At 35.1% G+C, this 144,179-nt stretch overlaps 2 protein-coding genes and 1 pseudogene across 3 annotated transcripts in view; 1 reads left to right on the top strand and 2 right to left on the bottom strand.

Moving 5' to 3' along the window:
• The window catches only part of LOC148942882 (uncharacterized), a 107,415-nt gene extending 77,716 nt beyond the window's left edge, over nucleotides 1–29,699 (top strand). For both annotated transcript variants that reach the window (XM_089102093.1, XM_089102095.1), the window contains 9 exons: nucleotides 2,989–3,070; nucleotides 5,919–6,106; nucleotides 8,342–8,450; nucleotides 12,260–12,456; nucleotides 14,835–14,960; nucleotides 16,790–17,059; nucleotides 17,721–17,931; nucleotides 26,041–26,441; nucleotides 29,363–29,699. In XM_089102093.1, the coding sequence (XP_088958219.1) occupies nucleotides 2,989–3,070; nucleotides 5,919–6,106; nucleotides 8,342–8,450; nucleotides 12,260–12,456; nucleotides 14,835–14,960; nucleotides 16,790–17,059; nucleotides 17,721–17,931; nucleotides 26,041–26,441; nucleotides 29,363–29,509 (1,731 nt within the window). In that variant the 3' untranslated portion in view covers nucleotides 29,510–29,699. The remainder of the gene's footprint in view (nucleotides 1–2,988; nucleotides 3,071–5,918; nucleotides 6,107–8,341; nucleotides 8,451–12,259; nucleotides 12,457–14,834; nucleotides 14,961–16,789; nucleotides 17,060–17,720; nucleotides 17,932–26,040; nucleotides 26,442–29,362) is intronic.
• Nucleotides 29,700–33,801: 4,102 nt separating this feature from the next.
• Nucleotides 33,802–100,828, bottom strand: Arp6 (Actin-related protein 6). The gene is made up of 7 exons (XM_089102000.1): nucleotides 100,699–100,828; nucleotides 61,414–61,531; nucleotides 58,511–58,703; nucleotides 47,437–47,629; nucleotides 41,861–42,071; nucleotides 36,110–36,372; nucleotides 33,802–33,981 (listed from the first exon to the last, which is right to left on the bottom strand). Exons 1-7 carry the CDS (start codon nucleotides 100,776–100,778, stop codon nucleotides 33,852–33,854), a joined length of 1,188 nt encoding a protein of 395 aa, XP_088958126.1. The 5' UTR covers nucleotides 100,779–100,828; the 3' UTR covers nucleotides 33,802–33,851.
• LOC148942884 (transcription initiation factor IIB pseudogene) lies at nucleotides 43,702–47,430 on the bottom strand (annotated as a pseudogene).
• Nucleotides 100,829–144,179: the final 43,351 nt, after the last annotated feature.

The raw sequence follows: 144,179 nt of genomic DNA on the forward strand, positions 1-144,179 counted from the left end.
CCGGTGGATCAGGAAATGGTCGATATGGTTTTTGACGGTGCCATCCGGGGATGTCCAAGTGTATTTGTGGATATTCTTATACTGAAAGAGCGTACCACCGATCAGCAAATCATTCCCCATAGTGAAGCTGACAAGTCGAGCTCCATGTTCGTTTATGGTGCCCACCCCGTGGTGGCCAATCACTTCAGGGCATTAGAATCTGTCTTGACTAACCTTTGTGATGAGATTGCCTGCGATACAGGTGGCGTCGTGGAGTGGGATTGAATCAATCACAGAATAGAGGTTGTCGTAGGACCCATCTTTAAGGGTTTCATCAGCATCATTTGTGGGTGCGTAGCACACGATCAACGACAATTTTGCGTGGTTAGAAACAAGTCTTGCATGCAGTATTCTTTCATTGACCGGTTTCCTTGAGCAGAGGGGCTTTGTCGCTTTTGGATCTAATATTGCTGCAATTCCGGCAGAGTAACTCTCAGTTTTTCCGCTGTATAAGACTTTAAATATCGTACGGTCACCACTGATTTTGTTCTCGCCGCAGCCTTTCCACCTTGCTTCCGAAATGGTGACTATGTCAAGTCCAAGCTTCTCGCATTCGCGAAGGAATTCGTCTGTTTTTGACAGTGCCAACATGGTTCTAATATCCCATAGGCCGATCTTAAACGGTTTATTCGCATTCAAAAATCTGGTCCGGGGGCTTGCATGGGTCATCATCAGATTTAGAGGTTCGAATCCGAGGCTTAACGTTGATGTTTCTTTAGCGGTCTTTGTTTTACGGGGATAGCTTGCTAGACCAACGCCCAACCGGTTTATTCCTCTGTTTTTGAAAGTATCGACATGGTTCTAACATTCCATCGGACGACTTTAAACGGTTTATTCGCATTCAAAATTCTGGTCTGGGGGCTTGTATGGGTCGTCATCAGATTTAGAAGCTCGGATCCAAGGTTTAACGTTGACGGTTCGTTAGCGGTCTTGGTTTTACGGGGATAGCTTGCTAGCCCAACGCCCAATCGGTTTCTTTGGCTCGGCTACGGGTAGGGACACCAGTCCCAGACTGTTAGACCAGAATCCAACAGGCCCACCCAACATGCAGAGGCCGTTGTCCAAATCTGGATCATCAACCCTATTTCGCAGTTGTCCTCCTGGAGAGGATCCTCCCATGATGGTATCCTGCAGTACCATACAATGAAACCCATTACTGGAAGAAGGTTTGCAACTAACGAAACGTGTCCACACGTCATTGGGCCCTGCTCAGTGGGCATCAGAAGGATATTCTTCCTCCTCTACCTGTATTTATGACCCCAGGGCAAGGGTACCCCAGTTTGAATTTATGGACCCCTAGGGGCTAGGTCCCCCCTTGGCCCACGCCTCACTTTATGGGAGGTACTCTACATATCTGTAGGATGTTCCCCTATCCGCCACCTGAGGACGCACTGAGTGGCCTGGAAAGGGCCCCCCCCACTGAGAAGGTGACTCATCAACTAATAAAATTAATTTGCTGCGAAATTTTCTTGGATTTTTTTTTTATGAAATCGGGTACGACTAATATGACGTAAGAAGAATGGTCCAACAATGGTAATAAGTAGTTCAATTGAAAAACAAAATTGAAAGAATTTAGTATAAAACGTGAACTGATGTTAAAGATAAAGAGTATTTTTTAACTTGAAAGGAAATTACTTAGCTAAATTCTTTAAGGTGCTCAGATAATTTCCGAAAGCTCTTGAATTATCTCCAAATGATAGGGGCCATAATTTTTTTTTTTTTTTTACATTTTATTTTTATGAATTTACATAATTTTATAAATTAATATTAAATTTTATAAATTTTATAATTTTATAAAATTTAATTTATAAATTTACATTTTATTTTTCATTTAATTTAAATAGATTTTCTTTAGTTCGATGAAAGATTTATTATCTATATTATTTTCCTGGTAATTGAGAGCAACCCATTTCTGTAGTAATAAAATTTGTCATCTTATCTGTGAAAAAAGATAGTGTTCTTTACGCTTGCTATGGTTGCTGAATATAATACAGAAGCAAAAATGATTATATCACATTGATTATTCTACAATTTCCGTACAACACTTCCGTAGACTATCCCAACAAAAGAGAGAGAAGATTTGTAACCAAAGCAAGCCCATGTTCACTGAACTTTGCGACAGAGCAGATGGTTTTCCTCTTTGAGGGCAAGGATGATGACGGTCTGTATAGCTCTGCACAGCAATGTTTTGGCACAATTTTAAGATGTTATCTGGGCCGGAGAATTTGATCAAACCAAGGCTCCGCGGAATAAGGGTGATTTGTGATGGATATTTTACTCGTTCTGGGTCAGTTTCTATGTAACAAGGAAAATGGCAAGATCTTTTTCCTCCTTACTAAATTTCAAAAACTTGAATACAGCGTTTACGCTCAAGTGTGTCGATGGGTTGATGACGGTCTGGCTAACTCTGTTCAGCAATGTTTTGGGACAATTTTAGGGTGTTATCTGGGCCGGAGAACTAGGTCATACCAATGCTCACAAAATAAGTGTAATTTTTGGGATGAATTATGTCACTCATTCTGGGTTAGTTTATATCTAACAAGGAAAATGGCAGCTGATTTTCCTCGTTACTAAATTTTAAAATAATTAAGTGAAGCGTTTATTCTTTTTTGGATTCCAACTCACTTCTTAGAAACACTGATTTGTTTCCGTCTTTTTCCGATTTAGCTTAAATGGTGATTGTTATCAGACTTGTGATTCTGTTCAAAATTCGAGATTGATTGGATAAAACAAACTAGATTAAAAGTGTGCAAAAGCCATATGGTGTGACCATATGGCCACACCATATGGCAACCATATGTGACCAAAGCGTGTTAACAAATAATTTTATAACAGAACACTAAAAAAAATCAAGTCTATCGCTCAAGATTTTGATCAACTTTTCAACATTTAACAGGTTTTTTTATTATTCACAGGTAATTATATCATATTATATTTCAATTTTTGCAGGGTATGTCTGGGTCTCCAGGTCCTATAGGTCCAGCTGGACTTCCCGGTATTAAAGGACAACCTGGTGACACAGGTCGACCTGGTAAGTCAAACCTATTAAATTTTGTTTATCAGACTGGTTTTAAAAGTTCTGTAAACTTTTTATCAAGCAAGGTCACTAATTATTTTGTCAAAAGTCTAAAATAAAAATGAATTACATCCCATGTAGGGGTCAGTCAAATTGAACCGTGATGGGTTTTTGATGATACAAAAATACTTAAAATTTTTCAAGTCAAATTTGGTATTGTAAATGTGATGTATTAGAATTAAGTAGGCTGACGTATTAATCAAGTTTTCAATGTGAATGCTAATCCTTAGGCATTATTCTTGATGGAACCCTATCTTTGGGCACACTAATATAATAGTTCCAATAGTCTTGGTAGTCTAATGACCTTAAATTTTGGGTCTCTTTACGGTGGTAACTATAATAAGTGAATTTTTTCCCTGATGTATTTTTAAAATTCACCCAATGATTCCTTGGAAGTTCCCTTGGGGATATTTTTCTAGGATCACTAGCGACTCTTTAGCATATACCATAATAATAATGCACTATATGTTACGTACACTGGAATTATTGGGTCATATTAAGAACTTGAATGGTAATTTAAGTTTATTTATTAGGTTTTTAATATTAAATTCTGTCACCTAAACTGTATATAGTGTGATTTAATTTGTTTTTTGCTATATTGGTGATTGTGGTCTCTTTTAAAATCGTCGCCATGGAGATAGTATTTTAGGCCAAACTCTTAATTAATTCGTGATCTTTGATTTTACAAAAGTTTAAAAGATATATTCGTAATATGGCATCAAATACCATGTTACTGTGATAAAACTCAAATTTTTTAACCCAAAACTCTTAAAGTGAGACTAAGAAAAACCAGAAATCTACTCCAAATAAATCAAATATGTTTCCTTAAAGCCAGTCTGCTTTGGCAGATTCTGCCAGATTCTGCTATTCTGCCATCTTGCAGAAAAAGCAGCGTCGAAGGTTGCAGTATTTGCAAACTGCCAATACGGAGCCGGAAAAGAAGTATCCATTGAAATAAAATTTACAAATTGGCGGTGCAGATTTGCAGAATCTGCCAAATGGAGACTGGCTTTTAGGTTTCTGCATAAAATGGAAAACGGTCCAGAAGGAAACTTCCAGGTGAGATATCAAAAACTAATCGGTATTTTCCAACTTGAAGAAGAAATAGAGCTTTGGGAATATGCAAAAGAATCTACAAATATAAACGGTATATAAATATGATTAGTCCTACAAACTCTAATGTACGATTTTGCTACGGCTAATGAATCCTATATTTTCCTTGAAAAATGGATGGGAAATCATTGCTGATTGGCTAGCTAATTTTAGAGATCACCTTTTTTCAATATCTTTTCGTCTTCCTGTAGAATAAACGTGACGCCAAATACGAGCTTGAATCAAAACGAACGTAAATACATTTCTGCTGCTGAGGGTGTCCGCTAGAAGCTAACAACTCTAATTTAAATGCTATACGAAATATTGATGGCATAGATGGTAGTAATAGTGCAGAAGCATTTAGAAGGAACTTCAGATGAGGTAACACAGTGGATTTATTCTCTGCTTGGCAATACGGGGCCCAGGGTTCGGTAACCCGCCGCAGCAAGGTTGGGTAACAAGCCTGCTGCTTGTCCTGTAAAAAAAAGACCAAGCAACTGAAACGTTGAATCCACGCCCTATGCAACAAAAATGGCTCTGTTTGATTTGATCCTTATCCAGATAAGGGTGAATTTGAGGAATAACTTCAGCCAAAAGCTGTATTAACACAGATATGATTTTGGGCCTCAATTATGAGTGAATTATGTCCCAATAATATTATATTCCCCCTTAAATTATATATATCATTTTAAATATAAGCCGAACAATATATCATTAGAGAATTCAGACATTAGGAGCAAAAGAAGGGCACAACGTATAAAAGAAAAAAAAATAACTCATCTAAAATGTACAAAAGTGGCCCTTGCCACATTTGTGCTAACTACAACCGAGACACTGAAATTAATAATGCCACTAGTTATTCCAAAAGGATAAATCCGTGACTTCGATTTCTATTTTGCTTTTATTTCAATGTCAAAAGAGCATAAGCAGTATGAAATAAGCTACTTACAATAATTGTCGTTAACGTAGTATTAGAAAGTAATAGTAAGAATAATTAATGATTAATATTAATAATCAAATATTAACCTTAAAATGAAATTAATAATAAAAACATTAGTTATTAATAATGGTAATAAAACAGTATTAATGATAAAGAGCGCTGAAAGAATCATATATTTTGATGCCAAGAAGCTATTTTTCTTCTATTAACAAAGCTACGAAGAAATTCTAATCAATTTAGTTCAAATTATTTAATTATTAATTAGTCAAAAATTAAACAAAATCAACTGATTTTTCGATGAATAATTTTTAACTAAAAACTAACTGACTATCTGATTCCCTCATCCCGGACTGTACCTGTACTCCTGCATTTCTCACTGCAATTTACCTTTTGTTGATTTGCAAATCCAACTATCAGTCCATTGTTGTCGATTGAATACAGTCCAATGTTGCTTAAAAAAAAAAAAAAACTTATTTATCTTCCTTATGTTCTTCGGTGTCCGTCATAGTATCCTCTATGTGTGTCACAATTTGCTCTTTCTGGAGTAAATCAATACGCAACTCCAAACCAAATGAACTTGAAACTACACTTATGAAAACATCAGATTATTAAAAACGCTCGTGTGAAAATATTGATGAAAATATACTCTGCCCAATTGCCACAGAAAATTATTGAATCAATTCTTAATGTTAAATCTAGAGTAAAAAGTGTTTTGTAAACAATCGCGAGTCTACCAGAAGACAACTATTGGCTACTCCTTCTTTTTACAAGGCAACTCCGGACCACAAGGTCAACCAGGGGCTCCTGGTCAAGAAGGTCAGAAGGGAGAACAAGGCAATGAAGGTCCACCAGGTCAAACCGGCCCGCTTGGACCCGTTGGACCACCAGGTGATAGAGGTCTTCCTGGTCTCCCTGGACCTCAAGGTCCATCAGGTCTTAGAGGACAACGAGGATCTCCTGTAAGTTTTCCTTTATTTACTCTTATCAATTAGAAAAATATCATAGTAAGATTATGGACATTAGCCAAGGTAGTAATGAGCATGGAACAATCAAAATTGTATCAGTTTTTTCACTAAAATAAGAGAAAATAGCGAAGTATTATTTATGGTATCTGAAAAATTTAATGTCAAATATTTTCTAAAGCTTCCTATTTTTCCTCAATGACAGACATTCAATTAATCCTGTGCTTATTCTGAACGCATACAATAATCTCGCGGAATCTCTCGCGTAAATTTCACAAATTATCGCACATCTGCTGGCACTTAACGTTCGCTTTTTTCTTTTTATTTTTTCTTTGCTCTTCGTTCTTATGACGAGTTTTAGCAGAAAATAGCAGAGGTGTTCATCACTAGCCTGGTGCCCAAATCCAACCAGTTTGCTTTTAATTCATCAATGCAAAGTGAGTAACAAACTTGAAAAATCTCGATAGTAGTAAGGAAACTAGAACGGCTCAATTAAGTGTACTTGAGACAAGCTAAAAACTTATCTGTCAAACTCAGTGTTTCCTTTCTATCGCGTGAGGTTTGATGGCTAAAAGTACCCACGTTGTGACTTGTATTCAGTGTTTTAGTATTGTTTAGCTATATCGATCTTCATATGTCTTTAGAATGAGACAGAATTGACCATAAATTTTTAGCTCCACTCTGAAGCAGCTCAACCTTAGAAATGAATCCTGGCATTCTCTATGAACTAAGACCTGATTCAGGATTTTGGTGCCCAAAGCCCCAAGCCTGAATTCCTTTTGAAGTATTCCATTCTGTGTGAACCGTAAGACAAATATGTTTCTCGATATCCAGCCCGTGGAAATACGCTCACCATTCAAATGGAAATCAAAAATACTCTTCGTATTTGAAATCTAATGATAAAAAAGTACTAATAATGTGTTTGACCTTCCCCCGAAATGTTTGTCCAACTCCTAAAATAGTAGCAAAATACACATAAAAATATTTTTGATGCGTTTTGCAAATTTTAGCCATATTGCTGTATATTACTTTAGAATAACGACTAGTTAAGAATTGAAGGAAGGAAAGATTTGTGATTAACATTGCCAGAAATTGAATGAATGAATGATTCTTATTGTCCATCATTAAGTAAACAGATTTGCAAAGATGGAGCATGAAAAAGAAGCCTGGCCTCAGACGTTAAGTCTTGGATTTACTGCAAAAACGGTGCATAATATTATGGCTGGAGGTTTGCGTAAGTTATGGTAATCAAAACGACTAAAATACCCTATTAAAGTGCCCTATAAAATGCCTTATAAAGAAGGGCACCTCAGAAAGAAAAATTCGCTGAAATGTTTACAAGCACTTGAATCTGAAAATTTCAAACATCTTAAGAATCTGACAAAATATGAATTTGCTAAGAACAACGTTTACACAGGGCATTTTCTACAAAAACTCCCGACAAAACTAAGCAGCGTTGCCATTCCAAAACTCTTGGGAAATCTTAGCTTATGAAGGGCTTAGTATCGAAGTGACTCAATCCTATTTTTGACATTTTTGAGTTTCTAATACCTTAATTTATATGAAGCTCGGCAATCTTATAAGAGAACATGAATCAAGTTTTAATTAGTGTTTTATTTATTTATTTTTCTTCTTTACGTAGGAACTAAGCCACAAAAAATATCAATAATTTTCTCAACTAAATCCAACATATTTGAGGTTCCATGTAGACAGCATTGACACTTTGTAACCTAGATGTAAATTTGTTGTAAGTCAAGTGAAAACAAGGTTAGTCAGTGCCTCTACAGCCAAAGAAGTAACAAGAGACTACATATTATGTGGCAGAAAGCCAGACCGTGGTTTCTGGGTAAATCGAAACCGTTGATGAAAGTGATTTTGACTTGTGCATTTTTTTTATCTCACAGCAAACTACCTGTTGGCTCTTATCTGAATTGTAGTATTATTTCGTTTGTCAATGCTGTTCTCCTGTGGCTTCACAGAAGTACGAATGCCAAATCGTGGACACAACTATTACAAATAGCAATACAGCAGTAGTAACTATATCCCATGAAAATCACTGCTCAAAAGAGAAACAAATATAAGTGTTTGCCTTCTCCCAAATATCAAATTAAAACGAATGAAATTAATAAAATGAAAAGATTAAAATTTAAAAATAAAATTTTAAGAAAATCTAAAGTAAGTGCTTAATAGCTGTTTCATATCTAAATTATTTTAATATTTTCTTCTGTACAGGGTGAGCCTGGACCATCGGGTAGACCTGGCAATGAAGGTCCACCAGGTCCAGTTGGTCTCATGGGGCCTCCTGGTGCCCCAGGTTCCGCTGGAGAGCCAGGTCCCGAAGGTAAGCTTTTGCTTTTATTATATCAACCTTAAAAATTTAATTTTTTTCATGTTTCCCATTTATGGTAACTTCAGTTACTATTAATGGTAACTGTACCTACGTACTAACCATTAGTACCAATGGAGGCCCGGTGAGTGATTTGTTTTAAGTGAAACTTTGTGTAAAGAAATCATTTTCTTTTTGTTAGTCCTCCGTTAAAGCAGATGATAGCCAATAACCACTCGCCATAATTGAATTAAAGTGCCAAAGCTTGATTGAAGTTCCGATGCATCTTTTTTGAAAATAATCCGTAATTATTAACTTCTCAAATTTAAATTGAACGAAAATACGAGTAGAATTGCTGAAGCGATTGTTTTTTGCCTCAGACGGCTTGCTTCAGCGGCGAGTTGTTAGTAGTAGTAGTAGTAATGACTAAATACCCCTTTAATTGCTAACGAGAAAATAATTACAAAAATGATGTAATTTGCTGTATGGAGACTGTCTATATTTGTTTATTCAATAGGTCAGGGTCAGATGTATTGACAAGAAAACCTAGTAAACCAGCTGGGACGCAGTATATTCCGTGTAACTAAACAAAGATTCAACCGAAGCTTTCGCATGAATAAATAAACTGAAAAAAGTTTTACATAAGCTAAAAAATGCTTAAAGTATCGTTCTTTAACTATCAAAGTCCAATCAAAACAATGTCTTGCTTTATACTGTTATCAAATTTTATTGCACTTTTGTATTGAGATAGGTCGCCCCAAAAATTCCCTTACGATTTGGTAGCATTCATCTCGCTGCGACTGAACGGTCACAAAAAAAAACTGGGCAGTTCTGGCAGCTCACTGCCAGGTTTCGCTTCACTGATTCACCTCACGAGACCCCTGATTGTATGCGTTTTGCTACCACACGAATGTGTTTCAATATTTTATCTTCATTCAGGCTGATTATTTCCCGGTCAGTACCGGGACTTGGATGGTGCTTTGGTATAATGATGGCCAATCCCAATGGGGCTAGTTTCTAAAACAATGCTTCCACTGGGATGCTTTTTGTTCACTCGGGTAGGGACATTAAACGTTCAAGGACTAGGAACCGATTGAGGACTGGAGACTGAAGGAGAAAAAAGAAGGGTACCCAAAAAAGAACAAAGCGTTATACCATTGTTAGTATAGTATATAAAAAAAGCGATTAGGGCTTCTACTAGTCTCATCGCTAGTCTGATTACTTGTAATAATTTTCAATTTCTTATGTGTTAGTACTTAATTACCGATGGGCTTTCGCTTCAAAATTTGGCGTTTATTTGTGGTGTTTATTTAAAGAAAAAAGAAGACTTCACGTTTACTAATGAAAAAAAGGGGGCCTTTGCGTGGTCATAAATTCTACTTTCTGAATAGATACCGAAACAATACATAAACCCAAGGGCAAGACCGTATCCAAGCGGGGGGGAGTGTGCCGGGTTTGATCCCCCTTCCGAAACTTTTGTCCAAATCGTAAAAATGTAACATAAATGCGTCTTCTTTAATTTTTTGGTAAACCTCCCCCCCCCCCGAAAAAAAATCGTGGATACGCCCTTGCTCATAAATGTATGCATTTATAATAGACTACAGATAGCATGTGTCTTTGCGAGTTTCTTGTACTTTCTCCCGTGCCACCGGCAATTGTTTCCTAAAACTTCCATTTCAACATTGTCTAAGCTTTGTTTCAACTTTCTTCTTCCAGCTTTTTTTTTCAAATTGTGAGCTTTGTTCATTCAACGACAATACTCTTATAACTGAAAGACTTATGGCAAATGGCCTGTTAGCACCTACTTCAATTGTGATTCTTTATTCATGAAAAAGGTGTTTGCGCAGTAGTAATATGGTTGTTGCTTAATAACTTAAAATATATAATAGCGAACATAAATAACACAACAAACATGAAGTTATTTTGGAATGATTTTGTAACAATAGCTTAATTTCTTCAAAATCCTGGGCGAGGGGAGGGGGGGAAAATTGGAGTTGATTTTCCAAATTCAAGGGAGAATAACGGTGAAAAATGATCATATAGCACCATAAAGGCAAAGGGTACTAAAGACAACTGATCTGTTTCTGTGGGTGCTTGAAATATGTAGGCCTATCTTATTTTTGAGAAGATTTTTGAAGACGTTAATTTTCAGTGGGGGGGGCCAAACTGGGGCCTGGGGGCAGTTGTCCGCCCGCCAATTACGCCCCTGCTAAAAAAAAAGCTTTACTAAATCAATTAATAAGAATTGTTAGAATTTACTTTGCTATGTATTCAGCTCGTGATAGTATTCTTCACCTGTTGATACGATATAACTCTGTTGAAAAACGACTTAAATGAGGAATTTGAGGTAACTTAGGGACACCCTGAGTTAAAATAAAGTTGTTGTTTTAACTGAATTTGATTCAAATATATCTTTGTATATGTTTTCACCGATGGGAAATGTTTGATATAGGATTTGCATTATATATGGTCTGTCGAAAACAAACGACCATTTTGCCGAATTGTAAGCAAAAAGTCATCTATGATTCATTACTAACATTTTTAAGATGGCAATACATGCACTATTAAAATATATTGAGTACAAGAATTTAAGTATTAACTAAATATATTTATCTAATTATCAAATAGTTAAAAATAATATATAGCAAATAAATATAGTGACGTCAGTTGAGGGATATGCGCCCTCCTCCTAGATTTCTCCCTCCCTCTGGATTTTGGAAAGTACTTTCTTTTTTGTGGAGGGGGGGAGAGGGGGTATTTACATTGACAAATGCCTTTATCGGGTCATCCGACAAACTTTTTTCCTAGACATCAAAAATACCCCCCCCCCCCCTATATTTTGTGAATTTACGCCACTGAATAAACACCAATTTTTATCAATTGTAATCAGAACCGTAAAAAATTGAAGTTTGAAAATAGCATTAGAAGGTTGAAATCCACCAAAAGGTTGAAATTGTGTTTCGAAACTCGTTAAATTGACAGAATCGCAAGCTTTAAGCATAAACAAATTTGTACAATTTTATAAAAAGGGGGAAATATACCAAGGAGGACTTCAGTTTTGAGCAAAAAACACCCTAAAACCCAAAACGTCTAATAGCCCCTGAATGGATAATCCACCCATCTATCTACTTGCCATCTAAGCCCTTCGCCCATCATAGAGGTTACGTTTAGTAACGAGAAGATCAATCAAGTGGATAGCTTCACTTACCTGGCTAGTATTAATAAAGAAGGTGCATGCAGTGGAGATGTAGAAAGTAGAATAGCTAAGTCCCAGGGTGTTCTTTCGCGATAGAAAAAAGTTTAGAAGAATAGGAAGATAAGTCTGTAAACCAAGACTAGAATATTTGAAACCACTGTAATGACAGTGGTCACACATGGTGCTAAAACGCGAGCACTTCGAGAGGAAGACGGAGATTTGTCAAATGTTTTCAGACGAACTGCCTATGAATAGTTCTAGGTACCTGTTTGACTGACTGTATCTTAAGCAACAAACTTTACAAAAAATGTAGTTCGATCCCAATTTCTTTGGCTATAATGAAAAAAAGCTTAAGGTGCTAGGATGCGATTTACTTGTTAAGTAACAACAATACATTTAAAATATGCTTAAACTTTAGAGTGAAGTTAAACTTCAGCATATAAAGCAAGAGGTTGAGGGGGCGGTAGTTCCCCTAATATTTAGGTAATTTATGCTTGTTTTAATCTTAAATATCACTTTCTTTCTCAAATTTTTTTTTTTAGCGTTTTCGGTCCAAGAATTTTGTCTTGCTCTGCACGAAAACATAAAATAAATGAAAAACAATGAATAAAGGGATGCTCGATTTTAGGTGCACCTGGTAAAGAAGGTCCTCCTGGCATTCAAGGTCGTCCTGGAGACAAAGGTCCGGTCGGTTCTTCCGGTCCGTCAGGTCCTCAAGGTCCCCCTGGTCTTCCCGGACCTCCAGGACAGACTGGTCTACCTGGTCCAAGCGGAGATCGTGGCTCCCCCGGTGAACCTGGTCCACAAGGTGTTGAAGGTCCACAGGTAATTGTTAACTTGTAATAGATATTGGGTGGTATAGCAAGACCCAGACTAGTCTCAGTTGCTAATCTAAGCTGACATTCATGTGTATGTATACACAATTCGGAAGTCGGAATTTCAAATCGCTACAGTAGAATAAAGTTATATGACCTACAAATGCGCTCCGACTTAAACTACCTAAAGTAAAAGAAAAAGAAACTTTATGCCAAATGTACAATATACGAACCCTCACTTAAGTTACTAACTACTAGTATGCTATCTTCTTGGGACTAACGTTTCTATGGCTTATAATCAGTTCTTATATGAAAACTTTTTTGTAAAACTTTTTATTAGCTTTCTTGTTCTTTTTAGTGTTTGCAAATTTTTAATTCTGTGATTCTTGACTGATTCCAAATGAAACCAGAAACAAGTTTTATGTAAACTCTATAATTCAATATATAGCGGTTGTTGCTTGCGCACATTGAATAAATATAAGCCATAGGAGCATTTATATGATTTGAATAAATATAGGAGATGCGCATTTTTCTACATATTTTCAAGGAAAACCAGAGGTTTTTGGTTTTCATCATTTGACGCAGCGTGGAACATGCAAATGATGAACTTAAAGAATGGATCCTCCAGAGCCAGCAGAAGTAAAAGATCCTCCAAAGTCACTGACAGCGCATAGAGCTTTGAATCGACGTTTCAGTTGCTGGATCGTTTTTTTTGCAGGGACAGGTCGTAAGCCTGTCGCCTAACCTTGCAGCATCTGGAATTGAAAACAGAAAGTTCTGTAGTTATTTGTAAAATCGAGGAAAGGTCTAGCAAAAGTTAGTGCAAGCTACGAAGCAATACCAAAGTTTTCCCCTCCAGAAAAACTCTCAATACTTTTTCGAAATAAATTTTCCAAATCTTTCACCTTTGCCTTCCATACACATTTGCTGAGCTTCTTGTTTATTTTTAAATATGATATCCAGTAACACAGTATAGGAACGGTTCGTAGGTGCCGCGGGTTAAATTTTTGTTTTGGCTCAGTGATATCTGTTTTAAAAGACAATTGGCCAACTGCGTTTTTTAAACCTGTGGTCTTTAAATTGAGCGCTAAAAATGGTCAAAGTAGATTTTTAATAGGGATTTGATTATCAAATGATGAATATTCGGCATTTTGTTGTTCTATGGGAGGGACCGCTCTCGAGAATCAAAACTCTCACTGTAGAAACCAAAGGTTTAGACCAAAGGTTAGACCAACTTAGCAAAAATGGGACATATCCACAGAGACATTAAATTCCTGAAGGGGGCAATGCTTTTTCTTCTTTTTTTCAAGTGGGCTCAGAGCCAAGAATTCAAGGTTGTAAAATTGGATTTGATATTGGCAGTTGGGCTGTAAAATTAACCACTGGATTCTAAGATCCTGATTTCGATAGAAAGTCCGATTGTAAGGATCTGGCTTTAACTGACAAACTTATATAGTTCGACTGTGATTTCAATCCTCGAACCGATGTTCTTACTAGTGAATAAGATCATTAAACTGGAATGAGACTTGTCGGATTTTCAAGTTTAACACTGATAAGTATTAAATTTGTCAGAATATACGCAAAGAATCAAATTTTGCTGGAACGAAAAAACAGTATATTAAAATCTCGGATCATATAAACAATATACAATACAAAATGAAATAAGAAAATAAAATCAAAACCTTACGTTTCCAAGATATGTACACCTTTTCTTAAAGGAAGGAACAGATAGATTTGATGAGCTAGCATCCTTGAGAATTCGATTCCAAGGAAATCTGTTTTTGAGGTAACGAGATAAAGCTACTCAGAAGGAGGTGAATGGTTTGTTTGTAAAAGTCCTTGATACCAAATCAAAAATTGCCTTTAAAGTAATAATTGACCATTGGTAGTGCAGCAGCCACCCATAATAGCCCTGCTTTACAAAACCAGGAAAGGCGCTAAATAACTTTAGCTCCTTTTAGTTAATAAACAAAGGCTTTAGCTCCTTTTAGAAATAAACAAAGGCTTTAGCTCCTTTTAGTTAATAAACAAAGGCTTTAGCTCCTTTTAGAAATAAAAGGAGCTGCTATTCTACAAGTCATATAATAGAATTGTATAAGGGGATGATCAAGCTGAGTCAAAAAAACTTTTGGAGCAGAAGAGAACTTTCAGCTTTCGCGTACAGGAGCGTCGAATTTGATCGAGTACAAGGGGGTCGACTTCCGCTCCTCTGATGAATTTGAAAATACAGATAGTAGTGTTTTGCATTTAACTTACAATATTTAAGTCTTTTAATTACACTGTCAAGCACATCTGTTGTATCACTTTACAATCATGATAGTGACTATAAAAAAATAGTGCATATTAATTCTAATAGAAATAATTAAAGACAATTCTATTTTATTTTAGGGTCCACGAGGTAAGTCAGGTGCTCCTGGGTTGCAAGGTGACAAGGGAGAAAAAGGTGAATCTGGTTCAAAGGGTGCTAAAGGTCACCGCGGTCTCATCGGTCTACAGGGTATGCCAGGTCCAGCGGTAAGTAACTTAAGCCTATTAAATTAATGGTGTAATTGCCAAATCCATCAGTTCAATAAGAATAAACGACGGATAAAATTGTCGAAGGAAATACATTACTGGTTTTGGGAGTAATGAGCTGATCCTGTGAACAAAAAAAAAGATATTTGATCTTTTTGCAATATGTTTGCATGTCTTTTGAGTGTATAGAGAATGTTAAGAATAGATTAGTGTATATAATGAGAACGTTGAGTGTATAGAATAGAACGTTAAGATAGAATGAGTGTATAGAGAACGAATTAAAATGTTAAGAACGTTTTAGCATGGGCTTTGTCAAATTGGATTCTAAAAAGTTGCTAATTTTCAGTGGTTGTACTGTTTTTTCGTCATGTTAGGATATTATTCTTCATTTTTAAGAATTCAACGTAAGATCTAGACCAAAAATCTGTTCAATCAATTTGGCATCTCAACTGCTGATACACTATGCAGTAATTATAAAGTACACATAGGATATTATGGTAAAACGATGGTGATTTAATACGTAGCCTACATAAGTTTTGAATGAATGTGTTAGAAACCCTAAAATTAAAATAAAAGTTTTGAATCTGACAAGAATTATTATGGATTCTAGCTAAAACGGATTATTATTTCTACATTTTACGTATAATTTTATCATACGAAATTTTAATATAATACGCAATTTTATTTAATTTTATTACTGAACATTGTTTCTTATACATTTTGCGGACACTTATAATATTAAGATGGTACATGACTTCGAATGTTAATGACTTATTAGAAAACATAAGAAATAACTTATGGCACGTTAGAAAGAGCAAAAAATTTTTAACTTTAAGCTAGGTGTGTTTTCTACAGTTGATGACTTGTTAAAAGCAGATTTTTTTTCTACCGTGAATCATAATCTTCCCTGTAAAAAATAAATTATTTGACTTTTTTTTCGTATGTGTGACCATTTAAAAATTCATGGTACACGTTCTATGTGTAAAAAATACGAACTTCACTAATCATTTTTTTTTTATATCGAAATAGAAGCCAGGGAATTAATGCCAATTTGAAAAATATGCATATTTTTTTCTTATTTGAAAAATGCAAATGCTCTTTTTATTCAAATCGAATATTTATTTTATTTCGTTATTTAAATATTTCTATGTTTTATGAACCAAAAAGGCGGTAGAAAATCTTATAAAATTTTTATCCAAGTTAAAATTAATTATTTCCGAATATCTAATATAAGTTTCTTTAAAAGAAAACTGCTTCAATGAAGATTCTAGCAGTACTGTTAGCAACATCTGTCATTTAATGTTCTTTAGAAAATTTGTCCCCGGAAGTGATGCCCCACCGATTGAAAAATCAAAGCCTGTGAAATTTCAATATAGTAAACACAAAAAAAAACAGAAGAAACTACAAGGGCATAGAATAAGAAGCCCAAGAATGTGAAATTCTAGAAAAAAATTGAGACTTTGTTTTGTGAAAAGGAATGCTTCAATAGAATCATCATCAAAACTAAAAATTGATATTATAGAGCTAAAATCTCATTCATCTTATGTCACATTGAATCAGATTTTTCTAGTTTCATATCCTAAATAACTAAATAAACACGCTTGTTTATCATCTTTGAAGAAGGTTTTTTTTCAAGAAATTTAGCAAATTTAACTTTTAAAAATCGTATTTTTATGGTTTCGGAAGTCAAACTTTTATTTATACTGAAAGTCAAAATAACTGTATCATGTCAATGCTTTCATTTGTGACTGGCTGTCAATTTGTTTTTTTTAACAAGTTATTACTATTGCTTATATTCTTTTATAGTTCTTACTAATGTTATCTTACAGGGTCCTCCTGGTGAACGTGGTTCCCCTGGTATGCCTGGTAATTCTGGTAAGCCTGGTGAACCAGGTCCTAGAGGTCCACCAGGTCGTGACGGGTCTTCAGGTCCACAAGGTATTCAAGGTCCTCCAGGTTTACGTGGACCTTCAGGCGAAGCTGGTAAACAAGGCTCTTCTGGTCCTCCAGGTCCCCCTGGTCCTCCTGGTCCTGCTGGGGAATCAATGGGATTTGACGCCGCATCACTTGCAGCATATCTTGGCCAAGGTCAATCTAAGGTAAGATGATTCGTTCTTACTAGCTTTCGTTTTAATCCCTTTTTTGAAGTTTCTTACTCAGTGCATTATAGGAGAACTCCTCTGATTCTCATCTCATCCAAAGGAACGGACATGAATGCACCTACGGTTAGGGCTATCCCTTAACATATTTTTTTGTCTCAACGACCCTTTTCCAACCTTTTGGATACTGGAAGCTTTTGTATTTGGTATTGACACTTTTCGCAACAAATCCATTTTTAATTAGATATATCAAAACAATTATAACCAAGTATAAGCCGAAACTAAACAGATCACTTATCATTGACGCTGTCGGGTAGGTCTAAACACTAATCTCAGTGAATTTTTAGTATGTAGAATGGCCAATAATTAGCGTGATATAGAAATCAGGTATTCCTGGGAAATATTTTATACGGATACTGTTGGCTGGAAAACAGCAAGAATAAGTAACCAGACTTATCGAAGGAGTAATGCTGGACGGGTGGGCGTCCAGACTTTTTCCTCCAAAATTACTCAAATTGTCCCATAATTTGGGCATAAGGATTCTCGTCTATTTAATTTGTTTTATGCCCCTACCCCCCCCCCCCCCCTAATCCTTCGAATATCCAGTTGCTTGAGTTTTTGTCTGGATATCCTTAATAAAATTGTATGTTTAATTCAACAGGGTCCAGATCCTATGTCTTCAGATGATCCAAATACTTTCTTGGCTCACAAATTCAAAGATCTCTCTGACGAAGAAAGAAAAGCAGTTGTTATCAAGGCTTTCAATCACCTTAAAGACAAACTTGAAAAGTTTGCCAAACCAGATGGTTCAAGACAAGCCCCAGCAAAGACTTGTAAAGATCTCGCCGAAGCCTACCCGTCACTTTCTTCAGGTAACTTTTCCCAATTATATGTATAGAACGCCGAGCAAGGGGTCAAGAATAAATCTTTTGAAAGATGAATTTTAATTCGTAAATGATTTGGTGGGCTGAAATTCACGCCAATGTTTACTAAAAAAAGCGCTGGATCGAAAACAAAGCTCACACCTAACTTAGGAAACATTGATTTAAGCTGAATAAAAAAAAACACATTATTTTGAAAATCCATATTCTTGAAGTCTTTTAGCTTTTATACATCATAAGTGTTTGACATCGAAGAAGCTGCGATTATTTTAGTATTTGTTTTCAGAAACTTATCTAAGTTACACGACATACATTTAAAAGGGAAAAAATAAAAGATGAAAAATCCACTTTGGTTTTCTCTGGTTGTTGTTGTTTTGTATTATTATTTAATGTAAAATAAGAAACAAGCGCTTGTTACTAAAACTTCTAGAGCATAAAATGCAGCCAAACAATTTTAATGTAAATAGTTCCATTTTCTAGCTATTCATCTCAGTGAAAAAAAGGCGATATAGCTAGGGCGACCGTAATCCGTTGAAATTAAGACCATAATACCATTGAAGATTGGGACGCATATTGACATTCATTAAACTATTTTGTAATCTTCCCCTGTTACCCAAAAAAAACTTTTCAAGAGATAGTAAAATAAATATTTAAATTTTCGATCAGACTTTTACTTCGACATATAACTATAACAGATGAAACAGGGCCTTCAGCTCCGGTTTGGTTTCCCGGCATTTATAATATTTGATACAAATTTCCTATCCTTTCGTACAATTTGTCCAGATTTTACTGATATTTCAGAAGATTCACTATTTTTTTATTTGATCTACTCCCCGAAACAGTTTTCTGCTTGTCTACTTGAAAAAAAAAACTGATAGTGGACTTCTGACCGTGAGACGGATCAGTAATAATGCAGATCAACAAAATTAAACTTTTTTCACAAGTCCTGAAAAAAAAAATATTTTACTTAATTGTTTTTGTTGCTGATTTCAATTGAAGGATCGAAACTCGGCTTTTATGTAAGCTTTTCTACAGTCCTTTTCTCCAAGTTTAAAATTTTTCCGTTTTTTATCGTATTATAATTGTGTTATAAGTAGAGTTTTTCTTTTTTGTTGTTGTGTTCAAGTACATAGTCAAGCTTTTCCTATAAACTAAATTTATCTGGTAATACACACTTTTTATTTTTCAGCATCAGGAATATAGGACAATCATAAAATTTTTTTCCCATTGATGTGAGTTATAGACCTAGAAGAATTATTATAGCATATTTGAATTCATCATAAAACGTTTATCCATGATAATGTTCAAATTTCCCTCCTTTTTAAAAATAGCATAAAGTCAATAAAATCTGACAAAGTTGAAACTATTTTGTGGAAATAGTTTTGTTCCAAAAAGGTGAACAAATATGTTTCAGTAAGTAAGCTAGGTGTAAACGCGGCGAATACAGTCAAGAAGGGGTGATAAGGGATAAGAGATTAGAAGGGATCATTTCTTATCCCTTGCCCCTTCTTATACATTATTCTTTATAACTTCCCTATCATATGTCTAACTTATCTCCTTATACATAGGTATGGGGATATCTCTTATAAGGGATAAGAAGGGATAATAAAGGATGAGGAATGAGAAAGAATCCAATATAACTTCCCTTATAAATTTTGTTGTGTAAGCACTTTGCTATAACTATTCCTCATATGGGCCTTTTTGAGCAAAATTAGAGGAATTGAACAGTACAGCAGCAAAGCCTCGTTGTTTAAACATTTGTGTTTCAAGAAATGCATATTTTCCCCTATAAGGTTTTGGGAGTTGGAATATTTTTACACTTTCAGGGACAAACCCCTAAATCCAGACTGTCCCAGATTTCCTGGAAAAACTCTCTGCATCAAATATACAGATACAACAAAATCAATTATAGGCGCAAGTCTACTCCAATGATCAAATTTTTTTTTAATTTTATTTTGCTATACAGAAAAACAAAAACTTAAAGTTCGATACCTAGGGGAGATTCGGGTACCGTGGGACGCGGGTCCGTTGAGACACGTGTACTTTTGACAGAAAACTTCAAGCTAAAAATCTGTCGGTACTCACCCCTCAAACGTCATCTCTTGGACTATCTGTGGATGTAGTATAGTAGCCGCATGTGCAACTTTCTATGACAAAATTTAGGTAAGAATTTTTTATGTGGTTTCGGAAAAAATATTTTTGCTTTGCGAAATTCTACGGTACTCTTAGGTAAGCAGCTTCTATAAAATTGCTTATAGCCCATTAGATAGAGAAATTTATGAGCTTTTAGATGGTATAAAGTTTGTTGTGCTCTTCTCCCATCTAGTGGCTGATCTAATTTTTTTTTTCGCAAGTTTGTACTGTTAGGGTTCTCTGGGACGCGTGTTCCGGGGTACACTGGGACAGATTCAGTTCACTGTGTCCCAGGGTACCCTTGATTGCATTAGCCTAGAGGACTTTCAAGAGTGTGCTTCTTGTCTTATGTTGACTTCTTTCTTTCGTTTTTCTACTCTCGATGGGCCTTATGTTATTAGGTAGCTACAACAATCCTAAAAAAAAACTCCCAAAAATCAAATATTTTACAATCCAGGCCAATCGTATCCCCCTCAACACATAAAACATATTTCACTATTTTAAATAAATTCCAACAATCATTAAAAAAATTACTTCAAATCTATAATCTATAATCTAAGAATTCATAAAAATCTTATACTATTTCTACATTCCCTAAAAATTTAATCTTTTTTTTTTTAATAAAACAAACTCCACCAATTCAAATTTAAGTCTTCAAATCTAAGACCTCAAATCTAAAATCTATAATCTCAGTCCCAAATACTTCAAATCTAAACTCTATAATTTTTTTTCTTTATATCATACAAAATCCTATATTATTTCTATATTCCATAAAACTATATTCAATCATAAACTCCACACATTCTAAATATTCAACTAAATTTAAATCTCACCTAATATATAAACTTAGAAGAACTTGAACTTAATATATAAACTAAAATCTCTTTCTTTCGTTTTAGAATGCCAAAAACGAGGAAAGCTGATCCGTCGCTTTACGTCTGTAATGAGGAGGACATGAAGAAAGCAGTAGAAGCTCACCTTTATAGGATGCCACTTCGAGCAGCTGCTGAAGTCTACAATGTCAAGCGGTCAACTCTTAGCAGATATGCCACTGCGTTTCGTAACAGAACAGATGAAGAAAAAGAAGAGTTTAGTTACACTCCCGCCTATGACAACAGGCAAGCATTTACGATTGAGCAGGACCTTCAACTTGAAGAGTACATCCTTCAAGCAGCCCGAATGCACTATGGTCTCTCCAGGAAGAGAGCCAGAGAGTTTGCTTGGCTTATGGCGAAACGAAACGGACTTGCATATCGGTCAAGCTGGTACACAGAAAAGTCTGCAGGCAAAGACTGGTTGTGTGGCTTTCATAGAAAGCATCCTTAGATTTCGCTTCGAATGCCGGAACCTACAAGTATCCAGAGAAATCTTGGCTTCAATCGTGTTGCTGTTGACACTTTTTACAGGAATCTCGGAGAGTTGTATTCAAAATACAAGTTCCCTGCTAGCCAAATCTTCAACCTCGATGAGACTGGGCTCACGAATATCCAGACCAAGTGTCAAAGAGTGCTGAGCCCGAAGGGAGTAAAGCAGCTTGGTGCTACGACTTCCCAAGAGAGAGGGAAGCTGGTGACCATGTTGGGCACTTGCCATGGGAGGATTTATTCCAGCCTTTCCGATGTTCCCACGAGCACGATCTGTTTTTGCTGTATTTAGAGCACTTTGTATCACATGTCCGCCCATCTCCTGAGAATTCTGTCTTTATTCTGATGGACAATCATGAAAGTCACACCAGTTACGCTGCAGTTTCGTTGGCCAAAGAAAAGGGAATACATTTATTTACGTTCCCGCCGCACACATCATCCAGGTTGCAGCCTCTCGGTGTTTCGGTTTATGGACCTTTAAAGACTTACTGGTCACAGGCAATGGAGAACTGGTTGAGACTTCACCCTGGTCGAGCAGTGACGGAATATGAGATCGGTGAATTACTGGGGGCTGCTTTTCCTAAGGCTTTCTCTCAGACTAACATCCCTAGTGGATTCTCATAGCCAGTAATTTCCCCACTGAATATTGGAGCATGGGTAGAGTCTGGCTTTCTTCCCGTTTTGTAACGAAAAGATACTGCTGACCTATGAAATCAGTCTGCCACTGCTGACAATCCTACAACAGATCTGCAAGAGCTTTAGTTGAGTCTGAATCCCAGTACTGCAACCCTTTCAACCTCGTCTGTTATGCCAGAAGATATTATACCCCTGCCAAGAAGGAAAGCTAAAAACAGAATGAAAAACAGGAAGCCTGGAATATCCAAGATATTGACTTCTACATCGGTGAGACTCGATCCAAGCTACTGAAAACAAAAAGAAGGGAAAAAAGAGAAGAAGGATCGCCAGGAAAGCAATAAAGCGGTTCCTGCTAAAGAGCCGAAGATTCAGAGGAAAACTAACCAAAAGATTGCTATCGTTCAGTGACGAAAGCGGAGATGAAGCAGGACTGGGGGATTTTGAGCGTGATGACAACTCTGACGGCTCGTTCAGCTCTGAATATTTCCGATTGGCGGAAGAGGAGTCTGTGACTCACAGTATCTGTTCCGGTGACTTTGTTCTAGTCGAGTAAAAGGGGGAAAAGGGATAAAAATTCTACACTGGTGAAGTGCTTCAGGCCGAGCCAGACAGCTACACTGTCAATTTTTTGAAACGAAACTTTCCAGCCTGGAGGTTTACGTTTCCGAAAGAGCGCGATGAAGCGTTTTTCGATAGCTCAAAAGTAGCGATGAAATTGCCAGTTTTAATTGTATTGGGTGGAACTAAAGACATTGCTACGATAATCAGCTTTAATGATAACTTGACTAACTACTCTATTGAATAATTTTTTAAATAAGCCTACTGTATTTTTACCGCTTTATACCACAAAGCATATTAAGTTTTAACTGGTTTATTATGGAGCCCAAAGTACACACATCCCTGACCCATAATAACCGCACAAGTAATACTCTGGGATAAAACGGGGCCCTCTAAAAAATAAGTCTTGCTAATTTTACTGCGTCCAATAAAAATATGAGAAAAATCCCAGTAAAAGCCAAATGATTTCGCCACAAACTGATGTTTGGTACTAGAAAATCAAACTATAAATTCAGGAGATATTGAGCTTTAAGTTGAACTTGTCCCAGGGTTCCCGACTCTCCCCTATGAGAAAAGATTTGCACCCCTATCTATTTCAAGTATTTAACCATAATTATATTTTTGGAATAAAAATAAATAAAAATTCCTTTATGTAGGTATTTTTACACATACATTTAGCTTATGTATTTTTACTTTTCGCCTTTTTGTAAAAAGCTTTACAATTATAAACAAAAAGAGACTGTAGAAGAATAATAATTCTAATATTTTATTCCAAGTGCTACTGTATCCCATCTTGATTTTGCGGCGTGAAAAAACTAGTTCCCGCTAAACCATTAAAAAAATCTTACAAATAATTTAAAGTTTTTTAGTAAAAGCAACACCGAAAAAGCATTATTTGATCCTTTTATACCGTTATCAAATTATGTAACAGCTCTTTTTTATTGTTATCTGGCTGGAAATTCTTGTTAACCTCGTGCAATACGAAAACAGTAATTTTTAATATTTTAATCTAAAAGAAGCACCTGGTAACGTAGGTTTTATCTTTTTTTTCTAAAGTCGTTGCACTATTTTGTGAAAAAAATCGTCTTCTACCCTGCATCCTTGGGTTTGTGTATATTATAAATAGCAGCAAATTAATCGATCTGATTTCTGAATAGAAAATTTGTACCTCACTTGGCAGTAATATAACTTACTAACAAAAGGTATACTAATTACTTACAAGAAATATATCTTAAAAAAGTATCTTAATGTTGTTTTTCCCGTCCAATTGTTAACAGACAATATTAGCTAACAGTCTTCTCTTAGCTCGTTGAAACAAAACTACTATTTAACACTTTTCAGGAACGTATTAACTGGGAGGAGGGGAAAATTAAAAAAATTACAGGTTTAGAAAAAAACAGCATAGCCTATTGGGATAGCCTATCTATGAAAATATTTGTAAGAAACCACCGAAAGAATTTGCAAACCGTAAAAAAATATTTGCAGTCATAGAGCCTCTATTAATGTTTATAACGTTAAAAATAGCACCGCTACCACCGGAAACCACCGAAAGAATTCGCAAACCGTAAGAAAAAAAATTTGCAGTCATGGAGTATCTATCAATTTTTTTAACGTTAAAAATAGCAGTCACCGTGCAAAAAACAAAAAGGAAAAAAAAACCGTAGAAAACCACCGAAAGAATTTTCAAACGATAAAAAAAAATATTTGCAGTCATGGAGTCTCTATCAATGTTTTTAACGTTAAAAAAAACAGTCATCGCGCAAAATAAAAACGTAGGAAACCACCAAAAGAATGTGCAAACCGTAAAAAAATATTTGCAGTCATAGAGTCTCTATTAATGTTTTTAAAGTTAAAAATAGCACCGCTACCACCGGAAACCACCGAAAGAATTCGCAAACCGTAAGAAAAAAATTTGCAGTCATGGAGTATCTATCAATGTTTTTAGCGTTAAAATAGCAGTCACTGTGCAAAAAAAGGAAAAAAAACGTAGAAAACCACCGAAAGAATTTTCAAACCATAAAAAAAAATATTTGCAGTCATAGACTCTCTATCAATGTTTTTAACGTTAAAAAAAACAGTCATCATGCAAAATAAAAACGTAGGAAACCACCAAAAGAATGTGCAAACCTTAAAAAAATATTTGCAGTCATAGTGTCTCTATTAATGTTTTTAAAGTTAAAAATAGCACCGCTACCACCGGAAACTACCAAAGGAATTCGCAAACCATAAGAAAAAAATTTGCAGTCATGGAGTATCTATCAATATTTTTAACGTTAAAAATAGTAGTCACCGTGCAAAAAAAAGGAAAAAAAACGTAGAAAACCACCGAAAGAATTTTCAAACCATAAAAAAAATATTTGCAGTCATAGAGTCTCTATCAATGTTTTTAACGTTAAAAAAAGCAGTTATCGTGCAAAATAAAAACGTTGGAAACCACCAAAAGAATGTGCAAACCGTAAAAAATATTTGCAGTCATAGAGCATCTATCGATGTTTTTAACGTTAAAAATAGCAGTCAGCGTGCAAAAGAAACGTAGGAAACCACCGAAAGAATTTACAAACCGTAAGAAAAATATTTGTTTCATGGAGTCTCTATCAGTGTTTTTTAACGTTGTTTTTAATGAAACCACCGAAAGAATGTGCAAACTGTAAAAAATATTTGCAGTCATGGAGTCTCTATGCCTTTTTTGCATTTTCATTTTGAAATTAAAAAAAAAAACGACAAACTTTTGCCCCCCCCCCCAAAATTTTCACGAATTGAAGCTACTGCATGGACTTTTTTTTTACTTACTTTTCTACTTTATTACTTTATTAATAGACACGATTATAATACTTCACAATTTAACACTACGGCACTAATGAAAAAACCTAAGTTTTTGCTGACGTGCAGTAAAACGGCTAGCCATTTCCAAGACACACGAACAACCAACAACTAAATAAACTAAAAAATGGGGGGGGGGACCAAACCAAACTCCTTCACATTATCAAATCCAAATTAAATTCTACCTCCCGACCTCCGTACCCCAGGACCTCCCATCCACCCGTTCCTCCCTACCATCTCCATTTATTTTTTTAACGAGGAAGGGGTGGTTCGGAGGTTTAGGTGGTTGGGGTGGCAGGGAGTAACGGGTGGATGGGACTGGTAGGAAGGAATGGGTGGATGAGGTGGTATGGTGAATGGAGATGGTAGGGAGGAACGGGTGGATGGGAGGTCCTGGGGAAGGGAGGTCGGGAGGTAGAAGTGAATTTGGATTTGATAATGCCTATGGATTATATAGCTGATATGGACTTCATCAATTTGGTTTCAGAACAGTTAAATTTTCGATATAAAATGCACAATTTTCAGAAGCCGCACTTCAAGACACCACAAATTTTTCAGTCGTTGCATTGAGTCTATTTCTTATATATAGGTGACTATTGGATCGATCCTAACGAAGGTGACACACGCGATGCTATAAATGTCTACTGTGACATGACGAAACGTGCCACATGTCTACGACCCGCCCCCGTCAAATCTAAAGCATTAAATCCATTGAAAAAGACTGGAGAAGTCAATTGGTTCTCTGAAATGGAAGGAGGTTTCCAATTCACTTACAAAACTGACAGTAATCAACTGACCTTCCTTCATTTGCTAAGTACTACTGCCTCTCAACAGATGACTTACCATTGCAAGAATAGTGTGGCATATAGCGACGGAAGTGGATCTCGAAGCTTAAGGCATGCTATAAAAATGATGGGTTGGAATGATGTAGAAATTACAGCAAGAGGGAAAAGAAAGCTTAAATATGACGTTATAGTAGATGACTGTAAGGTAAGAACCGAATTTTATGCTTGAAAGAGAGTCAGTGTGCCTGAATAATATAAACCTCTCCTTTTGATATTTATATGCTCTAGTTCTAAGCATAATATCCAAATTACACTTCTATTACCAAATATGAAAAAATAGAAGAATCTCTCTAAAAGGTTCTAAATTAGAAGTCTCTCTTGCAAAGATTTAAGTTTCCCCTGAAACTGGATTGGTTAATTAGTTTGGCAATTGTGACGAAATTCACAGCCGTAAAACCGTTTTGATTCATTTTTAGTGACGATTTAACACCTTCTTCATATTTTTATTCTATCAAACTGAATTTATCCCCTTTTTTTTAATGCAATGTAATAAAGAATAAAATAGTAAGGTGAATTAGCTGTAATTCGACATTTATCTTCCATTTTATTTAGACATTTTATTTCCATTTATTTCTATTTAATTTTTCCATTTTCCATTTTTGTTTCCATTTTATTTACCAAAGTGAAGCTAAAGATACTATAATTCACGCTTTTTGGTCATAAACCAACAATCGTGATGCAAAATATCAAGGCCGTATCCAGGGGGGGGGTTACCCGGTTTGAACCCTCCCCAAAATTTTTGACCGAGTCGAAAATAAGTCAAAAATTAGTAAAACCTAGGTAAAAATCAGTAAAATTAGTCAAAACTGAGTCAAAAATTAGTAACCCCCCCCCCGAAAAAAAAAAATCCTGGATCCGCCCTTGCAAAATATACGTTAAAAATTCATAACAAAATAGATTAAAGAAACAAAAATGGGAATAAGAATAGAAGCCCAAAGATAAAGTGAAATTTACTAAAAAAGAAATCTGTCGCCTGGAATAAATAATATAAAACTTGTGAAATGAAACATGAGCCACTCCTCATCTATGCCAGGAAGGAATGGGCCTATTAGCAGGATTTTGTTGAGGTTCGGTATCAACCTTTTACTTTGGTAAAATAATTAGAAACCGGTTAATGAAATAATACTGCTTTAATTGTTCAGTAAACAAAGCTGGAACTACATATGAAGCATAGGCGAAGAACATACTAGACGGAACGTACTTCAGGTAATCGAGAAGCCCTGAGATGTATATATATATATATATATATATATATATATATACTTAGGAACTGCGTTAGAAATTATAGCGTCTATTGACAATGTGCCTTAGTTGTTTCATGACTACCTAGCGAGTAATGAGTAGATCTGAAAATTGTTATCTACGCACTAATTGAAAAACATTGTCTTAAGAATCAGTTTTAAAAGGCGGTAGGTGGCAACTGTCAATCCAAATATATATATAATTTTTGTAGCTCATGGATTTTTTTCATGGATTAGAAATCCACTGTTTTCTTGTTTTAACCTCTATTTTTATCATTTAGATATTTTTTTCTTATAAATAGGCTACTTTCTTTCTATATCTAGTTTGTCTTTACTCTCAGACAGAAAATCCTCCTTTAACAAAAACTTGTAGTTTCTTTTAACATTTTATCTTTATCAACCAATTTTCTTCCATCTTTGGTCATTATTACTTTTATTTCTGTATAGACTTTTCTTTTGTGTTCCTTACATATCCGTGTTGCTGTAAGTGGTATATTTCCATTACCTATTCAGTTTTGTTCTTACTTTAATATCTTCCATTTTTGTCAGTTTCTTTTATCTCTTTTAATATTTTACAAACAGTTTTACTGGATTTTTTTCTTCTACCTATTTCATTTCAACCGACCCCAGTCAAAAGTTATTACTATACAAAGCGCCAAAATCAATGTAGGCGCGTGACATCTCTCTTATCAGCCCTACTTGATAATATATAATTTTTTTTCTTTTTCACTGGATCTTGACAATCATTTTGCAATATGCTCTTTAGCAGTTTATTGAAGTTTTTTTTTTTACTATATTTACTATATTTTTTTTACTACTTTACTATATTATTATATTTACTATATTTTATTATTTTTCTATTTTTTTACTATTTTTTTTAATATATTTATAATATCGAAGTTTACTAAGTTTAAGGACTACCACAAATGTTAAGAAAGAAAAGACGAAGGCTAACCCACAGCCGTATTAAGGAAAAATAACAACATGTGAATACGTTCAATTTAGCTCTACAAAAAATAAAAACTCAGGTTCAGACCTTAACGCAAATATTTAGTTTCCACGTGAAACCCTAACGTTCCGTAAGTTACGTAATAGCAAATTGATTCATTTGTAAGGACGTGTCTACGTCATAGTAACTCTGAACAACTCCTAAAAAAGTATAGTCTTTTACATGTTGCTTGGAATGTCATAGAGTTAAAATTAGTAGTGGTAGTAAAGAATAAATTACAATGCTGAAAATAGACGAAAAAAAATATGGCAAGATCAGAAATACGCATAAACCTCATCTGTGCTTAAACTAGTTAATCATACTCACATAACGATCTCTTCCATTTATTTTTCTTTTCATAATCAGTTGATTCGCTTTTTAATACATGTTGGTTAATTAATATATGGTCAAATAATCTGTCAAGCAACTGCTTAGTCAGACTGACTTGAAATAGGAGGGTTGATCAGAGTTAATTCAAGTGCGGCAATTCCCTCGTAGCATTCATAGACACATTCATAAGAACTATTTAATTTCATTTCTATTTTGCCTGGTGCTACTGCTATGCATATATGTGGATTTTGTACGTTAGAAAAAGTAATTTCTCTAGTAGAACAACGTCAAATCTATTTAACTCCAATGTAAGAAGTACAGTAATACTTGAAATAAAGTAAATTAATATGTATAACCATGGTGATGTATATACCAGGGAGAGTAACACCTGGAAAAAAATTGATAATTCAGATTTTTAGGTTTCAGACTTGCAGAACAGTAAAGAGTTCCTCTTAAGTTTTTTTCTTTTTTCTGAAACATCTTTATAATGACTCTGTATTTGTTTAGGCGAAAGCAGACAGATGGGCGAAGACGGTCATCAACTACGAGACAGACAGGGCGAATAGGCTGCCGTTTGTAGATGTTGCAGTAAATGATATTGGGGACATTAACCAGCAATTTTCAATTGAAATAGGAATGGCATGTTTCGTTTAAACATTTAAAGTGAAAATAATGAGTGATGTTTTGAATGAGTGTGAGATTTTAGACAAAAAAGAATACTGCCTTTCAGCTTTAAGTAGACCTTTGACAGGCTTGAGATTAATATTTTTTTTCCTTTGTTTTGTCACCTTGCTCGTAGCTTTGTATTGAAATGGGCCCCGGAATAAAACATGTTACTTAGTAAGGCTGTTATTGTTGTTGTTACCTGGAACAATACAAAATAAGCTGTTGTATCTATACCGGAAGGATATATATAACATTTTCAGAATTTTACAGCACAGCAAAAACGAGGATCTCCCGTTTTTCGTAAAAATTTCTTCTTTCTAAGATTTAGGTTAGAAAATATCTGTAAGAATCACTTACAAGACAAATAATGTCGGCCCAATCCTTATCACACACGTTCCAGGAAAATAAATTTGAGATGACCAAACCCAGATGCATGTGCAGCAGGAATGTATTGTGAATAGTCTTTAGGGTCCACAGATTCTGAGTAGTCTCAAGGGCTGAAATGTTTTAGATGGCAGCATGGGCTCGACAAAGGTAGCGTTTCTTGCAGTATGGAGAAACGATAAGTCGGCTTTTCCACTGGAAATCCGGCTCTTTCTTGGCAAATATTTTAAATTTTTAAAACACGGATGCTCAAAAATAGAAATTGTTTGGCGGAGTCATCGTTAACTTGTCAAATGAGATTGGGCTAGCTTAAACCTCTTAGACAAAGATTTCACACACTCAGAGTAAGAGCATTCAGCGCACTGAGTCATTTTAAAATTTAAACAAGCCTACGCAATAAGCATCAAGATCAAGAATGAACGATAATCTAGGAAATATTCTGAAATCACAAGCTGGCTTAAGCTGCACCAATATGTAATACAGCCAGTTTAGCTTAAAATATGATAAGTCTGTTGAATCCTTTATCGTGTATATTTTACAACATAATGTAAGTATTGTCGAGATGGTAGAATATGGACGGCAATAACACAGTACAATGTCCAGGCTATAAACTTAAATACTGTCTATATTCTGCCTACCCAAAAATCCAACGCATGACTTCTAGTGTTCATAAATTAATATCAGATTGTGAAGGCTAATTCGGAAAAAAGAGGTAGGTGAAAGGCGAATTATTTCCATCCATGTAATTTCAAGTTACTAACTTTGATACTTTCATCAAGCAATACCTGGAAAAACATTATTAAGTTTTAAAATAAACCTTGGGAATTATGGGAAAAGTGTCATTGCTGAAATTAAACCAATTTTATTTTACATTTTAATCGTTAAAAAATCAATTTGAAACTTTAAATTACTATGAGATAAGTTTCGACATTAACTTGGTTGTCGCTGTTGTGAGACCTGCCACAAGCAGCGCCGTTTGTAGGTTTGGAAGCACCCAGGGAGAAATTAATTATAGCATCCCCTTTCCGACTCAAATATAAGCACAAATACCGAATCAAAGTGGAAAATTAGAATCAAATGGGCAACTCCTAGCCACGGTTCCAGGGGCAGCTTGCCACCGTTCCCGGGGCAGCTTGCCCCGGTCCCCCTCCCTTTGAACGGCTCTAATGACAAAGCGGTGTTTCCTTAGTACTAGTCAGAATCCTTATAACAATTTACTCAATCTTTAGGTAAATTTTCCTCTCCAAGGCCAGAATTATGTTTCATATTTGGGCCGAGTTATCCCACCCACATGTACCTTCAGATGAGAAAAAGTTTTAAATGTATAACCCGTCTAATAATAATGAAAATCTGACCAATTTTTAATCCGACCAAATTGCAACAGAGTTTACAACAGCGGTATTTGTTTGAAACTTGATATTTAAAAAAATTAAATACAAGTTTTTTTTTATATAGTTTAACTAGCAGGCTTTTAATTAAAATAACATCAGATAAGCATTATCTCTCAATCGCGGTTACAACTGCGGTATCTATTTGAAATCTGATATTTTAAAAAACCATTTAAAAATAAAAGACTTTTTTTATATTTTAAATAACAGGCTTTTAACCAAAACAATAGCAGAGATAACTTGGTCTATTAATGATTTCTGTTCCGATAGCCTCTCTCCTAATTCTTGGTGGGTCCTTCCGATATAAAAATAAAAACCCAGAAGAACATGGGATTTACTTATTTACTTTTATGCACTAAGGACGGTCGAGCAGAAGTCAGGACCCTAAAATCTGTACATTTCTCTTTTCTTTTCTCACTGGCTCCATTTATCACTGTACACTTTCAGAAAACTCAGAAAAGGAGCTAGAGTATGTTTGTGGGCACCCATGGTTTTCATATTCGTGGTCGCAAGAAAGTGGATTAAGAGGTCGAATGCTTTCTGAAAGTCCGAAATATGTTACTATTACTAAGGCATTTGAAGAATATATCCACTAAGCGGACTAGGTAAACTGCAGTATTGCGTCCCTTTAGATCATGTAGGGATTGCATCCGTACTAGAAAGGGCCTATATTGCCTTTATTTAATTCTTTTAGCAGCTCCTTCAAGATGAAGGATTCTTTGACTATAGCGATGGCTGGCACGATGGATGTTGGCCTCAATCCACCACAAGAATTTGGATCTTTGGTTTCAGGTAAATATTAGTTAATTACATGTGCTAGCCGTAATTAACTTGCAATGAATAAAGCAAACTCTCGTATCAAATGAATTGGGAGCTATTCATCAAATGAGGAGTTCGATGCTCTCAGGTTGCATAACTCTTTATACACTTCTTATTGTGAGATAGAAATTTCATCTTCGTCCAGACACTCAGGAAGTTACTGTTCCACTTCGTGGTTTTCTAGGGCTGGGAAAGTCGAGCAGACTTCGGTAAAAAAAAACAAAAACGCATTAATATCGTTTGGCGTAACTTGGATGCCGTCATCAGATAAGATTCTGAAGTAAGGTGCCGTTTCCGTGTTTGTTATTTTTCGCTCAAGTTGATGCCATTTTTGAGGATCTTTCGAGCGGTCAACCAAAGGCCTTCCGTGCGGCTCGAAACCGGCATAAAATCTTGTTTCTAAGCGCTCTAGCTCTGGCACTGTTATTTATGCATTCAAGATGACATTGCTCTATGATGGATTGCCTAATTACTGAGGTAATTCATTGTTCTGCAGATTCACTTTTTATACGTGTCTTTGTGGGGAAATACTCTAAATATCTTGCGTATGGTAGAAAGTTAAACGCCTGGGCTTTTGTGATAACGCCAAGGCTTCAGTGGGTCTCATTGGAATCGAGAATACCGAATTATAGTCCATATGAGGCGATTGACGCTTGTGTGATAGGTCTTGACGTTATTTTTATCTGTTTTGGTTTCGGAACTGAGCATTTTGGACTCATCACTAAGGCATGGAGATCAGGTTTGCCAATCGGTTCAAGCGAGAAAGTGTTCTCATAATACGCTGGTAAGTTCGTTAAAATAAGGTCCAGGGCGATTCCCGTGATATGGGTTGGTATCTTTACCACTTGGTCTAGGCCTAGTACAGTGGCAAGCCATTGGTTCTTTGTCGGGTTGAAATCACTAGCGATAATGTATCCTGGGCGGCTATACTGTTGTCGTAGAACGCCAACAGAGGTTTGAAGGTAGGAAACTGATTTTCTTCTATTTTGTGTATTTTCAGGATAATTAACACTTGCGACAAATAAACAGGAAACATCCCTGAGAAAATTTGTTGGTTTGCACTGTACCGAAAATACCTCATAACTAGGGTTTGTAAGGTGAGTCAGTAGCTTGCTAGGAATGCCGTATCGCACATCAACACTAACGCCTCCGCCGATTGTTTTAGTCCTTGCGATCAGAAAAAATGAGCCAACGAAGGAAATTTGATATGGTCGTACAAATTGACAGCGTTGATCGAACAGGAATTCATTCATGAACCGTTCGGACCTTTAATGGCCCCAATCCCAAACTTCAGTAGAAACTAGGCCAAGTGCCAATGATTTACGTGAACGTCTTTTGTAAAACTTTTAACAACGGGATAACATTCTAAGAGAAAGGGGGTGAAAAAAAAGGACCATATTAAGAAAAATTTAATCATTAATACAAGTATAAATAGGTAGGATTGCAAATGCTTATTATTTTTATTATGGTCAGAGATTTACTTGATTAAGGAGCAACCTTGCTGTCCAAACTTTCCCCCAGGTCTCCTTATGTCATGGTGTTCTCCAACTCAAGGTTTTATACTAGTTAGTGGAACAAATGACCGAAATCTATATAATCGACTAAAATCGACTCATTATGTTTGGCTAGCCTTACATACATATCAGTATCAGTCTAGTTCTAAAAGAAAAGCACCCAAGAATCTAGAAAAAATAAGAATGTATTTGAAAAAAGACAATGGTTTTCTATTTCAAAATGCACTATTTGGAATACTTATCCTCGAAAATATTATATCCATGTTCATCGTATTCTTTTCTAGTAACAAAAAACTTGCTTGATCCAGGTTCTTTTGAAAACGCCGCGCCTCCATGCCAAGCATAGGTAATTGGACTGAAATATATAATCGAACTTAAAATGGAATTAATGGCACTATATGGATAATTCCAATTTTTAATATTTCGAATATTTAAAATTAGCACAAAATACAGGGTTCTTCTTTTTCCCCTTTTTCATCCGAAATTAAGGAGAAAAGAGCCGACCTGTTATTTTAACACAATTAGTTCTAAGGACATAATTACTATAACCTCATAATTAGTTGCACGGACATTTCCACTATTCAAGCACTACATATGCGAAAAAAACATGCAACCTAAAATAAAAGTTGTAGCCAGATTTTTCTCACTAGTAAATCACCTCAAAGGTCATTTCTAGTTTCGCTTCCTAATGCAAATGTCCAATTTTTTTACATACTTTAACTCAAAGTTTATTTTATTCCCCCCTCACACTCGACAAAACGAAGGTCTTCACAATTCAGAATACTTGTATCTACTAGAAGCTCAAATATTACTGCCATATTTTTCCAGTAATTCAAAGTCGACAGTATTTTTCCAGAAGCCGAAACGATTAATTTTTTGCCAAATAGCATCGAAGAACTTGATTACTATCATAGGTTCAAAAAGATGTATCACAAAAGTTAGGACTAACGCTGCGCACTGGCAAAGAACATTTTAGCCACCAATAGCAACATTTCTAGAGGCCAATTATACTTACCCCATCCATAAATACACTATAACAAATCCTCTCCAGTCAAAGAGGCAATCAAATTCGGAGAAAATTGCCGAAAATAATTTTTTCCACCTGCTGGAAATATATTATAATTATAATCAAACCCAGCATTATATCATTATTTTCACTTTCTTTCGTTTTTCAAGGACTGGATCAGTTTGGCAACTGAACAACTCATATGTAAATCAGTATAACTACGCTAAAAATACTTGAGTGGCCGTTAAAAAAATATAGATTAACAAGCAATAAAATTAAGACAATGTAACCCTGCAAAAAGATCTCCCAGCTAAATGGCCAAAATACACACAGCATATGAATAATGATGGAACAGGTTCACACAAATAGCGGTTTCAATCAGATTATATTCCTTAAGTTCGTCAAAGTCACGTTATTTTAGGGAACTAAGTTACTTACATATCCTTTATCAAAATTTCACCGCGCACCGATTGATGCAGTCAAATTTCCTCTAACGAAAAAATCGACTACTGCAAGATAAAACACAAATGTTACCCAAACGGTTTTGTATTTTCCGAAATACAGATGGCAGTTTGCAATGCATCATCGCAAAATCTGTTTATCAATGACAATGATATTTAAACGAAAATTCTGAAACTGGGACTGCATCCCACAAACCAATGATTACTGATGATAATTAGTTGCTCGTTACTAGCTTTATTCTAAAATAGCGAATAACAATGAATTAAACCACCTGATATGTAAATTGTAAGTAAAAGGGGCTATCGTCTCAGTTTTTTCTACAAATATAAAGAAACAAGCGAAAAATACAACAAAAACACAGTAACAATAATAAAAGAGGTAACATTATTTGCGAACTATTAATTGTTAAGCAATCGAAAATTATTTATTGTTGAAAAGTCGTCAGGTTGCAAACGCAGAGGCGTTCAATGCCACTTTGTGTACGTTGTGAAGAAGCAGCATAGGTGTCTTGGGCATGTACTCCAGACGGAGGACCTATTTTTGGATCTTATCCCAAAATAGTTATGCTAAATAGCCCACAAGCGGGTGAGATTTCCTTGGTGCAATCGTATTTGCTATTCTCTGAGTTTAGGATTTATTTACAATTTGCATATATCTTGCTTCATCTTTTTAAAGGATAAACTTAGAGAACAAAATATGTACTTCTGCTTGAGAAAAAAAATGCGACAAGATCATTGTCTAATGAAATAATCATCAGCTAAGATACAAAACGTTTTCCTCTCTTTAATTATAGGGGGGGGGGGGATAACTGCTTACCCACATGAGCGTAGCTAGAGATACAGTTTTCTCTCCAAGAAAACTGATTGCCCCCTGAAATAAAATCCTTATAAAACCCCCAGCTGACCAATTCTCTTCTTCAAGAAATACCCCGAGTCATACCCATGTATCCCCCTTTTCAGGAACCTATGACAGTATTTAATTTACATATATTAAAATCGAATGATTATTTACTTACTTTGAAGGAACGACTACACCAACATCCATAATAGACGGTGCCATAAACCTTACATCAGTTTCAACCCGGTCACGGAATCCTGGGATCACACAGTTACCTCCAGTTAATACAATATTTTTGAATAAATGGGAGTGCAATTCAGGAGGGCAACTTTCAATGGTATGAACAATGGCTTCTGATATACCCATTTGAGGAATTCCTAGATCTGAAGGGCGGAATAAAACTTCTGGCACGGTGAATCGTTCATTTGTCAAACGCAGAGTCTAGAAAAATCTACAATTCATTAATTAAGTCATTAGAGTCAAGATCCTAATCAGGTCGAGGGCAATTTGATTTAGGCCCCTTCACGATCAAAAATATGAAAAAAATCACATAAAAATGTGCACTTATGGTTATTTAAGGACTGAAAAGGACCCGTTTCATGGTTAACCCGCCTTCGAACCAAGATACTGGGTACGGGCCTGACTGTTTCGTAGGAGTAAAAATATTCGATTTCTAAACATGATAATCTGTATAAGAAATAAATTTCATTTATCTTCATGGACAGATAATCTTTCAACCAATATTAAGCGATAGCCTCACTTTTGAACATTTTAAACAGTAATTGACAATGCTTTTAAGTCAACTTCACTGTCTGAATATTTTCAGACAATTGGAGTTAGGAGCATTCATGGGGTATTTTTGCTTATTCCTTCACCCCCTCTTCAATTGAAAAATCGGAAATTGTGGCCAATATATGGACCTTTCTCTTGCTTTGTTTTTACCACCCTCCCTCCCGTAAGCAAAAAGGCATGCCCCTGGTGCACCTGTATGCTCTATCATTTTTGAATTTTTATCTTATATTGCTTATCCTGATTCCTTTCATGGTGAAAAAAACAACGACAGTAGGGTTAAACCTTTTACCCAACTTCATAAATTCCTTAAAGATCATCTAGTCAAACATCTTACATTCATAAAAGCCAAATACAAAACAAAGAAAACTACAGAAAAGACCAAGTATAGGGAGAACAAGGGTTAAAAGAACAATTTGAGATATCAGTACTTAAGTGAACAAAGCATAGAAAACCGTAGATTTCGAGATATAACCTCCCGAAGTTAAATGCCCCAAATTCAAAACTTCCAATTTTGGATATAATCCTGGAGAGCAATGAGCAACTGTACATAGAAAATTGGAGATAGAAGAATTAAATTGAAACATGTCAGCAAGAAGTAGCTTTCGACATGTCAGCTACATAAATTGAATAACTAAACCTGAATCCCTCCATTTTGGATATAATTCTAAAGATCGGTGAACGATTGTCCAACGACTTTGTAACCAGAGATACTATAACAGGTATAGTAATTATATATAAAATGAGCCTATTTTAAACAGAGAAAGCAAATACATACTCTCGATACCAATGTGAAACAACATTTTTGAAGCCCCAGATCAGTCACCCTATCAAAGCGCAAATCCACTCTGCTTCGGTAGCTAACTTTACGCTACACTCGCCAGAGGCAATGTCCACAACCAAGAACCAGCTGATAAAGTTCGATGCGATTAAAAAAAAATCGGGGGGGGGGGGGAGTACGAAAAGCTTCAAAAAAACACAACAAATTTGTTTATATTCACTTTTGTTACGTTTTTACGAGCCGGACAAACATTTTGGGGGGAGGGCGTGAAACTCCCTAGCCCCCTGGATACAGTATTGATTGACAGTGACATCATGGTGTTACCTCCTGTTTTTAATTTTATTTCTATTGTAATTAACCAAAGAATGCCGACCGATTCATTCATTCTCATGGACAACTGTACCACTTTCATAGAAAGATCTATGTTTGCAACCGTATGTTAACACCTTCCCCCTCGTCTTGTAGAAATTTTGGCCAAAAAGAAACAATTTAATGCGGCACAGAAAATTAAAATCATTAGAACTCAGGTCTGGGTTGTAGGGGGTCAAATGGTCCCCATTTACAACCAACACGAAGTTGCTTTATTGATACTTCACTTTTTCTCTATAGGCTTCAAAAACTTGAAAAAGGATATCCTCTGATGTGGTATCTTACAGACCCCCCCCCCCAAAAAAAAGACGAATCACTAATTGTAAAGCAAACAGCGAATTTTTAAATTGTTTATTCATTTAAGATACTCATCAGATAACGTACAGATAATAGTTAATCTCAATACGATTGTAAAAATGTCCCGAATGAGTTGACAAAATATCCGGGAATAACCATAATCTAGATAAAACTGCAGAGTAAAATTTGAAAACAAAAACTTACTTTCTGGACAAGCCTCATACAATAACAGGTATGTTAATTATTTAAAAATAAGCATATGAACAGGCACAACAATACAGCTTCACTGATCAAAATTATTCAATATATATTACAAAAATAGCCCTTTTCAGAAATTTACATAAGATTTAATATCCAAGTGCGTGTTTAATGCCCTGTTACTGCTTCTAAGCTGTGCTTGCTCAAAGTCAAAATAAAAACTACTTCAAGGACATAAATTCCGTTTTTCAAATTTTCAGTTTATCAACAAAACCTATTTGTTCCATGTTTTTGTTGGTTGTGTAGAGAAACAAAATATTTGGGGTAGAAAAGGGGAAGAGGGGTGATTTATTGGGGTTTAGAAAGTTTATTAGCATAAGAAATTCTTGAAGATTGATCCGTGTGGGTATGGCGCAACGAGACAAGTTTTTGGAATAGTTATGCTTTTTTATTTAATTTTTTGTGTATATATATATATTCAGTTTGCCATGGCCCAGTTGGGTTTTATTTAACAAATAAACATCATAGCATATCTAAAAAAAATTAGCCTATTACATAACTTTTGAGTCTTCATATTTTTACATATCTTACTGGCATTAAGTCATTTCAATTAGCAAAATATGTATATGAGCCAACACTCTGTTGTGTGTTTGTGTGTGTGTGTGCACGTGTTTGTGTTAGGGGTCAGCACATTTTCTGTTTGTTTTTCTGTTTTTTCTGCCGTTTTCTGTTCTGTTGTTTGGAGAAAACGGAAAAACAGAGAACAGTTTTTTCAGTACCGTTTCTGTTTCTGTTCCGTTTACTTTTACCGTTTTTGCCGTTTCTGTTTTTCTTCATTTCTTATGTTTTGGTTACGAAAAGCATCATAGCACATCCTAGCAATTGCGACACTTGAATTCGCAGCGGATTTACGAACTTGTCATCTGTTTCTAAGCGTTCCGAAGAAATTATTTGCCACTAAGAAAATTAATTCAACATTAAAGCAGTCTTATCATACATCTTTGAAAACATGTACATAGAATTAAACACTTCCTTGACATTGTGAAAAAAGTTGAAAATTCTGGTTACAAAAGCACAAAATTAGCTGTGTGTATAAAAATTTATTCCCTTTTTTCAAAAAAATTTATTTTATTGAATATTTGGTTAGAAATTTATTCGCTCTTCTGAAAATATCTGACTTTTTTTCGCTTTTTTGACATGATAGTCATGTTGATGGGTTACATTATTATTTTGTTATAATCGCAGAATGTGTTCTGTAAAAATTTGTAATGATTTGTATTCACTTCAAATTAAAGATTTGCATCGACAAGCTTCCAATTTCAATATCTGAAAAGCCAGAAATAAAGACTCTAATTTATTGCCTCTCAGCTCGTACTGTTGCAAGACATCTAGTTACAGCAAAGAACGGGAAGTTCAAGCAGGTCAAAGACAACTCTAGAAAGTCCGAGAAGCGAATTTAACCCTAGAATGCTGATCTCTATGAACAGGGTGTAGCTTTATAGGTATTACCGCTCATTACGTAATGAGAAGTACTGACGGCAAGCTCACTTTGGTGCATAGAATCCTTGGCTTAAAGATACTATAAATTACTTACACTAGCACCAACATTGTCCGTACAATCCGCAGTAGCCTCTAGAAGTTCAGAATTTTACGGAAAGACTACTTTATAACGACTGATTCAGGAGCTAATATAGTAAAGGCTCTCAGAGACTGTGACATTAAGTGAAGTTCATGCTTTGCGCAAAACCTGCATAATGGGGTGCCTAATGCCTTTAAGCTACGGAAATGCAGAAACCAGACAGATTTAGTGAGCGGTCTCCAGCTAAATGACTTGGGATGCAGTTCAGAATCTGACAATAACGTAGATACTGCTGAACAAGATGACTTTCCCGACCTGATCGTACGATGTTGATATTGAAGAAATTGGACATACTGACTGCAGTAATAATGATGACAATAGCTCGTAATTAAATGATTCAGACCCGACAGCGATAGTGAGAACTCAGTATCCAGAAAAAGAGGCGTCTATAGTGAAGTATTGAGGCTGGGAGCAGCACTGGTAAAAAAAAAAAAAAAAAAAACGAAATCTTATTAGAATCCTGAAAGTATCTTCTAAATCCCACGGTCTTATTGAACCTATCTGCAAGACATAAGATCTTAATCTATCCATCACAAAGGACATGAATGTTCAATAGAAGAGCACCCTCACCATGATAGAAATGTCATGTGTCCGGAAAAAGTCACTGCGCGAGTTCTTCAACCGAAACTCTCGTGAACCTAATATCAAAGAGTTCAAACTTCACAGAAATGAGTGGTCGTGGAAGCTCTCATTGAGGTTCTTCGCCCGTTCAAACAGGCAAAGGTAATAGCTAGTGGGTATAACTTTGTTTCGGCAAGCAAAACTGTGCTGGTGATTAAATAAAATTACTTGTTTTGTCAGACTCCGGATGCTAGTACTATGGCTGAGTGAGTCAATGGCCGGAAGGAATTATTAGCTGTTCAGCTCAGGAGATATTTTTCGGCCAGTCCTAGATTTGATACTCTACTCTTTACAGGAGCTGGCTTTTTGGACCTTGCAATTTACGAAGAAATGAGCGACATAGACGGAGATTGGGCTCGTCAGTCAATCTCCTCACTTCTCCAGCAGTTTATTCCCGAGCAGAAAAGTACAGAAGAACTCAATAAAATCCAGTTGACGTCGCTCTTGCCAAGGCAGGGCCTAACCAAAATGCGTCACCGACTCCAAATCAAGAAGACATCTTGTTTGCTAAGTCTCTCGATACGACGGGGCTTCAGATTCAAGTCAAAATACTAACCAAACAAGCACTTCCCACGTAGCAGCAAAAATTATCCCGGCATATGAGGAGATAGTTCCAGTCTTCTTAAGCGACAGAAGAAGATCAGGAAAAAAAAATCTTGACCCGTTAGAATTTTGGAATAACTACTTCTACATTTACCCCTAATTAAGTGAAATTGCATGTATGCATCCCGTCGTACCAGCCTTCAACTTCAATACCCAGTGAGAGTGCATTGGGTATATTACGCGAAAGCAGTGCTCCGAATGAATGCAAAGTCGCTTAAACTTCGAATATTTTTAAGTGGTAAATTTGAATTTATGTAGTCCTTTTGTATATTTTTGTATGTTTGTTCTTTTTTATTAATCTATATTGGTAAATGCTCACTTTACTCTCATAAACCTAAAAACTGGTAAAAACAGAAATATCTGTTAAAACGGCCGTTTTTTTTTATATAAAAGAAGGTCGTTTCTGTTTTTCGGGAAAAAAACGGAAAAACAGAGACAGATTTCCGTTTTTTTCTCTGTTTCTGCTCCTTTTTTAATTACTATTTTTTTACCGTTTCTATTTTGGCCAACAACAGATACGGTACCGGCCCCCTAGTGTGTGTTTATACATTAGAACACATGCACTTAAAATATTACTAGATGAAGGCTTTAACAGAATCGATTCAGAAAAAAAATAATAGCCTAATTCATACCTGCTCACCCTCTATTGATTCCTCAGTTTTTTCCTTTATCTTCCCACGTTTAAGAGTCGTGAAGTCTGGCAAAACATAGTCTAAAGCTATTGTATTTTCCTCGCCTCTCTTTTTGGCAATTTCATAATCTTTGGCAAGATTTTGTGATACAAAGCAAATATCCTCTTTTATTTGATTTACCACGTATGTCTCATCCATGACGTTAAGTTGCCTGGTAAATACAAAAAATCAAAGAGAAAATAAAAGTAAACAAGTGAGAAGAAAGAATGTAAGGATACCTAAAAACAGGTAGAATGAGTTAGATACCCCTTCAGAATTTCCTTTTAAAAATCAAGTGTAAATCCATAGAGATCTTCGCATTTTCCCATTACGTAAATATTATCACACATAATATATATATATATATATATATATATATATATATATATATATATATATATATATATATATATATATATATATATATATATATATGTATATATATATATATATATATATATATATATATATATATATATATATATATATATATATATATATATATAATATATATATATATATATTGCAGGCTTGTATATATTTAGTTTTTCAATTACGTATTATCATAACAATTGTATTATTCTTTATTTTTCAGTCACGAGGTGTCAAATCATTAATTTCAATTGCCATAAGAAATTCTGTCGTGAATTCAATCCTTTGCCCCTGTTAATCGATCAAAGAATCTTCCATTTTATAAAATTTGTTTTCTTCTGCGACTCGTTGTGATTCTCATTATTGCTTCTCTTCTAACCGCAGATTTAATTCACCATTCGATGTGATAATACCTGTCGCTTTTCTTTTAACCGCAGGCTTCGTTGTCAATTATTTTCATTTGAGATTCTTTGTGATGCTTTTGGTGTCACATGTCTTCTAGCCGCAGATCTCGTTTGCGCTTCATTTTCGTGCACCATTATCTCAGACATTTTTCCATGCCTTTTCCTTTAGCTGTTCGGATTCATTCAAAATAATTTGTAATTTTGCATGACGCCATAGATACACAACAAAACTCCTTTCAAAGCTTTTCCCTCGTCGTTTAATTGTATTGTTATATAGTTCAATAGTAAACGGGAATGTTCCAATCCCTATGCCCTCTGAAATGTCTAAATTATGCATTGGCATAATCATCATTTTATTATTTAGTTTAAAAACAGAGTAGCAAATCATCAATTCTAGTTGAATTAGGAAATTCTGACCTGCATTCAAGTCCCCCTTCCTGTATATACTTTACAGACTCTAAAATAACACGTTTCTTATTCCATTGTAATTTCTGACATATCTAAATTACACAATAGCATAATTATCATATTATTCTTTAGGTTTAAGTTACATTTTCGTTTGCAATTCAATGCGATTTTTGCTGTTTCTTGTTCCATGCCTTTGTCCTTAGCTGTTCAGAGTCATTCGTCATCTTGTGTAATTTTGCACGTGTCATAGATACTAAAAACCAATTCCTCCTTCCTGGTTATTTTTCAGAGACTCACACACTCTAACCGAACAAGTTACTTCATTCCATTATAATTTTGCTTTGTTGATTTCGTTGTGCAATATTTTAGTTTGCAATTCAATGTGATTTTTGCTGTTTTTGTTCCATATTCTAAGTCATTTGTCATCTTGTGTAATTTCGAACGTGTCATAGATACTAGAAACCGATTCCTCTTTCCTGTTTATCCTTCACTGACTCACGCACGCTAAACTAACACATTCCTTCATTCCATTGTAATTTAGCTTTATCTTCTAACCGCAGGTTTTGTTATGCAACATTTTCGTTTGCAATTCAATGTGATCTTTGCTGTTTCTTGTTCCTTGACTTTTTCCTTAGCTGTTCGGAGTCATTTGTCATCTTTTGTAATTTTGCATGCGTCATAAATGCTGAAAACGATACGGGAAAAATGATGTAATTTTTGCTCTTTGAATGTACATAAATATGACGTACTCACATGCTTTGTTTTCTGGCATGAATTCAATTCCTCTTTCCAGTTTACCTTTCACAGACACCAAAATAGTTTAATTCAAGGGTGGTTGAGATGTCTAATAAAACACATGCATATACACATAACACATTTACACAATATAAACGACACCGTAACACAAACATTTGCTGCTGTAGCTTACCTTCGGGGCAAGTCTTTAATGGAAATTGCAAAGTTGAAGTCTGCAGGAAAGACAAGCGAAGCTGATGTCAACAACAGCTGATAATCCCTTCGGATTGTTGCCTCACCAACACAAGCAGCTTCAACAATATCCTCCATTGAGCATGGATTCTCGGATGCCTGACACACCATGTAAATAGCAGCTGCAGCAACAAAGACCGACGGTCGTCCGGGCACAATATCTAATTCTACTGCTTTGTCCACAATGTGTTTTGCAGCTTGCGGAACCGAGTAGGGTAAAGCTAGATCGTTACAAAGCCGTGCTATAAAGTCCCCGGTAGTAATCAAATTGGTATTGGTCTGTAGACAATCTTGAATAAACCTGAATTCTCTGCTAATTCGTTTTCTAGTACCGTCTGAAGAAGCACATATTTCTTTAAATGTCCTTGGGACTCCTTCTTGTCGACAGGCAACGTATACACAAGCCGAAACAATGGCATCGATGACGCTACTGGGTTTCTTTTCTGCTACTGGTTTTCCATGATAAACCTCTTTGAAAATGCCATTAGCTCGATTCACAATATTCAACGGTAAATTCATTTTATCAGCCATTGCTGAAATCTCTCTCACAGCTTTCATCAATGCTTGATCAGAGCTCCTCATCTGACGTCTGTTATTATATCTTGCGTTTCCCAACTCATCAAACGAGCCGGAACCAGTCGGTCTAATCATTGTGGACATATCACCACTTCCGAAAAGAGCAATCTCCGGATCATCAACACAAGATGGATCTGCACCACTTTTGTCATTGCTGAAAGGTCTCCATTTAGTCCCGACATCAACAGCTCTATCTCCCACAACCAGGCTACAATCTGAGCATGAAGTATCACCTACGTCAGAATCTTCAATCAAATCTGCTGATGAGTGATTAGGACAAGTAATAATATCGGGCAGAATGAATCTATCTGTCATTTCAATAGTTGTTTCAATGTTTGTTTAACTTTCAATTCAGAGATTTGATAGGCTTATGAATCCTTATATATTGGTTGAATGACGTCATCATGACAATACAAAAGAGATATTCAGTGTAATTTTATTGTTGTTTCAAGTTTTTATGTGACGTCATTAAATTATTTTATATTGGTACATAGCGTCATACCATTAAACTTATGGATCCTCTTATATTGGTACATAACTTCATGACAAATGACGCAATCTAATTATTTTGTATATGAAAAACGATTTAAACAGTTTTTGTCAAAAACCTACATGTTGGGGGAATTTTGGTGTGGTATTAAAGCAGTAACATCGTAATTGCATACACTGATCAAATTTAGATATTAGAAAAGCATAAAACAAGGAATCTAATGGTACTGCTTTTAATTTATTAGCATGTTTTCTTCAAGTCAGTCCAATTACTAGCATTTACCATTATATATTCCAAAGGAAGTTAAATGTTTTTTATTGTGTTTTATAGTTGATAGAGTCTATAGATTCTAGTGCTGAGTTTCTCAGATTCACTTATCTACTCATTTAATAGCTAGCTTCTGTTCATTTTGGACATTTTTTAAGCAAGTTATTAATTTTTGGGCAAACTACGTATAATTGAATAGAATAGACTCACCCAACAGAAAGCATCTCAGAAAAAATAAAGCCATAACCCAGAACAAAAAAAGGAACTAAGCTTTAGATAGGTTAGTTGTAACAAGCATGGCTGAGTAGCACTGTTGGTGAATGTAAGACGGTTTGCAGACCAAAGTAATGTTTATAAACAGTGGACTGATTGCTCAAAATAACAAACCAAACTAACTTATTGGATAGATTCTAAGCTCCCCCTCCAATATCTTCAACCTTAAAAAATGACAGTGTTTGATATCTCCTTTATATTGAAATTACTTGAAAAATTCCTTTTTACCTACTGGATGAGATATAAAGACGAAATATAAAAAGCAAACCGCATGAAAAATACAGATATTCTGGGGTGTCACAAAGTGGAGGGGGACACCCGCCCCCCTTTAAGGTTTTCAGCCAGTCCCTAAGAAAATTTTGACTACTTTCAGCCAGTCAGTAAAAACAATTCTAGCAGCTAAATCTTTGTTTATTAGGTAAATGGGCTGACAGAAATAAATAATGAAAAATCAATGAAAAAGGATCAGTCTCATTTGGTAAGAAAAAAGAAGTAATTTTAATAGGAATATCATCGAACTCAACCTGTAAAAATGACCAGCAAGTCCGTAAAATCTCCCTCCCTAAACCTTTCGGCTGATGTCGAACGTTTCGACTCGTCTGAAGGCAGCTATTGGACAAGCGGTTAAAACTTTGATATTTGTCATGGCAAGGGAGTTACTCCTTGGCAGGCTCCTCATTTGAAAGCAGCACCTCAAAAGGTGTTATGTGACGCATAATATATTTCACAGGGGACTAGGGGTCTATGAAGGATGATTAGTTCTTACACGTAGGATAGGGCGCATACAACTTTGATATCAAAAACTACATTTCCTAAATATGTACATAAACCCTATCTATTTACTGCCAACTATTTCAGGTAAAGGTCTCTGTCTCGACTCTTTGTTTGACATAAAGCCTTTGCTTTTCACAATTTAAGATGATCTTAAACAGAAAACTTCAGTTGGCATGAAGTTCCCCTGCTTCAAGATCTTGATTCTAGACAAACTAGGGATCTAGTTTGGTACCAAGAAGTAGACAACTTCCATGTTTTTACTCCTTGGTCAATAGAGCAGAAATGTGGCAATTTAAAAAAAAAAAATAATTAAAATCACATCTTTTTCATTAGAGAGATAAAAAATATAACTGAGCAACATGCTCAAAATCTCTCAACTTTTGCTCATAAAGTACTCCCATTTTTACCCTAAGAGGCAGAAAATAAAATCATTTGTTAGGAATGGAAAAAAACTCAAGGTTGAAAATAATCAATGAGAGTTACAGTTAAAGTCTTTCATATATTCCTAAAAAGAGGAAAGGAGTCAAATAATTTTTTTATTTAGGTGAAATTTTTTTTTTTTTTCTAAAACCCAGTCTTTACTGGGTCCTAAAATATAAGTGCTAAATCCAAGCCCTTTTACTGTATGTCAATTTATTAGTCTTAGGACGTCGTGAGTTTTAGTACTTAAAAGATCGATAATAATAATTAAATAAACTGAATCCAATTGAATGGTTGTGTCGAGATATGCTAACTTCATTTGGAATAAGTTATAGATGCATATTTTTTATACAACACATACAAGAACAAGAACTATTCTAGCTAATTAAAAATAATTAGCAATTAGGAATGTTAAAGCGGCATAAAGGTTAGTAAAGTTTATCACGAAAATAAAATGCTTAAGGTCCCAGCGTATAACCACGAGGATAATTCCTTGTTAAGGGTAAGGGGTTCATAGTTTAGCCAAACTAATGGTTGCAAAACCAGTAGATCTGGACCCATGATACCTGTATGATATAGTATCTTTTAAGTGATTTGTTAACAGCTTTCCACCAACATCTACTCTCATGGTTTTACTTTTCACTGGTTTTCCATGTACATGGGGAATAATATGGGTGAAACTATAGCCACTATCGACGACTAGACAGCAAGCTTCACCAGGATGTTCTTTCATATATTTGTGACATGAGAGAGTGCCAGCTGAAAACAAATTTAATTTTTAGATACGACTGCAATAAGAATCCTTGAGGGAATAAAAAATTTTGAACCATGTCGTAAAAAGAATAAAAATGGGAAAGGCCAACAATTACTCAGCCCAACCTTCAAAACAAACATTAAAATACGGTTATACATAGTGTGATAGGCTCTTGAACATCATCTCTTATGGTTTTACTTTTCACTGATTTTCAGTAGCATCAATTCACGAAAATGTGGGAGGAGGGGCAAATGTATTTCTAAAGTCTACGGAGGGGGCTATTTTATTTTTTAACGAAAATGCCGAAAAGAGTGTATTTTGAATAAAAATGCAAAAAAGGTATTTATCAAAATCTAGGAGGGAGGCAAATGCATCTCCTGCCACCCTCAGACTTGGGTCCACTGCTGGTTTTCCATGTACATGAGCGATAATATGAGTGGAAAACAGCCAGAATCAAAGAGAAGACAGCAAGCTTCACCAGGAAGTTCTTACATATATTTGTGATAAGAGAGGGTGCCAACTGAAACATTCAAGTTTCAGTATCCTACTGTAACGAGTGTCGAGTATTACCTAGTCGAGTTAATTTCTGATCTATCTTGCAGGACATTCAATACAAATAAATATTTTTAGAATACTTTTGTTATTCCGCGCCCATTTTGTTGTTCATTTTCCCATTTAATTTTTCCTCTTAAAAGAAATTGTATATATATATATATATATATATATATATATATATATATATATATATATATATATATATATATATATATATATATATATATATATATATATATATATATATATATATATATATATATATATATATATATATATATATATATATATATATATATATATATATATATATATATATATATATATATATATATATATATATATATATATATATATATATATATATATATATATATATATATATATATATATATATATATATATATATATATATATATATATATATATATATATATATATATATATATATATATATATATATATATATATATATATATATATATATATATATATATATATATATATATATATATATATATATATATATATGTATATTAGTACCGGACCCCCCAGTTTTTTGCTCTTTAGGCAATTTTAGGTCATTTTATACTGCTGTCTTTTCAAAAATGTTGGATTATTGAAGCTTTCTCGATTTCTAACAACGATTTCTGCTAAGCTTCAAACTTGTGGTTTTCTTTTTTAAGGTTTCTGAATTGTTGCAATCGCTTGTCAAAATATCGAATCATCATTTGTAATAATTGCAGATTTTCGGTTTTTGGGCCTTCCTACTGACATTATATAGCTGGTTGCGTTCAAGCCTGTAAGCTTAATAACGTAGCGAGCGGGTTTTATCTAAAAAAAAAAAAAAAAAAAATTAAAAATTTTAAGTAATTTTTATATTTTTAATTAAACAATTAGAATTTTTATTTAGGCACCGTAAAAATTTTTGCATTTTAAATAATAGCTTTAGCGATTCATAACTTAAATTAATTTTTTTTTTCAACTTCTTTTCATGTCTTAAAAAGACACTGCTTATACTACTAAGAAAAGAAAATCGATAATGATGTTTTCCTAACAACGATATGTACTAAGCTTGAAACTTTTGGTTTTCTTTTTTAAGGTTTTTGAATTGTTGTAATCCCTTGTTAAAATATCGAATCATTATTTGTAATAATTGCAAATTTTCGGTTTTTGGGCCTTCCTACTGACATTATATAACTGGTTGCGTTCAAGCCTGTAAGCTTAATCACGTAGCGAGCGGGTTTTAACTAAAAAAAACAAAAAAAATTAAAAATTTTCAGTAATTTTTATAGTTTTAATTAAACCATTAGAATTTTTATTTAGGCACCGTAAACATTTTTGCAGTTTAAATAATAGCTTTAGCGATTCAGAACTTAACTTAATTTTTTTTTTCAACTTCTTTTAATGTCTTAAAAATACACTGCTTATACTACTAAGAAAAGAAAATCGATAATGATGTTTTCCTAACAACGATTTCTACTAAGCTTCAAACGTTTGGTTTTCTTTTTTAAGGTGTCCAATTGTAGTAATTCCTTGTCAATATATATACAAATATTTTTGCAATTACCAGTTTTTTGCTCTTTACGCAATTTAATGTCTTTTTATACTGAGGCTATTCAAAGATATTGGATTATTACCACAAGTCTGGATTCTAACAAAGATTTCCACTAAGCTTCAAACTTTTTTTTTTAAGGTTTTTGAATTGTTGTAATCCCTTGTCAAAATATATGCAAATAATTTTTCATTTGCCAGTTTTTTGTTCTTTAAGCAATTTAATATAAACTTCTCCATACATGAAAATCCTCAATTTTTCCACATAAGCGTGACAAATGTCATGACGTCATTGCAACTTCTACTACATGACGTAATTTGTAAAAACCAAAATCGAGGCTCTTAACGAATTTTCTCAAACTTCTGACATATCTAGATCGTTTTTTAAGGCCAGAATATACCAGAATGCCAATTTTCCCGAAAAATTATGGAGCCGTTTTCGAGAAAAAATACATACATACATAAACACATACACCGGGAAAGAGGTGATACTCTTGGTGGTAGCCCGTACCGTGATAATATAGGAAGATCAACATATAACACACATAAAGACTACTACAGGATGGATTTCAGTGAATCACAGAGAATTACTCCAGAGACACCATTCAATCTTGCAGCTGATCAAATTATAAACACAAATTAGCGTACGCAGGCCATACGCGAGAAAACGTGGTCAAGTTGGTGTCTTGGAATGTTCAAGGACTAAGGAATAAGAAAAGTGAAGTGGAACTTGAAATAACAAAATTTGATTTTGTTGCGTTAGTAGAGTCATGGTACAGTGGTGATGAAGTGCCATCTTTTCGCGGTTTCATAACCGCACATGTTGCCCGTTCTGTGTCAAGTAACTCCCGGCATTACGATGGTATCTTAGTGCTTTTAAAGAATAATTATTTTTTGTCTTTTAATAAGCTGAAAAGTGAATCAGAAAACCTTGTTTTGGATTAGATTGGTATGTCACTCAGGTCTGAAATTGTTGGTTTGTGCAGCTTATGTCCCACCGCAATCTAGCTCATATACTGCAGAGGACACATGGTCTATATTAGAAAAAAAAGCTACAATTTTTTGTAGGAAATTTATGTCATATAAAATATTGCTGGTAAGGGGCTTTAACGCATATACAGCTGATTTGGTTGAGTTGTCTGTTGTTGAAATACCGCCTGTGTATTACGTTTTTCCCAAAATTTATAGAATCACCAGAAAGAGCATGGATGATAAAAGAAAAGCTCATGTTTGGGGTAGAAAACTCCTTGCACTTTATTCGGAGGTTGGAGTTTAGACTGGAAATGGGTGGTTTGGGGTGGATATGTCAATGTGAGATCATACTTACATTTCGCGGCTGAGGCCTAGTGTTATTGATTATGTTCTGGTTGGCCTTCGTTCGAATGTGTAATCACCGAATGTTGGAGTTTTGTCTATTTAGTTGTCTAACCACCTACTGATACAGTTAGGCTTAGGCCTTGAGTGTAGAACTATTGAATTGAGTTCTTTTCAGCTCAAGTTTACTACACCAAATAGACAACGAAAGAGAGAGTGGTGTGACAATGAGTGGAATACAATAAGCGTTGTATTTAGTAAAGAGCAGGTTTGTCAGAGACGAGAGCAGCTAAGGTTAAAGAGGGGTTTTAGTCATGCATTAGAAGATAATTTTAATACGTAATTGCTAGATCTTTCAGCGCCAGTATTGAGTTTAACAAAACCAGTTACTGTAAGTTTTTGTGATCTTTATTGCTCGAGTACTAAAATTTGTTTGCAGAGGCTCTAAATAGGGTAAAGCAAGCTAGAAATGAGGTTCGGAAAGCAGCGCTATTGGTTGAGCTTTGCGATGTTAAGAGATGCCATAAAAGGTTAATAAAGTAAAGAAAAGAGATTTTAATACAAGCCAAATTGACCAAATGGTCCGGTTTTACCTAGAGAATAATATAAAGGAATTTTGAAGAAGGCTAAATCAAACATAAGGAGAAGCGCCATAGTGAATCCCGGATCGAAAAAAATGGCCACAACATTTCGCAAGTAAAGAAGAAGGAGATCCTAGTAAGTGGCGTAATGAAGTATTTGGAAATATTTCGAAGGAATATAATTACAGTATGAGAGAGGAATATTATTTGTTAACAGAGGAGGTAGATATTGAGGAGGCTGCACACGTGTTAGGAAAATTCGGTGGAGAAACAACTCGTGCAATAGATAAAGTTCTGACTCGTGTGTATAAAAAGTTTTCAAATTTGTTTAAGTAAATTTTGATACTGCCGTCTTGAGGCGTGCTTTCAACAGGAATGCAGTTTTAAGGATGGACGTTGTCTTTAATTTTACAGTTACCTCAAAAAGGGGATCCGAGGGTGCATTACAGTTATAGGCCTGCAGATCTGGTACCATGTTTAAGTAACTTTTTAGAGAAATTGATTGATAATAGGCTAGCTAATTGGTTAAAGATGAATTAGATAATTCATGAGGAACCAGCTGAATTCAGGGAAGGATATAGCACAGCTGACACGGGTGTTCTACTTAAGGCGTAGATAAAACAATATAGTAGAGGTAAGATTAACTCATTGATAGCTTTTGCCGATTTTGAGAGAACATTCGATAGTGTTGATAGAATTTTGTTGTGCGTAGAATTGTTGAGGATAGGACTGCCCGTATTTTTGTTCGACTAGTGTGTGATATGTATAGGCTAACAAGAGGAATTGTTGAGGTAGCAGGGAAAGGGTTTTCGGATTTATTTAGTTGCGAGGTAGGAGTTAAACAGTTTAGCACCTTGTTACCGAGGCTATTTTGTTTATATATTAATGATATTGTTGAGTTTTTTGAGGAAAAATGGGCGCCAACAGTGAGTTTAGGAAATTTAGCTTGTCTCTGTTGTTATTGGCCGATGATGCGGCGCCGATAGTTAGAAGCACCGAAGATTTGCAAATATTGTTGAACATATTAGATGTTTATTTGGAAAAAAAGAAAATGAGATTAAATATCCAAAAGACTGAAATTGTAGTTTCAGTCAATTAGTCAATCCCCGCAATTAGAAATGGTTCAATTACAATATTATAAAAAATTGGTTAGGGTACATGCTACAACTCATACACAGGCTCTTAAGGGAGATCTAGGTTTGTTTTCGGTGCATAAAGAAAAGCGTTACTACAAGTTGTAAAATTTTGGCTGAAAATTATCCAACTACCAGATGAGAGGGTCATGAAAGCCGCATATTTTGAATTATTGCAGCAAGGTAGAAAAAGATCGTGGCCGTTCCATGTTAAAGCCCTCCTTGATAAAGCCGGACTTTCACGCGTTTGGAATGAAGATCTTGGTCCAACAGGTGATCCAGAGGAAATTTATCGGAAGGTGAAACACGTTAATGAGGATCAAGAGATCCAACTGTGGCATGAACAGATTCAAAAATCTGAAACCTTGCGCCAATATTCTAAGACAAAAGAGTCTTTTGGATTAGAATATCATTTTAAGCTGAATTTGCCACCGGAAAACTTGCGTCTGTGGTTCCAGGTCCGAGTGAATGGTTTGCCCTTAAAAAGTAGATTAAAAGTATTTTAAAGAAATGCTCAGGGCCCGAGATCATGTTATACTTGCTCTTTATGTGGTATGGAGGAAGGAGGAAAAGGAGGTATGGAAGAAAATCTGCTCCATTTTTTGATGGTGTGTCAAGGGCTTTCAGGTTTGAGATTGAAGTATTTAGGTGATGGGGAAGCGTTTTTTCCTAGGATTCTTAAGTATTCATCCCGGGAGATGATTATAACAGTCATTTGATTTATAACAGAGGGTTTAAAAAGATGTAAATAATGGGTTTAAGGTTTTTGTTTGTTGTTAGTAGTTATACCATTTATTTAAGCGTATGCTGGCTGTTGTCTTATATAATCATTGTGATGTGTGTATATGGCCTAGTGGCTGAATAGATTATCTATCTTTCTATCTATATTATATTATATATATATATATATATATATATATATATATATATATATATATATATATATATATATATATATATATATATATATATATATATATATTTCGGTGGAACTAAATCATTTGAAATTTCATTTCAGTGATTTATCTAAAACAAAGTGATATATAGGTCCAAAAAAAAGAGTTTAGAAAACGCATCAGAAATTTGTTTATGTGCATTTTGTTTACTTTTTTACGAGTCAAAAAGATTTTTGGGGGGAGGGGGGTTCAAATCCAGTAGCCCCCCTCCCCTGGTTACAGTCTTGAATTTAAGTATTAGTGCTAAACTTGATAAACCCTTATTTAAATTTGTTTTTCTTTCCATGTCGCACAGTCCTCTAACGTTTGAAAAATTAATACTTCGAAATTAAATCACTACATCTGAAAGATCCCAAAATAAACTAATATAGGCAAGTGGAATCCACAAGAAAGTTGAAGGAATGGAGTACCATGACAATTCATGCTATGTATCAAGATTCTCCCTCATGAGAGCGATCAAAGCCATTCAAAAGATTAAGAACAAAATGACATAAAATGAAGGGCTACAATGGAGATTAAAAAGGCAGTTATGCAAAAAAGAACGCAGCGGACATCCTGATTGCTCTCATTTACTAGGCTTCACGCAGCAACTGTACTGGAAAGCGAATGAAGAGCCTAGAAAGAGAAACGAACTTAAGCACAGGCTATATGTATTTCAAATTCCTCCAATAAGCAGGAATTTACTTACCGCCTGATAGATAAACTTACTTTTGAAACATAAACTCCAAACTCTTATAAAACCATAACCTGAATAAAACCATATTCATTCAGTGCATCCTATAAATATTGCAAGTTTATATTTCTTGCCTTTTTGTAGCTTTATTTTCATAAGCTGTAGGTTCATTCGTATTGGTTATTTTTTCCGTAAAACTTCTCATAGTGAGATAGTTGTTTCAATTATCGTTGGGATAATACCTCAAACCATATTACTTAACATTACTGACATCTAGTATTCAAGCTGAAATAATTAAACACGGCAAAACCCAATTTTTTAGTATTTAATAGCTTAGCATGGTATCTTGTCAAAGTTGGTCTCTAGCTCCAAATCATGACTTCATTCATCCCACCCAAACTATGAAATACACTTGAAAAACGGACATAAATTTAATAAAACCAACAACTTATTTCACAAGAAAGTGAACGGCTATACTAAATTTAAAATGAACAGTAAATACTCCAAAAATCTGAGTGGGGCTGTTGCATCCACCCTCAACTCTTTACCTTTACTGCTATACTACATCTTACACTTTCCTGACAGGTTACTTTGCATATAAGAAGCATAGTCTGCTAACAATTGGTAGTCCTTTATCCACCTAATGTGTTTCTGAAAGTTTGAACTCAAAATTGTACTAATCCCATTTTTACTGAAACCTAATAGTTAAAAAAATACCCCTACACACAGTCTTAATTAGCAATTGATTAAACAAAAAGTTTTGCAGAGGGAAGTAGAGAGCAGTTGAATGTCTGTAGAACAGGTTCAAATAAACCAACACGTGATATTTCTCTAAATTTGTAAAATTCTAAAAAAAAAATATTAGCGCTTTAGTGAAAACACAAAATCGGTACAAAAAGACGGGGTTAAGAGAAGAAAGGCTCTTAACCAGCCTTTAGAAAATAAAAGACTAAGTTTCAAGGCTCTCAATAGACTTTTATCATCCTGGAAATAAATAAATTTTAGAATAGAATTCTAATTATCTTAAAACCTTGAGTAACCTCAGTTTTCAGTAAAGCGCTAGTTCTTCAAAATTCTACAAATATAGCAGAATATTACGAGTCGGTTTATTTGAAACAATTTTTCAGATATATGTTGCACAGAATTCGGGCCAATTGTCCATTTGAAGTTTCAACTTCGTTCTTAACTTTCATCAGGATAACTTATTTTTTCTTTAAATTACTTTTTGTTCGTTTTTAGGTTCTCAGAATATAACCCCTAAACCTTACAAAGATCCTTGTGTTAAGGTGATGAAACTAATAAAGTTTTATTAAATAGGGCATTCAACATAGATTTTACTTTGCTCTTAAACTTTCCCAAAAAAAATCTACAATTTCCATGTGGTCTAGGGTGTATATTCTCCTCTCTATCTTTGAGGAGTTGAAGATAAAAAAGATTCAATTGTTTATAAAACATTTTCTTATATGAATATATAGAGATTTTAGAAAACTGAAGGACGTTAAAAGAATTTTAGATATGTAGTTAATATAATTTAGACAAATTCATGATACTGCTAATGCAGTTTTTCTACTGAAATGCCTCAAAGAATTATGAACGTCTAATAAGAAGGTATAATTTAGTTATTTTTGCTTCTTTTACTCCAACATTTTAGGACAACTCAGCTCGTATGGCAAAAACAAAAAAAAACAAAGGGAAACTGGAAGTGAGCAAAAAAAGCCAAGGCTTGGTAACTACAAGAGCCATTCAATAAGTAACTAGACAAACCGCTGTAGCCCGAAACCTAGTTCTTTAATGAATATTATAATTTCAGTTTTTAAAGCTGCCCAGTATTTCTGAAGATTGACGAACCAGCAACAATCGGAATTGCAGTAATATGCTAAAAAAAACGTTAGTCTTACTTCAATACCAATCGTGCCCAAATGTGGCACTGCTAACCCATTAAACACTTCAAAAAATAGTGCTGGAAACCCTTCCACATCCTCTTACAACCGTAATCTTATCCCATTGGACTTTGCTTTGCTTAAACCTCTTATAGAGGTTCTAAGCGGGAAACATTTTCGATTCAATGAAGAAATTGGATGCAAGGGACAAAAATGGTTTCAAGATTAACCCGAAAAATTCTATGGCAAAGGCATTCAAAAATTAGAAACCCGATGGGACAAGTGCATAAATGCTGCTGGGGATTATGTATAAAATTAGCCTAAGTTCTGTGTCGATGAAATTAACCGTTTACTTGAATTCCAATGAATATAAAAAACTATCTTATTTTATCTTTGCACTTCAAATTCAATTCAAATTTTCACCCTAAATTTCAAGCTCTAAATTTCAAATTTTCAGGCTCTTGTTTGAATTACTATATCTTTCTATTCGTAATAGGCTTTTATTATTAGGATTAACCAAAACTAAGGAGATGTGAAGTGGAGACCATTGATAAAATTGCCCAGGATCTGGAAGATACAGCTAGATGGCATAATAGTAAAATAATGTACTGGTATATTAATAAACTGACAGGGAGCAGTTAATCTGGACTTGTCTGTACTGACAAGTCTAGAAAATAGAAGAAAAGCCTCCGAAACCACTTTCAGTTTCAGGTATCTTCAATAGAATTAGAGAAGCATATCGTTCATGTCAACCCCACTCACAGAACGATTTTACTAAGCGATACAATGGGGGTGGAAAACAACTGTGCGTCGTTTTTATTTTGAGTCCTATCTTTCAAAACTGTCAGTAGGAAAAAAATATGAATGATGATGCGATGTAAATTACTCTGCTGTCATATAATTTAGCTGTCATACAATCTCATCATCTAATTCATCTCTACAGTCAAAATTTCCCGCCTCGTTTTCATACGCTGGTGGTCGCTTTCTAGGGTACAACCTTTCACTCCATTTGGTCGAATCGTCCCAACTGGAAGGACTCCCAAGAGCAGAAACTTTTGAACCTACGCCACACCTGGGTAGAAATTGTCAAAAATAACTTGAAGCTCTGATGACGAAGTACACCTTTGGCAAGACGTAAGACGACATCGGCTCCTTGGCCTAATTTAGTATTTTCCACTATACGTTTTCCGGTGTACACTTCAAGACAGTATGTGATTCCACTTGATCCAACTCGGCTAAATACTTTAATCCTTGTAAGTGTGGCTTGGAGGCTTTGAATGGATTAGGATGGAGGAGGAGCGTGCGTAGCTGTGTTGACTTCAGGCGGCTTGGTGAGTTGTTAGTAATAGTAGTAGTAGATGCCGAGTGTACTCAATCACTAAAGCCCATCATTGGGCCTACCTTTTTGTATTTTCAAGCAATATCCCTATACATGTTGTTCTCCCTGTTTATTCTCACTAACAGGTATTTTTATCCCCAATGCTACCACCTCTCTGCTCCTCTGCAAAAGATTTTAAAACTTCTTACCAAGAAAGGCATACGAATTCACCCTTCCACTCGAAACAGCATACTATCGGAACACCTAAAGCATAGTAGGTACCCCCTGCTAAGGCTTTTTTGAAAGTATTATTAATACGGCATCCACAGCAATCAAAATTATAGTCATCTTCCAAATAAAGGTACCACTGCCGACGAGATTCAATTATGATGCCAGTTGTCATTACTGGCCACGAATGGATTAAGAATATATTGCCATTTGACCCAGCTAGTTATTGGGCATTTTAAATCAAGAATTATTTGTTAAAATAAGAGAAATAACTACAGCACCAAGCTAGGCGAAAAACAAAGAAAAAACTACAAGAATCGGTAAACCCCATTCTCTGGAAAAGAAATCGCAAAAACGACAAAATTACCCCACCCTTGGTTTTGAAAATACATTTGCCCCTCCCCCACTACATTTTCATGAATTGGTACCCCTGAAAGACGAGCTGTTTTTCACGATTTTCATTGTAAACTGAATTATAAATCTTTGAATGATTACAATAAAATAATTTTCTACAAAATTATTTTATTTTGCTAATTTATTTTGAATTATTATATTTTACTAGTCAAAATGAGAGCCTAGGCACATTTACGTCTTATATACATGTATAGATTGTCAGTGTATGGCAAAATACAAAGTATAAGTTGAACAAATTTTCATTACGGTTGAAATTTAAATCTAGAAATGGATGACTTACGGTTAGTCTTGTATAGAGCTTCACATTCTAAATCTTCAAAGAACACTTCAGCAAGACCTTCTTGAATTGGTTGAAAATTGAAATAGGGCTCAGTTAAAACTACCTTTTGGTTAGCAAAATCAAAGTTCAGCTCTTCTTTACCATAAATGTAGTCCCATATAGTTTTCTGAATGTCCCAATTAACCAGATATCCCTGGAAAGAATTTATCCCTTCAATTTAATTTAAGGATAAAAATCCTATTTTAGGATCAAAGTATTCGTTCAGCTTGAAATGACCGTAAAATACCGAAAAAGTCAAATAAAATGAATGACAAGTCATGGAGCAAAAATGTCATGACAGCAAAAACCTGTTCCTGAGAAAAACAGAAATTAAAGCTAAATAATAAATTCCTGAATATCAGATATTTTGAGACTGAGATAAGAATTCTAGAAGAGTGAGGGGCTTTGACTCTTTAATGTGTTTACTTTTTATGCTCGCATTTCTATAAAAAATAAAGAAGGAGGAAATTTTAAAGACAATGAATTGCGGAAGAAGACTTATTGAATATTTAAATCATATGTAACAGCTGTCGTCGGCGAAACAAAAATGTAGAACAAGCATAAAATTTAACCTACAATGAAAAAAAAAATGGAGAAATTAAAAATAAAATTCTTGTTTTTTTGGCAGCTATCCATGTGAGCTATTTCTCTAAAAGGGAGCATGATCTTTATAATTGTTAACTCAAATTTGTTGAATCTTTCTCAAATAGGGAGGAAGGAAATGGGTTTCTTATGGTAGAAATTTGCCTTTCCCTGTTTGTAGGCATGAGTTAACCTAAAGGTGGACTCAAGTCTAATCCTTAGGACGATGGTCTTTCTAAGCAGAGGAATTAAGGGGATCAAAACACATAAGCAAATGTTTTGGGCCATTTCATTCAATTTTTCTGGAGTGTAATCTCACTTCAGAAAAACTAAAATTTTTAGTGATTGACCACTAAAAAGTGATCAATCTCACTTGTTGCTCAACCCGAAGACCCTATAGTGAGACAGAGGGTGGTCAAAGCTATAAATAAAAGTGATCTCACTAATCTTAAATTGGTCTTGCTTGTTAGATATTATGGTGCTTTAATTAAAAAGAAAATCTCTAAAAAACAAAATGTAACCATACAAACGAATAGTTTCTGAGATAAAGGTAAGTTCTGTCCTGAAATTTTTATGGAAATGGGCGAGTTGCCAACAAAAATGGACAAATTTAAGCTTAATAATAAAAAAAAATTATCTAACACCCCTTATCATCAGGCAAAAATGTGTTACGGCTGGCCAACTAGTATAATTTTTGCAGGATTCTCATTGGATAGAATCTTTGGAACTAAAGTTAAGAACTGAGCCATTGACTGGTTTTGATGGTTAAAAGGACACAAACATATGATTGCTAGTATAAACTGATACCGGCTATTGAAACAAGCTGAATGTTGGTGCTAGAAAAATATCTCATTGTGAAAAAGCACTCAGTAGTTCTGAACTGTCTCTAAGTTATGTATAACTTTGTTATGCATATCAATTCACTCTTTAATAATTCGAAACTGAGTAAAAAGCTATTAGAACTCGTATGCTAAGCATTAAGGCATATATATGTAAAAAAGAATTGACAGAGTTTCATTTCTTTCAGAGACAAACATTTATCATGATGATATTAATCGCATTTGAATTTTCTATTGATTCAATATTATGTTATTGTGCTGCATTAAGAATGTACCTTGCTGTATTTTGTTTATTACATACAAAAAAGGGAGACAAAATGAGAGAAATTAGAACCTGCATTATAAAACGGATTTTTATATTTCTTGTTCAGCAATAATTTTTTTTCCAACCTTTTGCAAGAGATTAGATTGGGAAATTACTTTTTTAAATCCGATTTAAAGCTTGGACGAACTACCTCAAAGTTCTACTTGTCAAAATGGCAAAATGAGTTATTAAAAGAATTATTGCTTAGAACTCGAACACAAAAAGGAAATACAAATCTAGGTAAAATTACTTAGAATTATTGATGTTTCAAAGTCGGAGCAATTAATACAGAACACACGTGAACACAATTATCATCTAATAGAAGAATCGGCAATAGGGCTAGACATGAATGTTCTCATGAATTTGGTTAAATTGTGTAACAAATATTCCATGCACTTTCAGTTACAAGATTCTTATTACCAACAAATAAAAGACCTTCCTATGGGAGCCGTACTATCAGGCCTACTTGCAAATATTTACGTCAAAAATCTTGAAAATTGGTTGCTTAATTCGTATTTTCTTGAGCATGTGTTTCGGGAATACATCATGAATGATGTAATTTCAGTTTGGAATTATCATGAAAATGAAAGGCTTTCTAGACCATCTAAATACTTACAATAGACACCTGCAATTCACTTTAGAGACAGAAGAAGATAGAAAATACATTTTTTAGATGTCCTGATTATGCGTAGTGTAAATAAGCTTGATTTTACAGTTTGTAAAAAACCAACACAGAATAATAAATAACTTCACTTCAAGTCTAGCCAACCTCCATAAGATAAAAGAGGCGTGGTAATATGTATTGTAGATACAGTACTTAATATTTCTTCAAAGCCTTATATTAAAAAAGAGTTGAATTTTAATAAAGACATATTTTTGGCAACGGTTACCCTATTCCTCTCTTTAATACTGTTATTGCTCAAAGATTAAATCACATTCTCTTAAATCCCTAAGTCCCATGCCTGTAGATGATTTGAATAAACCCACAAACACGATTTGCTTACCTTATATTCCAGAAATTACTTCAAAACGGAAAAAAATCTGTTTAAAAAATAGTTTGTCTTCAAAGTAATTTAAGTGTAATGAATCTTCAGACAAGTTTACATCTATGGAAAAATCACTTCTATTCAATCAATTACCTTCTGGAAAGGAAGCATATAGAATAAGCCAGAAGCATCTCTACATTCATCAAGCTGGTTTGACACAAACAACCTTCTTTTTTCACTTTTTGCTTTTGTTATGGCATTCAAATATACCCTGAAATAAAGGTGAATAATAATATCTCAAGTATAAGAGGTCTTTATTTTTCTTGGTTGATCCAGTTCAGTGCCATTAACCAGTTCAGTGCCAATGACTAAATGCAATTAAAAAAAAAAAAAAATTAAAATCCACTTGACAAAACCTACCCTAAAGTAAACAATTTTAGTTTGAAAATCTTGAAAAAAGGAACAAAAACGAGTTAGAAATTAATTTGTATGGGTGTGGTGAATAAATAGAGGTCAATGAAGCAATTCACAAATGGCAGCATTGCGTAAAAAGAAAAACTTATAGCTCAGAGTTCTGCCATGTATCATGTGAGACTTACAGGAGATTGCTAGAAATGGTTGTTCATACTGAAGTTTCTGCAGAAGAGAATAAGCTCACGGTTCAAACATATTCCAGTAGCAGCTGAGAGATGCTTTTTAAGATTTGATATATTTAAAAACTGACTTTGGCCAGGCACCCAATATTACACAATGAAAGTGATAGTACTATGATGCTACAGTCTTCATTTTTCTTTGGGCCATCTAAGACTGGACAACTACTGCATATAAACTCAGCAAATCCTAGTCAATCTTTACACAGCCAACACAGTTTTTAGCTAATGGTTGTTATTTATATGAACATATAGAGAGGATAAAGGGGAAAAGCCTCCAAGATAGACAAAACAAAGTATATTTTACCTAAATTTCACTTAAGCTATTAAATAGGCCTACCATATATTGTTATACCTTACCATAACAAGGCTAGTTGAGGAATTAGTACACTTAAATAGCTTTAAGCACTTTTTGGGGCTTTCTCTGGTTGTATCCGTAAATTTCCAAATTATCTCAATTTTTGTCAGCACCATAAAATATGAGGCAAACCAACAATAGGCATAATGCTTATTTTGGAATTATTAAATGCTACTCCTAATGAGGGGTGTGGTTCAAATCCAAACAGAGTGTTTAATGTAAGAAAGTAGTTCTGCTGCAGTCAACACTTCCTTAGGATACAGAAAGAACAAATTCCTAAATTAACTACACTCGCTCTAAAGGGGATAAGAGAGAAACCAGGAGAGATACATGAAGGGGTGGCCGCCCCCATCCTCAATACCTTGCTCTCTATGCTAAAGTTTTTCAGCACATTTAAAATTCTTTTTATTGTAATGAAATTGCCTTGTGTTCCAGGAGTCGTTCTTAAGAAATTGGGACACACAGTCAAACTTTAGAGTAAAGAGCCTGGTATTGAGAAAGGAGGCATCCCCTTCATATATGGAATAATTTCCGTTTCTTTCGAATTTTAATGTTGCTCCTTACTTTCTGTTGAAAAAAACTTGTTTTTTTATTTAATTTCTGATCGTTTTTTAAATAATACTAGTAAATACCTTCATAAAAAAAATTCTCCCCCGTCATAAGAAACTCCTCTGTAGAAAGTACCTCCCACGTAAAAAAACTCTCCTCCACCATAAAATTCCCTTTGGACAATTCCATCAAATCTGAAAAATATTATGTGTATACAATGGGTAAATTTTGTAATTTACAGTCCTTTCTCCAGGGGCTGTGATGGGTCATAGATAGATAGATTATCTTCAAAGGAGTATTCATTGAGCCTTTCAACTATGCTGAACAAAATGGCTAGCTTAAAATTTTGGTTTGACATCTTTGAAGAAAAAAGGGGTGTGGGAGGGGGCTAGCTGTCCTTAAATTTTTTGGGCAACTTAAAAAGGGCATAAGAACTTTTGACTTCCAGTCACATGAGTCCTCTCCCAATCTTTTAAGAAAATTTATTCAGTACAAATGTACAATCACCCCTAGGAAAATCAAACAAACAAACAAAATAAACATGCATCCATGATATTTCTTCTGGCAAAATATGCGAAATTCCCCATTTTTTCATAAAGGAGCTTGAGACATCCACAGTAGGGTTCTCTGATATGCTGAATCTGATGGTTTAATTTTCATTAAGATTCCTTTACTTTTAGGGGTTGTTTTCCCCGTTTTTCAAAAATCAGGCAAATTTTCCCAGGCTTGTAGCTTTTGATGCGTAACATTAAACTTAATTAATCTTATATATTTGGAATCAGCATAATAATTTAATTTTTTTATGTATCTATTGATATCAAAATTCCATTTTTTAGAGTTTCAGTTACTATAGTGCCACAGTGCTCCTTACTTACAGTTTGCTACCACAAACTGTTTGATAAATATTCTGAAAAGGATTTGGGAGGTGACCAGGGCATCATCTTCACAGTGGAATGAATGAGTGCTTATCTCATGCAACTAAATGCTCCAACAGACTAGTAGTAGAAGTAATAGGCCATAATAGTAGCAATAGAGACACTCATAATGATAGGAAAACGTTAGTTCATTTCTGAGGATTTGCAATGTGAGGGCAAAAGAAATTAATTGTTGTTTAAAGACTTGGTAGATTTATTTTTCCTAACATGAGGTTATAGCCCCCTAAATAAAAGCCTAACATCTCAACAAAGTACATCTAAGATTTTCCTTACTCAAAAAATCATTTAATCCAATAAATTTGATTTAATAATCTTCATGGCTTTGGTGCAATGATGAGGGTTTAAAGTGACTCAACTTGAGATTTTCATCTGAATGTGAAAACATGCATTGTAAATACTTCCCTGTGGTTTTCTGCTTCCAAATACAAAAAAAAACATTACTTTATTATAACCAATCCCTATAAAAATAATTAACTGAGAAGATATGACTGAAAGTGGCTTCCCTTTTTTAAATATGCAAGCATACCTCTGGGAATTGCCCTTAATGGTTACCTCCAAACTTGATAATAATTAGATGTTTGGAATATAAAACAATGAATTTTTTTTGTAATACTTTTTAGATTAAAAAGTTTCCATTTCATATAGGTAACATACAAATCTTACTTAGCATTTGCCCCCCCCCCCTCCTCCTCATGCTCTCCTCTATTCAAGTTTTGAACTTATCATATTTGTTTATTTTGGCAATGGACCTCTGGAGGCAATGGACGTTTCTGACCTGAAATCCAACACATTTGGGTGACTTCTCCCAGAATAATATCAATTGTACTTATTTTAAGCAGTCTTTTTCCAGGGCACCTCTTCTCAAAATGTTCCATGCACCACAGCAAGAACCAACTACCAGCAAACTTTGATTTCAGTATTATTGTTTCTAGTTAAAAACTACTGAAGGAATAAACTATATCTAGTTAGAAACTTAGAGCTAAGAGAAGAGTACTGTTTTCACTTTATGATCAAAAACAAATTTCCATTTATACTGAAAGTCTATTCCTGCTACAAGTGTTCCTACTTGTTCTAACGCCTTAGAGATGAGAAGTAATAGTACATATTAATTTCATGCTTGTTATTTGGAAATCCAAGCCTTTTTAAACATCACCACAATCCACACAATTTATGAAATTACATCCAATGTTGCCATTTTATGAAAGAACTAACAAAGGTATGATTACAGCACAAAGGTACTAACACAAAAATACAATGAGGATATTTCATAGCCTAAGATTGCTCTATTTTTCAAAACCTATATTTTTTGCAAATATTTGAACACATTCAAAGATTAAATTGGATTTTTGACAAAATTAATGACTTTTGTAACTGGCAGGCTACCTTTTTAATGATTCTGTCTCATTGGAATGCTGCCTACCTCAAGAAAACCAAGTTTTTCTTGGCAAAACTTGTTGTTCTCTTTGAATAGAAACGTTAAAGTATAAAAGGATCTACTGTAAAAACACTTAATAAAATATCTACTACAGTAAACTACCCAAAAATATAATTGCAGAAGAGGGCAAGGGGTATGTTGTTTTAAGTTATTATGATTCCAATACATAGTTGTGCTATTTTAACCTGTCATTTTAACTAGTATACCATTATCCTAATTAAAATAGTACAAACACTACTAAAGTCAAGGCTTCAATAAAAGATTGAAGGATATAAAGAAATAAATGCATTTATTATGCAATGATAATGGTGGCTGGCGTTTATCCCCTGGTAAATGCGGATCTGCATGCAAAATGTGTTTGGCACAAGTATTCTGCATATTAGATAGATAGATAGAGAAGTGTATTTTAAAGCCAAATATACGGCCTTACAGAAGAATAGCGAGGTATCTGGAAATTATGCTAAAAAAAAAAAAAAAAAAAAAAAAAAAAAAAAAAGTAAATGTAATGTTTCAATTTAAGTGGTTTTTTTTTAATGACTGTTTTTCCAAGTATTAAGTACTATTATTAGGTTAATGTAGTGTTTCATTGAAGCGTTTTATGATGATTGCTGATCAAAGTTTATGTTATTTGCGCCTTTCATTTATGTTATTTTACTTTGTTCATGGGCGTATATTTGATTTTAAAATACACTTCTATATATATCTATCTAATATGCAGAATATTTGTACCAAAAATATTTTTCAAGCAGACCTGCTATACTTTACCCCCCCCCCCCCCTAATATGCAAATTTATTTCTAAAGTAACAAAGAAAACTGGTGTGTTCTTGAATTTTATACAGCACAAACTTCAGTGAGTGGCTCATAATACACAAGTACCCCCTACAGAAATAAGAAAAAACTCAAATAAAATTCTAAAATTTGGAAAGCCTTATTTTCATACAGGGGGGTGTATTTTCTGTAGGGGTATTTTCCGGGGGGGAGGGGGTATTTCCTGGGGAGGGGGTGGGGGGGTTAAACACCTAGAACCAATGTAATATGTAAAATACATATTAAAAATTCAAATGAAAAAGACAAATTATAGATCATTACCTTAATTTGCACTTTGGAGCAAATTAAGATCCATCATGATCTGTTACATGCTCCATACTTGATGATGTGGATGACTAAACATCAAATGCATCTTACTGGTACTACCAGGGAACACCATTCCATTCAGCATCCAATGACTTCTTGAACACTTTATTACTGGATGCTGAGACTGTTTTATTTGACAAACTATTCCAGTGGTTTACTACACAACAGGAGAAAAACAGTTGTTGAGTTTTGACTGATGGTTTAAACAGCTTCTTTGAATTTCCTCTCCTGTCAGTGCCAATATTTTGTGAAATTGGTAAATGGAATGGGGAGGGGGTTCTTGCAAAGTAAGCTTACGTGTCATCAGCATATCAGCTGTTGTTGGTAAACCAGTGTAGATAATTTAAGCTCCTTTAAATGTTTAACATAAGGCTTATCTCTCATCTTAGATATTACCTTTGTGGCTCTCCTCTGCACTCCCTCCAGCACTGTACATCACCCCTGTACCCTGGTGATGCTATGCACATTCTAAAATCAAGTACTGGTCTGACAAGGGCCTTGTACAACCTCACAAAAACATAGAGAGACCTACTGGATATTGTTTTCTTTAAGAGTGCTAGAACAGAGTTTGCACAAGACACAGTCTTTTTGCAGTTAGAATGGAATTTGTAGGGGAGAACGGGGCGAAACTGGACAGGGGCGAACTTGGACGTCGAACCTGACATCTAGCCTATTGCTTCTATCGATCAACAAAAAATAGGGTAGATGGGGCTTATGTATGTCTACATTGGCGAGAAGTTTGAAATCTAACGGAACTGTTAGCACCAGGATAAGAGGTAAGAAAGTTTTTTGATGCTAAAACAAAATCTGGAAGTCGCAACATCAGCTCGATTTGCGGTAAAAAAAGGTGGTAGTTTTCCTTTGTTGTTGATGTTGTACAGTTGCTAGATACATCCTCTATCTATACCCTGAGTTTGATTTGTCTATTCCGAGTACTTCTTTTTCAGGACGCCATTTTCTAAAATTGGCTCGATAGGGGCGAGATTGGACAACAATTCGGGGGCGACTTTGGTCACTGGCCAAGGTCGCTCCGTGTGTCCAACTTTACCCTGTGCGATTTTTGTTTATCATTTGAGAGAACGTCTTTACCTCTTTAGAGGCAATTTTTAGAGAATTTCTTATCTAATATTTGGAGTTTGATCGATGATGCTAGATGGCGTTGCTTGTGTGTAGATGTGTTTTTTTTTTCGCACAACACAACGAGGTTAAGTTGGCTGTTTCATTAGTTTAATGAAAGGGGCAACATTAAAACTTAAAACGAACAGAGATTATTCCGTATATCCCCTCCTCAACGCCTTGCTCTTCACTACGCTAAAGTTTGACTCGTTCTCACAACTCTATTTTCTTAAACAATCAAAATTTTATCGTAAAGAGCGAGGCGTTGAGGAGGGGACAACCCCTTTCATATACGGAATAAATTCTGTCCGTTTTAAGTTTTACTTACGCTCCTTACTTTCAGTTAAAAAAACTTGTCTTTTGTAATTTATTTTCAGGATGTTTTTGAATTAATGCAGCTTCAATTTTGGCTCATCGTACCTGAATAATTCAAACAAAATTTGTATATCAATTTTATTTATTTTTTGGCTAAATGACTTTCTCTAAATTTTGTTCTGACGTAACTTATGAATTCACTCACGTAACAAACTATATTCGTATATTTTTATTACGTATTTGAGGGGGTCCACCCCCTAGTCAATACTTCACTCCACGCTAAAGTTCAAAATTTGTTCCAATGCTTTAAGAATGACCCCTTAATCACAAAAGCCGTTAATTAAAAAAAAGTTTTTTTTTTAATTTATAATATAATTTTTTTTTGATTTACATGATCAAATAATTCGTGGTAACGAACTGTAAGTAAGGAGGGACCCGGTTCATATCATTGCCTCTTAAAGCTATTTTCAGGTTATTTCCCGTGCATTTACTGTTTGTTCTTTCTAGTTGGACAATGGTTCGCAAATACATCAGGAAACACGATCTACCAGATGGCGAATCCATGGAGCAGGCAGTGAATGCAGTCTTAGAGCGTAGACTATCTATTAGAAATGCCGCAAAAACCTATGGACTGAAGAAATCAACCGTCACCTATGCTCTGAAAAATCGACGAGGAGTTACTGAAGAACCTCGAGCGAATCCAGTTACACCCCCAGGTCGCCCAAGCCCATCGCCCAACCTGAAGAGAAAAACTGTTTTCTCTAACAAACAAGAAAAAGAGTTTGTAGAGTATCTCCTAAAATATCAGCTGATGAATCACGGCCTCACTCCGAAAGAAGCGAGGAAACTTGCCTTTGAATGGGGCAAATTGATTGGCGTCGAAACGCCGGAGAGCTGGGTGCGAGACGACATAGCTGGGGTTGACTGGTTCTCAGGCTTTATGAAACGAAACCCAGAGCTATCTATTCGTAAGCCTGAAAATACCAGCCAGGCAAGGGCTGCTGGCTTCAATTCAGTGGTTGTGAATCTGTTCTTCGACAATCTGCAGAAACTCTACGAAAAATTTAAGTTCCTACCAAACCATATCTGGAACTGTGATGAAACTGGGGTTCCTACTGTATTGCCAGCTCCAAAAGTAATCGCAAGGAAAGGATCAAAGCAAGTTTCCCAGATAGTGTCAGCAGAGAGAGGGGAAAATGTTACAATGCTTGGGTTTATTTCAGCCACTGGTCAAGCTCTTCCCCCCGTTTTTATGTTCCCACGGGCGATATTAATCAACCAGCTTTGTCGAAAAGGCCCTCCAGGATGTCTCGGGTCTTCTTACCCTAGTTGTCAGATAACCTCGATCAATTTTGTAGCTTCTATTGAGCACTTCATCAAGCTGGTGAAGCCATCAAAAGAAGACCCTGTGCTACTGCTACTTGACAACCACAATAGCCATGTTTCGGTGGAATTAGTGCGGCTGTGCAAAGATAATTGGGTCTACCTCCTGACCTTTCCTCCCCATTGTTCCCACCGCTTACAGCCATTGGACGTCTCTGTCTACGGACCATTCAAGTTTGCGATGAGAGAATCACTGAACACCTGGTTGCAGATCTATCCAGGTCAACGAATTACGATTCACGAGACTGCCCAGCTCTGCAAAGAACCAGTCCTTTGCAAGTTCAACCCGGAAAATATAAAAGTTGGTTTCACAAAAGCTGGAATTTGGCCCTTCAACAGAAGTGTATTTTCTGAGGTAGACTTTCTACCTGCTGAGGTGACAAATCGTCCAACCCCGGACGATTCGTTACTCGATATGGAGCCAATACCCTCTCCCTCTCCTCCTCCACCTTCTCGTCCCCAAAGCGAGCTAGGAAAACAGACTCCTGAAGCAGTAAGACCCTATCCAAGAGCGGATATGAAAAAGCCCAGAAGGAATAAGAGAAAGCAAGGTCGAACTCGTATTCTTACCGATACACCCGAAAAAGATGCTTTAGAAGCTGAAGAAGGAGCGAGAAAGGAAAAGCAGAGTAAAAAGCCTATGCCCAAGCAGGCCAAGCAGCCCACTGCCAAGAAAAGAAAGCAAATTGAATCTCCAGTGGAAAGTAGTGGTGATGACGTTGAGCTTGACGACAATTCATCTGACGATTCTCTGCACCTCCATGAGGCTGATAAGGATGACGTAGACAAGGACATTCAAGCCGTAGACTTTGTTCTTGTCAAGTTCGAGTATGGAAAGAAGAAAGCCCTTGTGTATAATTTTGGCGAAGTTCTTGATGTTGTAGAAAAGCAGTTTGCAAGGGTTAACTTTCTTCGGAAACAAGGGGACAAATTCATGTTTCCTCAGCTTCCCGATATTGCTGAGATAGATATTACCGACATAGAACTGAAGCTTCCTGTCCCCTCTTCAGCTGGTGGAACCGTTCGTGCAGCTCAGGGGCTTGTCTTTGGTTGTGATCTTTTGATGTACGCTTTAAAATGACAATTCTAGTTGAAACCCGGATGCCCGTGCAATGTTCCTGGCTGATTTTTTTATGCGATTTTGAGTTTTCATATGATTTTGAGTTATTATGTATTATTTTACACGAAAATTCTGTATTTGGATAAAGTTTAATTGCTTAAAACTGTCTTGTCCAAGGTCGCCCCATGCCTGTCCAATTTCACCCCGTGTACAGGGTGAAACTGGACACTTGACAAGGTCCTATTTTCATGGTACTCACGCTTCAGGGTGATCTTTAAAAAATCTGAAAAAAATTCACCATTATTTGACAGACTTTTACCTTTCTAACGACCCACACTAAATTGTTTTATGTCAATCCAGTACCTAGTTATGCTTGGAAAACTAAAAAGTGTCCAAGTTCGCCCCGTTCTCCCCTACTGGTTGTCAACAATGATTCTAAGATTCCTTTCTTCATCCACACTTTGCAGCTCTTGAATGTAATTTACAGCTGGATTGACCATAGTATATTTGAAACCTGGGTTGGACTTGCCAAAATGAATAATACTACATTTGTCAATATTAAAGCTCATGTGCCATGTTGTTGCATGTTTTTGAGTGCACCAAACAATTTTGAGTTGTCTGCATAGAGAGTTAGATGATTTGTAGCTAATTGAAAAATACCATTCATATAGATATTGAATACAGTAGGTCCTAAGACACTTCCCTGCAGGACACCACTGGTGACTCCACATCGCTCAGAGAGGATTGATTCTCCTTCATTAGCAAAAAGCCTCCCTTTCTCTGTTCTGTCTGTAAGAAAAACTGAGATCCAGCCCACAAGGTTCCACATGAGATAAGTTTTTTGTTCAAGTGTGGATGTGGAACTTCGTCGAACGCTTTTGCAAGGTCAAGCAATAAGACATCCACAAGTAAGCCCTGATCAATCAGGTCTGTTATAATATCATAAGTCTCCAGCAAACTTGTTTCTACAGACTTTCCTGTTTGAAAACCATGTTGGTTTTCATATTATTTGTTTCATTGTTTTAACTTGCTTTACACAAAATTGACAAAGATTTAAACCTTACAATAAAGATATAACACTTCTAACTTCATAGGTCAAATCAAGCTAATTTAGACCAGAGACAAAGAGCCTCAAGATTGCAAACCCTAAAGCTATAAAGAGCATATTGCTCTTGCATTTCTTTGTCAGGTTTTTGGCAAAGTTTCTAATCTTACTTGATTCCAGCAGTCATAACAACAGTTGATGTCAGCTTGCTGGCCTGGCATTTTGCTTGATTTAAAAGAAACAACAAGAGTTAAACTTCAAGGCGAATTTGAAGCAAGATAAGCTTGCTTCAGGCATTTGTACTTATTGGGTTATAATAAAATAACTTATAACTTTGTTCCAGGTCTCACTGATTTCCATACTAACACCTTAAACTTTCCTATTATTCTATCCATTTCCTCCACATGATTGATGGCAAGGTCAAGCAAAATAAAGTCAACAGGTAGCCCCTTCTCCAGAAGGTCAGTGATGATATTGTAAGTTTCAAGTAGGTTGATCTCCACTGACTTTCCTGGAAGGAAGCTGTGTTGGTCTAGAGACAGTATACTGTTAGACAGAAGATGTGTCAGAATTTTGGTGTTCACAATAGGTTTCAGGGTTTTCGCTACAGTTGATCAGCCAATAATTCTCTGCATTTGTATTGTCACCTTTCTTGAATATTGGTGTAATGTCAGAACTCTTCCAATCCAAAGGCATAATCTTTGAGTCAAGGGACTTCTGAAATGTTCAACATAGTGGAGTTGAGTTCTCATTAGCCAGTTCTTTTAGGAGCCTTGGGTGGATGTTATCCAACCCTGCTAACTTGTTAACATCTAGCACTTCAAGTCACTTTGTGATGGACCCTGGAGAAATCATTATAGGAAGTATAGGGTTTGGTACACCATATGCTGGACTGTTGGGGAGAGGACAGTCAGGTTCATTGGTAAACACTGATGCAAATTGCTTGTTGAGTAACTCAGCAATTTCTTGCAGGTCACAGCGACTTCTGTGCCATCAGATTTCCTCAGCTACTTTATTGAATGTCTACTATGAGCTTTGCTTGATTAATTGAAAAAAAACTTTCCTAAAAATAATTTTTTCAAAGAAAAGTAAAGGCCATTTTAAACTTAAGCTCAGTTGATACAAATACCTGTTAAAATTCAAACTCAAAACGACCAGAAATTACTATTAAAGAATAAATGATACCCAAAACGAACAGAAATTAAATAAACAATCATAGCAAAAAACATACAACAAGTGATAATATAAATGAATAAATAGATCTTAAAGCCAGTAATGCTTAGATTGAATATGAAAATCAAGCTTAAAACGAAAACAAATGTTTTGCTAAACGAACAGAAATTAAATAAACAATCAATGCAAACAAACATACAATATATATTAATTTAAATGAACAAATAAATCTTACAACGAGTGAAACTTAAAAAGAATATGCAAATCAAGTTTGAATCGAATAAAAATAACTACAAACAAGAGTTTGGGTATCGCCTCACTGCAGAAGCCTAAAACCTACTGCGTCATTGGCACTTTACTGAAAACAATTCTTTGAAACGTTTTCACTTTTGTAACTTTAAGAAATCAAAAATTAATTAAGATTTTATGTAATAAATATAAGCATAGGTATATTAAATTGACAATGACCATTTTTTTTCAGTAAACTCATTTGAATTTTTTTTACGTAAAGTAAAAATTATATTCTGGCTTTTAAAAAGCATAGGGGTTTTGAACTCTACTCATATTAATTTATGCTCGTTTTGAGTTTGACTCTAATATTTATTTTAATTTTTGTTCGTTTTGGGTTTCATTTATTTATTGATACTGATTTGGGGTAGTTGTATGCTTGGTAGATTATATGATAGTCCGGACGCCAGGTGTTGAAAATGTGAATCATACCACGACGGAATGGGGCTGCTATGAGAATTAGCCTACCCTCCACCCCCTAAATTGACCATGCGGATTCAAAAATACCAATGGCACTTGCTTGCAAGTGGTGGAACACTCCAAAACTTGACATTTTATTATATTTTGGTGTTTCATGCAAGAAAATGCATGTTCCTCAAATCGAAATGCCTAGAAGCCATAGAATATTTTCATAACAAACTAACACGATTAGTTACAAAAAATGGCAGAGTTAAAAAAAATGGCAAAACTATATGAGTCTTGAACAGTCTTGAAAAGTATAAACAAAATCAAATTGAATATTAGATATATGATGATATTAATTGTTGAAAGATCCATCAGTTAAAGATTTTTTTTCACTGTAATTTTTATTTTAATTTTCAATGCTGTAAGAACTGGAAAATAATAAATTTGTAATATACGAGTAATTCGTTTTCAGTGAAGCACAAATGACGCAGAAGGCTTTAGGTTTTTACAGTTAAAGAAGGGGGCAGTATCCAAATTTTGTTGTAGTGAAACTATATTTGTCTTGACCAATCTTGAAAAGAACTAACAAATTAAACTAAATATTTGATGCATAATGATATTAATTGCTAAAAACTCATCAGTTCAAAATTTTACTGTAATTTTAATATTCATTTTCAATATTAAGTACAAAAGAAAACATTTGTAATATAATTCGTTTTCAGTAAAGCGCCAATGACGCTTTACTCTCCCACTCTTACTTACCTCTCCCAATCTTTTAAGAAAATTGATTCAGTACAAATGTACAATCACCCCTAGGAAAATCAAACAAACAAACAAAATAAACATGCATCCATGATATTTCTTCTGGCAAAATATGCGAAATTCCCCATTTTTTCATAAAGGAGCTTGAGACATCCACAGTAGGGTTCTCTGATATGCTGAATCAGATGCTTTGATTTTCATTAAGATTCCTTGACTTTTAGGGGGTTTGTTTCCCCCTTTCTCGAAAATCAGGCAAATTTTCCCAGGCTTGTAGCTTTTGGTGGGTAACACTAAACGTGATGAATCTTATTTATTTGGAAACAGCATAATAATTTAATTTTTTTATGTATCTATTGATATCAAAATTCCATTTTTTAGAGTTTCAGTTACTATAGTGCCACAGTGCTCCTTACTTACAGTTTGCTACCACAAACTGTTTGATAAATATTCTGAAAAGGATTTGGGAGGTGACCAGGGCATCATCTTCACAGTGGAATGAATGAGTGCTTATCTCATGCAACTAAATGCTCCAACAGACTAGTAGTAGCAGTAATAGGCCATAATAGTAGCAATAGAGACACTCATAATGATAGGAAAACGTTAGTTCATTTCTGAGGATTTGCAATGTGAGGGCAAAAGAAATTAATTGTTGTTTAAAGACTTGGTAGATTTATTTTTCCTAACATGAGGTTATAGCCCCCTAAATAAAAGCCTAACATCTCAACAAAGTACATCTAAGATTTTACTTACTCAAAAAATCAGTTAATCCAATAAATTTGATTTAATAATCTTCATGGCTTTGGTGCAATGATGAGGGTTTAAAGTGACTCAACTTGAGATTTTCATCTGAATGTGAAAACATGCATTGTAAATACTTCCCTGTGGTTTTCTGCTTCCAAATACAAAAAAAAAACATTACTTTATTATAACCAATCCATATAAAAATAATTGACTGAGAAGATATGACTGAAAGTGGCTTCCCTTTTTTAAATATGCAAGCATACCTCTGGGAATTGCCCTTAATGGTTACCTCCAAACTTGATAATAATTAGATATTTGGAATATAAAACAATGAATTTTTTTTATAATACTTTTTAGATTAAAAAGTTTCCATTTCATATAGGTAACATACATATCTTACTTAGCATTTGCCCCCCCCCTCCTCCTCATGCTCTCCTCTATTCAAGTTTTGAACATATCATATTTGTTTATTTTGGCAATGGACCTCTGGAGGCAATGGACGTTTCTGACCTGAAATCCAACACATTTGGGTGACTTCTCCCAGAATAATATCAATTGTACTTATTTTAAGCAGTCTTTTTCCAGGGCACCTCTTCTCAAAATGTTCCATGCACCACAGCAAGAACCAACTACCAGCAAACTTTGATTTCAGTATTATTGTTTCTAGTTAAAAACTACTGAAGGAATAAACTATATCTAGTTAGAAACTTAGAGCTAAGAGAAGAGTACTGTTTTCACTTTATGATCAAAAACAAATTTCCATTTATACTGAAAGTCTATTCCTGCTACAAGTGTTCCTACTTGTTCTAACGCCTTAGAGATGAGAAGTAATAGTACATATTAATTTCATGCTTGTTATTTGGAAATCCAAGCCTTTTTAAACATCACCACAATCCACACAATTTATGAAATTACATCCAATGTTGCCATTTTATGAAAGAACTAACAAAGGTATGATTACAGCACAAAGGTACTAACACAAAAATACAATGAGGATATTTCATAGCCTAAGATTGCTCTATTTTTCAAAACCTATATTTTTTGCAAATATTTGAACACATTCAAAGATTAAATTGGATTTTTGACAAAATTAATGACTTTTGTAACTGGCAGGCTACCTTTTTAATGATTCTGTCTCATTGGAATGCTGCCTACCTCAAGAAAACCAAGTTTTTCTTGGCAAAACTTGTTGTTCTCTTTGAATAGAAACGTTAAAGTATAAAAGGATCTACTGTAAAAACACTTAATAAAATATCTACTACAGTAAACTACCCAAAAATATAATTGCAGAAGAGGGCAAGGGGTATGTTGTTTTAAGTTATTATGATTCCAATACATAGTTGTGCTATTTTAACCTGTCATTTTAACTAGTATACCATTATTCTAATTAAAATAGTACAAACACTACTAAAGTCAAGGCTTCAATAAAAGATTGAAGGATATAAAGAAATAAATGCATTTATTATGCAATGATAATGGTGGCTGGCGTTTATCCCCTGGTAAATGCAGATCTGCATGCAAAATGTGTTTGGCACAAGTATTCTGCATATTAGATAGATAGATAGAGAAATGTATTTTAAAGCCAAATATACGGCCTTACAGAAGAATAGCGAGGTATCTGGAAATTATGCTAAAAAAAAAAAAGAAAAAAAAAAAGAAAAAGAAAAAAAAAAAAAAAAAAAGAAGTAAATGTAATGGTTCAATTTAAGTGGTTTTTTTTTCAATGACTGTTTTTCCAAGTATTAAGTACTATTATTAGTTTAATGTAGTGTTTCATTGAAGTGTTTTATGATGATTGCTGATCAAAGTTTATGCTATTTGCGCCTTTCATTTATGTTATTTTACTATTTTCATGGGCGTATATTTTATTTTAAAATACACTTCTCTATCTATCTATCTAATATGCAGAATATTTGTACCAAACATATTTTTCAAGCAGACCTGCTATACTTTACCCCCCCCCCCCCCTAATATGCAAATTTATTTCTAAAGTAACAAAGAAAACTGGTGTGTTCTTGAATTTTATACAGCACAAACTTCAGTGAGTGGCTCATAATACACAAGTACAAAAATTCCTTCCCCCTACAGAAATAAGAAAAAACTCAAATAAAATTCTAAAATTTGGAAAGCCTTATTTTCATACAGGGGGGTGTATTTTCTGTAGGGGTATTTTCCGGGGGAGGGGGTATTTCCTGGGGAGGGGGGGGTTAAACACCTAGAACCAATGTAATATGTAAAATACATATTAAAAATTCAAATGAAAAAGACAAATTATAGATCATTACCTTAATTTGCACTTTGGAGCAAATTAAGATCCACCATGATCTGTTACATGCTCTATACTTGATGATGGGAATGACTAAACATCAAATGCATCTCAATGGTACTACCAGGGAACATCATTCCATTCAACATCCAATGACTTCTTGAACACTTCATTATTGGGTGCTGAGACTTTTTTATTTGACAGACTATTCCAGTGGTTTACTACACAGCAGAAGAAAAACTCTTGTTGGTGTTGAGTTTTGACAGATGGTTTGAACAGCTTCTTTGAATGTCCCCTCCTGACAGTGCCAATATTTTCGGACATTGGGAAATGAATTGGGGAGGGGGGGGGGGTTTCTTGTAAAGTGAGCTTATGTGTCATCAGCATATCAGCTCTTTGTTGTTGGTAAAACAGTGTAGATAATTTAAGCTCCTTTAAATATTCATCATAAGGCTTGTCTCTCATCTTAGATACTGCCTTTGTGGCTCTCCTTTGCACTCCCTCCAGCACTGTACATCACCCCTGGACCCTGGTGATGCTATTCACATTCTAAAATCAAGTACTGGTCTGACAAGGGCCTTGTACATCCTCACAAAAACATAGGGAGACTTACTGGATATAGTTTTCTTTAAAGAGTGCTAGGACAGAATTTGCACAAGACACAGTCTTTTTGCAGTTGAATGGAATTTGTACTGGTTGTCAACAATGATTCTAAGATTCCTTTCTTCATCCACACTTTGCAGCTCTTGAATGTAATTTACAGCTGGATTGACCATAGTATATCTGAAACCTGGGTTGGACTTGCCAAAATGAATAATACTACATTTGTCAATATTAAAGCTCATGTGCCATGTTGTTGCATGTTTTTGAGTGCACCAAACAATTTTGAGTTGTCTGCATAGAGTTAGATGATTTGTAGCTAATTGAAAAATACCATTCATATAGATATTGAATACAGTAGGTCCTAAGACACTTCCCTGCAGGACACAATTGGTGACTCCACATCTCTCAGAGAGGACTGATTCCCCTTCATCAGTAAAAAGCCTCACTCTCTGTGTTCTATCTGTAAGAAAAACTGAGATCAAGCCCACAAGGTCTGTATTAATTCCACATGAGATAAGTTTTTTGTTCAAGTGTGGATTGGAAGTTTTTCAAATGCTTTTGCAAGGTCAAGCAATAAGACATCCACAGGTAAGCCCTGATCAATCAGGTCTGTTACAATATCATAAGTCTCCAGCAAATTTGTTTCTACAGACTTCCCTGGTTGAAAACCATGTTGGTTTTCATATTATTTGTTTCATTGTTTTAACTTGCTTTACACAAAATTGACAAAGATTTAAACCTTACAATAAAGATATAACACTTCTAACTTCATAGGTCAAATCAAGCTAATTTAGACCAGAGACAAAGAGCCTCAAGATTGCAAACCCTAAAGCTATAAAGAGCATATTGCTCTTGCATTTCTTTGTCAGGTTTTTGGCAAAGTTTCTTATCTTACTTGATTCCAGCAGTCATAACAACAGTTGATGTCAGCTCGCTGGCCTGGCATTTTGCTTGATTTAAAAGAAACAACAAGAGTTAAACTTCAAGGCGAATTTGAAGCAAGATAAGCTTGCTTCAGGCATTTGTACTTATTGGGTTATAATAAAATAACTTTAACTTTGTTCCAGGTCTCACTAATTTCCATACTAACACCTTAAACTTTCCTATTATTCTATCCATTTCCTCCACATGATTGATGGCAAGGTCAAGCAAAATAAAGTCAACAGGTAGCCCCTTCTCCAGAACGTCAGTGATGATATTGTAAGTTTCAAGTAGGTTGATCTCCACTGACTTTCCTTGAAGGAAGCTGTGTTGGTCTAGTGACAGTATACTGTTAGACAGAAGATGTGTCAGAATTTTGGTGTTCACAATAGGTTTCAGGGTTTTCGCTACACTTGATCAGCCAATAATTCTCTGCATTTGTATTGTCACCTTTCTTGAATATTGGTGTAATGTCAGAACTCTTCCAATCCAAAGGCATAATCTTTGAGTCAAGGGACTTCTGAAATGTTCAACATAGTGGAGTTGAGTTCTCATTAGCCAGTTCTTTTAGGAGCCTTGGATGGATGTTATCCAACCCTGCTAACTTGTTAACATCTAGCACTTCAAGTCACTTTGTGATGGACCCTGGAAAAATCATGATAGGAGGTATAGGGTTTGGTACACCATATGCTGGACTGTTGGGGAGAGGACAGTCAGGTTCATTGGTAAACACTGATGCAAATTGCTTGTTGAGTAACTCAGCAATTTCTTGCAGGTCACAGCGACTTCTGTGCCATCAGATTTCCTCAGCTACTTTATTGAATGTCTACTATGAGCTTTGCTTGATTAATTGAAAAAAAACTTTCCGAAAAATAAGTTTTTCAAAGAAATGTAAAGGCCATTTTAAAATTAAGCTCAGTTGATACAAATAACTGTTAAAATTCAAACTCAAAACGACCAGAAATTACTATTAAAGAATAAATGAAACCCAAAACGAACAGAAATTAAATAAACAATCATAGCAAAAAACATACAACAAGTAATAATATAAATGAATAAATAGATCTTAAAGCCAGTAATGCTTAAATTGAATATGAAAATCAAGCTTAAAACAAAAACAAATATTTTGCTAAACGAACAGAAATTAAATAAACAATCAATGCGAACAAACATACAATATATATTAATTTAAATGAATAAATAAATCTTAAAACGAGTGAAACTTAAAAAGAATATGCAAATCAAGTTTGAATCGAGTAAAAATAACTACAAACAAGAGTTTGGGTATCGCTTCAGTGCAGGAGCCTAAAACCTACTGCGTCATTGGCGCTTTACTGAAAACAATTCTTTGAAATGTTTTCCCTTTTGTAACTTTAAGAAACCAAAAATTAATTAAGATTTTAGGGAATAAATATCAGCATATGTATATTAAATTGACAGTGCACATTTTTTTTCGGTAAATTCGTTAGAATTTTTTTTCAGTAAAGTACAAATTATATTCTGGCTTTTAGAAAGCATGGGGTTGAAACCCTACTCATTAATTTCTGCTCGTTTTGAGTATGACTCTGTTATTTATTTTAATTTCTGTTTGTTTTGGGTTTCATTTATTTATTGATACTGATTTGGGGTAGTTGTATGCTTGGTAGATTATATGATAGTCCGGACGCCAGGTGTTGAAAATGTGAATCATACCACGACAGAATGGGTCTGCAATGAGAATTAGCCTACTCTCCAACCCCTAAATTGACCATGCCGATTCAAAAATACCAATGGCACTTGCTTGCAAGTGGTGGGACACTCCGAAACTTGATATTTTATTATATTTTGGAGTTTCATGCAAGAAAATGCATGTTCCTCAAATCGAAATGCCTAGAAGCCATAGAATATTTTCATAACAAACTAACACGATTAGTTACAAAAAATGGCAGAGTTAAAAAAAATGGCAAAACTATATGAGTCTTGAACAGTCTTGGAAAGTATAAACAAAATCAAATCGAATATTAGATATATGATGATATTAATTGTTGAAAGATCCATCAGTTCAAGATTTTTTTTCACTGTAATTTTTATTTTAATTTTCAATGCTGTAAGAACTGGAAAATAATAAATTTGTAATATACGAGTAATTCGTTTTCAGTGAAGCACAAATGACGCAGAAGGCTTTAGGTTTCTACAGTTAAAGAAGGGGGCAGTATCCAAATTTTGTTGTAGTGAAACTATATTTGTCTTGACTAATCTTGAAAAGAACTAAGAAATTAAACTGAATATTTGATGCATAATGATATTAATTACTAAAAGCTCATCAGTTCAAAATTTTACTGTAATTTTAATATTTATTTTCAATATTAAGCACAAAAGAAAACATTTGTAATATAATTCGTTTTCAGTAAAGCGCCAATGACGCGGTAGGTTTTAGGCTTCTGCAGTGAGGCAATACCCAAACTCTTGGTTGTAGTTATTTTTATTCAATTCAAACTTGATTTGCATATTCTTTTTAAGTTTCACTCGTTTTAAGATTTATTTATTCATTTACATTAATATATATTGTATGTTTGTTTGCATTGATTGCTTATTTAATTTTTGTTCGTTTTAAGTTTCATTTATACTTTAATAGCAAAACATTTGTTTTCGTTTTAAGCTTGATTTTCATATTCAATCTAAGTATTACTCGCTTTAAGATCTGTTAATTCATTTATATTATTGCTTGTTGTATGTTTTTTGCTATGATTGTTTATTTAATTTCTGTTCGTTTTGGGTTTCATTTATTCCTTAATAGTAATTTCTGGTCGTTTTGAGTTTGAATTTTAACAGGTATTCGTATCAACTGAGCTTAAGTTAAAAATGGGCTTTACTTTTCTTTGAAAAACTTATTTTTCGGAAAGTTTTTTAATAATTAATTTTTGTTCGTTTTTGATTGCAAAAAGTTTCAAGTTTTTATGGCATGGAGGGGGGGGGGGGTACTTAATGTCCAATTATTCTTGAGTTTAAAAAACATATCTATAACTTTCAATTTAAATAGAATGAGACTTTTTTCAAAGTCTATACGATTACCTCTTTGATAAAAGCGTTATATATGAACAATAGACAGCTTGCATAACTTGTGGACAGCGATTGACAAAAATGAATGGATTGAAAAAATAACTCCAATAAGGGGGTTTAGACCATTTCACTTGCTGACACAAAGGGATCACGACTGTTTGGAATTGACCTTGATAGGATTTTGTGTGCCAAAGCAATTTTGCATCTATCACAGAGTATGTATTTTAACCTTATAGTTGGATAATTATAATAGATTTTCTATGTGTTCTTCCCATACAAAACCCCTTCCTATAAGTTATAAACCCCCCTTAATAAGTTATGCCCCAGGGCATAACTTAAAACACTTACCCCCGCGCCCTGGTGGGCTGTGTCGACACTTGAGTTTTTTGTTATCAGAACTTTGAACTATTTTAACAAAATATCTATCTCAAAATTTTTATCTGATGCATTTATGGCTTGGAGGAGGGTTACCCTCCAATCTCTTTTGACTCTTAAAAAGTGAACAAGAACTTTCAATTTTCAGTCAAATGAGCCCTCTCTAAAGTTTATACGAGCATCCCTTCCAAAAGAAATAATGGGAAGGATTCAGAAAATCCTTAAATTACAACCCTTGCCCTGAGGGCTGTGGGGGAGATTTCATCCTTAAAGACCTAATTTCCAAACCTTAAAACTATGTTTAATTTAATTGCTGTCTTAAAATTTTGATTGGATATGTTTAGGGAAAACGTGACTATGAGAAGGGGGTTACATTCCACCAAATTATTCTTGAATATTAGAAATTGCACTGGTGCTATCAATTTCCAATCAACTGAGTCTTTTTTAAAGATTCTACGACACCGCCTTCTATAAAAACTTATATGCCCCCAGGGCATAACTTAAAACCCTTGCCTTGAAGGTTGTGGGGGAGTGTCCTCCTCAAAAACATATTTTCTATCTGGAAATCAACTACGCTGAACAAAATGGCTATCTCAAAATTTCGATTGGATGTGTTTGGGGAAATGATGGGCCTCGAGGGGGGGGGGCTAGTTGTACTCTAATCACTTTCAACTATTAAAAAGGGCACTAGCCCTTTAACTTCGAATCGAACGAGCCTATTTTGAAGTTTCTACAACAAAACCTTCTATAAAAACCTTAAATGCCCCCAGGGCATAACGTAAAACCCTTGCCCTGAGGGTTGTGGGGGAGTGTCCTCCTCAAAAATATGTTTTCTATCTGGAAATCAACTATGCTGAACAAAATTTTGATTGGATGTGTTTGGGGAGATGATTGGCGTGGGGGGGGGAGGGGGGCTAGTTATACTCCAATCACTTTTGACCATTAAAAAGGGCACTAGGCCTTTAATTTCCAATCAAATGAGCCTGTTTTGTAGTTTCTAGGAGAACGCCTTCTATAAAAACCTTATATGCCCCCAGGGCATAACTTAAAACCCTTGCCCTGAGGGTTGTGGGGGAGTGTCCTCCTCAAAAATGTATTTTCTATCTGGAAATCAACTCAGCTGAACAAAATGGCTATCTCAAAATTTTGTTTGGAATGTTTTTGGGGGAATGATGGGCGTGGGGGGAGGGGCAGTTGCCCTCCAATCATTTTCGACTATTAAAAAGGGCACTATCCCTTTAATTTCCAATCGAATGAGCCTGTTTTGAAGTTTCTATGACAACGCCTTCTATAAAAACCTTATATGCCCTCAGGGCATAACTTAAAACCCTTGCTCTGAGGATTGTGGGGAGTGTTCTCCACAAAAACATAATTTCTGTCTGGAAATCAACTACCCTGAAAAAAATGGCTATCTGTAAATTTTGATTGGATGTGTTTGGGGAAATGTTGGGCGTGGGGGGGGGGGCTAGTTACACTCCAATCACTTTCGACTATTAAAAAGGGCACTAGCTCTTTAATTTCCAATTGAATGAGCCTGTTTTGAAGTTTCTACGGCAACGCTTTCTATAAAAACCTTATATGCCCCCAGGGCATAACTTAAAACCCTTGCCCTAAGGGTTGCGGGGGAGTGTCCTCCTCAAAATATATTTTCTGTCTGGAAATCAACTATGCTGAACAAAATGGCTATTTAAAAATTTTGATTGGATGTGTTTGGGGGAATGATGGGAGTGGAGGGGGGCTAGTTGCCCTCCAATCATTTTCTACTATTAAAAAGGGCACTAGCCCTTTAATTTCCAATCGATCGAGCCTGTTTTTAATTTTCTACGACAAAACCTTCCATAAAAACCGTAAATGCCCCCAAGGTATGACTTAAAACTCTTGACTTCTAGGTTATGGGGGAGTGTCATCCTCAAAAATGTACTTTCTATCTGCATATCAACTACGATGAACAAAATAGCTATCTCAAAATTTTGAATGGATGTGTTTTGGGGATAGATGTGTGTGGGGGGGGGGAGGGAGCTAGTTACACTCCAATCACTATTGACTATTAAAAAGGGCACTAGCCCTTTAATTTCCAATCGAATGAGCATGTTTTGAAGTTTCTAATACAACGCCTTCTATAAAAACCTTATATGCCCCCAGGGCATAACTTAGAACCCTTGCCCTGAGGGTTGTGGGTGAGTATCCTCCTCAAAAATAATTTTCTATCTGGAAATCATCTATGCTGAACAAAATGGCTATCTGAAATATTGATTGGATGTGTTTGGGGGAATGATGGGCGGGGGGGGGGGGGGGCTAGTTACACTCCAGTCACTTTTGACTATTAAAAAGGGCACTAGCTCTTTAATTTCCAATCGAACGAGCCTATTTTGAAGTTTCTACAACAAAACCTTCTATAAAAACCTTAAATGCCCCCAGGGCATAATTAAAACCCTTGCCCTAAGGGTTATGGGGGAGTATCCTCCTCAAAATATATTTTCTGTCTGGAAATCAACTATGCTGAACAAAATGGCTATCTCAAAATTTTGATTGGATGTGTTTGGGGGAATGATGGGAGTGGAGGGGGGAGTTGCCCTCCAATCATTTTCAACTATTAAAAAGGGCACTAGCCCTTTAATTTCCAATCGAATGAACCTGTTTTGAAGTTTCTACAACAACGCCTTCTATAAAAACCTTATATGACCCCAGGGCATAACATAAAACCCTTGCCCTGAGGGTTGTGGGGGAGTGTCCTCCTCAAAAATATATTTTCTATCTGGAAATCAACTACGCTGAACAAAACGGCTATCTGAAAATTTTGATTGGATGTGTGGTGGGAAAGGATGGGTGTCGGGGGGGGGGAGCTAGTTACACTCCAATCACTTTTGACTATTAAAAAGGGCACTAGCTCTTTAATTTCCAATCGAATGAGCCTGTTTTGAAGTTTCTATGACAACACCTTCTATAAAAACCTTATATGCCCCCAGGGCATAACTTAGAACCCTTGCCCTAAGGGTTGTGGGTGAGTATCCTCCTCAAAAATAATTTTCTATCTGGAAATCATCTATGCTGAACAAAATGGCTATCTCAAAATTTTGATTGGACGTGTTTGGGGGACTGAGGGGCATGGGGGGGAGTGCCTTTAACAAAATGGCTATCTCAAAATTTTGATTGAATGTGTTTGGGGGAATAATGAGCGTGGGAGGGGGGGGGGGGGGCTAGTTGCCCACCAATCACATTTGACAATTAAAAAGGGCACAATCTTTTTGAGTTTCCAATCGATTGAGCCTGTTTTGAAGTTTCTACAACAACGCCTTCTATAAAAACCTTAGATGCCCCCAGGGCATAGCTTAAAACCCTTGCCTTGAGGGTTCTAGGGGAGTTTCCTCCTCAAAAATATATTTTATATCTGGAAATCAACCACGCTGAACAAAATGGCTATCTGTAAATTTTTATTGGATGTGTTTGGGGAAATGATGGGCGTGGGAGGGGGGTTTGTTGCCCTCCAATCACTTTTGACTATTAAAAAGGGCACTAACTCTTTAATTTCCAATCGAATGAGCCTGTTTTGAAGTTTCTACGACAACGCCTTCTATAAAAACCTTATATGCCCCCAGGGCATAACTTAAAACCCTTGCCCTAAGGGTTGTGGGGGAGTATCCTCCTCAAAATATATTTTCTGTCTGGAAATCAACTATGCTGAACAAAATGGCTATCTCAAAATTTTGATTGAATGTGTTTGGGGGAATAATGAGCGTGGGAGGGGGGGGGGGGCTAGTTGCCCTCCAATCACTTTTGACTATTAAAAAGGGCACTAGCTTTGTGAATTTCCAATCGAATGAGCCTTTTTCTAAGTTTCTACGACAACATATTATATAAAAACCTTACTCGCCCGAAGGGCATGACTTAAAAACCTGGCTCTGTGGGCTGTGGTGGATTGTCCTCCACAAAATTATAATTTCTATTGGGAAATAAACTATGCTCAACAAAATGGCTATCTCTAAATTTTGATTGGATGTGTGTGGGGGAATGATGGGCGTGGGGGGGAGGGGGCTAGTTACACTCCAATCACTTTTGATTGTTAAAAAGGGCACTAGCCCTTTAATTTCCAATTGATTGAGCCTGTTTTGTAGTTTCTTCGACAACGCCTTCTATAAAAACCTTACATGCCCCAAGGGCAAAACTTAAAACCCTTGCCCTGAGGGTTCTGGGGGAGTTTCCTCCTCAAAAAAATATTTTATATCTGGAAATCAACCACGCTGAACAAAATGGCTATCTGTAAATTTTTATTGGATGTGTTTGGGGAAATGATGGGCGTGGGAGGGGGGTTTGTTGCACTCCAATCACTTTTGACTATTAAAAAGGGCACTAACTCTTTAATTTCCATTCGAATGAGCCTGTTTTGAAGTTTCTTCGACAACGCCTTCTATAAAAACCTTAGATGCCCCCAGGGTATAACTTAAAACCCTTGCCCTTAGGGTTGTGGGGGAGAGTCTTCCTCAAAATATATTTTTTATCTGTAAATCAACTACGCTGAACAAAAGGGCTATCTCAAAATTTTGATTGGACGTGTTTGGGGGAATGGTGGGAGTGGGGGGGGGAGGTGCCCTCCAATCACTTTCGACTATTCACAAGGGTATTAGTTTTCTAATTTCCAATCAAATGAGCATGTTTTGAATTTTGTACGACAATGATGTCTATAGAAACTTTATGTGCCCCCAGGGCATAACTTAAATTCCTTGCCCTGTTGGGTGTGGGGGAGTCTCCTCTTCAAAAACATATTTTATATCTGGAAATCAACTAAGCTGAACAAAATGGCTTTCTGAAAATTTTGATTGGATGTGTTTGGGGAAAGGAGGGGTGTGGGGGGGGCTAGTTACATTCCAATCAGTTTTGACTATTAAAAAGGGCACTAGCTCTTTAATTTCTAATCGAATGAGCCTGTTTTGAAGTTTCTAAGACAACACCTTCTATAAAAACCTTATATGCCCCCAGGGCATAACTTAAAACCCTTGCCCTGAGGGTTGTGGGTGAGTATCCTCCTCAAAAATAATTTTCTATCTGGAAATCATCTATGCTGAACAAAATGGCTATCTCAAAATTTTGATTGGACGTGTTTGGGGGAATGATGGGCGGGGGGGGGGGGGGGTGCCTTTCACAAAATGGATATCTCATAATTTTGATTGGATGTGTTTGGGGAAATGATGGGCGTGGGGGGGCTAGTTGCCTTCAAATCACTTTCGACTATTAAAAAGGGCACTAGCCTTTCGAAATTCCAATCGAGTGAGCCTGTTTTGAAGTTTCGATAACAACGGCTTCTATAATAGCCTTATACGCCCCAAGGGTACAACTTAAAACTCTTGCCCTGAGGGTTGTGGTGGAGTGTCCTCCTCAAAAATATATTTTCTATTTGGAAATCAACTATGCTGAACAAAATGGCTATCTCAAAATTTGGATTGGATGTGTTTGGGGGAATAATGAGCGTGGGAGGGGGGGGGGGCTAGTTGCCCTCCAATCACTTTTGACTATTAAAAAGGGCACTAGCTTTTTGAATTTCCAATCGAATGAGCCTTTTTTGAAGTTTCTACGACAACGCCTTCTATAAAAACCTTATATGCCCCCAGGGTATAAATTAAAACCCTTGCCCTGAGGGTTGTGGGGGATTGTCCTCCTCAAAAAAATATTTTCTATCTGGAAATAAACTAGGCTGAACAAAATGGTTATCTCAAAATTTTGATTGGATGTGTTTGGGGAAATGAGGGGCATGGGGGGGAGGGGGCAAGTTACACTCCAATCACTTTTGACTATTAAAAAAGGCACTAGCCTTTTAATTTCCAATCGATTGAGCCTGTTTTGAAGTTTCTACAACAACGCCTTCTATAAAAACCTTATATGCCCCCAGGGCATAGCTTAAAACCCTTGCCTTGAGGGTTCTGGGGGAGTGTCCTCCTCAAAAATATATTTTATATCTGGAAATCAACTATGCTGAACAAAATGGCTATCTGTAAATTTTTATTGGATGTGTTTGGGGAAATGATGGGCGTGGGGGGGGGGGGCTAGTTACACTCCAATCACTTTTGACTATTAAAAAGGGCACTAACTCTTTAATTTCCACTCGGATGATCCTGTTTTGAAGTTTTTACGACAACACGTTATATAAAAACGCTATATGACTCCAGGGCATAACTTAAAACCCTTGACATGAGGGTTGTGGGTGATTATCCTCCTCAAAATATATTTTCTATCTAGAAATCAACTACGCAGAACAAAATGGATATTGAAAATTTTTTCTTTGATGTGTTTGGGGGACTGATGGGAGTGGGGGGGGGAGTTGCCCTCCAATCATTTTCAACTATTAAAAAGGGCACTAGCCCTTTAATTTCCAATCGAATGATCCTGTTTTGAAGTTTCTACGACAACAACTTCTATAAAAACCTTATGTGACCCCAGGGCATAACATAAACCCCGTGCCCTGCGGTTTGTGGAGGATTTTCCTCCTCAAACACATACTTTCTATATGGAAATCAGCTACGCTGAACATAAGGGCTAACTCAAAATTTTTAGTGGAGGTGCTTGGGGAAATGATGGGCGCGGGGGGGGGATGCTAGTTGCCCTCTAATCATTTTCGACTATTAAAAAGGGCACTAGCTCTTTAATTTCTAATTGAATGAACCTGTTTTGAAGTTTTTATGACAACGCCTTCTATAAAAACCTTATATGCCCCCAGGGCATAACTTAGAACCCTTGCCCTGAGGGTTGTGGGTGAGTATCCTCCTCAAAAATATATTTTCTATCTGGAAATCAACTATGCTGAACAAAATGGCTATCTCAAAATTTTGATTGGACGTGTTTGGGGGAATGATGGGCGGGGGGGGGGGGGTGCCTTTCACAAAATGGCTATCTCAAAATTTTGATTGGATGTGTTAGGGGGAATGCTGGGCGTGGGGGGGGGCTAGTTGCCCTCCAATCAATTTCGGCTATTATAAAGGGCACTAGGTTTTTGAATTTCCAATAGAATGAGCCTTTTTTGAAGTTTCTACGAAAAAGCCTTCTATAAAAACCTTATATGCCCCCAGGGTATAAATTAAAACCCTTGCCCCGAGGGTTGGGGGGGATTGTCCTCCTGAAAAATATATTTTCTATCTGGAAATCAACTATGCTGAACGAAATGGCTATCTCAAAATTTTGATTGGATGTGTTTGGGGAAATGATGGGCATGGGGGGGGGGGGGCTAGTTACACTCCAATCACTTTAGATTATTAAAAAGGGCACTAGCCCTTTAATTTCCAATTGATTGAGCCTGTTTTGAAGTTTCTACAACAACGCCTTCTATAAAAACCTTATATACCCCCCCAGGGCATAGCTTAAAACCCTTGCCCTGAGGGTTCTGGGGGAGTGTCCTCCTCAAAAATATATTTTATGTCTGGAAATCAACTATGCTGAACAAAATGGCTATCTCAAAATTTTGATTGGATGTGTTTGGGGGAATAGTGGGCGTCAGGGGGGGGGGCTAGTTGCCCTCCAATCATTTTCGACTATTAAAAAGGGCACTAGAACTCTCGATTTCCAATCGAATGATCCCCCTTTGAAGCTTCTAAGACAACCCCTTCCATATGAAGTGCCTCTGGAAAAAAATAAAAAAATAATAAAACATTGGAGCCATATGGCCTCTACTATAGGCAACACTACATCGTTGCCTCTGATATGTAGTTCCAGAACCTTTTGGGGTTTCTCTTGCTATCATCCACAGGCTTGGACTCAAAGTTTGAATAGAGTTTTTTAGTGAGATTTTGTAACTTATTTTTAGCCTTTGCAAACTTCTCATAGTGATTTTTTTTTTCCTCTTTTTGCAGTACTTGTTCCAGTATCAGTTTTTTTGGTTTTGTTCTCTATGTATCTAAGGAGTCATGTGTGGGAGTGTCTTGGTCTTTGACACAAGTTTGGTAGATGTGTGCTTTTTCTGGAGTGTAATATGCTACAACTTTAATTTGGAATTTTGCCATCAATTGGGGCTATTGAGAAGTGTATATGTTAAGAAAGCAAGTCTTAGGCTAGGTTATTTAGAATATGCAGAAAAACTATTGGCCTAGTTAACATATTCTGAAGGCACTTTTGCTAAACTTTACCTCCAACCTCATTAACATGCAAATAATTTTCTTAATTATATATTTCCTATGAATTTTGCTATGTATCATTCTTTTTTCAACCTGTGTACTCATAAATTGAATTAATTCTGACAAAATCAAGAAACAGAAAACACATGTCTATAATCTGAACATTAAAGAGGGTTGAGTAAAAGTACAGTGGAAACACCTTCAAAATGGGTTAGGCTTAGCTACAATTTTTCTGCATAGGCCTGTTATTAAGTAAGAATTATTTTCTTATTGTCTTTCTACTACTACTACCACTAACAACTCACCACAGCAGCAAGCTGCCTGAGGCCAACACAGCTATGCACGCTCCTCCTCCACCCCAATCTATTCAAAGCCTCCCTTTTTACACTCACCCACAAAGTTCCTATTTCCTTTAAATCTTGCTTAATGACATCCTCCCACCCCAGATGAGGATGAACTGCTTTCTGTTTAGCCCTAGATGGTTGGCCAAAAAGAACAATCTTTGGCAATATGTCATCCTTCATCCACGCAATGTGCCCTAGCCACCTCAACCTTTCTTTCATTATAGCCCTAGAGTGGTATTGAACCACATTTTTTGTATAGCCTATTGTTTGAAATATGGTCAGTCAGCTGGGTACCCAGAACAATCCTTAAGCAATTTCTCTGGAAAACAACTAGCAAATCTTCATCTGCTTTTTGGAGCATCCATGCTTCAGAGCCATAATTGAACACTGTCATCACTGTAGCTTCTAATATGCTAATCTTGGTTTGCAGACTTATCTTCCTAATCTTTCAAACTTTTTTTAACTGTGAAAAAACACCCTGAGCCTTGGCTAATCTGCTTTTAACTTCTTCACTGCTCCCACCATCTTTAATAATAATACTACCAAGGTAACTGAAGCTGCCCACCTGATCAATCTTTTCATTAACCAATGTCACCTTTTCATCTTCACTTATTCCTAGCCTTACTGACTTAGTCTTCTTAACATTAATTTTCAAACCTATTCTAGCACCCTGAACTTGCAAAACCTCTAAAACTTCATTCATTTTGCTCACACTTTCATCTAGGATGCTTAAATCCTCAGCATAATCTATGTCCAGAAGACTTTTTGGTATAAATTTAGAATTGTGGCCCCTGACAAGGAGGCATGTTAAGAAAACAATTCTTACTTTAAAATATGTATAATGATACTAGCTTGCTTATTATCCAAGGGGAAAACCTTTATCATCAAGTCTTTTCTCTTTTCCCCTTCTTTTCCCATCTTGAAAGAAAAAAATTACAATTTTTTCCAGGCTCTCAATGCAATGTGTAAATATTTTGAAATTGCTGCTATAAATTGTTCTTATAGATAGCAGATATGAAAATTATAGACTAGGATGCAGATAAAGCAGTGGCAAAAATACAAAATATTGTTAGGTTAGGTTCCTATATTTTTTGGAATCCCAGTGGATTATTCATCCACCTGTGGATTATTCATCCACCAAGATGAATGCTATATATAATAAACAATTTTTATAGCAGAAATTTCAAAAGATTTACACATTGCAACAAGAGCTTGGCAAAAATTGTTATTTTTTTTCTTTTAAGTTGGAAAAAGAGAAAAGACTGATGATAAAGGTTATCCCCTTGAATAATATGAAAACTAGGATCATTATACATATTTTAAAGTAAGAATTGTTTTCTTAACGTGTCTCCTTACTAGGGGCCACAATTCTAAATTTATACCAACTTTTTCCTCCCCATTTGATTCTGTAGTCTCCCATCACCTTTCCTGTGCTCCTTAAGACAAAGTCCATCAAAATAATCCAAATAAAGGGGGATAGAACAAAACCCGGTAAAATTCTACTTTAGTTACTTTTGGCTATCTTGGAAAGGAGTTGGGTTAGGAAAATGAAACTTTCAGGAATGGATGTACATGCTAAGGTTTGTCCCGGGAAGGTACTTTGACGTACCTACCTCCGCGCCTCCCCCCCCCTCTATATAATGGTAAATTACTGCACATTACTAGTTGTTTTTAACTCATATTTCATCCTATATTACTATCATAAATATAAATCACTGCTTACCTTACACAACTTCTGCTTTTAACCTTGTTCATTAAAATATATTCAAAAATCCTATTTAAATCCTAAGACATTTAATTTTCAACACATGCTGACTTTATTTATGGTATATTAAACCAGCTTTGTTGTGATGTCACACTTGCCTTATCAGAAATCCTTACCCTTAAGGGTCGCAGGCACATGCCAAACAACTCTGTTGATAAGACCATTTAAACTGTAGCCTATTAATTAATGAAAGGATTTGACAACAGAGACCAGTAAAAATAGCCTAATCTTTTTTAGAGGACAAATTATGTCATGGGAAGATGTTTTTGAAATTCCCCTTCCACCCAAACTTAAAATTTTCTAAAATTCTACTTTAGAAGCTTTTAAAATATTTCTAAAGTACTAAAAGATAGAGTGCTAAAAACATCAGAATTGACTTCAGAGGACACATTATATCACGGGAAAAGGTTTTTGAAATCACCCTTCCCCCAAACTCAAAATTTTCTAAAATTCTAATTTAGAAGCTTTTAAAATATTTCTAAAGTACTAAAAGATACAGTGCTAAAAACATCAGAATTGACTTCAGAGGACACATTATATTACGGGACGATGTTTTTGAAATCCCCCTCCCCCCAAACTCAAAATTTTTCAAAATTCTACTTTATAAGCTTTTAAATTATTTTAAATATTTCTAAAGCCCTACGACATACAGCGCTACAGACATCAGAATTCACTTTAGAGGACAATTTATGTCATGGGAAGATGTTTTTGAAATCCCCCTTCCCCCCAAACTCGAAAATTTTCCAAAATTCTATTTTAGAAGATTTTTAAATATTTCTAAAGATATAAAATATAGAGTGCTAAAAACATCTGAATCCACTCCAGAGGACACGTTATCTCACGGGAAGAGGTTTTTAAAATCCCCCGTCCCCCCAAACTCAAAATTTTCTAAAATTCTACTTTAGAAGCTTTTTAAATATTTCTAAAGTATTAAAAGATACAGCGCTAAAAACATCAGAATCGACTTCAGAGGACACGTTATATCACGGGAAGATGTTTTTAAAATCCCCCTTCTCCCCAAACTCAAAATTTTCTAAAATTCTACTGTATTAGCTTTTTAAATATTTCTAAAGAACTAAGACATAGAGTGCTAAAAACATCAGAATCGGCTTCAGAGGACACGTTATATCACAGGAAGAGGTTTTTAAAATCCCCCTTCCCCCAAACTCAAAATTTTACAAAATTTTACTTTCGAAGCTTTTTTAAATATTTCTAAAGCGCTAAAAGAAACAGTGCTAAAAACATCAGAATCAACTTCAGAGGATACGTTATATCACGGGAAGAGGCTTTTAAAATCCCCTTCCCCCCAAACTCAAAATTTTCAAAAATTCTAATTTAGGAGCTTTTTAAATATTTCTAAAGCTCTAAAACATAGAGTACTAAAAACATCAGAATTGACTTCAGAGGACACGTTATATCACGGGAAGATTTTTTTGAAATCCCCCCTCCCCCCAAACTCAAAATTTTCCAAAATTCTGCTTTAGAAGCTTTTAAAATATTTAAAATATCTCTAAAGCGCTATGACATCCAGAGCTACAGACATCAGAATCAACTTTAGAGGACAAGTTATGTCATGGGAAGATTTTTTTGAAATCCCCCTTCCCCCCAAACTCAAAATTTTCAAAAATTCTAGTTTAGTGGATTTTTAAATATTTCTAAAGCACTAATAGATAGATTGCTAAAAACATCAGAATCAACTTCAGAGGACACGTTATATCACGGGAAGAGGTTTTTTAAATCACCCTTCACCCAACACTCAAAATTTTCAAAAATTATACTTTAGTAGATTTTTAAATATTTCTAAAGAGCTAATAGATATAGTGCTAAAAACATCAGAATCGACTTCAGAGGACACGTTATATCACAGGAAGAGGTTTTTAAAATCCCCCTTCCCCCAAACTCAAAATTTTAATTTAGAATTTGTTTTACCTTTTTCGTCAGCTAGAAAAGAAACAGTTATAAAACAAACAGTCTCGACTTCAGAGGACACTTTATATCACGGGACAATGATTTTGACATCCCCCGCCGCCACCCAAAAAAAATTACATAAAATAATCCTTTATAATATATATATAAATTAATAAAGTACAAAAAGATCAAGTGATCACTTACGCAGAATCGACTTCAAAGGGCACGGTATATCACGGGCAGAGGTTTTTAATATCCCCCTTCGCCCCAAAATCAAAATTTTCAAAAATTATACTTTAGTAGCTTTTTAAATATTTCTAAAGCACTAACACATAGAGTGCTAAAAACATCAGAATCGACTTCAGAGGACACGTTATATCACGGGAAGAGATTTTTAAAATCACCCTTCCCCCAAACACAAAATTTTAAAAAATTTTACGTTAGAACATTTTTTAAATATTTCTAAAGCTCTAAAAGATACAGTGCTAAAAACATCAGAATCGACTTCAGAGGACACTTTATATCACGGTATATGATTTTAAAATCCCCCTTCCCCCAACACTCAAAATTTTCTAAAATTCTACTTTAGTAGCTTTTTAAATATTTCTAAAGCGCTAAAACATACAGTGATAAAAACATCAGAATGGACTTCAGAGGACACGTTAATTCACGGGACGAAGTTTTTAAAATCCTCCTTCCCCCCAAACTCAAAATTTTCTAAAATTCTACTTTAGGAGCTTTTAAAATATTTCTACAGCGCTAAAAGATAGAGAGCTAAAAACATCAGAACCGACTTCAGAGGACATGTTATATCATGGGAAGAGGCTTTTAAAATCCCCCTTTCCCCCAAACTAAAAATTTTCTAAAATTCTACTTTAGGAGCTTTTTAAATATTTCTAAAGCGCTAAGACATAGAGTGCTACATACATCATAATCAACTGTAGAGGATAAATTATGTTATGGGAAGATGTTTGTGAAATCCCTCTTCCCCCCAAACTCAAAATTTTCTAAAATTCTACTTTAGGAGCTTTTTAAATATTTCTAAAGTACTAAGACAAAGAGCGCTAAAAACATCAGAATTGACTTCAGAGGACACGTTATATCACGGGAAGAGGTTTTTAAAATCCCCCTTCCCCCCAAACTCAAAATTTTCCAAATTTTTACTTTATAAGCTTTTTTAAATATTTCTAAAGCGCTAAGACATAGAGCGCTACAAACATCAGAATAAACTGTAGAGGATAAATTATTTTATGGGAAGATGTTTTTTAAATCCCCCTTCCCCCAAAAATAAAAATTTTACAAAATTTTACTTTAGAAGCTTTTTAAATATTTCTAAAGCGCTAAGACATAGAGCGCTACAAACATCAGAATCAACTTTAGAGGACAATTTATGTTATGGGAAGATGTTTTTTATGTCATGGGAAGATGTTTTTGAAATACCCATTGAAATTTTGACAAAACAACATTTTACCTTAATTTTCAGTTATCTATTTCTTTTTCTCTGGCTTTAGTTCTGAAAATGCAATTCCAGTTATTTGAGCTGAACTTATAAGCCATATCAAAGTTTTATTTCCAAAATTTAGGAAATGTATTTTCATACATTTAAAACCTTGTAAGTTGGGATTGAGCAAAGTTTTGAAGCTGAAAACAATTTTGTTGTACTTCATTTAAACAGAAGATCTATTTTGCAAGGTTCTGTTGCTATAACTCACAAATTTTTAAAGGTTATTCAAAGTTTTAGAAATCCCCTTTACCATTCATCCCATTCCCCCTTCATACTCTAAAATCTGGTTGGTAATTTGAAAAGCCTTATTTTCCACGGGGGTATTTTTTGGGGGGGAGGGGGATTTTCCGTGAGGGTATTTCCCGTGGGGGGGGGGGATATTTTCTGCGGGGAGGTATTTTCCGGGGGGAATTTCCAGTGGGTATTCGCCAAGAACCACAAATTTGATGGTATGAGTTTTATTAAAATCTTTTACTTTTAGGGGTTGTTTCCCCCTTTTACAAAACTCAGACAAATTTGTTAGACATGCAATTTATCAACCAGATTTTAGAGTATTATTCCGGTGCAACACGTTGCAACGAAATGGCCAGCTTAGATTAGTATAAGCAGGGGCACCGCGAGCAGGTTGCTGACCCCCGCCCCCGCCCCCCCCCCCCCCCCGCTATCAAATCTCCTTTCAACTAACCTTTGCACACGCGAAAGAAAATTTTTATATAAGTTCCAACATTTTTTTACATATTTTAAATCTCGGATGTAAAAAAGAAAAGCAAAATTTTTCAACATTATAGGATTAAGCTATTTGAATATGTTTTATGTGGTTACCCAACTCAAAATGTTAAGGGGTTTCCAAAAAAAAATACTCAAAACGAATATAGATTATTCGGTACTTGTGCATTATAAATAACCCACCGCTATAGACTGTACAAGGAAACCAGACAACCGGGTATTTGTTAGACAAATGGATCGCCCAGCGTGATTTCCTATTGCGTTTACAATATTTAGACTGTTGTTTTTTGGGTTTAGGGAGGGAAAGAGGTACCTGGGTTATGTTACGTATTTCATCTCTGCTATGATTGACCCCCCCCACCCCCTAATGTGCAACTATACAAACCAAATCTTTTTCTCAACTATAGTATGTTTAACCTTTTTTATTTCATTTAATTAGAAGTAACCAAACTTAACCTATTTTGTGCATATCGATTGTTTATTTCTAATATACAATTATTAATTATTCTATAGTCAAATATGTACTTCTGCCCCCTCTTTCCCCCTCCCTATTTACACTCTAATAACGTCTCGTAGCTTCAAGAATGAAGATTGCTACACTAAACTATTTGGACAAAAACATTTGAATTGCTTTAAGAACAAATGGGGTTAGATACAGTATATTGCCAAATTTTCTGTTACAACGTTTTAAACATTAATTAGTAAATAATACCCATAAAAAACAAATTAGTTGGGGTTATAAAGCTCCGATATATATTTCATGAAATGGTGCATTCTCGAGGAGATTGAATATTTTTTTTGAAATAGTGCTCTGCCAGATATCCTTCCATATGTTCTTCTCTTCTGCCATATCTGGGTATATTGTCTTGAACTTCATGCCAGTGTCTTTTGATGTTTTGTGTGTGAGTACCTGTTGCAGGGTCAACAAAATTTATGCTGTGGTTGACGCACAAATGCTGATAGCCCTGGCTAGCCAGGCAATCGTAGGCCCTCCAACAGTCACTGATAATTGTTGTCCCTGGCAGGATTTGGTTTTGGATAATTCCCAACAACGTGGCACTATTTCTATTCAGTACAGAAACCATGAATGAATTACCAGTTCCTCGCTCTATTCCACCAAATACCCATTTAACCTTGACAATCCGACCACTATTATATTTACGCTTCCCAAATTGGGCTTCATCTATCTCAACACTGACTCCTCCTCCCAAAGGAGCGAAGTTTGAATGACATATGTACATACAAACCTCTCTTCAGAACTGGCTCCAATCCACAAAGGTTTGTTTACAGCAAGTAACATTGTTGATCATGAAATCCTCCCTTGGAGGCGGTATTTGAAGCCAAATCGTCAAAAAACGGAAATTTTCTAGCTTAGAAAGGTGTGAACGAGCCATCCATGTTTTGTCATAGATCGATTTTGAAAAATTACACTTTACCTGAGAATATTCACGGCCACCTCGGATAGGTATAAGCCTAGACTTCTGGCAATGGAACAAATTTCTATATTTTACGCAAATCTGCCAACAAATATCGCAATTCCTGCTTCTCAATAACATGCCATGGTTATAATACAACCCTAAGACTGCCTCAACAGTAGGAAATTGAACGATACCACCACAGAAATTTATATCACAAAAATTGCAAGACATATCTCAATAATTGTCATTTACAGACTGAAGCTGTAACTTGTAATATCTGTTGAAGCATTAATTAATTGTTTCATTGTTAAACGGCGGGAATAGTAGAACAAAGATAACAGTGAATTGGGTTATAAATATATTGGAAAGATAGGTCAACTTAGTATGTGTTTTTCCTGCATTTGAAATAGTCGCTTCTTAACAGATGTAAATATCCTAGTCGATTCTGATGTTTTTATCACTCTATATATTATTGCTTTAGAAATATTTAAAAAGCTCCTAAATTATAATTTTAGAAAATTTTGAGTTTGGGGGGAAGGGGGATTTTAAAAACCTCTTCCCGTGATATAACGTGTCCTCTGAAGTCGATTCTGATGTTTTTAGCACTCTATCTATTAATACTTTAGAAATATTTTAAAAGATTCTAAAGTAGAATTTTAGAAAATTTTGAGTTTGGGGGGAAGGGTGATTTCAAAAACCTCTTCCCGTGATATAACGTGTCCTCTGAAGTCTATTATGATGTTTTTAGCGCTCTATCTATTAGTGCTTTAGAAATATTTAAAAAGCTTCTAAAGTAGAATTTTGGAAAATTTTGAGTTTGGGGGGAAGGGGGATTTCAAAAACATCTTCCCATGACATAAATTGTCATCTAAAGTTGATTCTGATGTCTGTAGCGCGCGATGTCGTAGCGCTTTATAACTATTTGAAATATTTTAACAGATTCTAACGTATAATTTTGCACAATTTTGAGTGGGGGGGGCCGGGGGATTTCAAAAAAATCTTCCCGTGAGGTAACGTGTCCTCTGAAGTCGATTCTGTTGTTTTTAGCACTCTATGTTTAAGCGCGTTTGAAATATTTAAAAAGCTCCTAAATTAGAATTTTAGAAAATTTTGAGTTTGGGGGGAAGGGGATTTTAAAAGCCTCTTCCCGTGATATAACGTATCCTCTGAAGTTGATTCTGATTTTTTGAGCACTGTTTATTTTAGCGCTTTAGAAATATTTAAAAAAGCTTCGAAAGTAAAATTTTGGAAAACTTGGAGTTTGGGGGAAGGGGGATTTTAAAAACCTCTTCCCGTGATATAACGTGTCCTCTGAAGTCGATTATGATGTTTATAGCACTATATGTATTATTGCTTTAGAAATATTTAAAAAGCTACTAAAGTAGAATTTTAGAAAATTTTGAGTTTGGGGTGAAGGGGGATTTTAAAAACCTCTTCCCATGATATAACGTGTCCTCTGAAGTCGATTCTGATGTTTTTAGCACTGTATCTTTTAATACTTTAGAAATATTTTAAAAGCTTCTAAAGTAGAATTTTAGAAAATTTTGAGTTTGGGGGGACGGGTGATTTCAAAAACATCTTCCCGTGATATAACGTGTCCTCTGAAGTCGATTTTGATGTTTTTAGCACTCTATCTATTATTTCTTTAGAAATATTTAAAAAGCTTCTAAAATAGAATTTTAGAAAATTTTGAGTTTGGGGGGAAGGGGGATTTTAAAAACATCTTCCCATGACATAAATTGTCCTCTAAAGTTGATTCTGATGTCTGTAGCGCTCTATGTTGTAGCGCTTTGGAAATATTTAAAATATTTTAAAAGCTTCTAAAGTAGAATTTTGAAAATTTTTGAGTTTGGGGGGAGGGGGGATTTCAAAAACATCTTCCCGTGATATAACGTGTCCTCTGAAGTCGATTTTGATATTTTTAGCACTGTATCCTTTAGTACTTTAGAAATATTTTAAAAGCTTCTAATGTAGAATTTTAGAAAATTTTGAGTTTGGGGACGCGTGATTTCAAAAACCTGTTCCCATGATATAATGTGTCATCTGAAGTCAATTCTGATGTTTTTAGCACTCTATCTTTTAGTACTCTAGAAATATTTTAAAAGCTTCTAAAGTAGAATTTTAGAAAATTTTAAGTTTGGGTGGAAGGGGAACTTCAAAAACATCTTCCCATGACATAATTTGTCCTCTAAAAAGGATTAGGTTATTTTTACTGGTCTCTCTTGTCAAATCCTTTCCTTAATTAATACAGTTTAAATGGTCTTATCAACAGAGTTGTTTGGCATGTGCCTGCTACCCTTAAGGGTAAGGATTTCTGATAAGGCAAGTGTGACATCACAACAAACCTGGTTTCATATACCATAAAGAAGGTCAGCATGGGTTGAAAATTAAATGGCTTAGGATTTAAACAGGATTTTGGAATATATTTTAATGAACAAGGTTAAAAGCAGAAGTTGTGTAAGGTAAGCAGTGATTTATATTTATGATAGTAATATAGGATGAAATATGAGTTAAAAACAACTAATAATGTGCAGTAATTTACCAGTAAATAGAGGGGGGGATGATTGGAGGTAGGTACGTCAAAGTGCCGTCCCTGGACATACCTTGGCATCTACATCCATCCCTTCCTAACCCAACCCCTTTCCAAGATAGCCAAAAGTAACTAAAGTAGAATTTTACCCAAAACCCTACTTAACTCCTGATTTAATACAAAACCAGCTGCTAACCTCATTTCCTACCTTAACTGCAGCAGTGTTATTCTTGTACATAGCACTAGGCTAATCACTTTAATGTATTTGTCTGGTATAGCATACAAGGATAAAACCTTTACTAATTCTCTTCTATCAACAGAATTGAATGCTTGCTCATAATCTATAAAACTGAGGACCAAAGGTGTTTGAAAACTCAGGCACTTCTCAATTATTAGGCCTAGCCTAGGAGTGAAAATTTCCATCTCAATAATTTAAATTGTAGGCCAACATATATACTTTTAACAGCTGTTTCCTTCAAAAGTGATCAACTACTAAATATTTAGGTCAAGGCTACCAAATATTTGTCCCAAGATTTGACACTGTCTGAGTACTGGGGTATTAGGCCTAGCCTAAATAAAGGGTACTTAAAACAAACCTAGGCTCATCTAGTCGTGAGATTCCAGTTTTGACAGTATATCCTCCACAATCAATTATAAGTGAGGTCTCTGTCTTCATTGTAATTTGTACAGGGAGGTTCAAAATATTCTGAGAACACGTCTTACAGATTCAAGATTCAAGCATCACAGGCAGGGTTGCCGCCTGCTAAAAAAACATCCATGGCAAGGGTAAGAAAAAAGTCCAGGTTTGTCACTGTTGCCAAAGATACGAAAACATTTGCCGCTCGCGACGCTTCGCGTCTTGTCGCTCGCAGGTACGGCTTTTCAAAGACACAGATCTTCGTTAACGTAGATGCGACGTACAATTGCACGGTCTATATTTTTTTTTTCATGTAATAGTTCGTCGAATGCACTTGAATATTTCAACGTGTCTCGCTAACCAACAAAGTGTAGAATACTCTGTCATTAGGGAGAATCCGTGAGTAAATGCAAAAACCGTGAGATCGCATCTGTGTAAACCGAGAGTCCAGCTAGGCTCTGACCAGAAGTGCATAACGTAACAGAAGTAAGAAACTTCCATAAGCGCAATGCTGGTCTCAAATCAGGCTAGACCCTCGCGTCTGTTTTCTTCCGGCTGATTTCTTCGTACGAAAAGAAAGGCGATTCGGCCGGAAGAAAACGTTTGCATGAAAAATCGTGGGGGTCTACGCTGATTGGATGCGCTTGACTTTCCTACTTCTGTTGCGGTTATTTACTTTTGGCTCTCACAGTGCGGGATTCCGATTCGCGCCCCAACTCGACTGTTCTGTAACATGGAGATGAATGACATTCTGTCGTTAAGTGACATGAATCAAAACCTGTCGAAACCTGACCTGTGCTGATAGAAGTACTGTGGTGCGCAAGAATGAAAGGCTGACTGACCTTGTGCCTTGAACAGAACTTAATCGATTCGCGACACTTGGAAAATACAAAAAAAATATCATATATACATTCTTCATTCTATAACCAGTATTCAAATCCCAATCAGGTATGGTTTATTCGTGAACTTCAAATACTATTTTCAAATTACGATAACGAACTTCAAATAAAGACAAAAGTATCTGCATGAACGCTGGCAGTGCACTGAACTTGCGGTTGTTACCAGTGTCAGTGAGCTTGCCAAGATCACGCCAAAATGCCCCTGGTTCTCTTTTGACCAAATCGCCCAGAAAATTGCGGATAATTCTGCTCTTTCGTCAGTCTCTGTCGAGTTGATTAATATCAAAACTCACGGTAGTGGAAAACCATGAGTAAATTCCTACCAAGCTGTTGATGCGGTCACTTACCGCTACCTTTGGGTCAAAGCACTTCAGCTGAACTAAAAGCTCGTCACTGGAATCGACCCTTCTAATGATTTCCTCACACAGTCTTTGGTAAAACATGACACACTTATTTTTAACAGAAATCAACTTGTGACTAAAATCCACGCCTCCACTCACTCCTTCACAGATCACCAGAAACTTGGGCCCAAAGTAGACATTTTTAAAAGGTCTTAGATTGTTTGGGACCACACATTTATTTTGAAGGGTTCTGTTCTGTCTACAACTTCCTGTTTAATGAAGTTTTTCATAATTTCCTTCATTGTTTCCCAGACTTTCTTTAAGATTTGGTGAACCCTGACACTTTCACTTTGAAACTCAAGGTTTAACTCGTTCACGACTAGCAATATATACCCCAGAAAGAGGTAAAAAGACGAAGCTTTACATTCCCGAGTCCCTCATAAATGCTCACGGCGGTGGGAATGTTATCAGCGAGCATACCCTGAAAATAAATTTTCAGAGCATCCCACTGCTCAAGCAACCTCTTCACAACTTGCTCCAGTGCTAGCCAGCGTGTCTTCGATGGGTAAAGCATTAAGTGTTTGGCAACTTCTACGAACTTCTGACACTCGGCAAAGTGACTTTTTCTTTTGGGGCTATAAGCGACAAAACTTACACGTTGTAGGAAAATTGTTCTATTTCAGGATCTAGAACATCGCAAGCAGCGGCCGAACACAAAGTGGAATAATGGCAAATACACCCGAAAATGGCGAGCCATGGCACATCTTTTTTTCAAAGCGCAGTCCAGACCCTATTGTTTACCGAGCGTCACATTTGCATTATCAGACGCCAAACCAATGAGGTTGAATAAAGGGAAATCTCTATTGCAAATAGCTCTCCTGTACAGCCATTTCCAACTTACCTCGGAAGGGGCAAAGCAGGGGCAGATTTTTTGTTTTTGGGCATGGATAAAACAAATCACATTCACTAGCTTTGAATTTCTCGGACTTCTTCAGCACGTCAGCTGGTCCAGCTGAGCTGGAATGCCATCTATGGCCACATATGTAAGACTAGTGAGACAGCTGGTCCGCTAACCCATTTTGGCTCGCCGTAAAAATTGATTTTCTGAGCGACACCAATTCCATACCATGTCAAAAAAAATCCCTGTGTTCTTGAAAAATCTATGTTTTTTATTGAAAAATCCATAGAAATCCATGGCGTTTCCAAAATCCATGTCAGGAGTCGCAAAATCCATGTATTCATGGATAAATCCACGGCGGTGGCAACCCTAATCACAGGGCTTCCACTCTCGAATCTTAAAATTGGGGGACTAGCCTCAAACACTCGGAGAGTTTTTGGGGACAAGTCTTCAAGATTTGGGGAATTTTTGGGGAAAAAAACAAAATGGAATTCCGTTGCGAAAATTTGGGAGATAAAATTGGTTTTTGCTTTGGTTTCAGGCTTAAATAGGGCTTGGATCCGCGTAGTAAATCAAGCCTTTTACAGAGTAGGTTTTAGAGCCAGAACACGGGATTGGAAACCATAGCTGAAAACACTTATTGCTGATATTCTGGTAAAAATTTCAAAATTGTACAAAAAAATAGTGAACACATGGCGTCCCCTGAGAGCGGTTTTGTCGTATCTGCGACTTTTTCGGGAAGTGGAGTTAGGACTGCCATCTAACGTGAAATTGTTTGCTCTATCCGATTCCGTCGACCATTTTGTTGTAGCTCAGCTAGAAGTGCCCGAATTTTAGATTTCTCGTTTATCGTATCTCACATTTTGCCGTTTTGTTAAGAGCGGTTCTGTCGTACCTCATATGGGAAAATTACACGGGCATTTTTGTCGTAACTCCGTCGACGTATACTTTTGAAGAAGAAAAAGTTTGTTAAAGTTTCACAATGAAACCCAAACGGACATTGTTTACATCCGCAGAAGCTGCACAATATTTGCAGGAATCCAGGTACCTCATTTTTGTGGAATTGACTAATATTTTGTTCCAAGAGTAGGTAAAGGTGCAGTGTAGCTCCCCCTGATAAAAACAGCTTATTTCTAAGGGTTTATTATTCAGTCAATTGAGTTGTAAAGTTGCACAGATACTGTACAATAGAAGTAGAATGAAAACAACACACTTCTTCCTTTTTTTTGCTGTTCTCTTAGTTGGGTCTCTGCACCCTATCGTACAGGGGGAGCCACACTGCACCTTTACCCAAGAGTATATCAAATAGGCTACCTGATTTGTTATGATTTTTGGTGCATATATAGTTTGATTTGGAAACAGCATTGAATTAGGAATATGGTTCTATTCCTAGATAACAGAATTGTCTTGTCTATTTACGCACATTATTGTACCACTGCACCATCTCATAATGCGATTTGCTAATTTGCAGAACTCAAAGGAAGTATCAAATTTTCTTGAACAAGTAGGCTAGCCTAGGCTATTTGATTAGGCTGAATATTTTAGCCATATGGATTGCTGAATGTTTTGAATGCATTGATAGTTAATAGTAGAGTCTAATGACAAATACACAATTTAGTTTAAGCATAGCCTAGGCTAATTCTAGAAAATACTGCCCAATCTTAAACACATGATCCTATAGGCCTTGTAGGATACAAAACCACTCAAACATAAATAGATTCAATCCCAGACATGTGCTGTAAAGAAAAAATAGGCTACTAGGGTTTGCTAACTTTTCTTTAAGCTTAATTTTCAGTATAAAAAAGTTTCTGAGATCAAATTGAGCTAATCCCAACAAGGTAATCTAAATCTATACATATGCAAGACTAAGAGCTTGCTTGGAAATATAGGCTCTATTTGAATCAAATTATGCTCGGTTGCTTGTCCAAAGTTAGTGATTATCCAAACACCAGGGGTGCTTGGATAATATACCCAGTTCTTCATCAGCAGCTGATGTGTATTACCAAATAAAGCTAGTTTAAAGAAAAATCAAACTGTTTTGTTAAGCCTAAAGGTGTATCTGGCTTTGTGGGGGAATAGACAAGGAAATAGAAAATCTAATGGTATATTTCCTTTTTTTCTTTATCTGATTTCTCCCCTTTAATAAATATTAGAGCTAAAAATATGTTTTGCTATTACTAGGCCTAGACTAGTCTATCCTTACAAAGCCTATCTTTAGTCTACTGAAAATTTCATTTTCCTGACCTAGCCCCATTTTCCATTTCCTGACTTGAAGTAAAATCAAGTAATTGGAAGCATTGCATCAAGCCACAATGTCCATTGGGCTTGTATAGCCTAAGCTTTTGTTTGTTAAGCTTTTGTTTTGTTTGTTTGTTTTTTAGTTTTTTGTTTGTTTTTTCTAGCGAGGAAGATCTATCTTCTGATTCAGAAAAAGGCAGTGATCCTCTCTATCGACCTGAACTAGATGCAAGCAGCCTTTCAGAACTAAATTTCCGAGAATCTGATCAGGAAGTAGCTGAGGCTCTTCAAGAAAATGTGGATTATGATCTCTTTTCAGAGGTTAATGTCAGTGTTGGCTGTGGTTCTAGTTCAAGTGCCATAACAGGTTCAGTGGCAGCAGAAAATCAGGAGCACCTCGAGATTCCCAATAATGCTGAACCTGTACAAGAAACAACCGAGCCAGATCTAAATAGTCAAAGCAATACAGTGGATCATCCTAATTCACGTAAAAAGACCAGAAAACGAATTTCAGATAAGAAGAACTGGATTAAGACAAAGATCAAGGCGGCAGTAAACTCTGGTACTGTATATATGAATCCTAACAACCAGAGAAGAAAGTGAAGGATGTTGTTTGTAATAAGGATTGTCATTATAATAGCAGTCAGGCTATTGCCTCTGAAGAGAGACAAAAGATTTTTGATGATTTCTGGAGACTAAGTAAGGATATGAAGAAAATGTTTTACTTGAAAACAACTAAGACCGTTCGAACCAAGACTAAAACCAAGAAGAAAGCGGAGACGCACAGGAGTTGCACACTGCGATATTATTTTGTCGTTAACACGAAAAGAGTCCGGATTTGCAAGACATTTTATTTGGCTACTTTTGATATTTCAGAGAGAAGAGTTTACTACGCGCATTCAAATTTTGCTACAACAGGAGTGCAAAATCCAAAGGCAATACAGGTTCCTCGAAACAAAACTAGTAACGAGGACATTGAACTAGTGAAAAAGCATATTGAATCTTTCCCGTGCGTTGAATCGCATTATACTCGAGCCAAGTCTACCAGAAAATTCTTGGAAGCAAATCTAAACATTCGCAAAATGTATGAACTGTATCAGGAATACTGCAGAGAACTAGCAAGAAATGATGTTAGTGAGTTTAAGTATCGTGAGATCTTCAACACGCAGTTTAATTTGTCATTTCATATTCCGAAAGCAGATCGATGTGATGTATGCGAGGAAAAACGTGTAAGTGAAGAAAACTGAATTGAAATGGATCAGGAAGTAAAAGACAAGTATGAGGCTCATGTGAAAAGTAAAATTGAGACCAAGATTGAACGTGACGTGGACAGGTCAAACCTATCTATTCCCCTACTTTGTTTTGATCTGGAGAATGTTTTTCCGCTGCCCCGGGGTAATGTTTCTTCATTTTTCTATAAAAGGAAGATAACTACATTCAACCTCACGGCAATTCTTTCATTCTAGAGAAGGACTGGAGAGAAAATCAATGAGGTATACTGTGGCATTTGGTCCGTGTTTGAGGCTGGGCGTGGAGCAAACAAAATAGCTAGTAGACTAGTGGCCATACTGGAAAACGTCCTTGATACTTACCCTGATATCTGCCAGTTAATTACTTGGTCGGACTCCTGCGTGTCCCAGAACCGAAACTCAATTATAAGCTTCGCCATCCAAGATGTTCTAAGAAAATTTCCGCGCTTAGAACAAGTGGTTATGAAGTATTGTGAACCAGGTCCTTCGAATATACAGGAGGTTGATGCTGTACATAGCACTATTGAGCGGGGGCTAAAGCATCTTGATTTGTTTTCCCCACTAGATCTGATGATGAAGTTACTGAAAGTAAGAAGGATACATCCATTTAATGTCCTGCAAATGACCCAGTCAAAGTTCTTTGACTTTCAAAAGCCAGCAAAGCTGTACAAGTACTCGTTGGTACCGTATTCAAAGGTAAACAACTTGAGTTCCGTCAGGATAACGCTAAGAGAATTTGGTTCAAAACTTCCTTCTCTGGAGACTTGCAAATGGCTACTATATCACAAGAATGTACTTCGGTTAAAAAGTGTCCCAACACTTCGGCTGTCCGTGTTGTTGAACGTCTTGTTTTGCCCAAACTTTGTGGCAAAAAGATTGATCTACCTGAGGCGAAAATCAAAGATGTCAAGTATCTCTTGAAGTTCATCCCCAACCAAGACAAGGAGTATTTTGAAACCAAGATTGAACAGTACTACAAGGCCAAGGAGGATGCTTAACGTTTGGAAGCCTCTCCGTCTACGCGAGATCCCTGTCCAGAGGAGAATTCCACTGAAGCAAAACGGCTGCCGGCAAAGAAACTCAACAAAAAATAGACGTTTCTGACGTTTTTTGTAATTTTTATACTTTTTCAAATAGTATTGCTGCATGAGAACTCGTTTGTCGTATCTTCATGGTGAAAAGAATAGGCAGCCCACACCATTTTATCGTATCTAAGTTTACTCCCATTTCGTTAAGGGCGGATTGTCGTATCTGTATTTCATTTCAAGTTTCGACAATGAAAACTTTACCTTTTCCATCTCATATTCGGGAGACCTTCCTTGTTATTTTTTCTCTTTTTTTTTATGTATTTGCGAAGAAAATCGGTTGTACCGTGTAAGTTCCAGCAAAGGGGAAATTTTCAAAGTCGTTTTTCTCGGAATTTTGAAAACCTTAGTTACGACAAAACCGCTCTCAGGGGACGATGTGAACTGTAAATACCAGTAGCAGTTTTTCATTAAGTCATTAATCTCAGCAATTCACTAATAATATTTAAAAACAAATATTGTTTGCAGTTTCTTGATATGTAAATTAAATGGACGAAATTCAACCTATAAGTATGGGGCAACATTAAAACTTAAGACAAACAAGTACTAAATTAAACAAGTAAATTTAAACTTAACTTAAAAGGGAATTTCGACTACAATTGACACATTATTGGTTTTTCATGCTGATTCTAAGGTTTTAGGTGTTTACCCCCCGGAAAATCCCCCCGCGGAAAAAAACGGAAAGTACTCCTCCCCCTCACAAAAAATACCCCCGCAGAAGCTACTCTCCCGCTGAAAATACCCCCGCAGAAAGTACCCCCGCAGAAAATACCATCAGAAAATACCCCCCCCCCCTGGCGGAAAATACCCCCTCGACACATACATTTTTTTCATTGTCTGTTTCTACTATGCTTTCCTTTCTTATGGTTACCTCATAATTACTATATAGCCACCGATTAGCCCCCCCCAACCCCTTTCACAAACCCTGCGGCCAACTTATTACAGTCTCATTTTTATATCAGCCCATCTAATGTCTGTACATGATAGCTATAGGCTACAGATAATGTAAAACTTACCCATTCTTTTTTTCACGCTAACATTGTTTGGCAGTATTAACTGACAGTTCGTGATAAACAATTCTAAGAGTAATATAAAACATGACAAGAAAATAATATGAGCCTAATAATCAAAATCGTACTTTAAGCTGTAATGGAAATTTTCTTATGAATAATATTTTTGGGGTCACTTCCGTTTAAATTCCCTATTCCCCGACCTTGTACATAGTATATAGCTAAATTTTGCCTCGTTAGGAGGGGGAGGGGGTAGTGCATTTTTGATGGTAGGAATATGATATTTAGGGACAGTTTTCCTGATAAAATAAATTATACAATAATTTCTTTAAATTGTTTTTATCTCAGAATTAGCCTTCATACAGGGTTACTAAAATTGTTCAAGAATTAGAAGTTGTACAGGTAGGCCTAGACATTTAAACAAATTTACTTGGCTATCCCGAATTTGAGCAGAACATATTTTCAGTACAATTTCTTTCGCCTAACTAACAGCTTTACAAGACTGTAAAAAGTTCCTAAAACTGCAATTTGAAATATTACGCCCACTGAAAATATTACATGGGTGAAAGGACCAGAATAATAATTGTGAGGGGTGTACTGACAAATACAATTCTCAGATAAAAAAGAAAAGAACTTAAATTTTACACACCGAATGAAAGAAAAATTTAAATGGTAAGAATTCCTGGCAAAAAGATCAATTCCTTCAATATATTATGCCTTCAATCATTAAGTATTAAACATTAATACAGTATGTCCAAAACCAAAAATATCAAAAGAAAACAAAATTTAAACTTACGATTCGACTTTCAAAACAATTCTCCCGCTTTAGAAGTTCAATTTCAAAACCAAAAACCCAACCGAGCGTTCAACAACTATAAGCAAATTCTTGTCTAATTTTGTCAAGATTGTCTTGACCACTAATGACATATATACAAAAGTATTATTATTAATTGGAATATTGTATTCGAAATGGTTTAATTTAAGTGTAGTAAAATGATAGGTTTGTGAAAATATGAAGAACTATCCGTGTTTGAATTCTATTGTTCTGGTTCTTATGAAGGGCAACACAGGAGACGAAATTAACGAACAAGAGAGCAGTGAAGTATTATGGTATGTAAAGTAATGTTTGTTAGGGATGGTCACTAGGGGTCACACCGTGATTGGTTGATTTTCGGGGAAATTTCGGGGATTCGGGGAACCAAGTTTTTTTGGGGGAGACAAATAGATTTTTGAAGAAATCCCCGAAAATTCAGGGATAGTGGAAGCCCTGATCACAATGCCAATGAGAGTTGTGAAAAGAAAATGAAATCCCTGGCAGCGCTCTGAACAAAGGCTAATCAACAAAAATGACTCGATCTGGCCATGATTGGCATTCACAATTAATACGAAATAGATATGCTAGTAAACATGTAGTTTTCAACATAACTTACCAAGGATGAAATTGAATACATTATTCTCTTTCATCATTCTTTCATCATCTCTCATCATTATATATTCCCCATGCAGTAGCTAATTCTCGAATATGTCACTTTCGATTCAACCTATGGGTTAACCGGTTATAAGAAGAGTCACGCTAACAGAGATATATAAGCTGTATCTAAAATTAATTAAAAAGAAAATTTCGAAAAAGAGGTTTTTCAAAGGAAAGTAAAGGCCACACTAAATTTAAGATCAACAGAAATAAAAATTTATAATCGTTCAAACTCGAAACAACCAGAAATTACAATTAAAGGATAAATGAAACCCAAAACGAACAGAAACTAATAAACAGGCATAGTAAACAAATCAACAACAGCTAAAATATAAATGAAAAATAAATATTAAAACGAGTAAAACTTCGATTGAATTTGCCAATCAAGCTTAAAATGCATAAAAATCTTTTACTATTAAAGAATAATAAAACCCAAAACAAACAGAAATTAAAAAGTAAATCATAGCAAAAAAAAAACATACAACGGGTAGTAATACAAATAAAAAAATAAATCTTATAACGAGTAAAACCTAAATTGAATATGCAAATCAAGCTTAAAACGAACAAAAATCACTACAGACATTAGTATGGCTACAGCCCACATTTCTAATTGTGAAAGTATAAAGCCTTCTGCGTCACTGGCGCTTTCCTGAAAGCTATATGTGTCTTGAAGGGTCTTGCAAAGAACCAATAAACTTAAACTGAATTTTTGATATATAATTATATTAATTGCTAAGGTTTCATCTGTTCAAGATTTTATTTCATAGCAATTTTCATTTTATTTTCAATGTTGCAATAAGTACAAAAAAGAATATTTGTAATATGATACGTTTTCCGTATTGGATGTATCAAATGTATGGGATCAAAATTTTGAGATAGCGATTATACCTTCTGATAGGCTGATTACCTTCTAGTCACTTTCGACTCTTAGAAAGGGTGAAAAAAAAATTGATTTCCAATCGAATGAGTCACGTCCACAGTTTATACGAAAACGCCTTCCATAAAAACTTTATATGTTAACGATGGGTAACTAGAATAATTTATACCCTTAACCAGGGCTAGAGGGGGGAGTTTCAAATTTGAAACCATACTTATATGACATTTTGACTATTTTGAACATAATGGCTATCTCAAAATTTCTATCCGACACATTTGGGGAAAAATGGCGTTGGGGGGGGGGTTCCCTCTGATCATTTTTGGCTCTTAAAATGGAGAACTAGAAATTTCCATTTCCAATCAAATGAGTCTTCTCTAAAGTTTATGCGACCATTCCCTTCCATAAAACCATAAATGCCCCTGGGATATAACTTACAACCCTTGACCCTAGGCTTTGAGTGGCTGTGTCAACCCCAGAGGCATTGTTATTCGATACATGTACTATTTGGAACAAAATGGCGCGGGCTAGTTGCCCTCCGATCACTTATGACTCTTAAAATGGAACTAGAACTTTTAATTTCTTATCAAATGAGCACCCTCAAAAGAATATATGACCACCCTTTCCATAAAAACCTTATATGCCCCGGGGCATAACTTACAACACTTGCCTCAGGGCTCTTGGTGGTTGTGTTGACCCTGAAGTTTTTATTATCTGATCTTTGGACTGTTTTGAACAAAATGGCTATCCCAAAATTTTTATATGATGTATTTGGGGAAAAGAGGGTGTGGGAGAGGGGGATCTAGTTGCCCTCCGGTCCCTTTTAACTCTTAAAAAAGAAATTAGAACGCTCAATATAAAACTGAATGAGCTTCCTCCGAAGTTTATATGACCCATCTTTTCATAAGAACCTTATACGCCCTCAGGGCATAAATTGCAACACTTGCAATTTATGCAACACTTGTTCGGGGGTGGGGGGGTCAACCCTAGTATTTTAGTTATCTGATTTTTTGAATATTTCGAACAAAATGGCTATCTCAAAGTTTTGATCAGATGCATTTAGGAAAAAGAGGGCACGGGGGGTCTAGTTGCCCTTAGATCACTTTTGACTCTTAAAAATGGAACACTAGAACTTTAAAGTTCCAATTAAATGAGCCCAATTCAAATTTTATACGACAACCTCCTTCCACAAAAAACTTACGTTCCCCTGGGGCATCATTTTCAAAACGTGTCCCTGGTTTCTGGGGAGGGGGCTGTGTCGACCGAAGAGTTTTGTTGTCTAATTTTTGAACTATTTTGAACAAAATGGCTATTTCAAAATTTTGATCGGATGTATTTTATAGAAATAAGGGCCCGGGGGGGGCAGGCTAGCTGTCCTTCAACCACTTTTCACTCTTAAAAGGGGCACTAGAACTTTCAAAGGGCACTAGAACTTTAAAATTCCAATCAAATGAGCCCTGCTCAAATTTTATACGACCACCCTTTCCATATAAACCTTACATGCCCCCAAGGCATAACTTTTAATACGTTTCTCCAGGTTCTGGTGGGTTGTTTCGACCATGGTGTTTTTGTTATCTGACCTTTGAACTATATAGAACAAAATTGTTGTCTCAAAATTTCGATCAGATGTATTTGGGGAAAAGAAGGCGTTGGGGGTCTAGTTACCCTCTGATCACTTTGGCTTTTAAAAATGTAACAAGAACTTTAAACTTCCTGCCAAATGAGCCCCGTCCCAATTTTATACGACCACCCCTTCCACAAAAAAACCTTATATGCCCTCGGGTATAACTTTCAAAACGTGCCCCCGGTTTCTGGGCGTTTGTACCGACCCCGGAATTTTTGGGATCTGATCGCAGAACTATTTTGAACAAAATGGCTATTTCAAAATTTTGATCGGATGCATTTTATGAAAAGAGGGTGTGTGTGTGGGGGGGGGGGGGATAACTGTCCTTCCATAACTTTTCACTCTTAAAAGGAGCATTAGAACTTTCAAAGGGCACTAGAACTTTAAACTTCCAATCAAATGAGTCCTGTTCAAATTTTATGCGACCACCCTCTCCAGAAAAACCTAATATGCCCCCAAGGCGTAGCTTTCAATGTGTTTCCCCCAGGTTCTGTGGGGTTGTATCGACCCTGGAGTTTTGTTATATGATCTTTGAACTATTTTGAACAAAATTACTATTTCGAAATTTTTATGAGATGTATTTGGGGAAAAGATGGCTTGGGTAGTCTAGTTGTCCTCTGATGACTTTGGACTTTTAAAAATGGAAGGAGAATTTTAAACTTCCAATCAAATGAGCCCCGTCCAAATTTTATACGGCTACTCCTTCCAAAAAACCTTATGTATCCCGGGTTACAGCTTTCAAACCATGCCCCAGGGTTCTGGAAGGCTGTGTCCACCCCGAAGTTTTTGTTGTCTGATCGTTGAACTATTTTGAACAAAATGGCTATCTGAAAATTTTGATTGAATACATTTGGGTAAAAGAGCGTGGAGGGCTAGATGCCCTTCAATCACTTATCACTCTTAAAAAGGGCACTAGAACTTTCAATTTCCAGTCAAGTACCCCCCCCCCCCTACGAAGTTTATACGATCACCCTTTCTATTAAAACCTTATATTCCCCTCGAGCATAACTGACAAAAATTACCCTGGGGTCTGGGGGAATGTGTCAACCTCGTGGTTTTTGTTATCTGATCTTTGAATTATTTTCAACCAAACGGCTATCTCAAAATTTTTTACAGATGTATTTGAGGAAAAGAGGGCGTGGAGGGGGTGGGGGTCTAGTTACCCTCCGATCACTTTTGACCAATAAAAGTGGAAGTAGAACTTTCAAGTTCCAATCAAGTGAGCCCCGTCTGAATTTTACACGACACTTCCTTCCACAAAAACCTTATATGCCCACAGGGAATAGCTTTCAACACGTGCCTTCGGGTTTGGGGGGTTGTGGTGACCCTGGGTTTTTAATATCTGATCTTTGAACTACTTTGAACAAAATGGACATCTCAAATTTTTGATTAGATGCATTTGTGGAAAATAGGGCGTGGGGGGGGTCTAGCTGCCCAACGATCACTTCTGACTCTCAAAAACGGAGTTAGAACTTTCAAATTCCAATAAACTGAGCCTCGTCGGAAGTTTGTACCACCACCCCCTCCACAAAACCCTTTATGCCCCAAGGGCATAACTTTCAATACGTACCCCAAGGCTCTGGAGGGCCGTGTCGACCCCGGAGTTTTTGTTATCTGATCTTTCAACTAATTTGAACAAAATATTTATCTCAAAATTGTGATCGGATGCATTTGAGGAAAAGAGGGCGTGGGGGTCTTGTTGCCCTCCGATCAATTTTGACTCTTAAAATGGAACAAGAACTTTCAAGTTTAAAACCAAATGAACCTTGTCCGAATTTTATACCACCACCCCTTCCACAGAACCTTATATACCCTTAGGGCTTAACTTTCAAAACGTGCCCCCAGGTTCTGGAAGGATGTGTAAGCCCCGAAGTTTTGCTATCTTATCTTTAAACTATTTTGGACAAAATGACTATTTCAAAATTTTGATCGGAAGCATTTGGGGAAAAGAGGGCATAGGTGGTTAGTTGCCCACTGATAATTTTTCACTCTTAAAAGGAGCACTAAAACTTTCGATTTGCAATAGAATAAACTCCTTCGAAGTTTATACAGCCACTCCTTCCATATGAAGCGCCTCTGGGGGAAAAACAAAAAAATAATAAAACATTTAAGCCTTATGGCCTTTACTATAGGTGACGCTATAGGGTATAAGGGTGCCCTTATCTTTGCCTACGATAAGGGTAAAAGGTATCACCTTTGAGAATCCATAAAAGGTTTAAAATTGAACTTGAGACAAAACCGATTATTATATTCTGAAAAAGCATAAAAAAGGCGTCAATGTTCACTTTATTCGTAGGTTATTTATGTGAACTCCTTAATGTTTACCTTTATCTCACTAGCCAGTTTTTTTTTTTAAACAAATTTTTTTTCTACATTTAGTTACTATGAGCTGTTTTGACCTCTTTTAGCCATTTAAGGCCTGAAAATGTGATCGATTAAGGGATCAGAAGCCATTACTGATTTATGAAAGAGCAAAAAAAGGCATCAACAGATGTATTCACTTTTATCCTAGCTAAATTATGTTGAAAACTGCATATTTGTCAAAATACTTCATAGCAATTAAAATTTTTAACATAGACTTTTTCATCCTCTTGAAATACCAGCCTTTCAGAGTCCCCTTCGGTCTCCATTTGGCTTCATGATGAGTTTCCATCTGCAGGTGATGATGGGTCAGGAATGAACCAATTTTGCTACTATCTGTCTGCTCTACTCGCAAACGTTATTATGTTGCAGGAAATTGAAGATATTTCTCTATAGTTGTCTTTCAGTGTTAGCTGGTAGGCTTGAGAGCAGCCATGGTTATGACAGGCTGGAGGTTTGCCTTACTGAAGATTTTCCTAATATTGACTACTTATTGCTGGATCAATTGACATTCAAAAATCAAGTGGTTCAGGAATCCTGGAATAGACTAGCAAAATCTGCAGCATGGATTGGCTTGTTTATGCCAAGCAAACTCCTCTTTTTGTACGATTAATGTATCACTTCAAATTTTGAAGTATAGGGTATTCTCTTCAAGTGGTGGAAAAATGAGTCCCAGCTTTGGTGGATTCGTGTTGCAAACTCTTCTCCGAATCGTGGCACGCAGAGCCTTTTTAAATTTTAATTTTGGATCTATGTGGATGTCAGCTGTTCTATTTGCAAGTAAATCGGCTATGTTGTTGTGTTGAATTCCTTGGTGACTTGGGAAGTGATGGAAAGAAAGCTTGATGTCCCTTTCTTCAGTGCTCCATATTATTTTCCATAGGCTTTTTATATTAGAGTCTGTGACTTACCTTTGGACCTGGCTAATGAATTGTATGGCAGACGTAGGGTCGGTTAGTAACATCACCTTCTTAAATTCAATGGGCTTTTAACTAATAACATGTGGAGCTTCAATTATAGCCTTTAGCTCAGCTTTAAGGATGGATGTGCCATTTGGAAGCACTGTGGATATATTTAAGCAATAGCCAGGGATCACCTACAGCTACCGCTGCCTTGCTTTCCTTCAGTGACCCTTCTGTAAATGTTTGTGAAAAGTTCCTGAAGCATGTTGCCATTTTGCTTGAAAATTGCTTGCACTTGACTAAGAAAATAACTTGAGTTTTTGTCCGGAATAAGCTCAAAGGAAGTATCAACTGGTTCAAACTTCCATTTGGGTTGCTCTTGAAATTGATTAGAGTGAATAACCTCATCATCCCATGTCAAAATCATATTTTCTCTTTGAAGTAACAACTTTGTCCTTAATACTAACAAATTTTTACTTAATACTATCAAATGTCTTTTGGAAATATCAGGTTTTTTCTTAATAGTAACAAATTTTTTCTATTTCCATCAAGTTCTCCGCAAAGATACGAAATTTTTCTTAGAAGTAACAATTTTCTGTTTACGCTAACAATTTGTCTGCTAGAAAACTTCTTAACTACATTAAGTTAACTACGTTTAAGTTAGGTTCACTTAATTTGGGCTAGCATGAGCGGTCATGTTAAAATAAGTTAGATAAACCTAACTTAAAAGTAGATATTTCTTGATACTTCTAACGGAAAACTTGTTATCTTAAGCCAAAAATTGATACTTCTAGGAGAAATATCTTATCTTTGACGGTAAACTTGCTGTTATTAGAAAAAGTTTGTTACTATTAAGAAAAACCTATTACTTCAAAGAGAAATTAGCATAAACAGAAAGTTGTTACTTCGAAGAGAAAATTTTTTAGTGTTAAGAAAAACTTCTTTTTCCTAAACTTCTATCTTTTACGGTAAAATTTCTGTTATTAGAAAAAACTTGTTAGTATTAAAAAAAAACCTGTTACTTCCGAGAGAAATTTGATAATATTAAGTAAGATTTTGTAAGTATTAAGGAAAAGGTTATTACTTCAAAGATAGAATTTGTCAGTGTTAAGAAAAAACTTGCTAGTTCTAACAGAAAACTTGTTATCATGAACAAAAAGATTCTTACTACTAAGAGAAGTTTGTCAGTGTTAAGAAAAAACTAGCAGCAAGTTTTCAATCAAAGATAAGATATTTCTCTTAGAAATAACAATTTTTGTCTATGATAATAAGTTTTCTATTAGAACTAGCAAGTTATTTCTTAACACTAACAAATTTTCTCTTCGAAGTATCAACTTTTTTCTTAAAACTAGCAAACTTTTACTTAATATGATCAAATTGCTGTTGGAAGTAACCGCTTTGTCTTAATAGTACAAAAAAATTTCCTAATAGCAGCAAGTTTACCGTCAAAAGTAACAAATTTCTCTTAGAAGTAACAATTTTCTGTTAATTCTACCAAGTTATCTGTTATAAGTAGTAATTTTTTCTTAACACTATCAAAGTTTTTCTTGGAAGTAACAACTTCTTCTTTAACACTAATAAACTTTTACTTAATTCTACCAAATTTCTCTTGGAAGTAACAGCTTTTTCTTTATGATAACAATTTTTTTTCCAATAGCAGTAAGATTTCCGTAAAAGATAAAAAAATTTTTGCTTACGCTAACAAGTTTTCTGTTAGATCTAGCAAGTTTTTTCTTAACACGAGAAATTTCTCTTAGAAGTAACAATTTTTGTTTATGATAACATGTTTTCTGTTAGAACTAGCCAGTTTTTTCTTAACACTAACAAATTTTCTCTTCGAAGTAACAACTTTTCCTTAATACTAACAAACTTTTATTTAATATTATCAAATTTCTCTCAGAAGTAACATGTTTTTCTTAATATTAAAAAATATTTCTAATAACAGCAAGTTTACCGTAAAAGGTAAGATATTTCTCTTAGAAGTAACAGGTTTTTCTTAATAGTAAAAAGTTTTTTCTAATAACAATAAGTTTTCCGTCAAGGATAAGATATTTCTCTTAGAAGTAACAATTTTTTTTGCCTATGATGACAAGTTTACTGTTAGAAGTACAAAGTTTTTCTTAACACTAACAAATTTTTTCTTCGAAGTAACAATTTTCTGTTTATGCTAGTTTCTCTTAGAAGTAACAGGGTTTTCTTAACAGACATGAGTTTTTTTTAATAACAGCAAGTTTACTGTCAAAGATAAGACATATCTCTTAGAAGTAACAATTTTCTATTTAAGATAACAAGTTTTCCGATAGAAGTAGCAAGTTTTCTTAACACTAACAAATTTACTCATCGAAGTAACAACTTTTTCCCTTAATACTAACAAAAATTTATTTAATACTATCAAGTTTCTCCTGGAAGTAACAGGTTTTTTCGTAATAGTAACACAATTTTACTTAATTCTACCAGATTTCTCTTGGAACTAACAGCTTTTTCTTAATAGTAAAAAAAAATTCTAATAGCAGTAAGAATTCTGTTAAAGATGACGCATTTATCTTAGAACTAACAATTTTCTGCTTACGCTAACAAGTTTGATGTTAGAACTAGCAAGTTTTTTCTTAACATTAACAAATTTCTCTTAGAAGTAAAATTTTTTCTGTTTATGATATGTTTTCTGTTAGAACTAATAAGTTTTTTCTTAACACTGACAAATTCCCTCTTCGAAGTAACAACTTTTTCCTTAATACTAACCAAATTTTATTTAATATTATCAAATTTCTCTCAGAAGTAACAGAGTTTTCTTAATAGTAAAAAAAATTTTCTAATGACATCAGAATTACCGTCAAAGATAAGATATTTTTTTTAGAAGTAACAGATTTTACTTAATAGTAAAAAAAAAATTTCTAATAACAGAAAGTTTAACCTCAAAGATAAGCTATTTCTCTTAGAAGTAATAATTTTTTTGTCTGTGATAACAAGTTTTCTGTTAGAAGTAGCCAGTTTTTTTTAACACTAACAAATTTTCTCTTCGAAGTAAGAATTTTCTGTTTGTGCTAACTTCTCTTGGAGGTAACAGGTTTTTCTTAATAGACACAAGTTTTTTTTAATAACAGCAAGTTCACCGTCAAAGATAAGACATTTCTCTTAGAAGTAACAATTTTTTTATTTATGATAACAACTTTTCTGTTAGAAGTAGCAAGTTTTTCGTAACACTGACAAATTTTCTCACCGAAGTAACAACTTTTTCCTTAATACTAACAAACATTTACTTAACACAATCAAATTTCTTCTAGAAGTAACAGGTTTTTTCTTAAGAGTAACAAATATTTTCTAATAGCAGCAATTTTCCATCAAAGATAACAAATTTCTCTTAAAAGTAACAATTTTGTGCTTACACTAACAAGTTTTATGTTAGAACCGGAACGTTTTTCTTAACACTAACAAATTTTCAATTCGAAGTAACAACTTTTTCCTTAATATTAACAAAGTTTTACTTAATACTATATCGAATACGAACAAATTTTGTTTCCGAAGTAAAAACTTTTTTCCTTAATACTGACAAACTTTTACTTAATTCTACCAAATTTCTCTTGGAAGTAACAGCTTTTTCTGAATGGTAACAATTTTTTTCTAATTACAGTAAGATTTCCGTCTAAGACAACAAATTTCTCTTAGAACCAATTTTCTGCTTACAATAACAAGTTGTCTGTTAGAACTAGCAAGATTTTTATTAACACTAACAAATTTCTCTTAGAAGTAATACTTTTTCTGCTAATGATAACATGTTTTCTGTTAGAACTAGCAAGTTTTTTCTTAGCACTAAAAATTCTCTCTTCGAAGTAACAACTTTTTCCTTAATACTAACAAACTTTTGCTTAATATTATCAAAATTCTCTCAGAAGTAACAGGTTTTTCTTAATAGTAAAAAAATTTCTAATAGCAGCAAGTTTATCGTCAAAGATAAGATATTTCTCGTAGAAGTAAAATTTTTTGTCTAAGATAACAAGTTTTCTCTTTGAAGTTGCAAGTTTTTTTTAACACTAACAAATTTTTTCTCCGAAGTAACAATTGTCTGTTTATGCTAATTTATCTTGGAAATAATAGGTTTTTATTAACACTAACAAATGTTTTCTTCGAAGTAACAATTTTCTGTTTATGCTAGTTTCTCTTAGAAGTAACAGGTTTTTTTTTTAACAGACACGAGTTTTTTTAATAACAGCAAGTTTACCGTCAAAGATAAGACATATCTCTTAGAAGTAACAATTTTTTATTTATGATAACAAGTTTCTCTTAGTAAATTTCTCCAAGTAAATTTCTCTTAGAAGTAACACTTTTTCTGCTTATGATAACATGTTTTCTGTTAGAACTAGCAAGTTTTTCTTAACACTAAAAATTCTCTCTTCGAAGTAACAACTTTTTCCTTAATACTAACACAATTTTACTTAATATTATCAAAATTCTCTCAGAAGCAACAGGTTTTTCTTAATTGTAAAAAAGTTTCTAAAAACAGCAAGTTAATCGTCAAAGATCAGATATTTCTCTTAGAAGTAAAATTTTTTTGTCTATGATAACAAGTTTTCTGTTAGAAGTAGCAAGTTTTTTTAACACTAACAAATGTTCTCTTCGAAGTAACAATTTTCTGTTTATGCTAATTTCTCTTGGAAATAATAGGTTTTTCTGAACACTAATAATTTTTTTCTTCGAATTAACAATTTTCTGTTTATGGTAGTTTCTCTTAGAAGTAACAGGTTTTTCTTAATTGTAAAACTTGTTTCTAATAACATAAATTTTACCGTCAAAGATAAGATATTTCTCTTAGAAGTAAAATTTTTTTGTCTATGATAACAAGTTTTCTGTTAGAAGTAGCAAGTTTTTTTTAACACTAACAAATATTCTCCTCGAAGTAACAATTTTCTGTTTATGCTAATTTCTCTTGGAAATAATAGGTTTTTCTTAATAGACACAAGTTTTTTTAATAACAGCAAGTTTACCGTCAAAGATAAGACATTTCTCTTAGAAGAAACAATTTTTTATTTATGATAACAAGTTTTCCGTTATAAGTATCAAGTTTTTCTTAACACTAACAAATTTTCTCATCGAAGTAACTGCTTTTTCTTTAATACAAACAAACAATTGCTTCATACTATCAAATTTATCCTTGAAGTACTAGGTTTTTTCTTAATAGTAACAAATATGTTCTAATAGCAGCAGTTTTCCCGTCAAATATAACAAATTTCTCTTAGAAGTAACAATTTTGTGCTTACGCTAACAAGTTTTCTGTTAGAACTAGAATGTTTTTCTTAACAACTTTTTCCTTAATATTAACAAAGTTTTAACTAATGCTATCAAATTTCTCTGGGAAGTAACAGATTTGTCTTAATAGTAACAAACGTTTCCTAATAGCAGCAATTTTTCCGTCAATAGTAACAGATATATCTTAGAAGTAAAAATTCTCGTTAATGCTACCAAGTTTTCTGTTAGAAATATCAACTTTTTCTTAACAATAACCAATTTTCTCTTCGAAGTAACAACTTTTTTCCTTATAGTAACAATTTTTTACTTAATATGATAAAATTTCTCTTGGAAGTAGCAGCTTTTTCTTAACAGTAACAAAATTTTTCTAATAGCAGCACCTTTTTCTTCAAGGATAACAAATTTCTCTTACAGGTGATAGTTTCTCTGTTAGTTCTACCATGCTTTTCTTAGAAATAGCAAGTTTTTCTTAATACTTACGAATTTTCTCTTCGAAGTAACAACTTTTCTTTAATACTAACATACTTTTACTTAATACTACCAAATTTCTCTTGGAATTCACAGAATTTTTCTTAATAGTAAGAAATTTTTCTAATAGCAGCAAGTTTTCTGTCAAAGATATGATATTTCTCTTAGAAGTAATAATTTTCTGTCTATTCTAACAAACTTTTCCGCTAGAAGTAGCAAGTTTTTCTTAATTTTTTCTTCGAAGTAACAACATTCTCCTTAATACTAATAATATTTTACTTAATACTTTCAAATGTCTTTTGGAAGTAACAGGTTTTTTTAAATAGTAACAAATATTTTTCTAATTCCATCAAGTTCTACGTCAAAGATAAGAAAATTTTCTTATAATTAACAATTTTCTGTCTACGCTAACAAGTTATCTGCTAGAGAAGTTCGTAACTACATTAAGTTAACTACGGTTAGGTTCATTTAACTTAGGTTAGCATGAGCAGTCATATTAACCTATGTTAAATGAACGTAAGTTAAACGTAGTTAACTTAATGGAATTTTCAAAACTTGCTTCTTCTAACAGAAAACTTGTTAGCATAGACAGAAAATTGCTACTTCTAAGAGAAATTTGTTATCTTTGACGGAAAACTTGCTGCTATTAGAAAAAAATTGTTACTATTAAAAAAAACCTGTTATCTCTAAGAGAAATTTGATCATATAAAGTAAAAATTCGTTAGTATTAAAGAAAAAGTTGTTACTTCGAAGAGAAAATTTGTTAGTGTTAAGGAAAACTTGCTACTTCTGACAGAAAACTTGTTATCATAAGTAAAAAAATTTTACTTCTAAGAGAAATATCTTATCTTTGACGGTAAACTTGTTGTTATTAGAAAAAATTGTTACTAATAAGAAAAACCTGTTACTTATGAGAGGAATTTGATAATAATAAGTAAAAGTTTGTTAGTATTGAGGAAAAAAAGTGTTACTTCGAAGAGAGACTTTGTTAGTGTTAAGAAAAACTTGCTAGTTCTAACACAAAACTCGTTATCATAAACAAAAATTTTTACTTCTAAGATAAATTTCTTAGAAAATCGCGCGAGGATTAACAGAAAACTTAACACCTTAAGCAGAAAATTCTTAGCTCTAAGAGAAATTTGTTATCTTGGACGGAAAAATTGCTGCTATTAGAAAAAATTTGTTACTAGTAAGAAAAAGCTGTTACTTCCAAAATTAAATTTGGTAGAATCAAGTAAAAGTTTGTTTGTATTAAGGAAAAAGTTGTTACTTTGAACAGAAAATTTGTTAGTGTTAAGCAAAACTTGCTACTTCTAACAGAAAACTTGTTATCAAAACAAAAAAAAATTTACTTCTAAGAGAAATATCTTATCTTTGATTTAAAACTTGCTGCTATTAGAAAACATTTGTTACTGTTAAAAAGAAACCTGGTACTTCCAGGAGAAATTCGATAGTATTGAATAAATGTTTGTTAGGGTTAAGGAAAACGTTGCTACTTCGATGAGAAAATTTGTTAGTGTTAAGAAAAACTTGTTACCTTCTAACGGAAAACTTGTTATCAACAACAGAAAATTGGTACTTCTAAGAGAAATTTGTTAGTTTTAAGAAAAATCGTGCTAGTTCCAACAGCAAGCTTAATAGCGTAAGCATAAAATTGTTACTTCTACGATAAATTTTTTCTTTTTGACGGAAAACATGCTACTATTAGAAAAAGTCTGTTACTATTAACAAAAACCTAATGCTTCCAATAAAAATTGATAGAATTAAGTAAAAGTTTATTAGTACGAAAGAAGAAGTTGTTACTTTCAAGGGAAACTTTGTTAGTGTTAAGAAAAACTTGATACTTTTAACAAAAACTTGTTATCATAAACAAAAAAAACATTTATTTCTAAGAGAAATATCTTATCTTTTATTTAAAACTTTTTACTATTAAAAAAAATTTGTTACTATTAAGAAAAAACCTGTTACTTCCAAGAGAAATTTGATAGTATTAAGTAAATGTTTGTTAGGGTTAAGGAAAACGTTGTGACTTCGATGAGAAAATTTGTTAGTGTTAAGAAAAACTTGCTACCTTCTAACGGCAAACTTGTAATCGAAAACAGAAAATTGTTACTTCTAAGAGAAATTTGTTAGTGTTAAGAAAAATCTTGCTAGTTCTAACAGAAAACTTAATAGCGTAAGCAGAAAATTGTTACTTCTAAGAGAAATTTGTTCTCTTTGACGGAAAAACTGCTGCTATTAGAAACAATTTTTTATTATTAAGAAAAAGATGTTACTTCCAAAATAAATTTGATAATATTAAGTAGAAGTTTGTTAGTATTAAGGAAAAAGTTGGTTCTTCGATGAGAAAATTTGTTAGTGTTAAGAAAAACTTTCTACTTCTAACAGAAAACAGTTCGTTTAAAAAATCTAAGTTTCAGTCTTCCTTTGCCTCTACAAAACGCGATTATGCTTTATTGTCAAGAGATATTAAACCCAAGAAAGTGTGGTGTTCCAGGAAAAAAATAACCATAATCCCTGACGTTCTTATAAAGCAAGAAGAGACAAAGGTGACTCATGTCCAGAATATAAGTTTTAGTCTTCTTTTAACCTCGGATTATGCCCTATTGCCATGAAATATTAAAGCCAAGAGAGGCAGTGTGTTCCAAGAAAAACCATAAGGTGCTTATCTGCACGACAGAGTCAACTCTAGAACTCCGGACAAAACCATAGAATTTAAGACCATACCATTGAAATTTTGATCACAGTTTAGAAATCATGTTCAACCTCTAAGAAACCATTACGAAACCAACGAAACTCTGACAAATTCATAAAAATCCAGAGCAAACTTTTGAAATCTGGGGCAACCCTAGAAATCAAGACCACCGTAGAAATCAATGGCAAAGTGTAGAAATCATGGTCAACCTCTAAAAATCATTACCAAAACAAACAAACCCAGACCATTTCATAAAAATCAAGAGCAAGCTGTAGAAATAAGGCTCGATCCTAGTAATCTAGACAAAACCTTAGAAATCAATAGCGAACTTTAGAATTAAGGCTAATCTCTGAAATATCCTAAGTAATACATAGAAATCCTTACGAATTCATAAAAATAGTAGCCAATACAACGAAATCTGGAAGAATTAATGGAAATCACAAGTTTTGCATAGAAATACTTACAAATTTGTAAAACCAAATCAGGATTAATTCCAAAAGAATTTAGATAAAACCAGGGACATCAAGACAAAACTGTAGAAAGCATCACCAGTCCGTAGAAATCTAGAAAAATCCCCAAGAAATCATAATCAATGCAAAAATTGTTTGGAGGAATTTAGACAAATCGTAACCAATGCTTAGAAATTGAAAGCAAACTGTAAAAATCAGGGAGTATCCTAGAAATTCAGACCAAAACATAGAAAATAGGAGTAAACTGTAGCATTCAAAAGTAAACTTTAAAAATGAAGGCCAATCTTAAAAAAATCAAGACTAATACGCAGAAATCCAAACAAATTCATCAAAATCATAGCCAATACATAGAAATCTGGAGGAATCAACATAAATCATAAATATTGTTTGGAACTCCTCAAAAGTTTATAAAAAATCAAGATCTATCTAAAGAATCCAAACCAATCCAGAGACATCATGACAAAACCATAGAAAATTCAATTGTTCTGTAGAAATCCAGAAAAATCCCTAGAAAGAATAATCAATGCAAGAATATTCAGGAGGAATTCATAGAAATCGTAAGCAATTCTTAGAAATCCGAACGAATTTCTGAGAATCAGGGGCATTCCTAGAAATCCAGACAGAACCATTGAAATCCAGATCAAACCAAAGATATTAAGACTTTTTGCTTACTCTTTGGTTAAAATTCTATTTAAGTTTGCTTAAATTTGGTCTTTTTACTATCGAAAAAAACAACAAGTATCATGTTTCACGAAGAAAAAAAAAACAACAACATGTGACAAGCTTTATAAAGAAAAAATATTAGATAAATTAAGTTTCACGAAAAAAAATTATCAAAGAATAGTTAAAGTCATATGTAAAAATGGCAATTCTACCCAAAAGAGGGCAAAAAGTAATTGCAAGAAAATTCCGAGATAGTTAATCTATTTGAAAATCTATACCCATTTTGTGCCTCGAATTTCAGAAGCAGTAATACCATACGGTTGCACATTTATTTCTAAAGATGCAGGTAGTCCTATAGATTAAGGGTTAACATATACATTTATTTCTAGCCAAAAAGTCTATCCCTCAGTAAAGCGGTGTTTTCAGGCGATTTGTGGTACGAAACGATAATTTTAGCTAAAAAAAAAAGCTCAAAAGGCAATTGCCTGAAAATTCTGAGATAGTTAATCTATTCGAAAATCTATATCCATTGTGTGCCTCGAGTTTTAGAGGTGGCAATGCCATACGAGGCACGTTCGTTTCTAAAGGTGTAGATAAGTCCTATAAAATAAGGGTTAACATATACATTTATTTCTAGCCAAAAAAGTCTGTCCCTCAGTAAAGCAGTGTTTTCAGGCGATTTGTGGTACGAAACGACAATTCTTGATAAAAAAAAAAGGCTCAAAAAGCTATTGCGTTAAAATTCTGAGATAGTTAATCCATTCGAAAATATATACCCATTTTGTGCCTCGAGTTTCAGAGGCGGCGATGCCGTATGAGGCGCGTTCCTTAAATTATGCATGTTTTGTTTATATTTCATCCTTTCATAAGCCTTTTCATGTTTTATTTTTTCCATTCGCGTAGTCTTGTCTATAGAAATGCTGTATTTCATTAAAGGCTCTCGTAAATACGTCAATAGGCGGCAAAACTTTACCTCTGATAAAGTTTTGCCGCCTTCTCCCTCTCCCTCTCCCCTCTCCCGCCTTCTCTGGTATTGCATGCTAGGACTCCCGCCAAATGCAGAGGTGTTAAAAGATTTTTTTCCGTGGTGGGAATGGGGGACAAAAAATAATCTAACATGCACTCAAAGAAATTTAGCTTAAATTTAGCTCTGATATCAGTCCGTCCTCTGGAAATGATTGCTAAGAGGGTGGTAGGGGGAGCGTAGTCGTATATTGTCACGATGGCTTGAAAGATTCATAGTCTTGCCTCAAAAACATATTTTCGTTTAGGGCTCTTGGAAATGCCTCAATTGTGTCTAAAAATTTCTGTGTTTTAATATTGTTTGTAAATTTGTTTGAATTAATAAAACTTTTATTACTGTAAGCTTCATCCTTTTGATATATTGCTTACGACGATCAAGGTGTTAAACAATTTAAGAATTCCTTCCATCCTTATCGCTTAAAATACATTTGAGCGATGGTGCAGGGGGGGGGGGGGGTGTCGGGGGAATCTCGCAAGCTGTGTTCCCTTTAAAAGAACTCCTGGAAACAGGAACATGTTGCGGGAATCTCACCATCTGAAATAATATTGCGTCAAGCATTATACCTGGAAACAGGAGCTGCATTGCAAAGGTGCGACGGCTTGAGGGGCTAGTAGCTCCACGTATAGACTCCCTATCTGACGGTTTAAAATCCCACGCTAATATCCCTATCTTACCGTTTAAAAGGCGAGGGTGTTTGTCCTAGCTGTTTTCCCTATATTATAACACATGGGGAGTGTCATGGGAAGTCTGCCAGCTAGAAACAGGAATCCTATACAATTTTTGTTATAGGTACGTTTGGAATCTTGCCAGGGCATGTTGTTGGAATCTTGCCAGCTGACCGCATTGCCCAGGTGCTAGTAAAATCATTTATTACTATATGTGTATTATCCCGACCATACTCCGATTAAAATACAAAAACACCTAGAAACAGAGCAGTGTGACGTAAAAGGGCTCCCAGGGAATAGCCTAATACCTACATCTCTTACAAATTTAAAAAAAGTGTCTGGAATCCCGGGAATTCTGCCAGCCACTCGGAATCTTGCCAGGGTGGGAATATTGCCAGCTGGAAACATGGCTCCTGTAGGAATGTTGCCAGGGATGCGCTCGAAGTCTTGCCAGCTGACTGCTTGTATTCCGGGACCGCTTGAAATTCCATGTTAATCTACTATCTTACCGCTCGAATCTGGAACCCTCCCACTACTAATAGATGGATGGACAAGGGAAAAATAAAGGAGGTGTAGGACATATGTAGGGAAAAATTGCTTATGTTTTTTCATTATTGCTAGGATACGAGACAAAATTTTACTCACAGACTGTGCATGACACTTGAATGCTAAAATCTCATTAATATGAACCCCCAGGTAATTAATCTATAAAGCACGCTTTAAAACTCCACCATGTGTTGCAATTTCATTAATCCAAGGGTAAAAAACAGACGATCGGGACAAAATTTGACTTACCAAGATTAATCTTAAGCCTATTTACCCTCTACCAAGAATGCAACCTATCCACATTATCTTTCATCGATGTCAGGAGTAATTCTTCCGTCTTTGCAGCGCTGATAGCCACTGCGTCATCTGCTACTAATGACACAATTTCATTCCGGAGACTTTTAATCTTTAAATTTTTTATTTTTATTGCAGCACGTATTTGATAATTTGGTAATCCAAAGTCAGGAATAAAGGGTTAACTGAAACAATCATCTGAAGAGTACATCTCTGCTTGATAAAACAGGCCATTAAAGATATCAAAAATACCTTTTGCAAAAGCACAATGCAGAGCTGTGCCATCAATGTAATCTTTGTTATTCGGATTTGCTTCGCCATCTAGAAGATACTTAACAAGCTTGATAGATTTTTAGACTACGGCTTCATATGAAGGTGTGTGTTTCACAAAATCTAAGGAATTCAATTTTCACCTAAGGATGCAAAATAGTGCATTAGTATCTTGTCTAGAAGTGTAATACAAAACTGTCTACAGGAGATATTCTTTATTATTCAGATTGGCCACACCCCCTTTAGAAGATGCTTAACCATACAAAATGGTTAACATGGACAACGTGAATAAAGGTGTTTCAAAATATTGCCTAAGTTATGAATCACTATTCCAGGAGAAATCACCCTTTTTTATTTATAGAATTCTTCTTTTGATGCTTAATGATATAGATTTTCATTCATTCACGAAACCTAATATGTTTTTGCTCTTACATGTACAGCAAACTTAGTCTTATCACTCTTACGCACATAGAAGGTTTTTTTATGTGTTCTTTTGCCCAAGCTTTGTGACGCTATCAATCGCTTATTTTGGCTAAATTTAGTTGTTTTTATTCTAGAAAATTTTTAAGTACTTCACTAAAATAGTATATAAATACAATTGAGTAAACAAGAATCGTAAGAATTAAGAAAAACAAAAATTTAAATATTAAAGTGTTCTCGTCATTATTACGGAGAGTTCAGAATTTCTTCCCGTACTCTCAACGAGAATATAAAACAGTGCCGGTAAAAATGTAAACCATCAGAGGTTATTTCCAAACGCAAAACAGAATAACTAATAATAACAGCATGTTAGAGCCACTTGAATAATCTGACAGTCCCTTCAGCTAGTTTTGTATTTCCACTATGGGGTAATTTCAGCTTTTCATTATCCGAGACTTGTCTATTAATAAGAGTTTTGCATATTACTGATAAAAAAAAGTGTCTGACTTTGTATGATTACATAGAATGATCAATATTTATTGCTTATTCCCTCTATTCAAGATTTCTTAAGCGTTAGCTTTTTTTATTCACATGTCTTTCGTTTTGTAAACTAGTAGGGTAGAGCGTCTTTTTGGTGCTCAGGTTGGGCCTCTTTAGATTGAAAGTAATCTTTGCAGCTGACTAGTTTTGGTAACCAAGAAATTTTTTTCTAGAATCAAGATGTAATTTAATAATTTTGGTTCTTAGGAAACTCAATAAAGTTATACCGATAGTATGATGGCCCCTCACTACACCGTTGCTTAAACTGTTGCTCGCTAAAACCGTTACTCTATGAGCGGAAGCAATTGGAAACAAAGTTATGTTTATGTACCATCTTCACACCCAAACCCCCAATTTGAACCGAATGCAAAGCCATTCGGATTAAACATATATTTGACAAAAAAGTAGGCTGTCCATGGTAGCTATCCTTACATGGTGAGGCTATGCTCCAAACAGTTTTGTTTACTTGTTTGCCGATGGTACTAGAATTAGCAAGCTGCAATCCCGATTTTAGATTTTTTGTGGTGCCCTGAAAGACGTTACATATTTCGAAAATCTTTTATCGCCAGAACACATTTTGATAATTGACTCAAATAGATAAGATCTTCAATTTGAAACAAATTAATCGGGTTTAAGCAAATTATGTAGTTATTTTTGAAGGTCAAAGAAATGTAAAAATCCTCAATTGTATCCAAAGCCTAAAGGACGAGTTTTCAATCACGATTTAGAAGGTGAGTCTCTCTAATGGCTGTCAGAAAATATTATTTATGTTTTAATCCCGGAGTTGGAAATACACTTAACGTATTGGTTTTTGCACAATTTTGTTGGGACTGATTTTTGGCATAGTGTTCATTCACTTGAATGTGACCTTTTGTTTTGAACAGTAGTTTTTAGCTTGTGTTAAGATCATCACGAAAATAAATTAAGTATTATTTGGCTCGGAATAAAACTGATCAAGAATTGAGGCTTATACTGTAGTTAATGATGTATATTGGTTTTTCTATTTCTATCAGCAGGGCCCATTTTTCCTAAATGTTTTCTCTTCGATTTTTCTTCGATTCGAAGCTAGATATGAATCGTCCTTTTCTATTTTTCCTAGTAACTTCAGGTGCTCAAAATTTTGTTTCTTATCATGTTTTTATTTTGGATAGCCTTGCTCGAGTAGAAGTTTTACTAAATGACCTTCTTCTTTCTGCCACCTCTGTTCGACGGCTTGCGCGTTTCTTGTTTTTTAATTTGGATCTCCATCTGTTTTGAATTGAGATTTACTTTCCTTTCTTTGGATTTAGTTAAGTTCTTTCTCGTCTTCTTTTTGGATACCTCGACGGTTTTTCTGCACACCTTTTCCAATGCTGACATTTTAAAAGAGTTGTAATTATTGAGTATTGGATAAAACTTACTAGGTAATGAAGTCGTTATGGGTGCTGGAGGAGATCCAATAATCTTAATCTCTGCTTTTTCCAGGAATTCGCCTTCATTAACTATTTCTAATGCAGATCGAATAGCCCTTCCTAGACTTTGCTCATGATTATTGATGTCTTCTTGCGGACTTTCACCCAAACGCCACAATTTTGGCCCGAGGTTAGGCTTGTAATGGGGCTTCTTGAATATGACATTTTTCTGAACAGAATTGTTAGTACACATTATACCTTTATTGACAAAATAGCTGACCAACGATTTACGTTTTATAGTTACAAGTAGGCTATATTACAAAAGTCAAGAATATATAATTCACCAAGAACCTTTTCTGCATCAGAAAAACCAAGCTAAATTAATAATTTTTGAAACATAATTGTGAACTTATACTTTTTGAGGATAATTCTATTGTTTATTTTTATTTCGTACATCTAAGCAACTGATTGAATATGATTTTAACCTGAATATGTATATGACGTCACACCTGAAAAACGCTCTTGGAATTTTCGGAGAGGCTGCATTCCGATTTTCACTCAAAACAGCATTCCAATATTACTCAGAAGTTAATTATCTCAGAAGATAAAAAATTCACTAAAATTAACTTAAAATTAACTTAGAAGTTAAGAATAAAACCCTCCAGGAAAGATGAGCTACTCAGTCAAGAATATCCTAATGTACTCTCGTATTCAAGAGAGTTGGCCAAAGTAAGCGGCTTATTGAAAGAGGCTAATTTAAAAACCAATTTTCCAGAAAAGAAGTTCTTCAAAGAAAATTGAAAGTTATAAAAAATCAAGATGAACAGACATAATGTCCTATTTAAATTCAAACTTACAACTACCAGAAATTATTGTTAAAGAATAATTGAAACCACAAACGAACTCAAAATTAAAATAGATAATCACATTAAACATAAAGGTAACAGGTATTGATTTAGATGAATAATTGAGTCCTAAGACAGGTAAAGAACAAAATGAATTCCCAAGTCAAATTAAAAGCAAACAAAAATTACTGCAGGCGATGCGGGAACAGTTAACACACGAATGTGAACCATTATCACCAAAGCCGTGTAACGCTGAACCTTAAAGCTTCGGAACGTAGACTACATCCATTGCAGTTACAGTCTTTCTCTTCGCATGCTCTGTGTAAGTGCGTAAGTAAGTATGACGGCACTAGACCCTTAAGGTCCAAAACGGCGGTGCTGATCTCCGTTTTGTGGCCCTTCTGCCAGGAAGTGCAATGGGGGGCTGGGTGCCAGCCATCCTGTGCTTTCGTAAACCCTTCCTGCTTACCTTCCCTAGAATTCTCCAGGTACCCATTTAGAGTTGGATCGACTCTGGCTAAGCTTACAGAGTCACACCACTGACCCGCGTCCCAAACCAAATAACTGGCCACGCCAGGGACCGAACCCGTGCCCCTTGGACAAAGAATTCTCAACCCAGCGCACTTCCACTTGGCCAGGACGGCTTCCTGGCTAAGTGCAAGCATTATAAATGACATTCTCTAGAAAAACTTCAATAACGCCTTTGGCTTCCTCATAAATTTAGGTCAAAAATACATTTTACGACACCGCGGAGAGCCAGTCTTCTGATAGTCTTGCTTTGTGACCCCCCGGATGTTTTCCAAGAAGAACTTTGCGATGACGTTTTGCACCTCTTTTTCCAGGCCCCTTTCCTCTTCCTGCCGTATTTTATGGTAGTTCCATTCTTATTTTTAAACTTTGACTAGTCTTTTCATATTGTTTTCTATGGTGTAGTTGATGTTTTGACAAAAAGAAACACACAGATTGATAAAGAAGTTGTTTTCAGAAAATGGAAAATGAGTATCTGGCCTTTAGAAGGCTTCGAGCCTTTAAGTGTTTGGACGTAGGAATTAGTCCTACTCTTCTTTGCAGTAATTTCTGTCTTTCTTAAGTTTGACCTCAATACTCATTTTAATTGTCTTTCGCTTTGCATTTCATTTAGTCATTGTTTATAATTTAATTCGTTTTAAGTTTGAGCCATCGTTTAACTTTATTACCGCTCGTCATTGGTTTTCGTATAGCCTTTTACTTACCTTGAAAAATTTACTTACATTGAAACTATTTTTTTTGGAAAACACCGTGTTCTAAATTAATCGTCTTTTTTTCCCAAATGCATCCGATAAAAATTTTGAGATTGCCATTTTGTTAAAAATAGTTAAATAATTACATAATAAAAACTCTGGTGTCAACACAACCCCCAAGGGCCCTGGGGCAGGTGCTGCAAGTGATGCCCTGGGGGGATATATGGTTCTTATGGAGAGAATACTCGTATAAACTTCAGAGAGGGCTCATTTGATCGAAAATTGAAAGTTCTAGTTCACTTTCTAAAAGTCGAAAGATAACGGAGGGCAACAAGCCCCCCCCCCCCTACGCCCTTTTCTTACCAAATGCATCCGATAAAAATCTTGAGATAGCCATTTGGTTAAAAATAGTTCAAAGATTATATAATAAAAACTCCAGTGTCGACAAAACCCCTCAGGGCCCAGGGGCCGGCGTTGTAAGTTACGCCCTGGGGACATATATGGTTCTTTTGGAACGGATGCTCGTAAAAACTTTAGAGGGCTCATTTGATTGGAAATTGTAAGTTCTAGTTCAATTTTTGAAGGTCAAAAGAGATGAGAGGGCAACAAGCCCCTCCCCCCCTCCCGCCCCTTTTCCCCCAAATACATCCGATAAAAATTTTGAGGTAGCCATTTCGTTAAAAATAGTTCAAAGGTCAGACAAGAAAAACTCATGTGTCAATGCAATCCCCAGGGCCCGGGGGCAGGCGTTGTAAGTAAATCTCTGGGGGCATATATGGTTCTTATGGAAGGGATGCTCGCATAAACTTCGGGAACGGCCCATTTGATTGGATATTGAAAGTTTTTGTTTACTTCTTAAGAGTAAAAAAAGATCGGAGGGCAACTAGCACCCCCTCCATGCCCTATTTTCCTCAAACCCATCCGATAAGAACTTTGAGAAACCATTTTTTCAAAATGGCTCAAAGATCATATAACAAAAACTCCGGGGTCGACACAATTCTTCAGGGCCCAGGGTAGGCGTTGTAGGTTATGCCCGGTGGGCATATATAGCTGTTATGGAAAGGATGTTTGTAGAAACTTCAGATAAGGCTTATTTAATTGGAAATTGAAAGTTCTAGTTCAATTTTTCAGAGGACAACTATCTCCCCCGCGCCTCTTTTCCCCCAAATGCATCCGATAAAATTTTGATAAAGTCAGGCTGTAAAAAATAGTTTAAAGGTCAGATAACAAAACTCCGGTTTCGACACAACCCTCCAGGGTCCGGTAGTAGTCGTGGCAAGTTATGACCTGGTGGTATATAAGGTTCTTATGGAAGAGATGCTCGTATATACTTCAGAGAGAACTCATTTAAATGGAAATTGAAAGTTCTAGTTCAATTTTTAAGAGTCAAAAGAGAACGGAGGGCAACTGGCCTCAACCCACCGCCTTTTTTCCGAAAACCCATCCGATACAAATTTTGAGATAGCCATTTTTCAAATAGTTTGAAGGTAAGATAACAAAACTCTACTGTCGACACACCCCCACCAGGGCCCGGGGGCAGGCGTTGTAAGTTTTGCCCTTGGGTTATATGTGGTTCTTATGGAAGGAATGCTCGTAAAAACTTCAAAGAGAGCTCATTTGATGGGAAATTGAAAGTTCTAGTTCAGTTTTTGAAGGTCAAAAAAGATTGGAGGGCAACTAGCCCCCCACGCCCCTTTTTCCCAAAATACATTCGATAAAAATTTTGAGAAAACCACTTTGTTAAAAATTGTTCAAAAGTCAGAAAAAAGAACTCAGGTGTCGAGACAACTCCCCATGGCCCGGGGGCAGGCTTTGTAAGTTATGCCCAGGGGCATATAGGGTTTTTATAAAAGGGATACTCGTATAAACTTCAGAGGGAGCTTTTTTGATTGGAAACTGTATGTTCAAGTTCACTTTTTAAGAGTCAAAAGAGATTCGAGGGCAACTACCCCCCCCCCCCTTACGCCTACTTTTTTCAAAACGCATCTGAGGAAAAACTTGAGGTATACATTTTGTTACAAATAGTTTAAAGATCAGATAAGAAAAAATCAGGTGTCAATACAACCCCCCAGGTCCCTGGGGAAGGCATTCTAATCTATGCCCTGAAGGCATGTACGGTTCTTATGAAAGGGATGCTCGTATAAACTTTGTAGAGGGCTCATTTGATTGGAAATTGAAAGTTATAGTTCACTTTTTAAGAGTCAAGAGATTGAAAGGCAACTAAACCCCCCACGCCCTTTTTCCAAAAACCCATCCGCTACAAATGTTTAGATAGCCATTGTTTTAAATTGATAAAAAAAATTAGATAAAAAAAACGCCGGTGACAACGCAATAAACCGAAACAATAGTAAAAAAGAGAAAAACGAGGATTATACAGGTCAGCGAAAAATATGGACTAAAATGCAAATATTTCGGTCAAGACCTCCGCTTGACCATTCTCAGTGCAAGATAATAACATTGAAATTACTAATAAAATCCAAGGATACTATAAAAAAATTCAAACCTTAAAACAAAGCACAACAAAAATTTGAAGACCCTTTCCATGTAACGGTGAAAGGGTAACTGAATGAAAAAATACAGTACTGAATGTGAATTCATTTTTTTAATTTATACAGAGCATTTTTAAAACTAAACGCTTTCCAGGTAAAACATCATCACAGATTAGGTTAGGTTGCAAAATGTGATTTTTTAATATTTAAGTAAAAACCATCAGAATTAATTAGTTCGTTATAAATGGGGCTTAAATAAGTTTCTCCCGTGTCTCCATTGAGACCAGCCTTTCGGTAAATGTACTTTTTTATCTCAACTGCCTCCCTGAAAACTTGGATGAGACCTTTAACAGGGGCAATAATAGAGGTGTTATCGAATAAAACGAAATGGTGCGGGTTGTCATACACATGCTGAGCCAAGGCGGAATCAAAAGTCTCAGGCCTTTGGCATAGCTCCATAGCTTTGTCGATTGAGGACCTGTGTTCCAACAGTTTCTCCCCCAATTGCTGATAACAGCCGCAAGAACATGGAACCCTATAAACACCACTGCCCAAAATAGGGCTCGTTTTATCTTTTCCGCTTTTTCCGCTTTCGTTTTATCTTTTTTCAGGATTTTATTAGAATTTTTGAAGGTGACATTTAATTTATGTTTTTTAAGAATTCTTTGCAATTTGTCACCTAATTTGGGAAAATAGGGCAAAACAGTTAAAAGCTTTCTTATTCCCCGCTAAAGGGATGATATCCGTTGGAGGTTTTGGAGATGATGAATCCTTTTCTGCCTTTTTTTGTCTTTTTTCTATGATGGATTCCAGTAACTTGATGGGATATCCATGGCAAAACAAAATGTCCTTCAGATAATTTAATTCTGGGATTATATGAGCCTTTGAACAAATTCTTATAACACGATCAACAAAAGATATAACTACTCCTCTTTTTACACAAGGAGGGTGGTTGGAAGAGAAATGCAAATACCCATCATTATGTTTAGGTTTTCTATAAATCGAATATTCAAGGCTGAGTGATTTGTTGAAGATTAAGACGTCTAAAAAAGGCAGTTTATGATTATCTTCCAGTTCCAAGGTGAACCGAAGGTTGGAATCGAAACTACTAAGATGAAGTAAAAAAAAGCGTTAAGTTCTATCTCAGTACTCTAATTGAATCTTTTAAAACAAGATTCATAGAGACAAGCATCTCCGAGAGGCAAAGAACAGAGGTAGTGACATTCAATACCTCAACTAGTATCAGGGAATATGCCGACAAAATTTGTAGATCCGTGTGTTTACAATTAGAGAAAGGCGGAAATGACGAGACAGTACAGAAAGTACAACTACATACTTTTACCCAAGGGTTACCAAAAAAGTTATCAAGACTAAAATTATCGCGGAAACCTGAAAATTTAGAGCAGGCTATAATACTAGTCGAAACAGAGGTTAAAATTGACGAGGTTATGAAAAAGTTTGACCAGATGTCAATAAATAACACAGGAGCCCAAGAAAGTATAAAATATGAAAGAGGACAGAAAAGGGTGAGCGTTGAGGAGCCAAGTCGTGAACCAAACAGGCGCGACGGAGGCCGAGGGTCGCCGTCTAGGGAAATAGCTGACAGATTCCACGACCTTGAGAGAGTAGCAGCTAATAACTATAGAAACTATGGGCACCCTCCCCCACTAAAGAAAGATAGTTGGGGAACCAACAAGGACAGATCAAAAATATTTAGAAGTAACCAGGAAACAAAAAAACAATTTAAGAAAAAATTTTATTGCTATTATTGTAGGAAATCAAACCATTGTGCAGCAAATTGTTGGCATAGAATACGCAAAGAAGGCCTGACGTAAAAAACAAGCCACTAGTTCAGAGAGCTGGAGGGCAGAAATTTAGGAAAGTAGGAAACGATTAATACTTGACAAACACCGAATAATATTCCGGAAATTTAGGCTTAGGAGGCAAACGGTTAATAATACCCAGGGTCAAAGTAGCAGCGCTGAAGAAAACTGGGATAATCCCAGAAACTTTTGGCCAAACAGTGGGCATTTAAACGAAGAAACCAGCCTGTAAGGGTCGACAGAGCTGTTTCCTTGAAAAGACCCCTATATAGTTTAGAATGTTGTGATACAAATGCAAATAATAATAATCTACAGAATTCTGCGTTGTTTTAAAATTGAGTGTTTTCAAAATTTACCCTGTTTACTAGATACAGGCTCATCTAAATCATTAATTCGAGAGGAATTTTTTAAGAGGTTTCCTCCTAGTCTCAAAAATCGAGTAAGCAGATGCCAGAATACCCTGACATCAGTGACAGGGCACAAGCTGACAATTTCAGGAGAATATCCACTCAAATTTACTGAAGGAGATAAAGAAATAACAGTAAAAGTAATAACATGCAAGCAGCTACCAATTCCTTGTATTCTTGGAGTAGATGCATAAGAAAATATGAGATTGTTTGGGGACCCATATCTGATGCAATAAATATAAACCATGCAAATGAAAATAATATACAAATTTGCGTAACAACAGTTAACAAAAGTAAAGATTCGAATTATAACCTAAAAATAAACGGAAAAATCACCATAGAAGGGGGAACGACAGCTCAAAATCTAGCGACATTAAATGCAAAAGCAGGAAAGGTTAAACCAATGGATGCCATGATAGGAGGATACACCATAAAAGAATACCCAATGATTTTCGTGGAAGATCAAGTTATAAAAATTGAAAATGGTATAACATACTTAAAACTATCAAATCTAAGTAATAATAAAATAAAACTGAACCACATAGAACTTGGATCAGTAGAAAAGATTTCAAATTCAGAAATAAAATCTAAAAACAGTCCAGAATTAAGCGTAAACTTCACTAGCCAGGAACATTTATCCTCATTAAAACAGCAACCACAAGAAGAGTATGGAATGTCGAAAACGGATTTTTTGCAACAATTTGATTTAAAACATTTACCGGAAAACGTAAAAACTAAGGTGAAAAATATTCTTTGGGATTTTAAATGGACTTTAGCAAGACACAAAGCGGATTACGGATTAACTCACTTAATCACACACAAGATATCAACAGAGGGCCCTCCAATCAAAAAATCACCGTATAAAACACCTTATCATTTAAAGCCATGGCTAGAAAGCCAAATAAAAGAAATGGAAGATCAGGGAATAATTAAGGAAAGTATTAGTGATTGGTGTTTTCCACTAGTAATAGTCAGGAAAAAAGATAACTCCTGGAGATTTTGCATAGACTTTAGATCACTAAATGCCGTCACGGTTAAGGACGTGATGAAGTTACCAAGAATTGATACGATTTTAGATTCGTTAGGGGGTTCAAAATATTACACTAGTTTTGATTTAATAGCAGGCTATTGGCAAATCGCTTTAGATGCAGAAACAAAGCATAAGGCTACAGTAGTGGGCATAGTACCATCTGACGGTATAGATTTTACTGCACGAGATCTAGAAGTGAGTGAATCCCCCTTAACGGGAGAATCAGAACTTCTAAAGAAGATTCTGGAGGTTTTAAGATCTTCTGGCTCGCAAGTCAAAGAAGGTTACGGAACAATACTTATTACAGCCGTCGGTAAAAACACTAAAGTTTATTTAGGAATTATCAGACATTTAAAAGAAAACCAAGAAGAAAAGAAAGTTAAAAAGAAAAAAGATTTTTTCTTTTTTCAATTTTTTCAAGATTTTCGTTTCTTTTAGAAGAGACAACAATATTGAAGCACAAATTCTGGAAAAGAAGACAACAGAAGAGAAAAAGCAGAAAAGTAAGTCAAGAAGTGTATCTTTGTAAAGATACAACTAATACAGAGTTGAAAAAAAACCTTTTGTCACAAAAATATTTTTGGAAACAATAGATTTCGTTGCCACATTCCTGTCAATTTTAGCAGTCTGTATTCCTGAAGGATTGCCTTTACCGGCTACAATTTCATTGGCTTATTCCGTTAATAAAATACTGAAAGATAACAATTTAGTTCGACATCTTTATGCTTGTGAGACCATGGAAAATGCAACAACTATCTGCACGGATAAGACAGGAACTTTGACAACGTTAAAGTTCTTCCAGCTTCTGTGGTTCAACTGTCTGTGGTTCATTCGTATGTTTGTGAAATGGAACAACTTCACCCTCTATGGACGATTCACTTCTAGATGATGTCAATAAACTTCTATCAGATTCAATATCGATTAACAGCCCATATACAACGCGGATTGAGCCACCAAAGAAACAGGAGATTTGGAAGTACAAAATGGTAATAAGACAGAATGTGCTTTGCTTAAAATGGTTTCGAAAATAGGCTACAACTATGATGACATAAGGCAGAACCATCCCGAGTCCGACTTTCACAAAGTCTATCCATTTAATTCTATAAGGAAGTCAATGAGCACTGTGATCAGACTCCCAAACAGAGGCTACAGAGTGTTCATCAAAGGAGCAACCGAGCTTATACTGAGCAATTGTTCTTATGCTCATGGGAAGAGTCGTCGGCAAGAGATTGTGTCATTAGATCTTACAAAATATAGTACCACTACACAGTGTATGGCCAAAAAAGGTCAGCGTACAATATGCATTGCCTATAAAGATTGTGTATTTATGAAGGCAGACAAGAACCAAATACTAATCGAAGCTGAACCAGACTGGGAGGAGGAGAACTCATTTTTGAGCAATTTAACGTGTCTGGCTGTTATCGGAATTCAGAGAGAGTTCATTGACAAAGTTCATTCAAAGTTCTTGATGTAAATTTTCCACTTTCTTTGGAATTTCGTTTTACATTTCGGCAAGATTAAAGAAGAAAATTTATATCAAGAACTTTGAATGATCTTTATCAATGAACTCTCTGAAAATAATCTAGTGAATAATCCAGAAGTTCATTATTTTGTGAATGAACCGTATAAGTTATTTATGTGTTGTATATGTAAATATGCTAGTTTCAATTTTATTATTTTAGTATTTCCACTGAAGACGGTCGCTGTATATGTGACCGAAATATCTGGAATTTTGTACCTGTTTTTTCACTGTCTAAATAAATGGATTTATCCCCATAAGAAAGTTCATTTGTTTGATAAAGCATGGCCAGACTTGCGAGTTCTTGCACGCTCATCTCCGACCGACAAGTATACACTTGTCAAAGGAATTATAGACAGTAAACTGAGTAAGAATAGAAAGGTAGTTGCAGTGACTGGTGACGGAACTTTCAGCTTTGAAAAAAAAACAATGTAGGATTTGCAATGGGCATAAGCGGGAAAGAAGTAGCCAAAATCGCATCGGATATTATTATTACAGATGATAACTTTGCAAGCGTAGTGAAAGTGGTTATGTGGGGTCGAGACATCTACGACATAATCTGCTCATTTCTACAGTTTCAATTGACTGCTAACGTAGTAGCATCGATAGTTGAAATAATTGGAGCCAGGGTCTTCCTAGCACCTCCGTTAAAAGCAGTACAAATGTTATGGCTGAATCTTATTATGGATTCACTTGCGTCATTAACCCTTGCTAAAGAAACACCATGCCCTGACTTACTTGAGCTTCGCCCATACGGCCGTAAAAAAACAATACTATCAGTAGGTATTTTCAGAAATATTATTGGACAGATTATTTACCAGGTTGCAGTTCTCTTCATTCTCATAAAAAACGAAAAAATGGAAAAAAAATGCCGTTTATGCAGAATATCGTGGTTTTAGCCATCTTTCTTGATTTTCAAGCCAATATATTTTCTTGTTGTTTAAGCCAAGAGACGTTAGAGAAGTTAAGTTTCCTCCATAGTGCTTTCAGACAAAGGGGTTCCAATAGTTTGCTTCTTGTTTTGATCTGACTCTATTTTTAGGAGTTTGGGGTTATTATAGTTTTTTAGTAAGAAACGTGATTGTCTCTTACTAGGCTGCTAACTACCGCTGCAACCCGAATTAATATAATTCGTCAATTTCAGAAGTCGGTCTTTATATTCAATCAAAATTTCAGTTAGTATAGTAATAGCTACCGCTGCAACCTGGATTTTTGTTAATTACAAAAGAACTTAGGGTATGACAACAAATATTTTAGAAAACCTGCCGATGTGACTGCGTGAGGAATGTCCAGATACATCATCAAACCTATAATTAATCATATATTACAGGATGCTGTAGCACTGTGGCTACTGAACTGTCCTCCTGACAATCCTGAGGTGGAAGATGGAAGTTCGAGTCGCTCTACAGTAACAATTTAATTCTGATCATAATTCAATACATTGGATATAATTCAAATTAAGTGGATATACTTCTTATACAGTTTTTAGAAACTTTGCTTAGGAGAAGGCTGCTACAGGGGCATTTGAAAGTTCCTACTGAATAAACATTTGATTCCGTGGAATAACTTTCTTCTGATTTAGTATTGCTTGTTGACATATTTTCAGTTTGGGTTTTCCCAGTGACTTTTACATCCATTGAAAAAATTGTGGAACCACCACTTGCAGTATAGCTCCATTTATTATTTATAATCGTTTGTACTTTCTTGTTTGATTCTTGACGGGTATTCGTGTAGAAACAAATCTTTTGATTTGGGATTGGCTTCTCAACTTCTATTATTCCAGAGGGAGTGTCAAATAAAGCAAATTATGCTTTTTTCACCAAATCAAAATCTGAATAACCAAATAATGTAGCATACGATATGCTACATTATTTATCGGAGCTGAGCTTACCAGAAACTTCCTTAATGCCGAATGTACTAGAGTTTATCTTGCTAAAAATATCCATTTTAAATGGTAATTACACCCGATAAAATTGCCTAACAAGTCACCTTAAGCAAAAGAAAAACCAAACTAATTTTAAATTTTTACGTATTTTCTGGTTTCAGTTAAAAAATTAAAATTACTCCTCAAACATCACAAAACATTTTCATGATAAAATTATTTTATTTAAAATTCTCAGGAATTATTCTAGTTTCAGTTAACAAATTAATTTTTGTTAAAACCCCCCAAAAATTACTGCATTTTACATAATAATGGACAATTATATAAAAAAAACTGTATAGACAAACACCATTTATGAAGAACTATATCAGTCCTTTATGTAATTTATGTAATCCAGTACCAAGCTCGATCTTTACTATGATGTTGATCTGACTCTTTATTTAGGAGTTATGGGTTTTTATATTTCTTAACATTGGTAAATAGCGACGAAGACCACACTGCCTTTCCATCAGAAACAATAAGTAGAACAACAGGGAAATTTTTATACAAGACAGTGGAACGCAACTTTAAATGAATATTTCGACCCTATATCCAAGGGCTGTCCTCAGCAAAAGAAACGAAGAGAATAAAAAACAATATAAAAGAAACTTACATTAAAATTCAATCATTAAAACTAAAAAGAGTTTTTTTAATTTTTTTTAAACAGCCCTAATGTCATTACTTCGAGGAAGTTCAACCAGGACTGGTACACCAAGCGAAGTGGACAGAGAACAATTCATTCAAATGGAATAAAAATACTTACAGATAAGCTTTTAATGCTAATCTTGCCTTCTTGGCAGCCAGCCTAGATGGTCTATTCGTGACAGGTCGAGTGGAGTTATTTACTGGTTGTTTAATATAATTAGTTAAATCATTGTTAATTAAATTTGTAAAGATTTCTTTAAATCTTTATTTAAAGAAATATTACTATTTATTTTGATTTTAAATTCAATTGTCTCTCGAACAACCTGTTTTATGCCTAAATAATTGCTAATAAGGCAAGTTTCTTCAAAAAGCATTTTATGACTAGGGTTATCATATATGTGACTGCTTAAAGCAGAAACAAAGGAAATATTTGTACTATTAGAATTTAAAGCCTTAGTTATGTCATCTTTGTGTTGTTGTTGGCGTTTTTCTAAATTTTGATGGGTTCTACCACCATAAAAATGGCCACAGTCACATGGTATTTGATAAACCCCTCTTTAGCGATGTTACGTCCTTAACATTGGACGTGATCTTCTCTTACTAGGTTCCTAGCTACCGCTGTAACCCGGATATCCCTGGTTACAAAAAGGATTTGAACCAGAATAATTCCTGAAAATTTTAAATAAAATAAAATAATCTTATTTGATATAGTAAGAGATGAACCTCAAAGTATCAGGCAGCTTACTAAGTCCAATATGTGCAAGGGTTTGGTGTTCTAATCATCGTCTTATAATATAAAAATATAATTGTACAAGCCTTTACAATGGTTAATTGACCTATAAAATTTAGTATATGCAAGAGGTCGTTCTTTCTTATAATTAATTAAAAAAAACTTTCCGAAAAATAAGTTTTTCAAAGAAAAGTAAAGGTCATTTTAAACTTAAGCTCAGGAGATACAAATACCTTTAAAAATTAAAACTCAAAACCACCAGAAATTACTATTAAAGAATGAATAAAACAAAAAACGAACAGAAATTAAATTAGCAATTATAGCAAAAAACGTACAACAAGTAATAATATAAATGAATAAATGAATCTTAAAGCGAGTAATGCTTAGATTGAATATGAAAATGAAGCTTAAAACGAAAACAAATATTTTTCTATTAAAGTATAAAAGAAACTTAAAACGAACAGAAATTAAATAAACAATCAATGCGAACAAACATACAATATGTATTAATGTAAATGAATAAATAAATCTTAAAACGAGTGAAACTTGAATTGAATATGCAAATCAAATTTGAATCGAATAAAAATAACTACAAACCAGAGTTTGGTTATCGCCTTACTGCAGAAGCCTAAAACCTACTGTATCATTGGCGCTTTACTGAAAACGAATTATATTACAAATGTTTTCTTTTGTACTTAATATTGAAAATAAATATTAAAATTACAGTAAACTTTTGAACTGATGAGCTTTTAGCAATTAATATCATTATGCATCAAATATTCAGTTTAATTTATTAGTTCTTTTCATGATTGGTCAAGACAAATATAGTTTCACTACAAGCAAAATTTGGATACTGCCCCCTTCTTTAACTGTAAAAACCTAAAGCCTTCTGTGTCATTGGTGCTTCACTGAAAACGAATTTCTCGTATATTACAAATTTATTATTTTTCAGTTCTTACAACATTGAAAATGAAAATAATTTTCTTTCTTTTATTCTTTAATAATAATTTCTAGTCGTTTTGAGTTTGAATTTTAACAGGTATTTGTATCCCCTGAGCTTAAGTTTAAAATAGCCTTTACTTTTCTTTGAAAAACTTATTTTTCGGAAAGTTTTTTTTAATTAAGTTTTGTTCGTTTTGATTGCAAAAAGTTTCAGGTTTTTTTGGCATGG

Source organism: Artemia sp. Qi Xiang Cuo, chromosome 16, assembly GCF_049724085.1.
Source record: "Artemia sp. Qi Xiang Cuo chromosome 16, ASM4972408v1, whole genome shotgun sequence".
Classification (NCBI taxonomy): domain Eukaryota; kingdom Metazoa; phylum Arthropoda; class Branchiopoda; order Anostraca; family Artemiidae; genus Artemia; species Artemia sp. Qi Xiang Cuo.

Bases quoted from the DNA above. Each gene is read 5' to 3' on its own strand.
- Arp6 (XM_089102000.1), bottom strand. From the start codon at position 100,778: ATGAAGACAGAGACCTCACTTATAATTGATTGTGGAGGATATACTGTC. The intron at 61,532-100,698 runs GTTTGTTTTAAG...CCTTTATTTCAG, and splicing joins TCACGACTAGATGAGCCTAG to GGTATATTTGAATGCCATAA. The intron at 33,982-36,109 runs GTAAGTAAATAA...TATATATTTCAG, and splicing joins GGTGTAGTCGTTCCTTCAAA to TCCAATTACCTATGCTTGGC.